Here is a 144,179-nt window from a genome sequence, read left to right as displayed (position 1 = left end):
TAAGGCTCAGTTTTTGCAAGGCCAGATGAAGCCTTGCGCATCAAAACTGCCCCCCCTCCCTGTGCATGTTAGAGTGGCATGAAGCAATATAAAATCATAAAGGCTGTAGTAAAAGCGGTACCCTTGAGAAGCGACTATCCATGGAGAAGAGAACCGCACTTTACGCTAAGGAAATGCTCAAGGTTTGTGAATTAATACCAGGTGATGGCCTGGTTCACCTGAGCGTAGAAGGGCTTGACTACATTACTTGATGGGATTATTTCCCGTAATTTTTGCAGGATAAACCAAAGATCATCCAGTCAAGTTGCCCAGTTTCAATATGCTGACCGCGTTCAAAATGCTCTGCATCTTTTCAGCTTGTTTTATCCCAAAACCAAAGGTGTGGGGATGATGTTGAACTCCAAACCCCATCATCCCCAGCCAGCATGACCAGTGATTGTGGATAATGAGAGTCATGATCCAAGAACATCTGGGGGGCTCCCCACCGCTGTCCTAAAAGCCTGCAGTGTCATGGAACCTCTACATCCTTTGGAAGGCTAGCTATCAATACCAGTTGCTGGGTAGTAACGAATGCTTGATTCATGCTAATTGACCTCTAAGGATGGGGTGCACAACCTTTTTTGGGTCTGACAGTTGCATTGGGAAAGCACCAGAGGGCCAAGAACATGGTGCAAGAGCACTCTGGACCTCCAAGTTGTCTACCTGAAGATGAAATGGCCTTTTGGAACTTCTCAGTGGGTCACGATGATAATTATGCCCTGTCTACATTGTGGTTCCTTTTTCACACAGAGGAGGGCTAGGATCTCTTCTTGATCATCCCAGAGTGCAGGACATGGGTTCAAGTTATGAACCCTAATGCCAGCCTTGTGGAAATTGACAATTTTAACTGGCAACTGATCCATAAGAGGTCATCCCCTCTTATCCCAGGATTGCTAAGTCTTTGGTAAGGAACAGTCCAAGTATACAACATCTATTGGATCACCCCATCAAAATGCTCGGTGAAGCTTTCAGAGAACTCACAAGGTTAGTGAGACAGGACTTACCTTGCAGAAGCCATGCTGATTTTTTTCCAGCAGGGTTTATCCTTCCATATGATTCATAATTTTATCTTTAATAACTGTTTCTGCAAATTTATCCAGAATAGATGTTAAACAAACCAGCCCATCATTTCCCAGATCCTTTAGGACAAGACCACTGAACCTTTCCAGTCCCATGAACTACATCCAGTGTTAGCTTGAGGGGGTGCTGTATGCATGCACGCTTGCATCCCCTCCCCACATTTCTCCTTTCTGCACACTGAGATCTAGGGGTTTCTGGGAGTAGGGGTGAATTGAGATTGCTGTTTCTCTGCCATGACTACCACCAGGAAACCAGTGGTCTCGGAAGCCAGGGAAAAACATCCCCACTCCAGAGCCCAGGTAATCATCTGCCTAGGTGGGTGGGGTGATGCCCAATTTGGGGGCTGCACAGGGAACATCCCCTGGGCTGTAAATTGTGCATCCTTGAGATAGGCTCTCTAGAAATGCTACATCAACTCTGTGGCAATCAGATATTTTACTCCAGACAGTCTCTGACCATACCTGTTTCCTCTGACCTTTTGATCTTCATTTACCTGCTCCAGGATCTGAGCACCTGTCTGCTCCTTTCATCTGATCAACACCTATCCGAGGAGATTCAGGCAGCGCGACAGCCTCTTACAAACTTAAGTTGGATATCTGATACACACACACCTTTATGAAACCAGGGCATGCAGTTCTGTAACCCTCACTGGAGCGGATGTGACATGTTGACGACAAAATGGATCCAATTAATAGCAACAGGAAAACCTAAAGTTCTGCAGGCCTCAAAGCAATTAAACGAGGCAACTGCTGAATGATGCATGCTATTGTGATGGTGCATTTGAACCCCAAGAATATTTCCTTTAAATGTCCATACATAGGAACCCTTACTGTAATGATATTGCTACAAATGTGCATTAAAAACTCCCTAATGAAACACCACATTTAAAACCAAAAACTATGAAGCAGACTGCAACAGCTTTACCGTCAATATAGAAATGATGCCCTCTCTCTGTGTAATTAAATGCATTGTATTAATACGTTCATAATGCAAAATCAATAAATAATGAATTACTCCTGATTGTAATTGAATGTTTTCTTAATTTTATTGTCAGCCATGATAAATAATCAGTACTTTTATACTGTATTAAATTAATTAGAGTGTCATTTCTATTACATACATCAGCAGTGAAGTAACACAGTGACATCTGTTTCTAATGTCTCAAAGATGTGGTATTCCTTATTAAGTATTAGGTATGGGTGTTTTGTTTTGTTTTTGATTGGCAGCTATGATGGAGTTGAGCAAGGTGGGATCAGGGAGAAGGTTATGTGTGGTGGGGGGAGGAATTTGCAGTCCAATGAGTATGTAGCATGGTTGGCACTTGACATTTTGAATCTCAACATCCACGCCAACATTCAAGGGTCTCAGGGTGAAGTTCTTAGCTCAGCCACCAATGCCAATAGCATCAATGTGGTGTTGTGGATAAAGTGTTGGTAGCGGGAGTCAGGAGATCCAGGTTCTAGTCCCCACTCGGCCATGGAAACCCACTGGGTGACTTTGGGCCAGTCACAGACTCTCAGCCCAGCCTACCTCACAGGGTTGTTGTTGTGAGGATAACATGGAGAGGAGGAGGATTATGTACACACGCTGCCTTGGCTTCCTTGGATGAGAAAAGGCGGGATATAAATGCAATAATAAATAAATAAATCAGATAGCTGCATCCCAACATCTGCTTACTGATGAGACAGTGAGGTGTAGTGGTTAGAGCAAGGGTGCAGAAACTCAGGTCGGGGGCCAAATCCTGCCCTTGCCCCCCCCCCCCCGGTGAAGTCCATGCCCCTTCCCCTAGCCTGGCACTATTTCTCCCAACTACTGGTCCTTCAGAGCTTTCAGGGCAGCTGAAGACATTTCGGGGGCTGAGGCAAAAGACAAGACGGCGCCCCTTACCCAGAAAGGGACTGAACCTGCAACGGAATCTTATTTCAACACGGGTGATAGGATAGAATTTGGCCTGGCCCAACAGAAGTTGCTGCCTCAAGCGAGCCGCTGCCTCCCTGCTTTGCTTACCTAGGGATGAGCCCCTAGGGCTGAAAGAGTTCTGCACTCCTGGATTACAATGTCGAATTAGGACTAGGGGTGGGCTGGGTTTTAATCCCTGATCAGCCAAAAAGATGACAGGGTGTCAAGGCTGAGCCATAAGCAGCTGCCAGAGGGGACTCGGGATGAAGGAACAGAACAATAAAAAGCAGGAACATTAAAAACAGAAAAGCATTAAAACATGAAAGCTGCACAATTGAAAAGGCCAAATTAAAAAGATGCGTCTTCCCACCCTTTCAAAAAGCCAAGAGTCTCGAGGCCCAGTGCAGTTTGTCCTTACTTTGTATCTACTCTCTGCCCCAAGAAGGAACGGTGTGTTCCAAGAAGCACTAGAGGCAGAACTGAACGAAGCGCTCATATTTTCAAAGCGATGTGCAGCCACACTTTCCTGCCCCTTTTGCCTTCGCTGCAATCTGAGATCTTTAATGAAAGGCGTGTGGGCGAATTCCCGAGTCCTGTTCATGCTCTGCTCACCTGACTCCTGCTATCGGCATGACCCTAGCGTGCATGCAGAGTGAGCCACCGGAGGGCCCACAGGTGCCCAGCAAGAGCTCACAACCATTATTTGTGTCCACGAGCTGTGATTTGTGCAAATTTGCAGCTAAGAATCTTTGCAGATATCATGATTTGTGCAAAATTGCAGCCATGAGTAGCACAAGTTGTGTAAAACGCAGGCATTTAAGGACCATTTGCATCTGGAATTTTGCACAAATTGTGCTACCTATGGCCACAAATTTGCACAAATCGTGATTTCTGTAAATATTCTTAGCTGTGAATTTGCACAAATCAGGATTTGCACAAAAATAAACTAGTGGGAAAATGCAAGCTTCCCCAACTGGACATGTGCTGAGTCAAGCCAGCTCAGGGATCCATGAGCTGGCATCCAGGAGGGCCAAGCTGGCAAAAACCCACCCAGCTCCACCCCAAAACCGGAATCCTCTTGACAACTACGTACATTGATTGCTGGTTGGGACGTTATCTTCACTATAACATCCTTTTCAGTTCACCGTCCAGTCCCAGTCTTGCGCTTTGATTTATCCATTTGCATTAATATACAACACGATGAAGAGTTTGGATAAACTCAAACATTCGCTCACTTATTTGTATCTTTTGAGTTAGGCCAAGGAAAGCTATCCCCCCTACTCTTGAAATTGCAGGTTTTGAAAGAAGCGTAGAGAACAGCAGCTGTATTTTTGCTATTAAACAACCACGTCATTTGTTCCATTTCTATCCCACCTGATAGCCGATGCATTTTTCAGGTGTGAACACCTGAAAAATGCATTATAAAAATGATTTACATACAAACATATAAGCAGATGACACACCTATATCTAATGTCATTCTAAACAATCAAAAACTAGAAAAATCCAGGACCTAATTAAAACCTAAGAACAACAGCAGTAGTAGTGGTAGAAGTAGTAATTAGAAGTGGCAGCTGTCGTTTAAACTATGTTTCAGATCTTGTATTCCTGAGGTCTCCAATGCGGAGTCTGCAAGTGCGCCCGTAGACACCTCTGTTGACGGACCCCAAGCTCCATGTACCTCTTGGTGTTTCATTTATTTCATAAAGTTTTTATAAATAAATAATTTTTTAAAAACTGTCACTGCCCTCCAGTGCCATCTTCATTTGGGTTAAAAAGAGTGGTTTGAAGTTTTGGATCTCTGCCTTATATTTAGGTTTTGAGGCAAGTTACTTTTCTTTTAGTCTCACCAGATCTGGGAAATGAGTGTTTGGTAACAGGCCGTGCCCACCATGGCAGCCATTTTGTGAGAACGCCCATGACACTCCCTCAAAATTCCAGATGCTTCCACCGGCCCAAAAGGTTTGATGACTCCAAAATGCCTACCTTTGAATATGCCTGGGAAATAATCCATACTTACTTGCTTTTTTTTTTTTTTTTAAGTGAATATGAAACATTGGACCACAGATGTGTTTTAATCTATCCACACTTCGGAAGGCAAATATCTCTGACTGGAGAACAATAAAGTGTTCTCTATGATAACTGCTTGTCATTGTTTCTCCTCTCCTTCCCCCGCCCCCCACCTTCCCAGCCCCCTTTGTAAGATAGCCAAATAGAGTAGGAAAATAAATAGAATATACTTGCAGGGATCTGCCATTGGATTTGAGGCAGCCCTGACCTGGGAACACTGCCATCTAGTGGCAAGAGGATGCATTGCCTGCTTTCCTCTGTTAAAAGGAGGTTTATAACTACATGTGCACTTTTAGAATGGCTTTTTTCTTCTTCTTGAAAACATGTATGCTTTCACCACCACTCAGCCGTCAGCACCTGACAGCATGTCACAGATGAAAAATAGAGAGATCTTGTGTACTTGTAGTGCATGCTGTATTAATTTACCCTAAAGTAGCTTGTACTGCACTGGTTTCTGAAATGGGCTGTGCTAGCAAACTGACGCTAACAATTGCTTTTTTTAAAAAAGCAACAATATCTACCTGTAATAGCAAACTCAAGCAGTGAGTGTCAACAGAATAGAAACACTGTACATCTCACCATAGTGGAGAAGACTGGAACCAGTCCTTCTACAACTTCACTGGCTGCAAGTCCATGTCCGGGCCCAATTCGAAGTGCTGGTACTGACATTTAAAGCCCTAAACGGTTTGGGGCCAGGTTGTTTGAAGGAACGCCTCCTCCCATATGTACCTGCCCAGACCTTAAGATCATTACAGGGGTCCTTCTCTGTGAGCCCCTGCCAAAGGAAGTGAGGCAGGTGGCTACTAGGAGGAGGGCTTTCTCTGCTGTGGCACCCCGGCTGTGGAATGAGCTCCCCAGAGAGGTCCGCCTGGTGCCTACACTGTACTCTTTCCATCGCCAGCTGAAGACCTTTCTATTTTCTCAGTATTTTAACACCTAATTTAACTTAAATTTAAACTTTGCAGTTTTAATTCCGTCTTTTAATCTATATCAATTTCTGCTGTGTGGTTTTATCCTGGTTGTGCTTTTTATATTGTACTTTGTATTTGCGTTTTTAGATTGTTGGTTGTTTTATTATGCTTTTCATGGTTTTAATTTTTGTGAACCGCCCAGAGAGCTTCGGCTATTGGGCGGTATAAAAATGTAATGAATAAATAAATAAATATATAGATAAACAAACAAACAAACCAGGTGATGGGTGCTCAGTCTGCTGTCCAGGGAGTAAGCTTAGGGTGACCCTATGGAAAGGGGGACAGGGCTCCTGTATCTTTAACAGTTGTATTGAAAAGGGAATTTCTGCAGGTGTCATTTGTATATATGAAGAACCTGATGAAATTCCCTCTTCATCACAACAGTTAAATCTGCAGGAGCTATACTAGAGTGACCAGATTTAAAAGAGGGCAGGGCACCTGCAGCTTTAACTGATGATAAAGAGGAAATTTCACCAGGTTCTTCATATATACAAATGACACCTGCAGAAATTCCCTTTTCAATACAACTGTTAAAGATACAGGAGCCCTGTCCTCCTTTCCATAGGGTCACCCTAAGTAAGCTGACCTATGCACATTGGGATTTTATCAGTTTAAGTTTTATTGTAACATTACAACTACACAAGGACATCTGAGGGCATTGGAAGCAGAGCCAGCATGCCAGATGAGTGGGAAATCAAGAATATTACCACTTTCTCCAAGAGGTATCAGCCAAATCAAGGAAAGATGTCATCTGATATGGTCCAGGTGTAACATATTAAGTGTGATGGAAGTGGCCTGAACTAGGGTGACCATATGAAAAGGAGGACAGGGCTCCTGTATCTTTAACAGTTGGATAGAGCAGGGAATTTCATCAGGTATCATTTGTATATATGGAGAACCTGGTGAAATTCCCTCTTCATCACAGCAGTTAAAGCTGCAGGAGCTATACTAGAGTGACCAGATTTAAAACAGGGCAGGGCACCTGCAGCTTTAACTGCAGTGATGAAGAGGGAAAATCCCCAGATTCCCCATGTATACAAATGACACCTTCTGAAATTCCCTTTTCAGTACAACTGTTAAAGATACAGGAGCCCTGTCCTCCTTTTCATATGGTCACCCTACCTGAACCCACATGCATGGGAAGGCATTTTTGTCTGTTTTTGTATGTGTTTATGTTTTTAAATTTTGTATATTTCTTTTTAATGGTCACTGTTTTTAACTTTTGTAAACCACCCAGAGTGCTTCGGCTATGGGGCAGTATATAAATGAGAAGAAGAAGAAGAAGAAGAAGAAGAAGAAGAAGAAGAAGAAGAAGAAGATCAAATAAGTGTTTGAAGGGTTCTACCCACCCACCCTTTTTTCACCTTTAGTGAATGTGCATTATTTTATTAGTGTTTCATATCCTACCTAGCGTCCTTTACATTTGGAGAAAAGTATGGTAGAAAACAAGCAAACGACTGTCCATTTGTTTGGTGTGTTTACTCAGAAGTAAGTCCCACTGTGTTCAGTGGGATTTAATCTACAATCCTATATCCATTTAGCTGGGCGTAAGCTAGGGTGACCATATGAAAAGGAGGACAGGACAGGGCTCCTGTATCTTAAACAGTTGCATAGAAAAGGGAATTTCTGCAGGTGTCATTTGTAGTATATATGGAGAACCTGATGAAATTCCCTCTTCATCACAGCAGTTAATTATTATTATTATTATTTATTTATATAGCACCATCAATGTACATGATGCAGGTGCCCTGCCCTCTTTTAAATCTGGTCACTCTAGTATAGCTCCTGCACATTTCACCAGGTTCTCCATACATACAAGTGACACCTGCTGAAATTCCCTTTTCTATGCAACTGTTAAAGATACAGGAGCCCTGTCCTCCTTTTCAGATGGTCACCCTAGTGTAAGCTCCATTTAAAATCAGTGGGGTGAGATTGTGCTGACGCTCTCATGGAAATGTCCACTGAACTGGAGCCTAAATATCAGAGTCACATGCGACCTGTTCATTCCAGTCAATGCTGTTTCTAAATCACGTGCAGAAATCAAGCCACAAAGCGCATTTAAAAAGAACCCACCTTTTCCATTCTTAGACGCTTTTCTTTTAAATGCTTGTTAAAGGATGACAGGTGCATTGTGAAAAGTTCAAGGGCTGAAGAAAGAAAGTACCACCCCAAGCACGATGCCATGAGAGAGAACCACAATGGCGTGTAAAAAAAAATTTTTTTTCTCAAATCGTCTTGAATCAACCACTTAGACGTACAAAAAATAATGATGATGATTATGTTGATGATGATGACAATTATAATCATCTCCAGATACTTCACTCTGTTTGCTTTCATACAAATACAAATTAAGATTTCACTTCTCTAATGCGACTGTACCCATTTAATCCATTCCCCACCTCTCTTTCCCTTGAAAATAATTCCCTGTAAAGCTAACTTCTGCATTAAGAAAGTCACAGCAACCCTGTCAACGTACCAGCATTTTACGTAGAAGAACCACCAGTCCGATCCTAGGCACTTTTACTCGGAAGAAAGTCCCACTGATTTTTAATGGGATTTGCTCCTGAGTAAGCACACGTGGGATTGTAACCTGTGCCACTTTAAACAAAACGGGACATCTGGATATAGCACCCAGCTCCTTTTCTGGCTTCCATTTGTGAAAACAGCAAGGTTTGCAACAAAAACTTTTTTATTAAATACACAATCCATTCAAAATTAATGACTTAGGGCCAAATTAGAGGAAATGTTGGCAATTTACAAACAAATCTCTTCCTAAGAGCCAGTGCAGTGTAGTAGTTAGGCAGGGTGACCATATGGAAAGGAGGACTGGGCTCCTGTACCTTTAACACTGGTACAGAAAAGGGCATTTCAGCAGGTGTCATTTGTATGCATGCATACAGAGATGGTTTTCTGCAGAGATGGTGGAATTCCCTCTTCATCACTGCAGTTAAAACTGCAGGAGCCTTGCCCTCTTTTGTATCTGCTATAGCTCCTGCAGCTTTAACCGTTGTGATGCAGAGGGAATTTCACCAGGTGCTGCATGCATACCAATGACACCTGCTGAAATTCCCTTTTCTATGCAACGAAGACACAGGAGCCCTGTTCTCCTTTCTGTATTGTCACCCTAACTACGGTGAAAGTGTTAGTCCAGAACTGAGAAAACCCACATACAAATATTTGTATTGTCCCTGATGCTCACAGGGTGACTTTGGGCAAGTCACTTTCCCAGTTTATTCCACCTTGAGCAAAAATGGCCATTTCCCCCTGAAATACATAGAAGCAATTGCTGGCAAAGACACCTTTGGTTGCATTTCTTTTTCAAGAGAAAAGCGGTGGTGTTCATGCACTGTACATGGGGAGGAGAGGAGCATACATATTTTTACCTGAGTATCCATCCTTGAGCACAAAAACAATTGTAGTAGCTCTAAGATAAGCCTCTTTGCAAGAATCTGAGCTTGCAGGAACCCATTTCTCCTGATGCCTTTATAGCTTTTTGTTTATGGTTTCTCTCTTGAAGCCCAAGTTAAAATACTGCATATGAGAGACATCAATTCACTCGGCTTTATGGATCACCTTAAACCTTTTTAATTGTATGATGATATTTATGGTGCGTTTTCTGAAGGAGCTTTTTAGCTATTTCAGAACTTTCCAAAGATTAACAAATTCTGGGCTTTCTCCTTTTCTCATCGTCCGATTTTCTAAGTGAAAGAGGATTTATTTTTTGCTAGTTTTCCTTTTCACAAGCGGACATTTTATGAGGTGCTTTCTGTTCATATGTTTCTGAGCACACACACCCCCTCCCACAGCAACTATTCCTTAAAGGAAAAGTGCTTTTCACCTCCACCCCAAAGCTTACATAGACTTACAATTTAAAATATATCATTTGAAACATTTCTTACACCGCACAAGGTATCAGGTGTGAAATATCTAGGGTCTACCCATATAAGTCACACCACATTTACCAAGAAGGGTGGTCGGGCTTTGAAAGGCATTCATTTCGTATGAAGTGTGCATCAGGTAATTGATTCCGACCAGAAATTGATTCCCATATTGCCAACGTACGTCCACATGCTACAAGGAACAGCCCTGATTTTCAATGTTTGTGTCAGATATATGCCACTCAACCGGGGCCAAATACTACATTGTGTTATTCACTCTTTAAAGGGAAAAATGTGTGCATAAACTGGCCACTTCTAGTTTGAAATGTGTCTGTGTATGCATATGTGAGGGGGATGCAGCTAGCTCCAATTCCAGTGGGATGGTGAATCCACTCCAGGTTTCAGTGAGGACTATAAAGGAGCTTCACCTTGGAGAGCTCCTTTAGAGTTCTGACTGAAACCCAGAGCGGATTCACCAACCCACTGTCATTGGAGCCACCAGCCTCCACTGAAAGCAGCCTTTAAGACCAAATCCAGATTGTGCAAGCACCATTAGGGCAGCAGGTCTAATCGACATGCTGTGCCATTTAATAACTGGCAAATAGAGGGAGAAAACGTGGAGGCAGTGACAGACTTTGTATTTCTGGGCGCAAAGATTACTGCAGACGCTGACTGCAGCCAGGAAATCAGAAGACGTTGACTTCTTGGGAGGAGAGCAATGACAAATCTCGATAAAATAGTTAAGAGCAGAGACACCACACTGACAACAAAGGTCCGCATAGTTAAAGCAATGGTATTCCCCGTAGTAACCTATGGCTGCAAGAGCTGGACCATAAGGAAAGCTGAGCGAAGGAAGATAGATGCTTTTGAACTGTGGTGTTGGAGGAAAATTCTGAGAGTGCCTTGGACCGCAAGAAGATCAAACCAGTCCATACTCCAGGAAATAAAGCCAGACTGCTCACTTGAGGGAATGGTATTAAAGGCAAAACTGAAGTACTTTGGCCACCTAATGAGAAGACAGGATACCCTGGAGAAGAGGCTGATGCTAGGGAAAGTGGAAAGCAAAAGGAAGAGGGGCCGACCAAGGGCAAGATGGATGGATGATATTCTGGAGGTGACAGACTTGACCTTGGGGGAACTAGGGGTGGCAACAGCCGACAGAAAGCTCTGGCGTGGGCTGGTCCATGAAGTCACGAAGAGTCAGAAGCAACTGAACGAATAAACAACAACTGCCCCCCGCAATGCCTCTTGGGCCCTGACATAGTGGTGTTCTGCAGAGATGCTATGTCAGGGCCCCAGAGGCATTGTGGGATAATTTAAAGAGCAGGTGTTAGCAGCAGACACCCAGGCCCCATGTTGAGAGGAACGCCAGGCGCAGATGGCGAAACCCAGCATTTTGAGTCGACAGCAGGGTGAGTGGTGGGCCCTCCTGAGGGCTCAGGCAATGGACAACTGCCCAACGGTGCCAATCCCTGATGCTGGGCCTTTACCACTACTACTACACGCACACACAACTATATGTTTCAGTCTTGAAGCGATGCATGAGTTTGCTTGTTTGCATTCAGAAGTCCCATTGCCTTATACTGATGCTCTCAAAGGACTTCAGATAGGATGGCCAGTTTCCAACTTTACAGGGGATGGTCCTCTATTTGAAGATATTGACTATGCTGCCTGGGGCAGATGGGAGCTGTAGGCCAACACACATAGCCCATCCATGCTCTGTTGGAAGGGCTGGCCAGTCCCAAGACCGATTTAAAGACAAAGAACCTTTAAGAAATATGATCAAGGGCTTTGAAGTCCTGGAACAGAAGGCCATCAATGGCTACTAGTCTTGATGGCTAAGTGCAACTTCCAGTATCAGACTAAAAGCTTCATCCCACGTACCTGCTTCCCTCGGATTATCCCCATAGCGCTAAGCTTTCATGGTTGTTGTTGTTTTTGCTACCGGGCAACAGCGATCCTTTGCATACCAGGAAGTGAGTTTAAGGGGGGAAATGTAAAAAATCATAAAAAAGCAGAAAAAATCAACGGATGACCCAATTCAATTTAAATTTGGTATGCTTAAAGCACTCCTTAATATCTATTACTGTGCCAATTTTGGTGTCTTTATCTTTAAAGCTTATGCAGATATAAGCATTTCTTTAAAATCCTGCTCCTGCCCCCCAGCAGCGGCTTGGAAGATGCGCTCAAAAAGTAGGGGCTAAATAGGGCGAATCTTTTTGCTTTATTGCACAATTAAGGCAGGATGCATGGGAGCACTTCACAATCAAAGCAGATTATAAGGTGGAAAACTTCTGAATCCTTTGCATGCAATTCGCAGTGATTGCACAGTATAACGCTGGTGTGATAAAGCTCACAGTAAGCCTGTATACACCAGTTGCTGGGGAACATGGGTAGGAGGGCGCTGTTGCTCCATGTCCTGCTTGTGGGTCCCCTGGTCAACAGCTGGTTGGCCACTGTGCAAACAGAGAGCTGAACTACATGGACCCTTGGTCTGATCCAGAATCAGGGCTCTTCTTATATTCTTATGAATTCACCCATCAACAGTTAGCAGCTGGACCGAAAGCATCGGTCACCTGGTTACTGTCTCCCCCACAATACTTGAATATTGTATTTCTATTTAAATGGTAGCAATTATTCCTAAATTTACATCTATATGCCTCTGTTTATAAATGCAAATCTTATGCAAATTGACATCCTCTTTTTCTTTTTGGAGATACATTTCCTCTTTTTCATGATGCATAAATGGCCACCCTAGAAATAAGGGGAGAGGAAGTGCAAATTAATTGTGTTTCTCTCCCTCTTTCCATTCTTCCAAAGCAATTTTCAGCCCCACGGACACCTCAGGAGCGGCCGGGCCTCTTACCGTCTGCCTCCGACGTATGCCGCTGCCTGTATTATCGCTGCCAATTTGAACAATCCCGAGATATTTCAATCTGTCATTGAAAATGGAATAAAATAGTAGAGTAATACTTATTAATAGTACGGCAATACTTACACTAATAAATCAAGATTTGTGAATTATCCCTGCTCACAAATCTTGATTTATGGCCCAACTTTTACATACCCTCTGAAGAACATTGTACTTTGCAGACAATTTCATTTTCTGTCTGTGTCTTCTTTCCTGGCCATTTCTGAAAGAAATGTCATTGAAAAAACACGCTGTCTTCGTGCTGGAAAGATGGTGTGGAATAGTAATATGTGGATAAGGTGACTGGTAGGACACAAAAAACGCCAGGAAGTGCTGTCAATTATGCCAAGAGAAACAGAGATGGATTGCACTGTTTCCCATAGGCCCCGGGTTCGCCCAGACCAGACGTTGGCCCGATGGCAAGCTGAGATCATTTGAATACATCAGTGGAGTGGGGAAATGGAGGAGTGGGGTGACCCTGGACCAAGGCCTGCAGTTCACCTCAAAAAAGGATGCCTTCAAGTACAGGACCATCCTCTGACAGCTCTTCAAATGGAAGATTGGAAAACAGGACCCTAGAATTAGGACTAGGGAGAAATGGTCCAAAGAATTCCCAGAAAAGGTGAGGTTTGTAGAGGGACTTGGAGTCAGTCAGACGGAGTCCATTCTGGGCGTAAGGAGCTGCGAGGGAGAAAGGGCAGCAGCCTTAAGGAAATACACATGGTCCATATGTCATGCCTTTCCCTGGGGCAAACAATAATAATAATAATAATAATAATAATAATAATTTTATTTATTTCTTACCCACCATTCCCTTTAGATTGAGGCGTGGAACAACATTAGTACAGCAATCAACACATCTTAAAAATTCTTGATTTTACATTGATCTGTGTAGGTCTGCCAGAAAAGGCTAGTCTTCAAAGCTGCCTTAAAAATCACAGAGAGAGTTAATTTTATGAATCTCCTCCGGCAAGCCGTTCCACAATCCGGGGGCGACAGAAGAAAAGGTCCTCTGGGAAACTGATGTCAGCCTAGTTTTGGCTGACTGAAGTAAGTTCTCCCCAGAGGACCTGAGTGTGCGTGGCGGACTGTATGGGAGAAGGCGATCCCGCAGGTAACCCGGACCCAAACCATGTAGGGCTTTAAAGGTAGTGCCTAACACTTTGTACTTTGCCTGGAAACTAATTGGCTGCCAGTGGAGTGATTTTAATGTTGGGGTAATACGCTCACCCGTAGATGTACTGGTGACCAACCTGGCTGCCATATTTTGAACTAGTTGAAGTTTTCAAACTATGGGGGTGAATCCATTTAGCCCAGTCAGAAGGGAGGTAGAGATCAGAAGTGGTACTACTGATAAGGATGAGCAGAATTTGTTAAATCCATTCCATTTGAGTTTCACAGATTGTCCGGCACCTCTCATTACATTGTCCACTCATTGATGACATTGGGTGTTTGTTTGTTTGTTTTTAAAAAAGGATGTACAGGAATTTTGTTCCTGTTTGCAAGTGTGCATTTGAACAAGTCCACCAACAAGTTTAAAAAAAAATGTAGAAAAAGCAGGTCTACTGCAGGATCTGCCGGTCAGATTCACAGAAATACAAACTCATTTGAACTGGTTACAGACGTCTCCAACATCTCAAATTACGAGGTGAAGAAGGAGGACAATCTGAAAGGAAGGTCTGAAGCAGAATCAAAACCAAGCACAGGCAAGCAGCCTAAATCAAGCACAACAACAGTCCAGCAAACAGCAGCACAAGAAATCAGTCCAGAAAAGAAGGTTGGAAGAACTAGGTCAGAAGAACTGACAGTACTGAGAAAGGAAATAAAGATGTTGTTCTAGCAAACAGCAAGTCTCAACTGAGAGCGTATATAGACATGTCTCCTAGACCACACCCAGATACAGCTGCTAATCCTGACTTCAGATTCTCCCCACTTCCATGGAGAACCTTGCTTTGAGTAGGCCTTTACTCCCAAGGAGCCTGGTTGTTATGGGTCTTGAGATGTGCACTTCAGCTTATTTGTTGTTGTTGTTCTTGTTGTTGTTCTTGTTGTTTATAACATTTATATCCAACCTTTTTTCCTCTAAGGAACCCAAGGTGGAGTACATGATCTTCTTCCTCCTCTCCATTTTATCCTCACAACAACAAGCCCATGAGTTTGGTTAAGCTGAGAGTCTGTGACTGGCCCAAAGTCACCCAGTGAGCTTCCATGGCCGAGAAGGGACTAGAACCCAGATCTCCTGACTCCCAGTCCAACACTCTAGCCACTATACCACACTGGATCTCCTATACTACACTGGCTTAGAGTGACACCCAGCCTTCTCCCACAGGGGACCCATCCAGGGGTTTCTCAGGGTCCACCATTGCTGAAAGGCTGATGTAGCTTCTCCACAGCTGACAGAGGTGCCTGGGGTATCATTATAGTCAGGGGATCCCACAGGTCTTTGAGCTCTGCAACATCAGGGTCTTTGTCTGAAGAGACATCCTGGCCCAGGTCTGGATCAGGCATGAATTTGATAACAAAGGGCTTTACAACACCATTCTACTGTGCAAATGGATTGACAATACTTTCCTTCTTCATTTATGGAGAGTTGGACATTAAGATCCCCATTTAAGCCATACCAGAGGAGCCAATGGTTGCAGAATCAAGCAATGGTCCTTTAAGAGACAGGGAGCTTCTCAGAGTGCCAGGGTAACTAAAAGGGCCCTTCACTACTATGGCACTCTGGAAACCTGAAGGCATAACATGTTAGTCTTCCATTCAAACAAAAGGGGTTTCAAGTGATTCTGTTTGAAATATCTCAGCCATCTCAGACTAGGCCTTGCTCCCTAGAGGTCAAGATGGAGATCACTGACTCTTCGACAGACAGATACAGCGAGTCTGTGAACCACTAACTCTCTTCCCTGCCTAGCTGAATTCTTAGCCCTTGGTCTGCTCTTCTGCCTTCTGTAGGGTGACTCTATGAAAAGGAAGGACAGGGCTTCTGTAAAAATTGTAGAGGAAAAGGAATTTCAGCAGGTGTCATTTGTATGCATGGAGTACCTGATGGAATTCCCTTGTCATCAAACAGTTCAACCTGCAGGAGCTCTGCCCTCTTTGGTATCTGGTCACTCTAGTATAGCTCCTGCAGCTTTCACTGTTGAGATAAAAAGGGAAATTCCCTTTTCTCTAAAACTGTTGAAGATACAGGAGCCCTGGCCTCCTTTCCATATGGTCACCCTACCTTCTGCTATGACACCGTCTTTCATCACCATATCCCACTTTGAATATTTCCCTTGAGCCCTCCTCACAAATCCCAGGTTACCATGGGAACAGCAATAAACAGGTTTACATCATTGCAAGTGTGTGGCCTATTCCTTACCGGACTTTGGGACGGTAAGGATTGCAGATGTGTGACTCAGCATTAGGGAAACTTTCCAGAGTCGTGGCCTTTTCACCATCATGGGAGGTAAGAAATTTTTTCTTAGATGTGGAAGATGGAATGAGGAATAATGTAAGAAAGAATTTCTGTCTGTTGGTTTTATAAACTTTTTTAGATATAAGTGATCAGAATAGCAGTAAACCCACGTATCCGAAAAGGCAGTCTCATTTCTATCTTGATGAGAGGAAAATTTGATGTTGCTATAGTATTGATCCTGGTTAATTGATCCTATGTGGATTTGCAAAAATTAAAAAAATATCGTCTACATATCGTTTCTAGAATAGTATTTCCTTATAGAAGGGGTTTTGAGCCGGATGAGAGATAAAATCCTCTTCCAGCCGTGCCATGATTAAATTGGCCGCACTAGGGGCAAAAGGGCTTCCCATGGCAACGCCTCGAATCTGCAGGAATTGTTTTTCATCAAACCTAAAATAGTTTTTTTCTAATATGATCTCAGTAAGTTCTAATAGGACATAGGTAGGTGGAGAAAGATTATCCCGTTTCTTGAGATACCATTCAACAGCATTGCGTGCCTCAATATGGGGGATAGCATCGAGGGAATGGACGTCCAAAATTGCCATAATGGCATCGGGCGGAATATATTTCCCCTCTATTTTATAGATGAAATCAAAGTTTTCTTTTAAATATGAAAGCATTTGTGCCACGAAGGGGTGCAAGAAATGGTCAGCGTATTGGGATAAGCAGGGCCGGTGCTACCATTAGGCCCACTAGGCAGCCGCCTAGGGCGCAGACCTCAGAGAGGCGCTGTACTGCCCTTTAAGGGTCACCGGTTTATACCAATTAGCTGTTTTAAGAAAAAACAGAATAAGTTCAAGTTTTGTGCTTTTTATTTTTTCTACAAAACATCTGTTCTTAAAAATCAAAGTTGGCCATTTGCGGGGGGGGGGGAGTGCAAGTAGCTCCCCTTGCCTAGGGCGCAAAGTAGTCTGGCACCGGCTATAGATTGTATGTATAGTGTAGGATGAATTACGCAGAGAACGCTTCCATAAACTGATGTGTCTTCTTCCCAACAGAATCCAGAGAGGATTTCAGACTGCCCCGGATCCCTCAGGAGAGGGGAATGACCTCTGCCAAGGAAACACCTCTGCCAAGCCCACGGCGTGATGAGTGGAGCCGTAAAACCACTGTGTTCCAAGCAAAACCATGGCCAACGTATCAGCCGATGAAAGTGCCATCCAGATTGCCGAAGTTAGTGGAGGCCTCCTTGCCGAGGCCCGAAAGAAATACCAACTTATTCCTCAGGGCAATGCCAGTAGAGGAGCCTGTGCCGCCGCCAACAATGGTACGGAAGCCGGTGCCGCCTCGTGTGCGGACCCCAGATATTACCACCTTGTGGATCAACCCACAATACGTGACTACCCTGGAGCCGATGACACCCCCAACACAGAGCCGAGGAGCAACTTCGCCAAAGAAGCCACACCGGGCATCTCTCCAAAAGTCAATGGCGACCTGCATTGAAAAGGCCGCTCCGGCAAAAGTGAGAGAAATGCCTTGGCAAAAGACCGATGGACCCAACCCACCACCTTCGAATTCATCCAGGCCAACGCGGCTTTACTATCCAAAGCCGCCGCACAGGTCAGTGACGAGACTACGACATTTGTAAGGATTCGCCAGGATTCCTATTGATAAATCAGGGTTAGGGGGAAGGGGTTGTTGCAAACCATTTTGCCCATTTTGCTCATACCTTTACATTTGCTTTCAAAAACGGGTTTTTAATTGTTTGTACATGTTTTTTCTGTGTTGGAAGAAAGGGGATCGCCCTGATCGTAGGGATGCAGGGGGTGCTTTCAATTGACACCCATGGGATTGCGGTCTTGTTCCTAATTATTTGGAGTAGTTGCCTCAATTGAAAGGCATCATGGTACAGCCTAAGATTTGGGACACCCAACCCCCCTAGGTTAGTTGGCCGGAAGAGAGTCGCTTGATTGACACGGATGCGCTTGCCCCCTCCACTGAACGTGGCTAGAGCTTGTTGCCAACGTTTGAACTCATTTCCAGGAATCTCTACTGGCAAGGTATGAAACAGAGAAGACGGTTTAGGCAACAAAGTCCATTTCAGGGCCGTATTCCTCCTTAGTCAAGATAATTTAAGTTTCTTCCACAGAATCACTTGAAAACCCTTTTGTCTGAATGGAAGACTAACATGTTATGCCTTCATTTTTCCAGAGTGCCATAGGATGCAGCTTGGGTCCATCGGTCAGCCCTGGCTTTGCCACGGCCTTTTCCATGCAGGCCGCCATCGATGTCGGGAGAGATGTCAGGCGTGGCTTCGGCGGCGAAGTTGTCACTAGGCTCTGCAGACGGGGAGGCACCGGCTTCGGGGTAGACGTGTGGGGTGGCTCTGGCCACCTGGTGATATCTGGGCTCCGCACAGGAGGCGGCAACTGCTTCTGTACCGTTGTTGGAGGCGGCACAGGCTTCTCTACTGGCATTTGCCAAGGGCCCTGGACTGGCTTCGGCCAAGGGGCCCTTCTTTCAACCACGGGCCTTGGAAGAAGGCCTCCACCACCTTCGGCAGGCTGGTCGGCACTTGTTTCGGCTGAGGAGTTGGCATGGCAGCTAGACGGTTCGCGACGTGGGCTAGGCAGAGGTCTTGTTTCAGTATGTACATTCCACTCTCCTGAGGGATCCGGGACATTCTCCAATCCTCTCTGGGTTCTGCTGGGAAGAAGACACATCAGTTGATGTCAGCATTGCATTCCCAACGTAGTTTTTATATGTTTATGTTTTTATGTTTTTTGTTCATTACACTGAAATCTGTTGATTTAAAACTTCTATAAATATTAATAAATCAATACATATTTTTGAGCTGGTTGTCTCTGCTGGATCTTCTGTTTGGTAGTACCCCTCCCCCTGCAAGAAAGGTGATAGCCCACTTGCTGCCGCAGGTGAATGTGTTGGAAATCCCCTAATACTGGGCCAAACCACTGGGCCTCCCTGTCTTAGTATTGCCTGTGTTCCTTTGAAGTGGTTAACACTCCTGCTGAGAGGAAGTTTCTAATTTATTTAAGAACTTGTCGGCTGCCAATACACACAGAGCTTTCTGAACTTGGCTAAAACTTTTTAAAAATCACTAAAAATCAGCGGATGGACCTATATGCTTCAAAATTGCCATGCATCAAGCCCTTATAAAGACCTACCATATTTAGAGGCTATCATGGTGTCTAGTTACATGGCTTTACCTTTAAAAATGACAGAGATGAATGCATTTTTGTAAAAGGAGAATGGTAAAACTTTTTAAAAAACTACTAAAAATCAGCGGATGAACCTATTTGCTTCAAAATTGCCATGCATCTAGCCCTACTTAGGTTCTATCAGGCTGCAATATTGCAGGTGTGTATCTTGAAAAATGACAGCGTATTTTTAAAGAATAATTTTAAAAACTCAAACTTTTTTTAAAAACCTAAAAAGTAGCAGATGAAGCCATGTGCTTCAAAATTGCCATTCGTAAGGATATATTTAGAAGCTATCCGGTTGCCAAGTTATGTGTGTTTACCTTAAAAAATGATGGTGATCAATGCATTTTTGTAAATGGGGGGATGGTTTGAGGGTAAAATCTTAAAAATAATTCTAAAAGTCAGTGGATGAACATATGTGCTTCAAAATTGCCATGCATCAAGCCCCGCTTAGGTTCTATCACAATGCAAAGTTACATGTGTGTTTCTTGAAAAATGAGGAAGTTATAGCACTTTGAAGTGACTGGAACTCACATTTTAAAAAATTCATTGCAAGAAAACTGATGGACATATCTGTCTAAAATTGGAAATGCTTAAGCATCTCCAAGGTATCTGTAAGCTCACCAAATTTCATTTTTATATCATTAAAAATAAAAAAGTTATAGACATTTCTTTAGGCCAATGTAATCCTATGGCAAACCTCCCTTGACAGGAGGGGGTTGCACTTGCTGGATAAAGGGGAGCAGAGGTGAAGAAAAGCAGATGGAGTGCTTCGTCTTCTTTTGTGTTCACTAAACTCCATTGAACTTGCTTCTGAGTAGGATTCGGCTACACTGCCTAGTCATTCACACAAAGTGAACCAGAATTAACCTGAACTTCACACTGACTATCCCTTTAATAGTGCTAGCATATTAAATGTCTGACTTGTGGTTTGTGGTGTAGTGGCTAGAGTGTCGGACTGAGAGTCGGAAGATCTGGGTTCTAGTCTACACTCAGCCATGGAAGCTCACTGGGTGTTTTGGGGCCAGTCACAGACTCTCAGCCCATCCTACCTCGCAGGCTTGTTGTTGTGAGGATAAAATGGAGAGGAGGATTATGTACACTGCTTTGGGTTCCTTAGAGGGAAAATGGTGGGATATAAATGGAATAAATAAATAAATAAATAAATAAATCCTAACTCTTGTAACTTGTAGTCAGATGTTTTGATAGTGGTAGTAACAGAGTTTGGTAGAAACTCAACACTGAGGCCTTATGGTGGGTGCTTCTCACCAGTTCTCCCACTATTGTACAGATAAAAATCTGCAAAAGGCTATGCCTGGAGCAAGACCTTTAATAGAAATTGTGAAAATCTAGTTTATATTACATCTCAAGTGTTACAATGTTTTAAAGAGAGACGCTCTTTCTTGCTCACTATTAAATCACATTGAATGGGCCTGAGAAAAGATTGCTGCAGTGACCCAATCATTCTTCCTCTTTTCTTTCTCCACCCTGGTCTGGGAATAAGTCCTATTAATCTCAGTGAGGCTCGCTTTTGGTTAGGGCACAATCCTTTGCATGCTGTCTGTGCAGTGCTGGGAGTTGTAGGACATTGCTTTCCTTACTGTCAGTTCCCCATTTTCTGTTTAGTCTAGCAGTTGTGTACCAGGTCCTAACCCCAGTGCTCTTTAGCCTTTGTTTTTTCTAATCCAGGACCTGTTTTCTTTAGAAAAATGGGAAATTATAGATTTTCTTTTGCATTGGTCTGGTATGAGGACAGCAAAAAGAACCTCCCCAAAGACATTTTTACAGCAACTAAAAATTCATGTTAATTTCAGATACATTGAATGGCCCACTTTATTTCAGTGGTTTTAACATTAACCTGTTTTGTAGAACACGTTTGTCTTAATTGTGAGCTGTAAAATCAGACATGTGACAAAGGCCACGCCCCCTTGGGGCCGGTCATATCAGGATGGGCCTGCCTTGGGGGCTGAGCAGGTTGGGTTGGGCACGCCTCCTTGAGCCATGTTATCCTCCTTTTTGGGTTCCAAAATATGGTCACGCTACTCAGAGGGGGTGAGCTTAACAGCAGGTCAAGATCAGCCAGGCTTCATAAAGTCCCAGAAGACCTCTGCATGATGCAGAGACAACAGCTCTTCATGCTTGTTGGTCAGTATAGACCTGTCCAGGATCCTGGAACACTCTGCTTGGTCTGACCTTATTTCATTGAACTTGATTCTGTGTTGCCTTTTTAGTAAGTGCAACTTCTTTTAGATTGGCTCTCCTAAGAACCTTGAGCTGAGTTAGACAGGATCTCCTTCACCATCCCTACATGGACCCTGGCTGGTCTGTTGACCAACCTACCACTGTTATTCTGGTTGTCCATTCCTCTTCTTCTGCAAGCTACTGTAGGGACTGATGCCCTTTTTCGTGTGTGTGTGTTCTAACTCCTTGCAGAGGCTGGGCAGCTCAGTGTGCTGTGCAATAAAGCATCAGCTGCATTTATTGTCTTCATTAACTTCCTCTAAAATGCTTCAGGGGCCCATGCTGGAGCATTGCTGCCTAACCTCTGTGAAAAGTTTATTAAAGAAAAGAGATGTTGTAGTAACTGGTGTCAGATCTGCTGATGCTGAGACTGTTAGCTACTTCTCCACTGCCGCAACATCTGCCACTATCTCTGGTGGTTGTTTGAGGGAGGGAGGCAAACTACAATCGAGAAGGATTTTGGAATTGTTGTAGGTCACAAGCTGAATATGAGCCAACAGTGCGATATGGCTGCAAGAAAGGCAAATGCTATTTTGGGCTGCATTAATAGAAGTAGAGCTTCCAAATCGCCTGAGGTACTGGTTTCTCTCTATTCAGCCCTGGTTAGGCCTCATCTAGAGTACTGCTTCCAGTTCTGGGCTCCATAATTCAAGAAGGACACAGACAAGCTGGAGCATGTTCAGAGGAGGGCAACCAGGATGATCAGGGGCCTGGAAACAAAGCCCTATGAAGAGAGACTGAAAGAACTGGGCATGTTTAGCCTGGAGAAGAGAAGATGGAGGGGAGACATGATAGCACTCTTCAAATACTTAAAAGGTTGTCACACAGAGGAGGGCCAAGATCTCTTCTCAGTCCTCTCAGAGTGCAGGACGTGGAATAACGGGGTCAAGTTACAGAAAGCCAGATTTCGGCTGGACATCAGGAAAAACTTCCTGACTGTTAGAGCAGTACGACAATGGAACCAGTGACCTAGGGAGGTTGTGGGCTCTCCCACACTAGAGGCATTCAAGAGGCAGCAGGACAACCATATGTCAGGATGCTTTAGGGTGGATTCCTGCATTGAGCAGGGGGTTGGACTCGATGGCCTTATAGGCCCCTTCCAACTCTACTATTCTATGATTCTATGATTTAATTAATCCACAATTTGCCGGGTCACATGCCTGGTGTGTGTGTCTCTGCTGATTTGCATAATCAACCTCTGATTGGAGGTTGTTTTGTGATATGTGAAACTGGAGATGATTAGATTTTAGGTCAACTGTAGGTTGTTTAACCCATGAATACCCCATAGTATCTGAGTGCGTGCATCACAAAACGACTTCCAATCGGAGGTTGATTATGCAAAGCAGAAGCATGCACCCAGCAAATTGTGAGTTAATTAAACCATGATTTGCTGCCATTTTGTGCAAATGGGGCCTTTGTGTGTGTGAGAGAGAGAGACAGAGACAGGTCCTTGCTATGCATTTGGGAATTGCATACAAGAATGCCCTAGTCTGAACTGTAACATGTCAGGGGGTACGGAGTTAACCCAATGAGTCAGTAATGTTGTGGAAGGGATTCTTTTAGCACCCCTCCAAATTGTCTTTCCTCCAATACAGGTCTGCAGGCTTCAGCCAAACATAGCCATGCATCTCCCAGGCATATCAGTAGTGCCTTGAAATGGTGTTCAGCTGTGCTAGTACTTGCGCGTGAACTAACCGCCTGTCCTTTGACTGCACTAATATTAACTAGCTGGTGTGTTTTATATCACGGTTGAAGACCTCCAGCTGATTGGAAGAATGGAGCCATAGTTAGCCCTATCACCTCTTGCTATCTCATAAATCATCCGTTATACTCGCCAACTCAAGAGGGTCACAGCATTTGCCTGTTTCAACCTCTTTTGAAAATAATCAAAGAAAGCTTTCCTTTCTCTGAGTAATGAGTGGATTAGTCGTGCGTGTTTAGAAGTGACACTGTCCTACTTAAAACAGAAGTATCGCCTTCAGTTGGGAGATTAAAAACACGTACCACAACCTTTAATTGAAATGTTGCAATCTGTAAACTTAACTAGTTAATTAATTGGTTGAAAAGAATAGCTGAATTTTTAAAAATTGGTGGCCAGCCTGGAGTTCAATGGGACAATGGGAATTAGTATTTAAGTGTACATTGGATTGCAGCTTTATTCTCTAAGAACAATAGCTGATTTATCCATACACTTCTCACGTGTGATACGTCCTTCTTCTTTTTTTTTTCCAGATCTGTGCATCCAATTATTTTATTTGTAGCTTAAAACGAAAAGTAGGGCTGCAATCCTAAACCCCATTGAATGCAGTTGGTCTTACTTCTGAGTAAACATGAGTAGAACTGTACTACCAAATCTATGCTTCAAACAACCTGTAGATGTCAATGTAATAGCAAAACTGTCTGCTAAACCATTGTGTAACTTTTTTCCTTCATAGAGAAATGGAGATTAAAATATTTACCTCATTCTGAGGTGCATGAGGCATGGCAATGCTAAATATTACTCTTTGTCTAGTAATGGTGATAAAAAGGCATTTATTAGTATGTGAACTGAACCGCTTACAAAAAAGCACACCATGTTCCGTGGTGTGTGTGTTTTCTTTTTATTTGAGTCAAAGCAATCACAATAATGGGAAATCAATTTTAAAGAGAGAAGCCTCTGAACGTAAGACAAAAAAATGGAATACTAAATCCAGATTTGCATGTTTCATTGTTAGTTTTTCTCTCTCCTCTCCATACATATTAATTAATTGCACTAAATGGCTCATTTGTTCAAATGCCATCTCTGGATTACAAATGAGTCCCAACTTTTGCTGATTAAAAAAAAAAAGTACAAAAGAAAACAAATTAATTTATTGGATGCAAATGGCTACATTTTGCATTTAATCTTGCTCATTCTCGGATAAGTTTAGGCAATTGTAATTGACTGGGGTGCTTGTTCAATAAAATATAAGGAAATGTTTCAGTCACACCATTGAATGTGCTATTTAATTATGTCGTTGGGCACTTCTATTTGTTTCTAATGCAGAGGATCTATTGGTAAAATGAATGCCCATTTTGTGGTCTGTTATGCAGAAAATGTTTAATCCAGTGTTTGATTTACTCTGTTAAATCTTCTTTATTGAATGCGTTTATTCAGCCGTGCAGAATTGGGTATGCTCCTTTCTGTTACTATGACACTGCAATTAAATAGCTAAACAGAGGCTGGAGGGTGGGGGGAACCGACAATAAGACATTTTTCTAAAGGGCCATGCCATTCCCATAAAAATTATTCATACCTTGTGTTCCGCATTCCCCATCTCCGTTAGATTTTCACTAGCTGATTCTACCAGCAAATACTTTTGCATTGTAGGAAATTAACAAATCCCGCCGTTAAGAAACCCAGATAAACATTTGGCCAACTCAGCCGGTACTAAGAAAGGTTTCTGGTTCAATGACTAATGACTGTCATCATGAAATAGGATTGCATCCACTGGCATCTTATGAATGAACTTAACAGGAGCTCGGAGAATCAGCAAGGCAACAGCCTTTTTTACTAGGATAAATACTCCGGGACTTTGGAAAAAGGGGCACGGTGACAGTGAAATAATTCTCCCTTTGTTTAAGTTTATAAAATACCACACACTTAAACACACACACACACACCCAAATGTTACATTTTGAATTGTTCTATGAAAAGGAACAGTAGCATTTACTTTTAGGAACGTCAAGTTTTTGTTTGCTAGAGGCAGTCTAGGCTCCGGGTTTTGGAGGGTCCCCGAGCAAGACACACCCGCCCACCCTGGACCCTGTTCCCTCAGTGTGTCTGCTCAGCAGCTGCTTCTCCTCTCCTTCCTCATTATTGAATCATAGAATTGTAGAGTTGGAAGGGGCCTATAAGGCCATCAAGTCCAACCCCCTGCTCAATGCAAGAATCCACCTTAAAGCATCCCTGACAGATGGCTGTCCAGCTGCCTCTTGAAGATCTCCAGTGTTGGAGAGCCTACTACCTCCCCAGGCAATTGCTTCCATTGTTGTACCGCTCTTACAGTCAGGAAGTGTTTCCTGATGTCCAGCCGGAATTTGGCTACCTGTGACTTGAGCTCATTAGTCCGTGCCCTGCACTCTGGGATGATTGAGAAGAGATCCTGGCCCTCCTCTGTGTGACAACCTTTTAAGTATTTGAAGAGTGCTATCATGTCTCCCCTCAGTCTTCTCTTCTCCAGGCAAAACATGCCCAGTTGTTTCAGTCTCTCCTCATAGGGCTTGGTTTCCAGACCCCTGATCACCCTCATTGCCCTCCTGTGAATATGCTCCAGCTTGTCCACACCCTTCTTGCCACCACGTGCTTGAGAGGCAGAGGGGCCACGAGCAAGCAGGCTGTCACAGTGGCACCTGCTCCCCTCCCTCACACCACCACCCTTGTCTGGACCACAGAGAGAGGCAGGTAAACAAGCAGGTTCTCAGTGCCTCCTGGCTAGGATGTGTTCCGTCGGCAACTGTGCCAACACAGCACCGTGAAGACAGTCCCCTTAAGATATAAAATAATATAATGCAATCCCTATTATCTCACTCCCTGTAATACCAGCACTAAGAGAAATGGAGCCAAAACAGAGCCAACTAAAAAGAAATTTATTTATTTAATTAATTTATATCTCACCTTTTTTCCTTCAAGGAACCCAAGGTGATGCACATAATCATCCTTCTCTCCATGTTACCCTCATAACAACAACCCTGTGAGGTGGGATGGGCTGAGAGTATGTGACTGGCCCAAAGCCACCCAGAGGGTTTCCATGGCCGAGTGGGGACTAGAACCTGGATCTCCAGGCTCCCAGTCCAACACCGTAGCCACTACACCACAATGTAAGGGGCATCAGTGAGGTTTGTAAAAGTATTTATTTAATTGAAGCATTTTCATCCCATTCCTCAGCCCCAAAGGTTTCTGGAGTGGCTGGCATATAATCTGTAAAACGAGACAGCCCTTGTTCACAGGCCTATGATCTAAGAAGATATGACACTCGAGGAAAAACGAATGGGGAGAAGGGGGAAATTAAGTCTTTCAGCAGGGTTTGGTGGAATGGCTCTGATTCCCGCTCTAATCTATGAGAATACAGTTTCTGTTTACAAATGTCCATTTGCACAAATCTCCCCTCCCCAAAGTAAAAACCCAGTCTGTAAGTCTGTGTGACCTGGTCCACTGCAGGTATTGCAGGTTAGAGTCATAGAAATGCAAACTCATTGGAATCTGTTGCAGATGTCTCTGACATCCTCAGTCCCAGGTAAGTGGGACTCCCAGGTAAACGTGTATAGGATTGCAGTCTCAAAGCACACTTCTAGGCAAGTTCAATGGGACTTACTCTCAGGTAAGTGTATATAGGGTCACAAAGGGTGACCCTATGAAAAGGAGAACAGGGCTCCTGTATCTTTAACAGTTGTATTGAAAAGGGAATTTCTGCAGGTGTCATTTGTATATATGGAGAACCTGGTGAAATTTCCTCTTCGTCACACCAGTTAAATCTGCAGGTGCCCTGCCCTCTTTTAAATCTGGTCACTCTAGTATAGCTCCTGCAGCTTTAACTGTTGTGATGAAGAGGGAAATCTCCATATATACAAATGACACCTGCTGAAATTCCCTTTTCTATGCAACTGTTAAAGATACAGGAGCCCTGTCCTCCTTTTCATAGGGTCACCCTAGGGTCACAGTTTTAGGGTGTAGTCCTATGCATGCTTAGACAAGATATAAGTCCTACAACTCCCAGCATGAATGCTGGGAGTTGTAGGACTTCCCCCTCCCCTGTCTAAACTGCATAGGATTATACTTTCAAGTTTTTCTAAAGTGTAAGACTCTAAAATTATTATAATAAAAAAGCCCCCAATGTTGTAACCTTTCCTTGTAGAAGAGTTGCTCTGGCCTCTTGATCGTTTTGTTTCAGGCTGGCCATGTGGCCTCTTTTACAGAAGGCAGTCCTCTATTTGAAGACATCCTCTATCTGAAGGGCTGCCCAGTCCAAGCCCAGTTTAAACACGCAGGAGCATAAGAAGGGAGAGTGATGGGCCGTTGACGATGGCCATCGACAGTTAGTACCTGGACAGCGGGCTGAGTAAGCACACAGGTCAGTCTTCTCCACTCTGGCAAGATAAGTTCTGTCCCTCTGCCATTATTTCTAAATTTGCATATATACCTATAAATTAGCATATGCAAATATTATGCAAATTCGTGTTGCCTTTTGGCGATGTGTAAGTGGCCACCCTCTGCCCTTTTCCCAGCTCTACAATATCCTATTTTGAGATTGAAAAAATCCCCTCAGATTTTCTGTCTCCCAGGCTTCAGCTCCCTGAAGCTGTGCATTAACATTGCCGCCTCTAGCAGATTCCTTGGGCTGAAGAGTCCTCTGGTTTCCATTAGTGGTTTTTAGCTGTTTTACATCCCTCCCGCTACATCTCTGGTGAATAAGCAAGGGGCTTATAACAAGGCGTTAATGGCCTGCCGGTCAGGTTATTACCCCTTATGATGTCAGGTGTTAAGACTTGAATATATCCTCGCACACATTCCGGAGGCCCAAGTCTACTGAGATGCAACTACCACCACCCCGTATTCCTGGCAAGGCCGCCAACCAGCCAAGAAACATTTTCCATCCGCAACACATGCACTGAGAAGACAAGGGCTGCGTCAAATGACTCAACAGGGCTCCGTCTGGAATTTATTTTGAGCGCCAGGCCTCGCCGTGGGGAAAATTCAGGAATAATGAAGACGACAGCCCACCTCAAGCTATTACTCAAGTAGCCACTTCAGAATGACCCGGAAAAGAGGACAGCGATTTTCATGAAATTTGCGTATGCTAATTTATATGTATAGATGCGACTTTAGAAAGAATGATAATTATTTAAATGGAAAGGAAGTACATTTCGCCACAGTGGGGAAGACCATGAACAAGGTGACCTGTGTGTCTTGCTCAGTCTGCTGTCCAGGTGCTACGTGTTGTTGGGCAACTTCAAGAGCCCTGCTCTTCTCCCTTATTAAGGTTCTTTAAACAGGACTTGGACTAGATAGTCCTTCAAATAGAGGACCGTCCTCTGTATCCCCCAGAGAAGGAGTGCTCCCAACCCTGCCCAATGGCTGAATCTCTTTGGAAAAATGAATTGTAAGCCGGAAACTGAAACCAATTGCAGCGTTAACGTCAAAGTCATCAAAACCAGCAAGACTTCAGAGCATTAATGTCCCGCTACCTGCGGGATCGCCTTCTCCCGTACAATCCGCCCCGCACACTCAGGTCCTCTGGGAAGAATTTACTCCAGCCAACAAAAACAAGGCTGACAACTATTACCCAGAGGACCTTTTCTTCTGCTGCTCCCAGTTTGTGGAATGGCTTTCTGGGAGAGATTCGTCAACTTAACAGTCTTCCAGAATTTAAGAAAGCCATAAAGACTGATCTCTTCCGGCAGGCCTACCCAGCTGAATTTTAAGATGCCTTTTTTAATGGTGTGCTGCTTTTAATGATGCACTGGTTTAAAATGTTTGAATTAGTTTTATGTATTTTATGTTGCTTTTGTGTTGTACCCCGCCTCAATCCAGAGGGAGAAGCGGGTAACAAAAAAAATATTATTATTATTATTATTATTATTATTTCAGAAATCTATCATGTGGGACGAAGGTTGTGTTCCCTCCACTTCTCTCCTTCTGCATGCTCTCTCTCTCTCTCTCTCTCTCTCTCTCTATATATATATATATTCCAGAGTGATTTAGCTTTAGGGCCAAAATAGTCCCCTTTCACAACACGCATAGAATGAGGTCCGCCTCCAGGTGCCTACTCCAAGGGAAGCTCGGAGGATGACAACAAGGGAGAGGGCCTTTTCAGTGGTGGCCCCCCAACTGTAGAATGATCTCCCCGACGAGGCTCACCTGGCGCCAACATTGTTATCCTTTTAGCACCAGGTCAAGACTTTTCTCCCAAGCATTTAACAGCATATGTTGAGTTTTTGTTTGTTTGTTTTTTTGTTTAACTGGCCCCTGGATAGTTGATATGTAGTCTGTTTTTATGGTTTTAAATTTTTTATATTAGTTTTTAAATGTTTAAAACCATAAAAACTGATTGTGCTATATAAATAAATAAATAATAATAATAATCTTTGTAAACCGCCCAGAGAGCTTTGGCTATCGGGCAGTATATAAATGTAATAAATAATAATAATAATAATAATAATAATAATAATGTTATGAAATTCCCTGCCAGAGGCTGAGATGATGACTATAAGTATATTGGCTCTGATATTTGTGGTGGCACATAGCCATCAGGGCTAGTAGCCAATGAGGGCCTTCTCCTCCAGAAATTTGTCCAACCCTTTTTTAAGCCATCCAAACCAGTGGCTATCACTACATGGTGATGATAAAAAAAACAATGCTGGCTTATTTTAACCAACCAGGCACCCCCTCCAGATGTGTTCGACTACAAATCCATCAGGCACAGCTAGCATCTTTATTATTATTATTATTATTATTATTTATTTATTTATTTATTTATATAGCACCATCAATGTACATGGTGCTGTACAGAGTAAAACAGTAAATAGCGAGACCCTGCCGCAGAGGCTTACATTCTAATAAAACCATAATAAAACAATAAGGAGGGGAAGAGAAAGCAAACAGGCACAGGGTAGGGTAAAACTAGCAGTATAAAGTCAGAACATCTGCAATGGCCACGCTGGCTGTGGTTGATGAGAGCTGTTGGCTTGTTATTTTTTAGTCAGTGGTTGTTGTTGTTGTTGTTGTTGATTATTATTATTATTATTATTATTATTATTATTATTATTATTATTATTATTATCTCTCTCTCCCCAGAGAGGTTCGCCTGGTGCCTACACTGTACTCCTTCCATCACCAGCTGAAGACCTTTTTATTTTCTCATTTAACTTAAATTTAAACTTTGCTGTTTTAATTCCGTATTTTAATCCTATATCAATTTTTTGCTGGGTGGTTTTATCCTGGTTGTGCTTTTCATATTGCATTTTGTATTTGTGTTTTTAGACTGTTGGTTGTTTTTATGTTCTTCGTGATTTTAACTTTCGTGAACCGCCCAGAGAGCTTCAGCTACTGGGTGGTATAAAAATGTAATAAATAATTAATAAATAAATATGAATAATATTTTTCTTTAAAACACCAAAACCTGGGTGAATAATATTTATTTATTTTATTTATTTATTACATTTTTATACCGCCCAATAGCCGAAGCTCTCTGGGCGGTTCACAAAAATTAATAGGTGTTAATTTTGCACGCGTGCGCCAAAGGGAAAAGGAGACGAAGAAAAGAAAAGGAAACCTTCCCTGCCTCGATTTTGCTTTTCGGAAAAGAACCAGGCTCTCTTGAGTCCCCTCCCCTGAAAGGAACTACATTATCCACAATGCACTGCGAAACACCCCCACATCCGCCCTTCCTCCCTCTTTGTCGAGAGCATTGGCCCGCAACCTCACTTCCGCCAGGAGTTGACGCGCAGCCGGGTCATATGACCGCGGCCGCTTTCCCCCTCCCAAGATGGCGGATAACCTGCCCTCGGAGTTTGATGTGGTGGTCATAGGAACCGGTAAGAGGCATGGGTTGAACGTGAGGATTGGGTCTGGCTGGGGCGGGGGTGGCTCAGCCTGTCCCCCGCAGGGGTATCCGGCTCCAGGCAGGGAGTGTTAGTGGGGTGAGGAGGAGACGCGGGGAAGGAAGAGAGGAAGCAGGCAGAAGCGGGGGGTGGAGGAGGTGGGATTGGGGCCCGTACCTGAGGGCAAAGCAGGACAAAGAAGGTGAGGCTGGGGTCTCCCTTCCCATTTTACCTGCCCCCCCCCCACCCCCCGTTGTCATCTGGCTCTTCGTTTGCCATTTCCTCCATTGGTAAGCCAAAAAAAAGAGAGAGGGTAAAACCTACTTAGAGTAGACCCATTGAAATGAATGGGATTTAAGTTTATTTATTTATTTTATTTAGAGTATTTTTATCCCGCACCTCAGCCAAAAGGCTCTTGGAGCGGCTTACAATGTATCAATAAAGAAGACAGGCCCTACCCTCAGGCTTACATTCTAAAAAAGACATGACACACAAGGAAAAGTGGATGGGGAGGGAAGAGGGAGAAAATAAAAAGAAATTAAGGAGACTGTTTAGGCTGGTGGGAAGGCCCTGCTCCGTCCTCTCATCTCCCAATGGAGGGGCAAACCAACAGCTCCTTCTTCCCCACAAGGTGAAGATGTTAGCCCTGTGTGTGTGGGGTGTGTGTGTGTGTCCAACTGAAGCAGGCTCTGATGGTCCCTGCCTGCTCCAGTCTCCCTCGCATCTTCTTCCCCACAGGGTGAAGTTAGTCATGATTAACTGAAGTCCCATACATTTCAATGGGTCTGCTCTAAGTTGGCTTATACCCATACTGTTTTCAGCCCACCCACCCCACCCCACCTGGATGACACAAAATGCTCTTTGGCTTATCAATGCCTGGGTGTTTGTTTTGGGTGGGGCCCCCGTTTGTGAATGGGTGCTGTAACCATTAATGTAATTGTCAGTGTCAGTATCGCTTGCGTTTCTTTCCCCTCTAACCTCATTGCTGACAATCCTGGCCTTCCGAGTATATCTGCCTGCCTGCCAACTTAGGATAACGCTCCATGCATCTGATTAGTAGACTCTAGACCCTGAATGCTTGTGCCATCATGAATTTAAAGTGCCACAAGCCTGTTGTTGTTGTTTGCTGCAACAGACTATTATTATTATTATTATTATTATTATTATTATTATTTATTTATTTATATAGCACCATCAATGTACATGGTGCTGTACAGATAACACAGTAAATAGCAAGACCCTGCCGCATAGGCTTACAATCTAATAAGTTGTAGTAAACAATAAAGAGGGAAGGAGAATGCAAACAGGCACAGGGAAGTGTAAACAGGCACCGGGTAGGGAGAAGCTAACAGTATAGAGTCAGAACAAACTCAATATTTGAAGGCTATAGGGAAAAGAAAAGTTTTTAGCTGAGTTTTAAAAGCAGTGATTGAGTTTGTAGTTCTCAAGTGTTCTGGAAGAACGTTCCAGGCGTAAGGGGCAGCAGAAGAAAAAGGACGAAGCCGAGTAAGGGAAGTGGAGGTCCTTGGGCAGGCGAGAAGCATGGCATCAGAGGAGCGGAATGCCTTTTTGCCTCACTTGTTTTGATAGGTAAATGAAGCCACTTTCAATTCAGTAAATACACCATTTCTCAAATCCCTCCGCCTTCCTCTCAACTCTTGTTAATACTAGTCTTTAAGAATATATTAGGTACACTTGAGAATCATATTTACACTTTTGTACTAAAAACGTTTACAGATGCAATCAACTGAGAATCTTCCCTGTGTTCTTGTTATATATTATTGCCATTTCCAATTACTTAATGATCAACACATTATCTGTGGGGGATCTGCGTCATATTTATACCTATTATTATTTTATTCCTATACTGCCCAATTGCTGAAGCTCTCTGGACAATTCTATACAGTGCTTTGCATACAGTTTGTATTAGATATTACCATGAGGTACTCATAACTCAATTGGTAGGGCACACAATTTAAAAACAGACGAAATGAGCAGCTGCACGGCCATCTAGTCCAGGGGTTGGCAGAAAGTAGATCTTCAGATGTTTTGGACTTCAACTCCCAACATTCCTCACTATTGGCCATGCTGGCAGGTGTTTCTGGGAGCTGAAGTCCAAAACATCTGGAGATCTAACTTCTGCCTGCCCCCCCCCCCCCGATCTGTTTGTACCCAGTGGCCAGGCAGCCCACAAACAACCATCCCAACTTGGTGCTCTGCAGATGTTTTGGATTACAGCTCCCATCAACCCCAGTGAGCATGATGGGAGTTCTGGTCCCATGTACCTGGAGGGCATCAGGTTGGAGGAGAGTTCATTAAGGCAATATTCCTCCATGGCTGATTCTCCCAGCAGATGGCATATGCTTGCTTGGTAGGGAAAGTTGAAAGAGAGAACCTTTTCTTCCACAAACGATTAATTTGCATATCACTTCATGGGAAATGCAATACAGTCACAAGTATTGTTGAATTTTGTGTGTGTGTGTGTGTGTGTTTACTGAGAGGGAAATGGAGCTGAGAATGAGTTATTTGTCCCATGTACCCAGTTCTATATTCAAGCAGTTTTTAGAGCTAGCGTTGCCAGCTTATCCTCTGGAGCCTTGTGATGAGCAAAAGTTCTGCAGGTCAAGTTTTTCCTGGCTTGTAGATGAGATGATTGGAAAATCTTCACCAGCTAATTTTCTAATTTTCAGGAGCCATGCCAGAAATAAAGTTGGCTACTCGAATTTGTATTCAAGTTAAAATCCAACCCTTCTCAGTGGTGTGGTGACCAGAACTGTACACACTTAGAATACTGTGTACAGTTCTGGTCACCATACCTAAAATATATATTATAGAGCTGGACAAAGTGCAGAAAAGGGCAACTAAAATGGTCCAGGGGCTGGAGCATCTCCCCTATGAGGGAAGGTCACAACAGCTGGGATTGTTTAGCCTGGAAAAAAGGAGGCATGATAGAGGTATACAAAATTATGCATGGCGTGAAGAATGTGGATAGGGAGACATTTTCTCCCTCTCTCAAAATACTACAACCCGGGGTCATCCCATGAAGCTGATCGGTGGGAGGTTCAGTACTTTTAATGGAATTGTTTTATACGTGATTGTAAAGCGCCACGATGCCAGAAATGATGAGGTGGCACTATAAAAATGTTTTAAATATTAAATGTAAAATACTTCTTCACATAGTGCATAGTTAAATTATGGAATTCACTACCACAAGATGGAGTGACGGCCACCGATATGGATGGCTTTAAAAGAGGGTTGGATAAATTCCTGGAGGAGAAGGCTATCCATGGCTACTAACCCTGATGGCTATGTGCTGCCTCCAGTACCAGAGGCAATGAGCCTATATGCACCAGTTGCTGGGGAACATGGGTGCTGCTTGTGGGTCCCTGGTCGACAGCTGGTTGGCCACTGTGTGTACCGAGTGCTGGACTAGATGGAGCTTTGGTCTGATCCAGCATGGCTCTTCTTATATTCTTAGGTACTACAAATCTAGCCTCACCTGATCTCCACTTCTTTACCCCTTCTATACCATCAGGTTGTTTCTTTCTGTGTCACTGCTTCTCATGTGTCTTCCTCCCTCTCCCTGGCTTCTTTTCTGTAATGTTGGGTCTTTAGCCCCTGAATGCTTATGGCATAATAAATCGGATAGTCTTTAACATGCCATGGCACACTGTGTTTGTGGGAATACAATATTATTACTACCGCTTAGTGTATGTTAAATAACTTCTCTTAATAAATAATAATAAATTCTAATTTTCAACCAAAATCTGCTTTCCTGTAGCTTAACCCTGTTAGATCCAAACCTGCCTCCTGGGTCAGCAGAGAAGAAATGTCAGCCCTCTTCTACATCAGGAATGGGCAGAAGCTAGATCTCCAGATGTTTTGGTCTTCCAACTCCCAGAGGCACCTGCCAGCATGGCCAATGTGCAGGAATCCTTGGAGTTGAAGTACAAAGCATATGGAAATCAACTTTCTGCCCACCCCTGTTCTATGTGACAGCTCTTCAGGTATTTGAAGAGTGCTAGCATATCCCCTCTCAGTCTTCTCTTCTCCAGGCTAAACATACAACATTTTTATTAATGAATTGGATGAGGAGGTGCAGGGAACACTTATCAGATTGGCAGATAACACAAAATTGGGTGGGATAGCTAATACCATGGAAGACAGAAACAAACTTCAAAGTGATCTTGATAGGCTGGAATGTTGGGCTGAAAACAACAGGATGAAATTTAATAGGGATAAATGCCAAGTTCTACATTTAGGAAATAAAACCAAATGCACAGTTACAAGATGGGGGATACTTGGCTCAGCAATACTACAAACGAGAAGGATCTTGGAATTGTTGTAGATCGCAAGCTGAATATGAGCCAACAGTGCGATATGGCTGCAAGAAAGGCCAATGCTATTTTGGGCTGCATTAATAGAAGTATAGCTTCCAAATCACGTGAGGTACTGGTTCCTCTCTATTCGGCCCTGGTTAGGCCTCATCTAGAGTATTGCATCCAGTTCTGGGCTCCACAATTCAAGAAGGACGCAGACAAGCTGGAGCGTGTTCAGAGGAGGGCAACCAGGATGATCAGGGGTCTGGAAACAAAGCCCTATGAAGAGAGACTGAAAGAACTGGGCATGTTTAGCCTGGAGAAGAGAAGATTGAGGGGAGACATGATAGCATTCTTCAAATACTTAAAAGGTTGTCACACAGAGGAGGGCCAGGATCTCTTCTCGATCCTCCCAGAGTGCAGGACACGGAATAACGGGCTCAAGTTAAAGGAAGCCCGATTCCAGCTGGACATCAGGAAAAACTTCCTGACTGTTAGAGCAGTATGACAATGGAATCAGTTACCTAGGGAGGTTGTGGGCTCTCCCACACTAGAGACATTCAAGAGGAAGCTGGACAAGCATCTGTCAGGGATGCTTTAGAGTGGATTCCTGCATTGAGCAGGGGGTTGGACTCAATGTCCTTGTAGGCCCCTTCCAACTCTGCTATTCTATGATTCTATACCCAATTCCTTAAACTTTTCCTCATAGGATCAGTTTTCCTTACTGCTACCATGTTTGTTGCCCTCCTCTAAACCCAATCAAAGTAATCTTTTATCTACAAATAGAGGAGGAGAGGGGCTGTGTGTTGGGGAGCAAATAACAGAGAAGGGGAGTTGAACACAGGTCAGGGGTCAGCAGTGGAAGGTTGATAGGAGGAACTAAAGGCGAGTGGTAGAGCTGTGTAATACTCTGCTTGCTTGATTTTTTTTTAATTTTAGAAGAGTTTTAACATTTCTAATCTTCTATATTCTAGTTCTTGATAGATGTTATCTGCTGAAAGATGCACATAATTTAATAGCTTAGGGAAACTATGTACTTGTTCATTTTTCATATATGATGGCCCCTATACTGTGACAGTTATCATGTGGTAGGTTTTGTCCTCCCTCCCCTTTACCCTCAACCAGTTGCTCTACATCCTTGACCACCAAGTGGGCTGAAGAAAGGTGTTGGCAAAGAATTTGTGATCTCCCCCTCTACCAGTAGTCCACACCTCTTTAGAAGCTACCCTTACATCTACACAAGAGCAAACTAGATGTGTGTGCTCAGTATTGAATTGTGTGCCCCTACCTGCTGATGGATTAGATGGCCAGTGCTACAAACATTGGTGCCGATCTTGTGGATGCCAAACCAGTGATGGGCAACATCAAAGCTGACAGTGATGACCATCTGTTGGCCACATAACCTCAATTCTCTGCATAGGAGCCCCCTTGCTCAGGATTTAGCCTCGGTTATTTAGCATGATGTCTGAATGCAGAACTCTGGGTTGGGGGGGGCAAGACAACCCAGAGTTGTAACCCATGGTTTGTTCTTGGTTACAACTCTGGGTTGTCTCTCCTCAACAACCCAGAGTTGTAACCCATGGTTTGTTCTTGGTTACAACTCTGGGTTGTCTCTCCCCAACAACCCAGAGTTGTAACCCATGGTTTGTTCTTGGTTACAACTCTGGGTTGTCTCTCCCCAACAACCCATTTCCATATTCGGACATTTTACTAAACTCGGGGATGGGATATCCCTTGGGTTGTTTAGTTACGCCTAGCTGTAGGAGTGAGAATCAGCTTGCTTGCTCCTGCATCTCTTACAACAACCCATGGTTTAAATCTGTACCCAGGGTTTGTTGTGATGTACGAACTGGGCCAATGTGTGTCACCTTCAGTTCTGAAAAAAAAAGGCTGGATATTAATGTAATAAATACATTAAGGTACTTGTGCTTATCCGTTCAATATTGGTACCATCAAGGCTTCTGTTACTCCAGTTTGAGTACTTGTTTGAGTTCTTTGCATTCTTAGTGGGCTGAGTGGCCCCAGTTGTATATTTATAGTTGCGTTGGTACGTCTGCATTTGAATGTTATTGTAAGATATCTTAGCTGGTACACTATTTGACGTTGGAAAATAGTAAAAAAACAGAAAGAAGAAGAAAAATTTCCTAGACTCAACTTTTCAAGCCGAATTCAATAGGAAGAATTGGAATGGAGGAACGAAGGTTTGGATTCTCTGTCTGACAGTGCAAAGTCGGAGCGCTGCAGGTTGAGAATGCAACAGAATCCTTCCGTCTGCATTTCCCCATTCAGTTCTCAGCTTGTATTCCTGCCTTTAAACCCGTTTGCGATATCGTTGGGCTCCCAGTTTATTAGCTGCTGTTTAAGTTATAAAATAAAACCCTGTTCCATTTTGAAAGGTGTTTGTGTTCTCCGACTTTGTGTCCCAATAATTCTATTCCCTCTGTGTTTTTCCTTAAAAAAAGAAGTTATTCTTTATATTCTTTTTTTTCTTCTTTTTAAAGAAAATCTTCCAAAAAAAAAAACAGTCACTGTAAATTTTCTGGTTCCATGCAATTTTTTCCTCCTCTCTCTTTCTGGTCTTCACTAGTTATAAATAACACATGAAATGACTTTCAAGGTAGAAAGCAGGAATCCATTTTGAAATATTCTATAAAATAAAAGAGTGATTTATGACTCCATATGATTTTGGCTGAAAGCATTTGGGCTTTGCCCAGTCATCAAAGTCCTGTCAAGGGAATCTATTATTTATTGTTCGATATGCCGGGAGTGGTGGTAGTACTTTATTTTATGTTTATCTTATGTAAGTATAGTGTTAAGAAAAATCAATTCCAGATACTAATACAGTTTTAAAAATCTATCGTGGCAAACTAACAGAATATTAGAGAGATGAGTTACGAAATGAAACGTTAGGAATGGTGATTTTTAACTCTGTCCCCTAACAAAAAAACCCACCCTTAAGTGTTTTGATTGCTTCTGAATATTTTGGGGCGTAATATTCCTCTGTTACTTCTTGTTCAATGTGTTCATAGCTCAGTTTTTCATAAGTAAACAGGTTCCTTTTTTGCGCAAGCTAATATTTAAACATCTGGCACAGCAAAAACAACAACGAAACCCCCCCAAACTGAGCTTGTTTTTTAAGAATATATGAGATTGAATAAAATAGTTTGCACAGCATGACAGACTTGTGAGCTTCTGGTGTATTTTATTAGCTTAAGGACTGGCGTGGCAGCCAAATGCTTGCTCATGATGTGGATTTTGCTAAATCTCTGTGTAGATTAGTTACATGGTAATAGAGAGGCACTGAGCTGAATCATTATATTAAGTGCCACAAATGAGCAGTCAGTCCTCTGAAATAAGTGGGTGTATCTCGTTTTCAGAGCTACACCTAACATTTTTGGCTTGTTGTCTTAAAGAAATATTAAAATAAAGAGTTAAAACAGTAAAATTTAAATTTAAGTTAAAATTAAGTGTTAAAATACTGAGAGAATAAAAAGGTCTTCAGCTGGCGACGAAAGGAGTACAGTGTAGGCGCCAGGCTGACCTCTCTGGGGAGCTCATTCCACAACCGGGGTGCCACAGCGGAAAAGACCCTCCTCCTTGTAGCCACCTGCCTCACTTCCTTTTGCAGGGGCTCACGGAGAAGGGCCCCTGTGACGATCTTAAGGTCCGGGCAGGTACATATGGGAATATGGGAGGAGGCGTTCCTTCAAATAACCTGGCCCCAAACCGTTTAGGGCTTTAAATGTCAATACCAGCACTTTGAATCGGGCCCGGACCTGGACTGGCAGCCAATGAAGTTGTAAAAGGACTGGCGTAATGTGATCTTGCCAGACAGTCCCTGTTAGTAAACGGGCTGCCCTGTTTTGTACCAGCTGAAGCTTCCGGACCGTTTTCAAAGGCAGCCCCACGTATAACGCATTGCAGTAATCCAAACGAGAGGTTATCAGAGCATGGATAACTGTAGCTAGGCGATCTCTGTCCAGATAAGGGCGTAGTTGGTATATCAACCTAAGCTGATAAAAGGTGCTCTTTGCCACTGAGTTCATCTGTGCCTCAAGTGACAGTTCTGGATCCAAGAGCACCCCCAAACTACGGACCCGATCCTTTAGGGAGAGTGCAACCCCGTCCAGGACAGGGTTTAATGTTTTAATGTTTTAAAACCAAAGCTGTTCTTCGTTACAGTGTATCTTAAGTGGTGATTCTATCTTATGCAAAGGTAGTTGAAATGGTCACCCCATCGCAAATTTGAAAGGGGTTACTCTGCCTCCTCTGCCTTTTCCATGACACCCAATATTAATATTGCTTTGAAACCAGAGAGCAAACATTCTTTGTGCCTTAAGCCTGTGAAATAGTTCCTAGGGATTTGCGGATGAAAGGCAGTAAATGTAAGGTCGTTATTATTTGATTACAGATGGTGATTTTGAAATCTTGGTATGCATTGCTTTAAGATTTAAAGGCATTTGAAAGGCTCGCGTAGCCAAACAAGCATAAACTACAGGCGTTGTCTTGTTGCAATGCGCCATTCTGGGATACCGGCAATGTGTCAACGGAAGGAGTTAGATGCTTTGGTCAAATAATGTTTCTTGAATGGAAATCAGTATGCTAATTGGTTCATAGAACAGGGGACACTTCGTGAAAGTTTGAAAGACTGCGAAAGGAAAAGACCTCAGCCTGTGATTTGAAACTCCCAATGCCTTCAGAATTGTCTACTAGACAAAATAAACTTTCATCTATTCCTGGCATAGGGTTCTTTCACCCTCCAGCCCCGGTAAAAACCAAGTGTTACATGATGTTATATCACAGTGAAGTAGCCATCGATGCTGAAAACCAGTATTGAAACTTCATAACTTTCCCCCCTCTGTTTTGCCAGTTGAGATTAAATCTTCCACTATCTGTCAGAGAGGTAGGCCTTAAAAATGACGAAAAAGTTGCTGAAAGTCTGAATTTCTACCTTAAGGGCACCTGAAGATATGAAATAGATTAGAATGTTTCCGAGGTTGATACCAATTCCTGATCTTGTTACGGAGTCATTTTGCTGATCTTGCAGAAAACTCATCTACAGGGCTATTGGCTTGGCCCTCTTTATGACCTGATGTGATAGACAGCTTTGGTTTCACCTTCTATATGGCACGCAAAGAAAACTATGCCCCATATACACTTGGAATTCACTGCAGATCACTTTTAATGCAGTATGGAAGCTTTAGAGGAGCCACTGGCTAGAACACAACCATCCTGTATCTTACGTGGATAGAATTTTCCTTGAACTTACAGAGCTTATATGAATCGATTATAATACTTGGCATTATAAGAGAGCTAGTGTGGCATAGTGGCTAGAGTGTCAGACTGAGAGTCGGGAGATCCGTGTTCTAGTCCCCACTCATCCATGGTAACCCACTGGGTGACTTTGGGCCAGTCACAAGCTCTCAGCCCAGCCTACCTCACAGGGTTGTTGTTGTGAGGATAAAATGGAGAGGATTATGTACGCTGCCTTGGGTTCTTTGGAGGAAAAAAGGTGTGATATAAAAGCAACAATAATAATAATAATAATAATAATAATAATAATAATAATAATAATAAATAAATATTATTTACCGTGTTTCTATGCTGCCTGTATGCCAGTGTACTGAAAGCAGTTCATTGTTTAAATCAGCAGTGGGCAGGAGGTAAATCTCTAGATCTCTGGGGCTTCAACTCCCAGCATTCCTGACAATTTGTAGGGTCTTATAGGATTTGAAGTCCTAACTGTCTGGAAAGCATTATCATCATCATCATCATTTATTGATGATGATAACAATTTTTTATGATGGTTTGAACTAAGTCTTTATTTTAAATTGAGATTCTTATTATTGTTAGCCATTTCCTTCCTGGAGAGGCAGGGTGTAAATTAAATAAATAATGGCTCATTAAAATAATAAAAAAGTGTCCCCCTTTCAAATTGCTCAATATTTAGACTGTTCACCCCATTTTATCATTAACTGATCAATTAAAAAAAAAATCTCTCTTGCAGGTTTGCCTGAATCTATTATTGCAGCTGCATGTTCAAGAAGTGGCCAGCGGGTTCTGCATGTGGATTCGTAAGTCTTCCTAACTAATCAGTGTTCTTTTGGCACATTTTAAGCTGCAATTCTATCCGTGCTTAATTGCTGTAAGTCCTATTGAACTTAGTTACATGTCTTGAGTAGACATGCGTAAGATTGCACTCTCAGTTTACAGTCTTAACAGAGTGTGGCATCATCTCAAATTCCTGCTGGAAAATACTCTCTTTGGGGAACTTTTTTCTTTTTTGTTGCGAGCATAAGACACTGTAAAATTTATCCAAGAAGAGTATCTGGAATAAATTTAAGTATCACCATTTTTGCAGTCTGTCGGTAAATGTAAGAGCCAGTGTAGTGTAGTGGCTAGAGTGTCGGACTGGGAGTCAGGAGATCCGGGTTCTAGTCCACACTTGACTATGGAAACCCACTGGGTGACTTTGGGCCAGTCACAGACTCTCAGCCCAACCCACGCCTCAGGGTTGTTGTTGTTAGGATAAAGTGGAGAAGAGGAGGATTATATATGTCGCCTTGGGTTCCTTGGAGGAAAAAAAGTGGGATATAAATGCCATAATAAATAAGTGGTTTAAAAATCATAATCACATTTGCACAACATGCTAACTCACATTCAGTGGTTGAGTGTGGGTTGTTTCGAACCATGGATTGTTTGTTAAATCGTAGTTTATCATTTTGTCCGAACGCAGCACATTTTCCAGAGGGTGAATTATTGTGTTGTCTGCATGCAGCCAGGGTGGCTTGTTAACCACGCTGAACAACCCAACAACAAACCGTGAATTCTCAAGGTGGCTTGTTGAAGAAAATAAGCCACATGTCATGGTTAACAAGCCACTCTGGCTGCATTCAAACAACACGCTAACCCACAATTCAGTAAACAACCCACGGTCCAAAACAACCCACACTCAAACACCTGAGTGTGGGTTAGCGTGTTGTGTAAACAGCCTCATGGTGCAAGTGCATCCTTTGCTGCTTAAAATAGACAAACGTAACTCATACTACTGTCACTTACACATTCAGAATCCTGTTGATTTGCGTGATCTGAGCTATGTTATCAGAAGGTTTTTTGAGATAAGAGAAGTGATACGGTATATGTGTATGTGTAAATTGTGCTGGCTGGTCCTTACCCCAACCTCTACAACAGGGTGGTCAACGCGTGGCTCAAAGGGTGGATGTGGCCCCCATCCTATGGGTGCCGTATTTGTTGTGACAGCACCATCCAGATTCAGCATTCGGATTCCTTCTTGGCCCAGCCAAACTCAAGTCTCCAGGAAGGGACTCTGATCATTTGATGTTTAACCAGAAGATTAAACTTGAGAGCCAGTGTGGTGTAGTGGTTAGAGTGCGGGACTGGGGAGACCCAGGTTCAAATCCCCACTCAGCCATGGAGCTCACTCGATGACTTTGGGACAGTCTCTGCCTAATCTACCTCACCGGGTTCTTATGAGGATAAAACGGAGAAGAGGAGGCCCGTATACTGTTGTTTTATACTGTTGTTTTTATATTTTTTGATGGTTTTAAATTTTGTATACTTTTTTTTTTAATGTCTACTGTTTTTAACTTTTGTAAACCGCCCAGAGAGCTTCGGCTATGGGGCAGTATATAAATTTAATAAATAAATAGATAATAAATAAAATAGCAGCAATTTTGCTTCAAAACAAGGTGCACGGAGGTGGAGCCATGCACCTTGTTTGGAAGCTGGGTCGCGCTTCTGGAAGCATCCTAGGAACCGTAATGGCAGCAGGGGAGGCAAGGGAATCCCTGGGACTCCAGAAGTTAAACAGCCCTGCTCTAGAAGATTAAAAACACACCTTTGTTTGCTTCCTGTCGTTCGCTTCCTGAAGGACTGAGTTGTTCACTTCGTGCAGGAATGAGGAGATTTGGGGAAGGGAGTGTGAGAACCCGAAGACTGCTCTGGATCTTTTTAGTCAGGGTATAATTGGGGCTGTTGGGGAGGTAGAAATAACATTTGAATACCAAACCTCGTCTGACTTTGGAACTAATGGAGGGCTGAGGCAGATCCTGAGAAACAGGCACATTTAGAACTGGAACCATGGGTGTGAATATTCTTAAAATAATTCATTGATTTTTCAACTGTGACCCACAGTCGGTTTTAGGGTTATGTGAGCATTGTTTAACCCTCAAACAACCCCTGCTGGGCAGGTTTGCACCATCCAACAACCCCCGATTGGGGGAAGCGTATTCATAATGGCGGCTGGCGCGCTCCACAACTCCTCGAGGGTAAATTAACTCTCAGTGGGCTGTCATGCCATGTGAACTGGCCTTGTGTATGTATTTCCACTGGATAAATAAGCACCAGACTTGGGGAGAAAAAATGCATAAAACAGGGTCTTAACAGTTTGTGAGTAAATTCATATATGAATTTTAGGTAAAAACTCACATCAGTCAAAATGTGGCATAGCATTGTATGTGCCCTCCCGACACAATTATAACAGCTACATATTTGAGTTTTTCAAGGCTGAATTGCATAAAATAGCATTTTCCACTTTCTTTTCACTCGCTAGGCTGCTATTGTTGCTTTTTAAGAGTGTTTACAATCTTGGGATTGCTCTTTACCAATAAATAAACCTCAAATAATTTAGGTAACGAAAAGGTGAAAACTACCACATGGATTTGTTTCTCAAAATTTAAATCCATAAATCCTGCGCAGAGTTCTTAGGCGAGCAGCCTAGGAGTAGGAGAAACTGAATCTTGCTCACCCTTGTAAATCTGCTCCTGACGGTGCTGTGTAAACTTTAAATCTTTTCCTTTCTGATAGGCGTTAGATAGAAAGCATACGGGGGCGGAAGGGAAGAGAGAAGAAACTGAGAGTCAGATGAAACTTTTCAAGTACTTTGTATGTGCCTGTTCAGCCTGGATTCATTACCCTGGGTGGATCTTATTACTTTTAATCTCCAGCCAGTGTTTTGCGTTTATCATAATATACCGCTTGTGTGATGATGGTAGATGGTCTGAAGTGGACCATTATAAACCACTGAGTAGCACCTCTGTTGATTTATAAACACTGTCCAACCATCGCCCATCAAGAGCAGCTAATCTTATTCAAAATAGTCACTTCCATTGCAGCCTGGCCATAAATTCCTGTAGTCATGTTTTAAAACCAAAGTTAGCTTCTGCCAAATTGTAATTGAAGGGGGCTCCATTTCTGGGTGCTAGCGATCTGTCTCAATAAAACGTTATAAAAAATATATATTCTGTGGTTCTTTTTCAGAGAGCTACATTTACTGTAGATATTAATGAGCTGTTGACGTGTGAAATTTCAAGGATGAATGCTAAGTGATTTAGAAAAGTAATTTGCAATTCAGAACGTGCGGCTTGGCATTGACTTTAAACTTGGAAGTTGCAAAAGTTGAGAATTGGATATAGTTGTGAAAGCGATTTGTTTATGTGCGAAGATATTTCTTTCCAGTGACCTCCCTCTTCTTCTCCCCACCACAGCTAATCTTATCTTATTTGGGGGTACTTTGCTTTCATTTGGCCGTACTGCTTCCATTGGTGGAAATAACCAAAGCGACTGGAAAACAGGATATTTCTTTACATTGTCCATTTTGTGCCTGATGCTTGTCCCAGTACAAAAAAGTATCCATGTTCAGTATAGTAGCCGATACAGAATGTTTAAAAGGTTAAGAATGTTTAAAGGATATTTAATGGGCTTTTAACTGGCTGCGCGATGCATTGCGCAAGAATAATGCAAATCTGCTTGCACAACCACCCTTGCGCAAACTTAACTTCAGCTGGATTTTTCTCTTGTGCATTGCTCCGAACCTAGTTTCCGCTAGTGCAACGTCTTTTGTGCTAATGGAATGACACAGTAGAATGCTGCCCTCTGGCTCTGCTTCACTACTGCCCGGGAGGCTGGTCTAGGAGGAGACATTCCTTGACGTAACCTTGAGGTAGCCAGTGTGGTGTAGTGGCTAAAGTGTCAGGCTGGGAGTCGGGAGATCCAAGTTCTAGTCCCCACTCGGGTGTGGAAAGAGAGACTGGCTCTAGGACTGTGCAGGATGATAAGTGTAGGCTGGTATTTGTCAAAAGATAATGTTTTCATTTAAAAGTTCAAGAAGGCTCAACATTTCGGATCGTCAGATCCTTTGTCAGGAGCACTGATTGACACTTTTTCCGTAGACAGTCTTCGTGGAGAGCTGTGTTTTCTTACCCACTCGGCCATGGAAACCCACTGGGTGACTTTGGGCCAGTCACAGGTTCTCAGCCCAAAGCACGTCTCAGGGTTGTTGTTGTGAGGATAAAGTGGGGAGGAGGAGGATTATGTACTCCGCCTTGGTTTCCTTGGAAGAAAAAAAGGTGGGATATAAATGCAATAATAAATAAATATAGGGCTTTGTATAGTAATACCTTGAACCTAGCTCGGTAGCAGATTTGGATGGCTTATCCATCATGAAACTGGCAATTAGCCACTGAGTACCACTTGCTCTGTGTGGTGGGCAAAAGGAGGTAAGAGCTGTTGCTTTCCATCCCTGTTTCTAGAAGCATCTGGTCGGCCAGTGTGGGATTCAGGGTGCTGGATAATAGGTGAATCTTTGGTCTGATCCAGCAGGGCTCTCCTTACGTTATGTTGATCCAGCGATGACAACAATGGTGAATATGAGTCAGCGGTGTGATGTGGCTGCAAAAACCAAACATGCACATGCAATTTTAGGTTGCATCAATAGAAGTTTAGTTTCCAAATCGCGGGAAGCAATAGTTCCACTAAGACTCTGTGCTGGTCAGGCGTAACCTCAAATGTTGGGTCCACTTTAGAAGGACTCTGACGCATTGGGACATGCTCACAGAAGGACAGCAAAGATGATCAGGGGACTAGAAACTCAGTCCTACAAGGAAAGATTGTAGGAACTGGGTATGTTTAGCTTTGTGTAGGGAAGACTGATAGGAGATATGCTAGTACTTTGCAAGTAACTAAAGGATTGTCACACAGAAGAGGGTTGCAACTTGTTCTCTATCAATGAAGGCTCGTGGACATGACATATCAGGCTTAAGCCACAGAAAAGCAGATTTTGATTGAATATCAGGCAAAACGTCCTCGTGGTCAGAGCAGTCAGGCAATGGAACCATCTGCCAAGGGAGAAGGTGGGTTCCCCATCTCTGGAGGAATTCAAGCTGAGACTGGACAGCCACTTGTCAAGGATGCTTTAAACTGGATTCCTACACTTGATGGCCTAAATGGCCCCTTCCAACTCTATGGCTCTATGATGTGTGATGCCCAATCATTGCTAATTTTAGTTTTCAGTGTTGAACCTAACGCAGATAGCAACGGTTCAGATTCTCAATATTAAAAACAAATACCTGGGATGTACAGGGGAGCTGGCTGGTTCCTATACCTGTGGGATAAAATTGAAGTGAAAATGGGAATAATCTCATACCTGCCTCGGCTAGGTGATTAGATGAAACTTTTAGGATTAGATACAGAAGTCCTTCTACATTCCTGCTTTTAAAATCGATGTGGCAGGAGCTTCACTAGCGAGAGACAGCTTATTCTGACGGCACGAGATTTCCCCCCCCCTCCCCCAAAAGATCAAATAGAGGAAAGACACATGCAGGCGGCTCTCTGGAGAAATCACGAAGCATCAGCAACTTCTTTCCAGACATCAGCAGCTTTGATTCATTTTTCCAGGGCTATTATGGCGTCGAGAGCGGCAGCTTTCCTAATTGACATTCACAAAAGAACTAGTTTCTCCCCCTGCAAGTCTGCTGCTACACTTGTATGAATGACACTTTTTTTTTCTGGTCCAGACAGTTACAAAAGTCTCCACTCCCAGGGCCCGGTGTAACACTAAACCATGGTTAGGATTAGGGAGTGAGCCTGCTCAAGCTTTTTGCTTGTATGTTCGCCTATTTCGATACAGAAATCGAAAACATCTGTTTTGCTTTAGGACTAACCACAGTTCTCTGTGATGTTCAAAGTGGGAGTACTGTGGTTTGTTTTAAGCATGATTGATTTAAAATGGATACATAAACTCAAGCCCAGGGGTCAAGTCTGACCTTCATGGGGACCCAATTTGGCCCTCTGAGATTCTCCAGATGGCCCTGCCTTTATCCCCTGACCACCAATCGTTTAATAGCTTCCTGGCTTTTTTGTCCACCCCCACCCCACACACACATTATAAAAAGTTGAAATGCCTCTCCTAAGGCATTGTTACTGGCGGCAAGAGCTTTAAGCTAAAATACGGTGGTGTTTTCACTTCACCTACCACTGGAACACACACACACCCCGGAGATATTCTCTGAAATGGAATTTAGCCCTCAGATTGAAAGGGGTTCATCACTCCTGATTTCATAGAATCGTAGAGCTGGAAGGGGCCTATAAGGCCATTGAGTCCATCCCCCTGCTCAATGCAGGAATCCACCTTCAAGCATCTCCGACAGATGGCTGTCCAGCTGCATCTTGAATGCCTTCAGTGTGGGAGAGCCCACAACCTCCCTAGGTCATGGGCTCAGTTCTCGTGCTGCTCTAAAAGTCAGGAAGTTTTTCCTGATGTCCAGCCGGAATCTGGCTTCCTGTAACTTGAGCCCATTATTCCAAGTCCTGTCCTCTGGGATGATCGAGAAGAGATCCTGGACTTCCTCTGTGTGACAAAGGATGCTATCATGTCTCCCCTCGGTCTTCTCTTTATTTAAAACAAAACAGGATCAAAAATGGTTTGTATGTTGCAGGGAACTGCGCTAAAGTGAATGCAAAAGCTTACGATCTCTTTTGTCCACTCAACGGAAGAGGAAGGAGAACAGGAAGGTCCTCACAAGCCTGAGGTTTATGCAGGCTTGGTCTTGTAAAGCTCATCCGTGTTTTAGTTTAGCTTCTGACCTAGCTAAGGCCTAAAAGATCCCTGATGCTGGTACCCCAGCATGTAAAGCTTAATGCTGAGACCTGGAGATATGAAATGTACGCCTTTTCCATCCCTTGTGTGAATTCTTCCCCCTCCTTCCCTGCCGCCCAGGTCTGGCGCTGCCCCTGAACATCAATACACATGGCTAAAACAGGCCGTGTGCAATTGTTTAAGACTTAAATGTGATTTCTACATTTTGGACAAATGCAGTTTTGTTAAGAAACACATTTTAAAAATTGAGATGATGTCAGTTTTGTTTCTCTTGGGCGTTGGAAGCAAAACAGTGTTGTGTAATACTTAATCTCTCAAGGTAGCCTTTCTTTGTTCGTTCCCCCACCAGCCTTTTGGAATTTCATAGGTATTGCTTATAGTTATTGTTTTACAAGCTTGTTTTTTTTAATAAATAAATAAATAAATAAAAGTTGAGATGGAATCTGTGCCTGATAAGAGATTCCACACTTGCGTGACGTACCCTGGGAAACATGTTCCGTGAGTTTGGATTACACATGCAGTCAAATGTGTAGTGATCTCACTGGACTGTGGGAAGGAGAGAACCTTTTTTCTGAATGCACGTCTATATTGAAAACTCCCTGCAAGTAGCACATCAGGGGAAAAGTTTCTTCACCTAGTCCTTTCCCCGATGAGCTAGTTTTCTACTGTGTGTATTGAAGATGGGGAGCATTCAAACTTGGGCTATTTGCACAACCAGATAACCCACACTGAGGCCACAGCTAGACCTCAGGTTTATCCTGGGATCATCCAGGGTTCGCCCCTGCCTGAGCACTGGATCCCCTGTGTGTCACCTAGATGAACAGGTTTGACCCCTGGATGATCCAGGGATAAACCTTAGGTCTAGCTATGGCCTCAGTGGTTGAACCGTAGGTTATCATGTTGTCTGAATGCAGCCAGGGTGGCTTGTTAATCTTGCAGGGTGGTTTATCTTTCTCAACAAACCACCTTGAGAATCCATGGTTTGTTGTTTGGGCTGTTCAGGGTGTTTAACAAGCCGCCCTGGCTGCATTCAGACAACACAGCCCACCCTGCAGAAAACGTGCAATGTTGTGACAACGCAGTTCAACGAACAATCCAGGGTTCAAAACAACCCACACTGAACTACTGAGTGTGGGTCAGCACGTTATGCTAACAGCCCCAATGAGACCCATTCATATACCACTGTAGTGTGAAATTACACTGGCCCCATTCAGAAGACATCTTAAACCAGGGCTTTAACCATAGTGGTTAAGCCAGAAAAAGCCAGGCCATGTTCAGAAGACACCTTATACAATGGCTTTAACCACAGTGACTAAGGCAAAAAAATTTATTCACCGTGGTTAAAGCCATGGTTTAAAGGAGTCTTCTGAACACTGCTCGGCTTTCTGGCTTAACCACCATGGTTAAAGCCGCGGTTTAAGGTGTCTGCTGAATAGGGCCAATGTCTATTCTATCACCCTGTTCCTGCTTTAGTCTTTGGCAGCTGGTCAGTTGTACATCAAAATAAATAGGTATGGTTTCTAGGAACACTAAGAAATGTTTTGGGCTAAAAGATCCGGCACTTCCTTAATCAGAGAACTGTTAGGGAGGTTGCTTTCTAAAATAAGGCCAGCTGAAACCCACTGATTCCTCCCTCCCCCTGGCTGTAACTTGTCAACTCTGAGCAAAATGTCTGCACTGCTTCTCTAAGTAGCTGAAGGACTTTTTAAGGTCAGCTTCTAATCATGAACAATTAGGTGGTGTTTAGCAGACATCTGTCTCTCATTGTGCTAACTAAGCAACCTTAGTGAAGAACATCACCCCTCTGGTCCTATAAAGAACCTGGCACTCCTAATGAAGTGTTTTCCCCCCCGTTAGTACAATTCCTGGATGGTGTTCTTCTTTTAAATGGTCGGCTGAAGCTAGGGTGGCCGGATGCAAAAGAGTTCAAGCTCCCGCACCTTTAATAGAGAGAATTTTTAGCAGATTTAGGTAGGGCATTCTGCCACCCTAGCTGCAACACGTCGCTACGTAAACATGCACGCGCGTGCACCACTTCTAAGGAAGATGTTGTAAGATTGGCCACTTGGTGCCCCTTCCATGATCATGTAAAAACTATAGCGAGAAGATGTTAGGTTTGTGGCCAAATCCGGCCGGAGGATAAGCATCAGTTGGTTAGAGTCCCTGACAAATAAAAAGCAGAGCTGCGTAGGAACACTGTCACTCTTGACCCAGTGCAAGCCTGCAATTCAGTGTTGAACAAAGCAAGTTTCAAACAAAGCAAAGTGTTGAACAAAGCAAGAATTCAGTATTGAACAAAGCGAGTTTCTAGCCCTTAAGGCTGAGAAGATAGACTGGTGTGTATGCGCACGTGTATATTATTTATTTATTGCATTTTTATCCTGCCTTTTCCCCTCCTTAAGGAACCCAAGGCAGCAGACATAATTCCCCTTTGCCATTTTATCCTCACAACAACCACCCTGTGCGATAGGTTGGGCTGAGAGTCTATGACTGGCCCAAAGTCACCCAGTGAGCTTCCATGGCCAAGTGGGGACTAGAACCCGGATCTCCCGGCTCCCAGTTCAACACCCTAGCCACTGCAGCACACTGGCTCTCTGTATGTACATGCTAAGTGGGATTTCCAGTAACTGGGAGGTAGACCTTCTGCACCCTACAGGGCCTTGCACCACCTTTCAGCAAGCTGCCTGTATATGCCAATTAAATTACTTTTGCTACATTTTGTATGCCGCCTTGGGAACACATCACATTTTGAGAGGCGGCTAATGCATTTCTTAAATAATTTTTTTTTGCATATGATTTAGCAGGTTGCAAACCTCACCTTTCTTTCTTTCTTTCGTGGGGAGTGGTAGACAGCCCTGGATTTATTAATTTATTATTATTATTATTATTATTATTATTATTATTTATTTATTTATTTATATAGCACCATCAATGTACATGGTGCTGTACAGAGTAAAACAGTGAATAGCAAGACTCTGCCGCATAGGCTTACAATCTAATAAAATCATAGTAAAACAATAAGGAGGGGAAGAGAATGCCAACAGGCACAGGGTAGGGTAAGCAGGCACAGGGTAGGGTAAAACTAACAGTATAAAGTCCGCACAACATCAAGTTTTAAAAGCTTTAGGAAAAAGAAAAGTTTTTAGTTGAGCTTTAGTTGAGCTTTATTAATTTATTTTTTTTATATACCACCCCATAGACGAAGTTCTCTGGGCGGTTTACAAAAGTTTTAAACGACAACAGTTCTGGGGTCAATTAAAAAACAAACTTAGCATATGTTGTTAAATGCTATTAAATGCCTGGGAGAAGACTTGGCGCCAAAAAGATAACAATGTTGGCGCCAGGCGAGCCTCATCGGGGAGATCATTCCACAGTCGGGGGGCCACCACTGAAAAGGCCCTCTCCCTTGTTGCCATCCTCCGAGCTTCCCTCGGAGTAGGCACTCGGAGGAGGATCTTAGATGTTGAGCGCAGTGTATGGGTAGGTTCATGTCGGGAGAGGCGTTCCATCAGGTATTGTGGTCCCAAGCTGTGTAAGGCTTTATAGGTTAAAACCAGCACCTTGAATTGGGCTCAGAAACGTATAGGCAGCCAATGCAAGCGGGCCAGAATCAGTGTTATATGTTCGAACCTTCTGGTTCCAGTTATCAATCTGGATGAAGGAGACCACCTCTTCAGAGGCGCTTCGAGAGGCGCTGTCCAAAATTTGCAAGCTGCACCACCCATGTGTTGCTGTAGCACCCTCTCCCTGCAAATAATCTTGGATTTTCAACCTCACCCAGTTTAAGAGTAGGTTAATGGTGGAAACTGAATTAGGACAAGAAGAAACCTGGGCGCCTCTCCCCTTTTCTTGACCCAAGAGCAGTGTCCAATTTAGATGCCAACTGCTGTTCTCGAATATGTAGGCAACTTGCAAATGGTTAAGTGTAACAAATGCTGTTCTGATCTTCCCTTATATTTCAGTTTTGCAAAGAGTGTTGAGAAATATGTCAGTGAAAATAAAAGAGAATTATTACAAAATTATATGGAGGTGGTACCTAACCCCGGTTAGATTAAATAAGATAAATAAGCAGCATTCAGCAAATTGTTGGAGAGGTTGTGGGGAAAAAGGAACATATTTACATATGTGGTGGGAATGTAAATATGTGCAAAAGTTGGGTGTTTTCTGAGATTGAAGAAATTGTTGGAATGAAGATAGAAGAAACACCAAGAGTTGTATTACTCTCACTATATGAAGATTTAAATTGTAGAAAAGAAATTAAGGAATTGATAATGAATTTGCTGACTGCAGCAAGGTTGATTGTAGCTAGGAACTGGAAGATTCAAGGGGATTATTGTATTGAAGAGTGGTATAAAGAAATATGGGAGATTGCTATTAACGATAAATTAACATGTAACATTAAAGTGAGAAGAGGTATAGCAAAAACGAACGATTTTGAGGAAATTTGGAAACAGTTCCTAATATTTGTGTTTTCTAAGGGAAGTGGGAAACCACCAGCAGAAGAGGTGTTAAGATTTTGGAAACAGGAATGATCCCGAAGGGAAGGGGGAGCACTTGTTATTATGTTGAATTATGTTGGATTATGTTATGATAAAGCATTATATGTTAATAATTATATATTCAAGTAATTTGTTAGGTATTGGTATGTTAGTTGTTATGTTTTATGTAGTAATAAATAAATAAAAAATTTTTAAAAAATCAGTTTTGCAATTGTTACCCCCTTTTTTGGTCTTGTTTTGAAGCTAGAGAAAATAGCAAACATTTTTTAAAACATACGGAATTTTATATTAAAGAACACACCCAAGACATAGACATAAATTCTACTAGTGCAACATTTACATGAAATTAAGACTATTTCTATATAAATTTGTATGAGATTGAATTGTGTGCTTGCTTGCTTTTATTCTCTTCTGATCCTGTGCAAATATGTAAGCTTCATAGCTAGGATGACATCCTTACTTTGGATAAATGCAATAGAGCCCTTGAAAAAATGAATGTTTGCTGAGCTGGTCTCTCTCTCCCTCTCTCCCTCTCTCCCTCCACCCCATAGGAGAAATTACTATGGAGGAAATTGGGCAAGTTTCAGTTTCTCAGGATTATTGTCCTGGATAAAAGAAAACCAGGTAAGGAGAAATGATATTGTCTTACTTTAAACATCTAAAGCAGGGGAAGGCAAGTTTTGGGGCCCTGGGCACATTTGGCAATTTGACAATCTGTCCGGGACACTGCCACAAAATGGCTGCCGTGGGGGCGTGGCAAAAGAAAAGTTGCTTGCAGCCTTCCCTGCTGCCCTCGAGGTGTTTTGGACTTCAACTCCCATCAGCCCCTGCTAGCATGACCCATGGTCATGAATGTTTTGATTTGTAGGCTGGAGAGCACCAGGTTGGGGAAGGTTTCTGTAATGAGTCTCCATGAACAAAACTACTTGAGGACCCATGTGCTGTCTGCAGCCTCTCTGCTCTTCTTTCCAGATGTAAAAATGGGCGTCCAACCAAACATACGTTATCTTACACGTGATGGAATTGCGCTATTTATTTCCTCGACTCGGCTTTCAAAATCTTCGGGGGCTGTTTGCTTGTTTTTTAAAACTCCTTTTTTCTTTTAATGCGTTCTTTTAATGTGTTCTTTTTGCGTATTCTTGCAAGGAAAAGGCTGGCGTGAGTGAGGAAAGCCCAGCCTGGAAAGAGCTGATCCTTGAGAACGAAGAAGGCCTTCCCCTTAACAAGGTGGACCAAACCATTCAGCACGTCGAAGATTTCTGCTATGCCAGGTAAGTGTGCAGAGTTTTGCCTCTGGCGCTGGACCCTCTAGCACGGTGGTACCTGCAGGCAGCTCTCTCGGCACATGTGTCTCCTTAATTTTATTTTTATCTTCCTTAAGACTTTTTTAAAAAAACCTGGAAAGCTGGGCGCGCTGCAAAGCGTAGGGCTCCCCTCCAGCACCATTTGCATTTGGCTTGAAATGAGTGGGTTTTTTGTTCACTTTGGAGCTCAGTCCCCAACTCTGCCTTGTATCTAGGTTCTTGGACAAGTTAGTCTTTTAGTCTCACTAGCTTGCTTGTTTTGGGACCAGCCATGTCCCACCATAGTAGCCGTTTTGTGAATTGGTAATCCCCGCCCCCCCCCCAGTCAGCCATTTTGCGAGAGCACTCTCAAAATTCCAAATTTTCCCATCAACCCAAAAAAGTTGGGGACCCCTGATCTTGCTTAGAGGGGGTGGGGTGGGGGTGGGGTGGGGGGAGGCATTTTGAATCTAGTGAGGGCAAAAGTGCCAGCAACATGTTTTTCTTCCATTGTGTGCATGAGCAGGCATGGGATCTTTCCTATACCTTTCCACCTTGGACCCGGTTGAGGAGGGTTGGGGTTCATGTGCCCCAAGCAGCATCCCCAAACATTGCAACCTTTCCTTTTAGCGGAGTTGCTCCAGCCACCTAAAAACATAATCAGTGCCCTGCTGGATCAGACCAAGGGTCCATCTAGTCCAGCACTCTGTTCACACAGTGGCCAACCAGTCATTGGCCAGGGACCAACAAGCAGGACATGGTGCAACAGCACCCTCCCACCCATGTTCCCCAGCAACTGGTGCACTAAGGCTTACTGCCTCAAATACTGGAGGTAGCACACAACCATCAGGGCTAGTAGCCCTTGATAGCCTTCGCCTCCAGGAATTTATCCAACCCCCTTTTAAAGCCATCCGAATTGGTGGCCATCACTACACCTTGTGGCAGTGAGTTCCATAATTTAACTATGCGCTGTCCAAAGAAGTCCTTCCTTTTATCTGTCCTGAATCTAAGTGTGGTCGCACCATAGATTTGTATAAGGGAAGTATGATACTAGCAGTTTTATTCTCAATTCCTTCTCTTATCATGCCTAACACAGAGTTTGCCTTCTCTACAACGCCCGCACGCTGGGTGGACATTTTCATCGAGCTGTCCACCACAATCCCAAGATTTCTTTCTTGTTCAGTCCTGCCAGCTCAGATCCCATTAGGTTATACTTGAAGTTGGGTATTTTTTTGTCCCAACGTGCATCACCTTATACTCACTTATTTATTTATTTATTTATTTATTACATTTTTATACCGCCCAATAGCTGAAGCTCTCTGGGCGGTTCACAAAAATTAAAACCATAATAAAACAAACAATAGGTTAAAAGCACAAATACAAAATACAGTATAAAAAGCACAACCAGGATAAAACCACGCAGCAAAATTGATATAAGATTAAAATACAGAGTTAGAACAGTAAAATTTAAATTTAAGTTAAAATTAAGTGTTAAAATACTGAGAGAATAAAAAGGTCTTCAGCTGGTGACGAAAAGAGTACAGTGTAGGTGCCAGGCGGACCTCTCTGGGGAGCTCATTCCACAACCGGGGTGCCACAGCGGAGAAGGCCCTCCTCCTAGTAGCCACCTGCCTCACTTCCTTTAGCAGGGGCTCACGGAGAAGGGCCCCTGTAGATGATCTTAAGGTCCGGGCAGGTACATATGGGAGGAGGCGTTCCTTCAAATAACCTGGCCCCAAACCGTTTAGGGCTTTAAATGTCAATACCAGCACTTTGAATCGCTCCCGGATCTGGACTGGCAGCCAATGAAGTTGTAAAAGGACTGGCGTAATGTGATCTCGCCGGTCTTACACTGAACCACATCTGGCATTTGGACGCCCACTCTCTCAGCTTGGAGAGATCCCTTTGGAGTTCTTCACAGTCCCTTTGTGTTATTTTAACAACCTTAAATAATTTGGTGTTGTCGGCAAACTTGGCCACTTCACCTGATCCTTTTGATTACTCTTTTCTCCTCCCCTTTTCCAAAACGTACAATATCCTTCCAACCGCAGCTTGGCTGTTTAACACCTGATTTGTCTCTTTGCCTTGAATAAGTATTATTAGATTTAATGTTTTTAGTGTATCTAAAAATAAATTGTGTTTTATTTGTTTTTTGAAAAAGCTCCTTTTAGCAACTTAACGTTTGAGATCACAGTGATTCTGACAGCTTACATGCTTTGATTAGTTTTTGCCATTGTTGCTTAACTTCCCTGAACTCCTATGAAGTTGCTATTAAACATTTATTTTGCAAGAATAAAAACAGCTGGGTAGCAGCGGTAATATAGTGCGCATAGCCGAAATGAATGGCCACAGAACAAAATGCATCCATCAAAGGGGAGGAATACCATCTCCGCAACAAGCAGTATTGGGGGGGGGGGGGGGAAGGCAAATGGGTGAAAAAATAAATCGTGAACACCTGTGCTGCATAAATTAACCAGCTGGTTGGCAATTTTTCTTTTGACCTATCGGAAGGGGTGGCTGTTACGAGGCATTAATAAGACACATTGGCTTTGAGGGATCCTTTTGTTAGTACCATTAATGAATGAATGACGCTAGATAATGTTCAGAATTTACACCACAATTTGTGCTGCAGATGTATCCTTTTTGTGAATTAGTATTACCAAAAGGAGGGGAGGGGTATGCACAAAGTTTAAATCTTTGTGCATACCCCTGTCTGCACAAAGATTTAAACTTGAAGTGTTTTCTTTTTTCTACTCACATTTTTTTATATATATAGCCACAGTTGTCCTGTTTGAAAATTACGTTTTTTCCAAGAAATATTCTGGTGGTAATAAAGTGTCTGGGAATTTCTCAGATTAAGAGTCTAAATTCAGAAGGATTAGTTGGATATTTATTTTTTAACCCACTGAAGTTGGTGTTAAATATTAGCCATAAAAGAATACAGCTAATTTCTCATTTTTTGCTGTGACCTTTATAGACTGATCCTAGACACTTGGAAATGCATCCCACTGAATTCAGTAGAAGTTACTTTTCAGGAAGCAGGTATAGCACTGCATCTTGGTAAAATTTCAGCACTTCCAGTGAGTCAGTGTGGTGTAGTGGTTTAGAGAAGGTTTAGGCAACCTGGTGCCCTCTGGATGTTTTAGACTACAACTCTGCTAAGCTCCAACCAGCATGGCCAATAGTCAGCGATTCTGAGAGTTGTAGTCCAGAACAGCTGGAGGGCACCAGGGGCAGTATCCAAAGGGAGTTCCAAGTAAACCAGGGGCAGCATCCAAAGGTAGTCCTACATAAACCAAGGGCGGTATCCAAAGGTAGTCCTACATAAACCAAGGGCGGCATCCAAAGGTAGTCCTACATAAACCAGGGGCGGCATCCAAAGGTAGTCCTACATAAACCAGGGGTGGCATCCAAAGGTAGTCCTACATAAACCAGGGGCGGTATCCAAAGGTAGTCCTACATAAACCAGGGGCAGCATCCTAAGGTCCTGTGTAAACCAGGGGCAGCATCCAAAGGTCGTCCTACATAAACCAGGGGCAGCATCCTAAGGTCCTGTGTAAACCAGGGGCAGTATCCAAAGGTAGTCTTACATAAACCAGGGGCAGTATCCAAAGGTAGTCTTACATAAACCAGGGGCAGTATCCAAAGGTAGCCCTACATAAACCAGGGGCAGCATCCAAAGGTTGTCCTACATAAACCAGGGGCAGCATCCAAAGGTTGTCCTACATAAACCAGGGGCAGCATCCAAAGGTCGTCCTACATAAACCAGGGGCAGCATCCAAAGGTCATCCTACATAAACCAGGGGCAGCATCCTAAGGTCCTGTGTAAACCAGGGGCAGTATCCAAAGGTCATCGTACATAAACCAGGGGCAGTATCCAAAGGTAGTCCTACATAAACCAAGGGCGGCATCCAAAGGTAGTCCTACATAAACCAGGGGCGGCATCCAAAGGTAGTCCTACATAAACCAGGGGTGGCATCCAAAGGTAGTCCTACATAAACCAGGGGCGGTATCCAAAGGTAGTCCTACATAAACCAGGGGCAGCATCCTAAGGTCCTGTGTAAACCAGGGGCAGCATCCAAAGGTCGTCCTACATAAACCAGGGGCAGCATCCTAAGGTCCTGTGTAAACCAGGGGCAGTATCCAAAGGTAGTCTTACATAAACCAGGGGCAGTATCCAAAGGTAGTCTTACATAAACCAGGGGCAGTATCCAAAGGTAGCCCTACATAAACCAGGGGCAGCATCCAAAGGTTGTCCTACATAAACCAGGGGCAGCATCCAAAGGTTGTCCTACATAAACCAGGGGCAGCATCCAAAGGTCGTCCTACATAAACCAGGGGCAGCATCCAAAGGTCATCCTACATAAACCAGGGGCAGCATCCTAAGGTCCTGTGTAAACCAGGGGCAGTATCCAAAGGTCATCGTACATAAACCAGGGGCAGTATCCAAAGGTCGTCCTACATAAACCAGGGGCAGCATCCTAAGGTCCTGTGTAAACCAGGGGCAGTATCCAAAGGTAGTGTTATATAAACCAGGCCCATTCACTTCAGTGTGTCTACACTGAGTAGGCCTACCATTGGATGCTGCCCCAGATTGCCTACTGCTGGTTTAAAGTGTCTGATATAGACCACGGAGACCTGAGTTCAATTCCCTGCTTAGACATAAAGCTGACTGGGTGGCCTTAGGCCTGTCTCTCAGCTTAACGTACCTCGCAGGGTTGTTGTGAGGATAGTGAGGTCACACATATTTATGTATGCCCCCTGAGCTCACTAGAGGAAAGATGGAAATCAGGTAGTAGTGTTTTATGCCAGGGGAGCACATACAGGACAAAACTTTATATCGTATACGTTATAACAGGGTAACGTATTTCAGTGGTTCTGTATGCGCAGTTGCTAATGCAGAAGAGAAGGTGCCTTTTGCTCGTTCACACATGTGCTGTGGGAAGAGATGGAAGAAATCCGTTTTCATCAGGGTGCTTTAAAGAAGGGGTACAGAGATGTGTTTTCCCCACTTCAATGCGTGTTTAATATGTGTAGGCAGTGACTCAAAACCGCTTGTGAATATAGAAATCGCGAGCTCTGAAAAAGCATGATACGCTTCGGGATTGACTTCCGTGTCAAAACGGAGGCTCCAGGCGGAGTCTTCAGGGGAGCTCATTGTTTCCCCCTTTTATATGAAAAGTGATAAAACTCATAGGAAAATAGGACGTGGCCTCACATTCAGCCAGACCCTTGATCCATCTAGCCCAGTATTGTCGACACTGACTGGCAGCAGGGCCTCTCCAGGGTTTCAGGCCGGAGATTTTCCAGCCCTACCTGGAGATGTCAGGGATTGAATTTGTGAGCTTCTGCATTATTACTATTATTATTTTTATTTATTTATTTATTAATATAGCGCCATCAGTGTACATGGTGCTGTACAGAGTAAAGCAATAAAATAGCAAAACCCTGCCGCATAGGCTTACATTCTAATAAAATCATAATAAAACAATAAGAAGGGGAAGAGAATGCACCAAACAGGCACACAGGTAGAGTAAAACAGTATAAAAATAAGATCAAAATCAAGTTTTAAAAGCTTTTAGCTGAGCTTTAAAAGCTGCAATTGAACTTGTAGTTCGCAAATGTTCTGGAAGAGCGTTCCAGGTGTAAGGGGCAGCGGAGGAAAATGGACGAAGCCGAGCAAGGGAAGGAGAGACCCTTGGGCAGGCGAGAAACGTGGCATCAGAGGAGCGAAGAGCACGAGCGGGGCAATAGTGTGAGATGAGAGAGGAGAGATAGGAAGGAGCTAGACTGTGAAACGCTTTGTAGGTCAACAGAAGTTTATATTGGATTCTGAGGTGAATTGGAAGCTTGCATCCAAAGTAGGTGCTCCACAGCTGAACTGCAGCCTGTTCCTTAAAATTTTAGGGAGCCCACAGGCTGTATGTTACAGGGGCCCAAAACGACACATGACTTCCACGATCAGATTTACTGACTTTTAAAAGCAAAACTTTAAAAACAGCAACTGCTGTGGGGATCAGGGCGACACCAAGAGGAGAAGAGGTGTTTACCATTGCCTGCTGCTCCATTTCTCCCTGCTATTGCATCCAGTGGGGAGAAATGACTGGGATAATTATTTATATAGGGCCATCTATGCATTTGGCTCCCAGAGAACAGGTTTGTCAGGTCCTTACCCCGAGGGGCTTAGAAACTAAAAATAGACAGCAGGAAAAACAACAGAGTAAAGGGTGGGAAATGAAAGCAGGAATAAACAGAATGATTACAATGGGCAATTATTTCAATTACACATACTTTGGCTTAGTTGCAGAAATTTATTTATTTTATTAAGGGCCTCATAACATAAATTTCTCTAGCTGTTTTACAATTAAAAACAACTAATGACGGTAATGATTATAATGATGATGATACCGATAAAATTGCAATCAAATCAACAGTATAAAATTTAATGCGCCAGCACAGCATAAAACGTAATAGGAGGTATAAGGGGTCAAATCACAGGGCAGTTACCACTGAAATAATGAAACTCAAATTCTGAAATGTTTTTGAAGGCTTTGAAAGGCTGGGAGAGCAAGGAAGCTTTTGCTTGGCACCCAAAAGGTAGGAGGTCGCAGCGTGGGTGTAGGTGCCAATATGGTGATTTGGACTAGAGGGGTTGTTCCAAAGGCGTCCAAGAAGAAGTGAGTTCTGAAGATGGATTTGAGAGTTATAGGAGGGGGTAGTGGTCACATGGAGGCGTTGTGAGGATGGTACCAATGGTACCTATCTTTTACGTCTCTCCCCCCACCGCCTCCGGCATGGCTAATAGCAGCTTTTGGGTAAGGGGTGCCTTTGAGCAAGGAAAATGGAGGTGAAAGGATTATATTAGGGGAGGCAATCTTTTCAGGCCTGCGTTTCGAAGAAGAGTCCTGGGTGATAACACAAATTGCCATGGGGTGGCGGCGGTAAAATGTTGGGAGAACCCCTCCTTTCTGGATTTTCACTTTTCTTGCTCCCTACTTTTCTGGATTCTCACTTTTCTTGCTCCCCACTTTGTGGATTCTCAATTTTCTTGCTCCCCACTTTGTGGATTCTCACTTTTCTTGCTCCCCACTTTGTGGATTCTCAATTTTCTTGCTCCCCACTTTGTGGATTCTCACTTTTCTTGCTCCCCACTTTGTGGATTCTCACTTTTCTTGCTCCCCACTTTGTGGATTCTCATTTTTCTTGCTCCCCACTTTGTGGATTCTCATTTTTCTTGCTCCTCACTTTGTGAATTCTCACTTTTCTTGCTCCCCACTTTGTGGATTCTCATTTTTCTTGCTCCTCACTTTGTGAATTCTCACTTTTCTTGCTCCCCACTTTGTGGATTCTCACTTTTCTTGCTCCCCACTTTCTGGATTCTCACTTTTCTTGCTCCCTACTTTTCTGGATTCTCACTTTTCTTGCTCCCCACTTTGTGGATTCTCAATTTTCTTGCTCCCCACTTTGTGGATTCTCACTTTTCTTGCTCCCCACTTTGTGGATTCTCACTTTTCTTGCTCCCCACTTTGTGGATTCTCATTTTTCTTGCTCCCCACTTTGTGGATTCTCATTTTTCTTGCTCCTCACTTTGTGAATTCTCACTTTTCTTGCTCCCCACTTTGTGGATTCTCACTTTTCTTGCTCCCCACTTTGTGGATTCTCACTTTTCTTGCTCCCTACTTTTCTGGATTCTCACTTTTCTTGCTCCCCACTTTGTGGATTCTCATTTTTCTTGCTCCTCACTTTGTGAATTCTCACTTCACTTGCCTTCCCCTCCAGACATTTTTTTTCTGTTGCAAACGGGTGGAGGACAGGAAAGCCCACCCACCCCACCAAGGGCCCTGTTGCCCCAAAGGTTCTGGTGGGGGTGGGCTTCCTCCACCCAAGCCGATTTTCAGCAGGGGGCACTTTCCCTTCCTGGAGTGAGATCATTCCATTGAGACAGGAAAAAGCTGGACGTGGGCATGCTCTGGGATCTTGGTGGGTGCTAGTATGGCCGCGTGTGCCGTGTTGCCGTGCCCTGGATTACATTTCCTTACTCTGCATCAATATCCTAATCCAATTCATGCCCCATCCTTGAAGTTGCAGCTCTGTTAAAATAAACTAAAACTGATGTAGGGAAATCTAGTCATTGGTGTCCACTGTTGCGTGTAGCTTGACTAGATTCAACGTTGCTTGCACCAAACTTGCCAAAATAAGCCCTTGAGGTGACAATTCTGGAATTGACCTGGGCCTGGTAACGTGATGAGCTTTTATTTCGGCCTAGCTCATTCCAGGCTCTCTCTTGTAAATGTAGCCTGGCTGCTAATTAGATCAGAGATAGACATGAGAGGACCTAAAGGGGGGGGAATTAAATAGCTTTTACCTCTGGCAACTGCAGAAATGCTGCCTTTTCTTGAGAGCTACTGAAGTTTTGCTGGTGTTTCAGATCACCTTTTAAATCACAGTTCATTAGTTGTCGGCTAAGCTTAAAACATTTACTTGGTGGATTAATGGCTAAGTGGTTTCGAGATAAAAAGATAATGCAAAATTGTTCCTGAACTTTTCCTCCCCCCTCCCCCACTAATGATGACACTGATTTGATTCATCTCTGTTGGTAGCATAAACTTGAATACCCCAGTTCAAAGTACTAGTTGCAGAGGTAGGTTGCCTTGAAGTTGAAGATTAAAACGGAAGATGAGCTTAAATGTGGAGTGTAACCTTAGAAGGAGAATGTTAAGGATTTTGCCATTAAGAAAAAGAAAGGGGGTCGCTGAAGACTTGTTGCATGTGCTGACCTCACTCTTTTGACCCACATACCTTTATCGTGACAGGTAGTCACAGGATTAATTGTTACAGCAGCAAGATTTTAAAGCATGCCTTCATTATATTTCATTTAAAGGCCACAGATCGGACTGGCAAAGATGAAGATAATTTGTGGTTTTATTTCCTGATTATTATTATTTTTAAAAAATCCCCAAAACTTTTAATGATGTTCTAGAGTATGCCTTCGTATGCAGTCCACAGCCCTTCTGTCCATAGTTCTTACCGTGTGATATTCTTTCAGTCAAACTGCCCTTTCACTTCCCTTGCTGAAGCTGTGGAGTTTGTCAATGTTCTGTTACTGGCACTTCTGAGCCCTTTGTGAATGTTCCGTCACTTCAGAGGACTTCAACCAATCAGTGGCTTAGGGGCGGGCCTTTTGCGCCACCTGCCAGTTTCTGTAATTATGTAAATATGTATCATCAGGAATAGATCCTATAAGGTTCTGATAAGCTGGTGAAGTAGGGATTGTTCCCAGCAAGTTGCAAGATAGCTTTGGAGATGAATTTTATTTATTTATTTCTCTCTCTCTCTCTCTCTCTCTAATCAGTCAGGATTCCGCTGAAGATGTGGAAGAAGCTGGTGCCCTGTCCAAATTCTCCGCCTCAGTTCCCTCTGCTTCTGGTGAGGTTGTAGAGGAAGTCTTCACCACCCCGGAGGCTGAGAGTGAGTGTTTTCCATCAGAGGATCAGTCAACGGAGTCCAAAGGTGAAGAAACTTGCCCCCAAAGTGTTGCAGGAAACAATCCAGAGCGTACAACTGAAACGGATGGTGTAGAAGTTACCTCCGTGGAGGAAAAACTCTGTAACGATGCAACATCCAATCAATCGGAAGTAGAAAATATCGAATCTGCATCAATAACAGAAGCCGCAGTTGAACCGGGGAAAATTACTTATTCCCAAATTGTTAAAGACGGGAGGCGCTTTAATATTGATTTAATTTCTAAGGTAGGGAACTTGCTGAGTGTGTTTTTCTGTCCATCTATCTATATATTTAAAAATGGTTCATTAAAAATCTTCCTTTGGAAGCTTCAAAGGCTAAACAAGATAATTATGATGTTATTGAGACCCAGAATTCTGTTCTCTCAGGAGCATAGGTTGCTTTACAAAAGAGCCTTTGGAAATTATTTAAAGACGTGCACACGTTCTTTTTTTTTTAATAAAAAAAGTGGAACAAGGCTAAAATACCAACTAAAAGCACATTTTGATCAGGATATAAAGGCCATCTTACTTCTTGAACGAGGTGGTTCTTGAACTTTTGGAATGATACTTTTTGCCAATCAAGTATTGGGGTTTTAGTTTTGTTTTCCAGAGAGAACCATTGAGACCTGTTGTCTTTGAATTTAATATTTGATTTTTTTGGGGGGGGGGATGTATTTCAAGGAAATAAGAATATTACTATCTGTCTTAGTGTACTGACTGCCTACTCTGTGGTTATGGTTAGAGAAATGATAATTGCAGGATGAATAATTAATTGGTAGATCAAAGATCTTATAATTAGGTAAGCCAGAACTTGGTATGCACACTTTATACAAAATGGTGCATATCTTTCATTTGCCTTACGCAACCAGATAGAGTTGTGTGTCCCATACCGACTATTATTATTAAATTATTTATTATTTCTTAGCTGCCTTTCTGAAAAAAGACTCAAGGCAACTTAAAACAAAATTAAAACATTCAAAATTTAAAACAGCTGAAAACAATTCTCCACTAAAATAACACCGTCAAAACATCAGTGACAACCATAAACAATTCAATTGCTACATCAAAGTTCCCATCATTTGCCATCAAGTGCCTGTAAATAGAGGAAAGTCTTGACCTGATACCAAAAAGATAGCAACATTGGTGTCAGGCTGCATTGTGAGTGCTGCTTACGGGAGTCAAACACTGAAGAGTCAAGCACACCGCTAATTCTGTGCACCCACAGAGTGGGTACAAGTTTCAAAACAGCAGCTATCAAATTGTCACATGGGAAGCCGCTTTGGAAATTAAGGGGACTTTCAGAGGCACTTTGTGGTATGTGTCAGTGGCTTGCTGGTCAATGGGAAAAGACCTAACTCATTGGGCACACTGAAGCCTTTGGCCATGTATACGGTATAATTCTATGCACGTTTTCTTGGAAGTAATTCCTATTATGGCCAGTGAAATTAACTTCCAGGTAGGTAGGTAGGTGTAGCAGGGGTGGGCAACGTCAGGCCCGTGGGTTAAATCCAGCCTGCTTGGGGTCCCAGTGGCCCTCCCAACTAAAATATGCTAGTATTTTTGATTCCGCCCTTTTGCCTGCATCCTTGCCCACTGTTGGAATGCGTCCCCTGAGAGTTCTGGCTTGGAATTCGTCCCTCACACTGAACGCAGTTCAATACCCCTGATGTATGTAGGATTGCAGTCAATGAGCTTGGAGGGAACCAGAGGTGGTAAAGAGTTAGGTTTCAGAGGAGCACCATTTTAAGGCCTTCTGCTCCTCCGAAGGGGAAGAGCTGGTGTGAGTGAGAAAGAGATGTGGCCCTGGGAAGACAAAACACTGGAGTTAGGGCCTGGTCCATTCAAAGTAAAATGGGAACGTGAGAAGAGCCATGTTGGATCAGACCAAGGGTCCATCTAGTCCAGCATGGCCAACACAGTGGCCAACCAGCTGCCCACAGGAAACTCAAAAGCGGGGCATGAATGCAATGACACCCTCCCATCCATGTTCCTCAGAAAGTGGTGTACGTAGGCATACTGCCTCTGATACTGGAGGTACTACTCTTTCAAAGTTCAATAAAGTTCTCCAGCTCTGGCCTGCCTGCCCCATCATGCCCTGTGATTTTCTTCCTGAGGTTGGGATGGGGCACTGTCCTGATCTGGCAGACCAACTTCCGTCCCTTGCTAGGCCTTGCAGAGTTATCTCCTCATGGCTACGAAGACTTTGAGAATGATGGCACTGCATAAGTAACTTTCTCCAACGGAGCATTGCCTTTTTTCCCCTTTTTTTTAAAGTAAGGTCATCCATCTTGTGCTGGGGTTTTTTACATTCATGTCCTTCCAAGAATGTGTAATAAATTTGTAGCTTATACAAAGTGGGCAAAGGTATTAGACGATTAACTTTTATGGTTTTTAACTTGTAGCCCTTACGAACACATTGCTTTCTGGGATATTGAAGGAATAAGGGCCGTAGTTAAGTTTGGGGGGTCCCAAAATACAGAAAATCATGGAAGAGGAGGTATAAAGAATATTTGCACATTGGATCGATTTCCAGAGGGTAGCCGGGTACTCCAGGTCCAATACCCTTTCAAAAGGAATGGCATATCTATTGTTACGCTCTCTGACATCAGAGCTGAAAATCTAAGACACTTCCTGGTACTGAAGGTGAGAAGTAAATTTAGAAAAGTGCTTAAGGAAGCCCTCCAAACCTATTCAAAGACAACAAGAGGGGTTGGAGCAACAATGAGAGAAAGTGTGTGTGTGTGTGTGTGTCTTAGGGCACCTCTTAAAGACTAACAGATGTATTCTGGCATAAATTTTTGTAGACTATATTTTGTGGATTATCCGATGGATCTGATGAAGAGGGCTCTAGTCCATGAAAGTATGTACAGTTTTGGGGCCTCTAAAAACCATGGCAAGTATGTTCTGCTGGGGAAGTTGGGAGAAGATAACCAGACCCGTCTTCGTGTAGACTACAAGTTGTCTTTGTGTAGTTCTGGAGGGCTCCCATAAGCACTTCTCTCAACTTCCTTCTCAAATTTAGTCCCAGGAAGTGTCTTAGATACTCAGCTCTGACTTCAGCGAGCCAAACAATAGACACGCCAGTCCTTTCGAAAGGGCATTAGGCCTGGAGTAGGCCTTCTCCTTAAGGCTTCCATAATCCTCAGCTCCAGCTGGGCTGGGCTGTTGTTGGCTGCTGTCTTGCTTGAATTCTGTTTGCCAGCAGGCTTGTAGTCCTTTTGATCTGCTCTTCTGCTTCTTCCGGTTCCTTGGCTAGTGTCTCATGGTGTTCTGTTTGTGCATAGGGGCTTTTCAGTGCCCTGTAAGGACTTTCCCCTTCCCAAGGCTGAGACGATTCCCCCTGGAGCAGTACCCCATGGGGCTTACCAAAGGAAACATTGCACTCCTGGAACGTCTTGATGCTCACACAGCAGCAGGAGAGAGTTTGGGCACCATTTCTTCTGCTCCAGGGCTGAATACCCAGGAACTGATGGTGTAAATCTGCCTTCCCTAAACTAATGCCTTCTAAATGTGTTGGACTGCAAGCCCCATCATCCCCAGCTACTGGCCAGTTGTCCCCTCCCAATGGTTGCTTGGAAGGATTTGTGCTTCCTCTGTGACCACTCTCATGTTTTCCTTCTGGCTGGAACCCAGCAGCGAATCCTTCTCGTGGCTTCTGGCTGCTTTGATGGTTGGCTAGAAGCAGCAAGAGAAGAAAAGCATGAATTCTATGTCTCCTCCTGCTTCTGGATTTAGTCTGAAGGAGGTTCTCATGTTCCCCTTCAGACGTGACCTGGCAGTTTGAGAAGCGTGACGCTCCTGCCTCTTCTGTGGCCCGTCTAGAGAAATCTGAAGAGGCGCTTGTGTCCCAGATGCCAGCATTCTGCCTCCCTGTTCTACCCATCCAAGTGGACATGAATATGAACATTTGGGGAAGGTTCAGTCAAAAATGCAGCAGTTATTCCCTATAGAGTCATGGGAACGCTCTTACTTTTTCCCCTTCCCAGTCTGGGATAGTATAAACAGTTTAGTTAAAGTCTTGAACCGATTCGGTGTGATCCTGGCAATAGTTTTAAGCGTTTGGAACCTGCAACAAGATGTTGCAGTCTGTCCCCTCTCTTAAAGAGGAGCGCTCCTTTTCAGGGTTCCAGCCAGCCATTCTCTCCCAGAGTGGTGTAGTGGCTAAAGTGTTGGACTGGGAGCCGGGAGATCCGGGTTCTAGTCCTCTCTCGGCCATGGAAACCCACTGGGTGACTTTGGGCCAGTCACAGACTCTCAGCCCAGCCTACCTCACAGGGTTGTTGTTGTGAGGATAACATAGCGAGGAGGGGATTATATACACCGCCTTGGGTTCGGGTTTCTTGGAGGAAAGAAGGCGGGATATAAATGCAATAATAAATAAATAAATCAGGCATTCCAGCCCCCAGCTCTGTTATTCTTTGCCAACTCTCACTCCACATTTTGTGCTACTGAACATGCTCAGTCCTCATTGGGCTGTTTTTCAGGGTGCCCCCCCTTTTTAAAAAAAGTTCCCCACCCCCATATCTCTGCCAACTTCAGAGTTCCCCCAAGCATTCTAATACCCCCCCCTCTTGTTTCTCTCTGACCCGGTTTTAGCAACGGTCCAAGCGGCACTCACCACCTAAGCTGGCTATTAGAAGGATTGAGATATGGAAGTAGTACTACAGCTGTTATCATTTAAATGACACTTACAATTTGCAAAGCACTTTGCATTCTCGTTGGTGCGTTCTTTGTAGAAAGTGCTATTAAGGATGAAAAAAAAGAGTGTTAATTAAAAATCAGATTTCCTTCTAAAATGTGTGTGTGTGTGTATATATTCTTTTGTGCAGCTACTGTACTCCCGAGGATTGTTGATTGACCTCCTAATTAAGTCTAACGTTAGTCGATACGCCGAGTTCAAAAATGTCACCCGGATCCTTGCATTTCGGGAGGGGAGAGTGGAACAGGTACTGCAATGGATGGAATTGCAAAAGCCGAGCTTGTGACTCATGCAAAATAGCAAACTTCTTGTTCAGCTATATTTTTCCCCTTTCTTTCTTCCCATTCCCCTCTCTGCAATATTTTCTGTCATTTTTGAGACTAGTAATCGTGTTAGAAATCTTTTCAGAGGTTATAAATTATTATTATTATTATTATTATTATTATTATTATTATTATTATTATTATTATTATTATTATTATTATTCCTGACAATTGAGCATGTTTTAAGTATGACTGCTTTCCGGATGTTGGAGTGGATGTATTTTGATAGGCCCAGTTTCTGAAGGTGGTATTATTTCTTTATTTATTACATTTCTATACCACCCCATAGCCAAAGCTTTGTGCCATGGTGTGTTAAAGGATTGGTATAGGAGAGAATTTATTAGATGGGGTGTTTATTTATTTGTTTGTTTCATTTTTATACCGCTCAATAGCCAAAGCTCTCTGGGCGGTTCACAAAAATTAAAACCATGAAAAGCATAATAAAACAACCAACAGTCTAAAAACACAATTACAAAATACAATATAAAAAGCACAACCAGGATAAAACCACACAGCAGAAATTGATATAGGCTAAAATACAGAGTTAGAACAGTAAAATTTAAATTTAAGTTAAAATTAAGTGTTAAAATACTGAAAAAATGAAAAGGTGGCGACGAAAAGAGAACAGTGTAGGCGCCAGGCGGACCTCTCTGGGGAGCTTATTCCACAGCCGGGGTGCCACAGCGGAGAAAGCCCTCCTCCTAGTAGCCACCTGCCTCACTTCCTTTAGCAGGGGCTCACGGAGAAGGACCCCTGTGGATGATCTTAAGGTCCAGGCAGGCACATATGGAGGGAGGCGTTCCTTCAAATAACCTGCTACCAAGCCGTTTAGGGCTTTGAATGTTAGTACCAAATCTCCAGTTTCTGCTCCAGTTATTTGTGTCAGCAATAATTTTCCAAATAGTGCAGTTGCTCCACATTTACTCTCAGTTTGGGAGGGAGGTGCTTATTGGCTCCAGGAGCGCATTAAGAGTTATTGGCAGAACGAAGACTGGAAGACTGGTTTAAGACTGGTCCACTGGGATTTTACATGCGTTGATCAGGAAATGGGAAAATAAACGAACAGATTTCTAATTTTTGTGAGGACAAGAGGTGACGTCCTTGCAGGACGGCATTGAACCAAGGATGGCTGAGATCCAAGACCACTGTAGGGTCCAAGACCAAGCATTTCTTAATAGGGATAGCTTATTATATAGGAGAGGTGAAAGGGCAAGAGGCAGCAGAAAACGTGGGTATTCTAGGGCAGAAAAATTAGAAAGTTTTGCATTGATTTTAACTTGGCAGTACACAGGTCCGGGGAAGGGTGTGTGTGACGAAGTTCTGAAAGGTAGACAGCTTAGAAGAGAAGGGAAATTGGCCAATTACTCAAAAAGTCTACTTAGTCCTGAAAAGGTGAAATTGCTCTTTCTTAATGTCAGCCAGCCTTCCTCAACCTGATGCCCTCCAGATGTTTTGGACTGCTGCTCCCAGCATTCCTCAGTATTAGCCATGGTGGCTGAGACTGATGGGAGTTGAAGTCCAAAACATCTGGAGGGCAGCATGAAGGCTGGTGTAGGCTGTTTCCCCCCAGTCTATGCTGGTGATCTTGACAATACTCTGAATTGGCTAATCCTGTATATCATAAACGGTTGAAGTCTGATGTAAATGTAGTCTTCCCAGTCTCTTCACTATGGCTAAGGAACTCCAGTGCAGATTTCCAGTCACCTGCTGTGTTGAGTTGGGTTCTGGTTCTGCCAGGTCCAAGTCATCAACGAGGTTCTTTTGGTTATCAAGATGAAACAAGCCACTTGTGCAAAAAAAGATGATCTGGCAGAAGCAGAAGCCAACTCAACATCCCTGCCTTAACCATGGTTAAAGTTCACAATGGGAAGAATCCAAAGAGATCCTTTGCTTGAGGAAGAGAACCTTTATATCTAACTCCTTGGCACCAACCTGAACCATGGTTAGCACTAACCAGGGTTCCCTCTTAATTGGGAATTAAAGTTGAGGAACAAACCCTGTTTGAGATTGGAATTTGTACCACCAGGCTGAAGCACAGGAGAAGAGAGCATATAATCCCAGGGCCCACTCCTGATTTTTTTTATAAATAGTTGAAATATTGGGAACATTTGCTATCTGCAAAGACTAAACATTAGTTTTGGAAAAAACTTCCCAATTTAAATGACTGAAAAAAGTAACTTGAGAAACGTATGCTTTTCTGATTCTGTGAGACAGACAAGCTCCTCTCTCTACTTATTTTGAGTGGAATAGTGGGAACAAACCACAAACTATATTGCAGGTACCTTGTTCCAGAGCTGATGTCTTCAACAGCAAACAGTTGACTATGGTGGAAAAGAGAATGCTGATGAGATTTCTGACATTTTGCCTGGACTTCGAACAGCACCCTGATGAATATCAAGGTTTGTGTCTTTTGTGGAATACTGGAATCCCGTTTGTGTGTGTGTCCTTTTTCAAGGCGTTTTAATGTAATTGTTTAATTTCTGTGCCATTGACTGTATTTGCACAACACTTCGTTCGCACAACTGTGGCTGAGTGTGGGTTGTTGTTGAACCATGGATTGTTGGACCGTGGGCTAGTGTGTTGTCTGAACCCAGGACATTTTCTTCAGGGTGGCTTGCTAGCCACGCAGTGTGGCTTACTTTGATCAAATAAATCACCTTGAGAACCCATGGTTTGTTGTTGGGTTGTTCCGGGTGGTTAACAAGTCACACTGAATGATTAACATCATTCCCTGCAGAACAATGTCCTGGATTCAGACAACACACTAACCTGTGGTTCAACAAACAAGCCACAATCAACCACTGGGTGGGTTTAGCGTATTATGTAAACAGTAGGGATGTGCTCCGCTTCTAATCGGACCGGCGAATTAGAAGCGGAGCGGGGTGCTTCACCTCCCCTTAAGGCGGAGGCGAAGAGGATTGGGGGGCCGGCGGAGCGTGGCGAAGAGGATCGAGGTGAAGGCGAATCCTTCGCCTCGATCCAGAGCTCCGCCAGAACGGTAAGTGGGGCGACAGTGGCAGGGCCCGGTAAACCCCCTCTCCTCTCCCTTACCTGCCTCTGTCCGCGGTCCCTCGGCTTCTTCAATTGAGCCCGCAGTTCAACCAGGAAGTCTAGGCTGCACTTGCGGCCCAGACTTCCTGGCTGAACCGCGGGCTCAATTGAAGAAGCCGAGGGACTGTGGACGGAGGCAGGTAAGGGCCCCTCCCCCTTGGTCCCTTACCAGGCTCTGCCACCGTCGCTGGCCATGCGGCGACGGTGGCAGGGCCCGGTAACACCCCCCCCTCCTCTCCCGGCCTTACCTGGCACCACTCCCCTCCACTGCGGAGCTCCGAGGCGAAGAGGAACGGAGTATGGGCGGAGTGGAGCGGAGCGGGCCAATCCGAAATTTTCGGATCAGCCCGCAGGGCGGAGCGGGGGGTCCATGCACACCCCTAGTAAATAGCCCCATTGTCTTGAGAGCTCTATACTGGGCTTTGATTTGGATATCCATGTTACATCTGTGTGCGTATTTCCCATGCAATTTTCTTTGGGTGGGGGTGGAGGAGTAGCTCTTACAGAGGTGTACTTCAAGTTGATGGTGGTGAAGCTGTTTCACATGTGGGCTTCCATCTTCCATTGGAATTTACACATCCACTTGTTTCCAAGGCTGGGACAGAATCTCATAATTGTGGTTTTGTTCCTTGAAACAAGAAAGATTACAAATGAGATTACTATTTTTTAAAAGTATGCGTATGGGACTGTATCCAGTCCTTGGGCTTTTAGAGTGTGTGTGGATGAGGATCTACGTCCCCTGAGTTGCCTGGCAGAGTTGAGAGAGATGCCTGAAGCCTAAAACCTGATTAACGCAGTCTCTGACGACTTGGTACAGTCCTGTCACATGACTGTGGCCTCCCAGATCTCACGCTTGTATTGATTGGTTGGTTGACTGGTTGTAGTTGTTTGCGAATAGTAATCCGGAATTGCTGACCCTTGGCTTTTCTTTTCTTCCCTGAAACAGCTCTGAAGGATTGTAAATTTTCAGACTACCTAAAAACCCAGAAGCTAACTCCCAACCTGCAACATTTCATCTTGCATTCCATTGCGATGGTCTCAGAGGCTGACTGCTGCACTGTAGGTGGCCTGATGGCGACTCAAAAGTTCCTGCAGTGTCTTGGCCGTTACGGCAACACTCCATTCTTATTTCCTTTGTACGGCCAAGGGGAGATCCCGCAGTGCTTTTGCCGGTAAGCAGGGATTTATTATTATTTTTAAGCTGAAAATACCAGGTAATCCAGTTTTATTCCTTTAGACATGCAACCCGTTTCATTTTTTGAAACATTTTTGACACGATAACCAATGGTGGTTTAAATAATCAACGGTTGGTTATTTAACCCACCATGGGTTATCGTGTTGTATGGGAGGGAGTTTTTTAACCAACGGTTGGTTATTTGGCCAAAATAACCAATGCTGTGCAGAGTTGGCTATGTGGACCACCATTGGTTATCGTGCTGTGTGGAAGGCACCGTTGGCTATTTCGTCAACCGCAGAGACGCAAGGCAAGAGCGGTCAAAGCCGTGGCTGCCGCTGTAGTCCAGCCGGCAGAATAGATTTTCAGCAGCAATGGCTGATGGGATACTAGCTGGAGGACTGAGTGAGGAGAGAGGGCAGAGGATGAGTTGAGTCGACCGGTGTTAAATAAAATGAAATTAAAGGATTGGTTAAGAGATATAAAAACAAGAGAAAATATGGAAAATTTGTTAAAGGAGAAAAAATTATCTTGGTTCGAGTATGGGCAATTAGAACAATGGAATAAAAAGTGGATTAAAGACAACAGAGATTGCAGAAAGATGACGAAGTTTGAAGAGTTAATAGTAAATAAGGAAAAAGGTAAAGGAGGTAGTATAGTTTTAAAAGGGTTAATGAGCGAAATATATAAAATATTGTTAGAAAAGGAGTTAAGGGATAGCTCAGGGAAAATGGTATGGGAGACAGATTTGGAGGTACAAATAGGGCGACAGAGCTGGGAGGGACTGTGGAAACAAAGAGTGTTGAGAAGTATGTCAGTGAGAATAAAGGAGAATTATTTTAAAATTTTGTGGAGGTGGTACCTAACCCCGATAAGATTGAATAAGATAAATGATCAGCATTCAGCAAATTGTTGGAGAGGTTGTGGGGGAAAAGGAACGTATTTACATATGTGGTGGCAATGCAAATATGTACCAAGATTATGGATGATGGTGTTTTCAGAAATTGAAGAAATAGTGGGAATGAAAATAGAACAAACACCAAAGATTGCATTACTGTCACTATTTGAAGATTTAAAATGTGGAAAAGAAACTAAAGAGCTGATATCGAGTTTGCTGACTGCAGCACGACTGATGGTAGCTAGGAACTGGAAGATTCAAGGGAAATATTTTATTGAAGAATGGTATAAAGAAGTATGGGATATAGCTATTAATGATAAACTGACTTGTAATATTAAGTGGAGAAAAGGCATAACTAAAATAAATGAGTTTGAAGGAATCTGGAAACAGTTCCTAATATTTGTGTTTACTAAGGGAAGTGGGAAACCGCCAGTAGAAGAAACGATAAGATTTTGGACTCAGGAATAGATCCCGAGGTGGGGGGTGCACTATTATGTTAAGAATGATTATGTTGTAGTATGATAATTTATAGGTAATAACTATTCAACATATATGTACTCAACGTTTATTCAATATGTACGTAGCAGATGTTTGATGTTTCTTTTATTTTTTATTATTGTAATGTTGTATGTTTAATTAATGTAGAAAATAAAAAAAATATTAACAAAGAGTCGACCGGTGTTGTCTAATAGTCAACTCGATTGTGATCCCGATCCACACCATGGTTGATTATTATCATGTTGTGTGGGGAGTGCTAGTTAAACAACTGTTGAGTTGGTTATTGCCCCACCTTTGACTGTCGTGTTGTCTGAACGCAGCCTTTATGCGTTTGTGAGTGGAAAATAAATCCGCCATTTAAGAAAACGCTTTGGGCTCCCTTTGAGTTGCAGTGCATCGTGTGGAGGAAGGAAGACGGGAACAAGATGCCGAACATCTACTCCCCCCTCTCCCCCCCTGCTGTCACAACGGCCTGTGAGGGATCCCCGGAGGGGCTGATCCTCAAAGGGCCAATCCCTAGAGCTCCATCACATGGCTTTCTATCATCAGTTCAGAGTATTCCAATTTCAAAGGTTGGGAGTAAAACTTTAATCTGGAGCTGTCGCCTGGGAACAGTGGTTAAGTGTAGTCTTGCAAGCAGCTTCCTTTATCTCTCGATTCCGTGAGCAAGAGTTGGTTTTCCTCTCTTTCCTGTCGGTTTCTCTTCCAGGAGTTCTCACGTCAACCCGTAGATGCCTTTGAAACTTGTCCATGTGTGTAGAAAGCAGGACTGACAGCTTTGTATTTGGGTGTGTGAAATCCAGGGTCCCATCTCAGTCAATGAGAGGCCGGTGGGAAGTCTCTCTCTGTGTGTGTGTCCTAGCCCTAACCAATTTTCAAGGATGCATGGTTGGGAGGCCAAAAGGCCACTCACCGCCTCCTTGGAAGAAGGCCAAGTAGCAGGACCAGCTCCAGACTAAGGGGTCCCTCTGGCAGGCAACCAGCCCCCAATCTTATACATTTCCATCAAATGCAGTTGGGTGAGGGGTCTATCGGAAGAGGATGACACTGGTGGTGGCAGAAGGTTGAACTCCAGTTGTTGTGGTCTTCAGCTCCCAGAATCCCCCCTGCCAGCACGGCCAATAGTCAGGAATTCTGGGAGTTGAAATCCAAAGCCTCTGGAGATCTACTTTCTGCCCATCCTTCCGGTAGCAGAGCTCTTTGAAGAAATGCCAACCGGCCACGATTCTAATTACCCACAATGCACCAGCATGATGTAGCGTCACTCGGGGACACTGTAGGCAGTTCTAATCATGACTGTCTGGCGTTCATTGGAGCACAGGAAAAGGGGGTCATGGCCACAGCGGTGGGGCCTTGGCAGGTGTCCCAAAAGTGCCACTTGCTGACGCCGAACCTGGCAAAACGGCGGTTACAAATTTAATCTATTTAGGGTTAGTGAATTTACACTAAAACTGAAAACATTTGTTTAAAATACTCTTTAGTGCATGTCTAAATGATTGGGGGAGTAGCCGCTTTCTCCCTTAAAGGTTCCAACTCACTACCATTTTATTTTCTGGATGCGGGGCCTCCTTTGCCCTGGTGTATATTGCTAATTCCGAACAATGTTTTTTCAGGCTCCTAGGAATGGTGTTTCGTCGTTCTACCAAGTGGTAACATGCCTGCCTATACATCATAACCCGCTACCGTTTTTATCGCCAGGTTATCAGAATAAGGTGTCACTTGGCCTGTGATTTCTAACCACCTCCTCATATTCTGTTTTAATGTAACCCTCTTAAGCGTTCCTTGCAGTCAGTTACCCTGTGTGTTCTCATCAAGGCTACTGTTATAAATGGCATGCATGCATATTTATGTGAATGATTCAAAGACATTTGTAAGTCACATCCTTGCATTCTGAATGAATTCTGCATAAACTCTGCAATGCTCCCTAGTACTACGGCGGTCCCTGGAGTGAATAAGATCAGCATTTATTCCTAAACAGTTATGAGCAAACGGGGGTTCTTTTTCATGCTACCGTTTAACTTCCATACAAAAGGGTTCACGTTTAGCTGAATGGAGTTTATGTAGCATCAAAAAAGGGTGTTTTTTCTCTCTCTGTGTGTGTGTGTCTTTAATTATGGGTTGAGATGCTGAGGACACCCAGCTCTGTGTTTTGTTCTCATCTGACCTTAGGGAAGCAGATCTTTAGGAGTGAATGCATCAAGACTGAAACGAAACCCACCCACCCCCAAATCCTTAGTTTGGTAGCTTGGAATAAAAGCGTCGCCCACTTTTTTTGAAACTTAACTTTACTATAACCGTCAAAGAAGATCAGTTCATAACGGAAAGACCATAACTCAATGGTGGAGCACTTCCTTCGACCCCGGGCCTCTAGCACGAGGTGATGGGAGAAATCTTTCTCTGCCTGAGACCCCATAGAGCAGCCTTCCTCAACCTGGGGCGCTCCAGATGTGTTGGACTACAACTCCCAGAATGCCCCAGCTGGGGCATTCTGGGAGATGCAGTCCAACACATCTGGAGCGCCCCAGGTTGAGGAAGGCTGCCATAGAGCCTCTGCCAGCCAGAGTTGACAATATAGAACAAGATGAACAAACAGGCTCACCTGGTCTAAGTCAGCGTTCTGAACTTCTCAACCCTTTCATTTTTCTAGCAGCAGATCTTTCAAAGAAGCAGTTTCCTTGAACTCCACTTCCTGTTTTTTTTTTTTTTTAATTTTTATCAGAATGTGCTTTAAGATGTGCGGGTAGCATGATTGTGCTCACAGTTGGTGTGGGTTCCCCCCTCTCTTTCTCTTGCGGAGAGAACCTTAGTTTGGGACAGGCATTGTTGAGGTGAGATAATCCATCACTTCTGAGTCCTGTTCTGCAGTGATGGATGGATAGATTGGTAAAGTAACTCAATAATCTTCATATATATATATATATATATATATATATATATATATATATTGCTCGGGTTGTTCACAGATCAGTGAGCGCTGTCGTTAATAAAGCTATGGAATGCTTTTGTGTCCTTGCCCATATTATTTCTCAAGTTTTGACAGGACAAGACTTTTAATTTGAAAATAACCTTTGTGTTGAAACATGCCTCCTAAGCATACAAAGTCCTCTGTGAGTCTGCCGTTCCACGATCCCTCTCTTTGGGCAGAGGACTCTTTTTCTCGCGAAAGGCCGGTTTGGAATGCGTCAGTGTTTTTAAAAAATTAGCCCTTGGTTTGCTCTTTGGGGGCAAGGGGGGGGCATTCTTGTTTCAAACGTTTTGAATGAATGCCCTGATCCTGGTGCAGAAGTCGGGGCCATTGATTTCGATGCTACTCTTACTGATGAAAAGAGCGCAGGGCTCCTCAAACCCCATGGAAGTCAATGGGCGCTGAGATGCACTGTTAAGCAGTCAGATGACCGAATATTTAAGAGAGCCAGCATGGGATACTGGATGAAAGTGTTACGCTCCGAATCCAGGATTAAATGCCCATTCAACCATGAGGCTTCCTCCGTGACTACAGCCAAAACACTATCCTTCTGCTTATTGTTATTTTACTTTCTCCCTACCCGCCATGAGCTCAGTGGCATACATGCCCCCCCCTCACCAATTTTATCCTCACAACAACCCTGTGAGGTAGGTTAGGCAGAGAGGGAGAGAGTTGTGCCTGGACCAAGACCACCCGACAAGATTCATAGCTGATCCTAGCCCAGCTTTCTAACCACTGCACCATGCTGGCTCTCATCTACCTCACAGGGTTGTTTGAGGATTAAAAAATAGGGGAGGGGAGACGACGTATGCTGCCCTGCACACCCTGGAGGAAGGGTGTGAGATGGAAGAAAGTAAGTACTCATGTTAATAATAATAATAAATTTATTTCTTGCTCGCCTCTCCATTTTGATCGAGGCAGGGAACAACAATAAATGATAAAATACATAATACTCAATTAAAACATAGTATACATTGTTAAAAACATCCTAAAAAACATCCTAAAAACATTTTAAAAACATCCTAAAATTCCACTGGATAGGCCTGCCGGAAGAGATCAGTCTTTATAGCTTTCTTGAATGCTAGTAGACTGTAAAGTTGACAAGTCTCCTCCGGCAGGCCATTCCACAAACTGGGAGCAGCAGAAGAAAAGGTCCTCTGGGTAATAGTTGTCGGCCTTGTTTTTGTTGGCTGGAGTAAATTCTTCCCAGAGGACCTGAGTGTGTGGGGCAGATTGTACGGGAGAAGGCGATCCCGCAGGTAGCCTGGACCCAACCATGTAGGGCTTTAAAGGTGATAACCAACACTTTACACTTCTCCCAGAAACTAATTGGCAGCCGGTGAAGAGATTTTAAAACTGGTAGGTATCTGTGTTAGTTTTTGCTTGTCACTTCCTTCTTCAGCCTTTGAGGCAGGATGGGAGAAAATTGACGTTTTCCAATGCTGGCTTTAGGGTTGCAGTGGGGTGGGGGCAGGAAGGACTTGGGAAAGATGTGCTTAGTGGGACCACCTCCTTCTCACCATTATCAGTGGTGCTGCCCTCTCCCCTTCACCTTTGTAGGTGAGATGGGTGGCTACCAGAGACAACGGGGCCTCATCAGTGGTGGCACCCAGATTCAGAACTCACTTTCCAGCCACATTATTATTATTATTAGTAGTAGTAGTAGTAGTAGTAGTAGTAGTATTCCGCCTTTTGCCCAATACTGGGCCTCAAGGCAGCCAAGTATTGGATTTTGGATGTGTTCTTTAATTACCCTCTCTCTCTCTTTTCCTTTCTTCCACTTATTATTTGATTTGTGTGGGCTCCTGGATCATCTTCTGTGTTGTTTTGATTCTTTTCAGCGCTGACAGACTAAGATGCACCTCAGGAAGTCCCTGGTTCGAATCTCTTCTCCGCAGCCCCCTACCCAAGCCAGTCTTTCCCAGCCTCGTATGGTAACTTCTTAGGGCAGCCATTTCTAACCTGGCTCCCTCCAGGCATGTTGTACTACAAATCCTATTGCATCCAGACGACATGGCCATTTGCTATGCTGGCTGGGGATGAGAGAAATTGTGATCCGGCACATCTGGAGTGCACCAAGTTAGGAAAGGCTGCCTTACAGGGTTGTTGTAAGGATTTTGACAATAATTCGCGTGTGTTGTTTTGAATGCTCGAAGGTGCTATGCAAGCATTAACGAAGACGATGCTATCAACGATTTGTTTTAACTTAGAGGCCCACGTTTGCTGAAAAGGCAGGATATAAACAGCTTTAATGCTCCCGCAGGCCTTCTACCCAGTATTAAAACAAAGGTAATCTGTGTGTCTTTCTGTGTTCAAAATCAACATGTCTGATAAAGGGACATCTGTATTTTTCCAAATGTTTGGATCCAAGAGTAGCACATCACAAGAACGGAGTCCTCTCGTAGCAACAGATGCTGCAACCCTAAAGCCTCTTTCGTTCCTTGTAACATTAGTGTTTTAATTAAAGAAAACAACCAGTTGGAGGCAGTTACTTTCTGTGAAATGTAATGAAGATTTATTTTAGGGAGTGACCTTCACTGTATTAGCTCCACCAGTAATCAGTAGAATTAATAGAATAATCAAATTATATACAAACTCATAAATCATTGTGAATGTGCTGTCAAAAGTTCAGCTATTAATGGGCTCTATTGTTTTTTGCAGCTGTATTAGAAATTGCAGCTGCTGATTCCGTGCCTTGATAGGAATTGAAATGCCATTTAAAGGCTAGAAATTATTGGGGGAAGGGAGGAGGGACAACTAGGCCAACAATTTTCACAACTGTTAATTTAGCCGTAATGTGGTTTGATGTCACCAGGGCAAAGTTGAAGCAGAGTATGGAGTTGGCGCAATCTTTCAGCAAAACCTGAATTATTGGCAGAGACAGCAGCCAGTTAATTAGGGGCGTATCAGTTTAAACGTCTGTCATTTAGGGTTAATAGTATGAGAGTTACCTTGTACTTTGGTTCTAACCAAATCGTCGGGAATAATAATAATAATAATAATAATAATAATAATAATAATAATAATATGACGGTTGGCATGATGGTTCAATTGATTCTTATGTAGATTTCAGCTTCTTGAAAAAAAGGAAAATTGGGAGAGTTTATTCCAAATTGCATCTTTTGGCTTGTATGTTTTATAGGTTTACTGCAGGTATTGTACTGCCAAGGTACTCAAAGTGGTCTACAATGTAATGCCACGCAATCTAATAGAGATGATGCAAAAGGCAAACATGATGGGGAGGGGAGAGGAAAGTTCAAGTACCGTGTAGGAGAAGGCTATCAATGGCTTCTAGTCCTGATGGCTAAGTGCAACCTCCAGTAGCAGAGGCATTAAGCCTATATAAAGCAAGTTGTTGGGGAACCTGGGTGGGAGGGTGCTGTTGCACTGTGTCCTGCTCGTGGTTCCCTGGTGGGCCACTGTGTGAACAGAGTGCTGGACTAGAAGAACCTTTGGTCTGATCCAGCAGGGCTCTTCTGATGTTCTTAAGTACTTGTTCTTTCATAATTTTACGTAATGGTTATAATGATCAGGTAGGATGGCCCCCGAGTGAGACAATTTTGGAAGGGGAAGGAGCCATATGGAGGCTTCTCCCAGCCGAGTTGGTGAAAGTTGTCTCCCCTTTCCATCTGATGGAGCCAGATCAATGCGCTGTGCTAGTCCACAGGCATGATGGTCCCTTGTATGCCTTTGTTACAAATTAAGAGACAGTGTGATGTAGTGGGTAGAGCAGCCTTCCCCAACCGACTGCCCTCCCCCTCTCCCTGGTGATATCGCTTATGCACACACACCCAGTAACCTCGGACAATAAGCTAGCCATCAATCGATACTTCACGTCTTGTCTCCTCATATGCATTGTACCAGTTTCAGTCTTCGTTGGAGAGCCAGCATGGTGTCGTGGTTAGAGCAGGGGTCGACAACACGGACCCCGTGAGCACACAGGCGCCCTCCAAGATCCCCAACTGCAACCCTGTGGGGCGCCACACCCCAAAGCCATGCTTCCGTGGCCTTGCCTCCACGTCCGCCACCTCTCTTTTCTCCGCTGGTGCTGCCTCGCGCTATTCTTCCCTTCCTCCCTCTGCTGCCTTGCCTCTGTCCGCCATCGCCGGGCGCTCCGTGCTCTTCGCTCTTCCCTCTGTCCTCCACATTGCTCTTCTCTGTGGCTGCCGCCTTCCCTGTGGCTGCCGCCTTCCTGCCATGCTCCTGCCTATTGAGAGAGAAGTTGAGTGTGTCGAGAGTTGCAAGGAGGAAGGTCTAGTGATGGGAGAAAGGAAGGAAGACGAGTCCTTTTGTCCGTCAACATCCTTTTGTTGTGTGTCGCCCACCCAGGTATAAACACTAGGAGCGGAGCCTTCTGTCCTGGCCTGGGCCAGATCTACACGTCGTTGCGAAGGCGCTTCCGTGCGCCTTTTTTAAAGACGTACCTAAAAGAAGCGCCTCTTTCTTTACTGTGTGTACTGTGAGCTAGGCAGTGCCGCCTGCGGAAGAATCTCTACCCCATTCAAAGACGCTGCTTCCATTCGAATAATCCCCCCTCCTACCCGGCGGCGGCGGCTCCTCCTGCAAAACACTTTTCTCCCTCGGTGTGTTTGTATTTGCGTTTGCGTGCGCGCGGCGGACGCGTTCAGCTCCTGCCTCTCGCTCTCCCCCGCGGTGTCATCTCCCCGGGACTCTCTTCGGTGTGTGCTCGCACACGCGCACGCAAACATTTGCCTAATAAATACACATGTTTGATCCGCGGAGTTGAATTGCCAAGCAGACTGCCTCCGGTGATGTGAGCAAACAAATCGAATTGGGGGAAAATAAAATTCTTTTTATTGATGTTTTAAGACAAGCACCAGGATCGCATGTCTCTTTTGGTGCTCCTTGTATGTATCTCCTCTTAACTTTTAACTCACTTGCGTTTTTTTGCATTTTGTGACCTTTTAATTGAGAGGGATCCCTTTATTAAACACACCGCACACAGCAGCATCGTTCAGGCATCTGTCATGATCTTTTTATCACTCGTGAATGGATCCGTTTTTTGTTATAAAGCCACAGACGCGTGGTTGCAGAAATAGTGGTATAGGGGGCGCCATTTTAGAAGTGGGGGTTGCGATTCCTGGATTTATGATTATTCATTCGAAGTCTTTTTGCACCACTCCCAAGAGGCTCCCAGCGTGGCTTATTTAACAGTCCTTCCCTGCAGGCTTACAGTCTAAAAAGACACAATATACAAGGAAGAGGGATTGGGTGGGAGGAGAGAAAAAAAGCAGAACTCAACACTAGTTCTTACATTTCAAAGTTCTTAGAGGTGTTCTTTCTGGCAGGGGAGGGGGGAAATAATATTATTAGCAAGACTGGGGGAACGGACTTGCTTTCCCTGTGATCTCCCTCTGCACAGCCTGCTGGATTGACCGCTGGTGGTAACGGGCTGTAGCAAAACAGTAGAGCTACTGTCGCTTGAAGCACAGGTGAACTCAGTGGCAAAGAGCACCTTTTATCAGCTTAGGTTGATATACCAACTACGCCCTTATCTGGACAGAGATCGCCTAGCTACAGTTATCCATGCTCTGATAACCTCTCGTTGGGATTACTGCAATGTGTTATACGTGGGGCTGCCTTTGAAAACGGTCCGGAAGCTTCAGCTGGTACAAAACAGGACAGCCCATTTACTAACAGGGACTGGCCGGTGAGACCACATCACTCCAGTCCTTCTACAACTTCATTGGCTGCCTGTCCGGGTCCGGGCGCGATTCAAAGTGCTGGTACTAACATTCAAAGCCCTAAATGGTTTGGGGCCAGGTTATTTGAAGGAACGCCTCCTCCCATATGTACCTGCCCGGACCTTAAGATCATCTACAGGGGCCCTTCTTCGTGAGCCCCTGCCAAAGGAAGTGAGGCAGGTGGCTACTAGGAGCAGGGTCTTCTCCGCTGTGGCACCCCAGATGTGGAATGAGCTCCCCAGAGAGGTCCGCCTGGCGCCTACATTGTACTCCTTTCGTCGCCAGCTGAAGACCTTTTTATTCTCTCAGTATTTTAACACTTAATTTTAACTTAAATTTAAATTTTACTGTTCTAACTCTGTATTTTAATCTTATATCAATTTTTGCTGCATGGTTTTATCCTGGTTGTGCTTTTTGATACTGTATTTTGTATTTGTGTTTTTAACCTGTTGGTGGTTTTATTCTGGTTTTAATTTTTGTGAACCGCCCAGAGAGCTTCAGCTATTGGGTGGTATAAAAATGTAATAAATAAATAAATAAATAAGCACCTGCTTTTCATGCAGAAGGTCGCGGGTTCCATCCCTGGCATCTCCAGGTAGGGCAGGGCAAAACTCTGCCTGCCAGTGCCAACAATACTGGGCTAGATGGACCTGTGGTCTGGCTCAGCTTCCTGTGCTCCTAGCCCTTGAGAGAGGAGGGAGCCGTCATGAAGGGATGTCTGCAGCAGGGTATTTTGTCGGCAGAGAATGGTGCAAGCTTTAGGGCAGGGTTCTCTTGGCCACCGCATTTTATTCCGTCATACGAGTGCACCCGAGGCAGCTGGACAAAGCTGGAGGCGTTCATTTGGGGAGCAGAGCTCGGCGGGTTAGCTGGGATGGCCTGGCAGGCAAAGATGATTAGCCAGCAAATGCCTGTGCTTATTTCTTAATCTTTGCTTTAATGATTGCTCAGCTTAGGGTGTCCAGTGAAGTTTCACCCCAAAAGAGGACAAAAGTAGAGGCCATTTTGCATAAAATGTGCACATGCTTATTTATATATCTGGATGCAGATTGAGAAATAACAGCTGTCATTTAAATAGAAATACAGGACATCCCACCATAGTGGAGAAGGTTGTGACCACGTGACCCATGTGTCTGCTCAGTCCGCTGTCCGAGTGCTTGCTGTTGGTGGGGAACTTCAGCGCACCTGTTCTCGTTCCTTACCGTTCTTTTATCTTTTAAACCAGATGTAAACTGGGCTGCCTTTCAAATGGAGGACCGCCCACTATGAAATGGGACACACGACATCCTAGCTCAGAAAAATAAAATTCCCTAAGGAGCAAAAATCTGTCTCTTCTCGTTAAGAAATTTTGTACACTGATGATGTACGGCCAATAATAATGGACTGTTTCCTGAAAGGCTATATAAAAATGCAATAAATAAAGTATATGTCTTTATAAAGTAATTTATTTTTTCCTAATAGCTCAAACTGCTCTAGGTAGGGTGTCATGGGCCTTGGGTTGCACACAAGAGAGTGTTCCCCGTGGTTGGCTCTCAGTTTTGTTAACCATGGTTAGCAGGGAGCCGGCAAAATACCAGCAATGGCCGAAGAGAAATGCTTTTTCCTTTCTTTTTAATAAAACAAGTTTTGAAATGAGATGAAAATTGTTTCCGATCGAATAGATTTTTATGATTAACTAAACTGCATTGATGTATCTTTTTTTTTTTTAAAAAAAAAAATGGAAGTCAGTTGAGATTCAAATAGACTTTCACTGTGCAATCTGATACATGTTCACTCAGAAATAAATCCCACTGGTTGCATTCACACATCACTTTAAGACAGGAATCCTGGCTTAATAAACCATGATGTGAACGTACCTCATGCTGGTGCACGCCGCCTGTTTGCTACCACTTTAAACAAGCCAGAAAGAGGGAATAGCTTTGTGTAATGTCTGAAATCAGGCTTATGGTTAAGTGCGCCCAAACAATCCAACTTTGGAACTGCTTGTTTTTCCTCATGAACCTTCTCCTCACCTCTCATTCTCTCTTACGATGTCACGCTTACTCCGGTCAAGGAAGCTCGTAGTCTTGGCTTTATATTTGATTCCTTGCTCTCCTTTATTCCTCATATCGAGGCAGTAGCTAAATCCTGTCGTTTCTTCCTGTATAATATTGCCAGAATTCGACCATTTTTGTCTGTCTCTTCTGCCAAGACTCTCGTTCACGCACTGGTTATCTCTCGGTTGGACTACTGCAACCTTCTTCTCTCTGGCCTTCCTTCGTCTCACATCAGTCCGCTGGTCTCTGTCCACCACTCCGCCGCTAAGATCATCTTCTTGGCCCGCCGCTCTGACCATGTCACTCCACTTCTGAAATCTCTTCATTGGCTTCCAGTTCACTCCAGAATCCAATATAAACTTCTCCTGTTGACCTTCAAAGCTTTTCACAGTCTAGCTCCTGCCTATCTCTCCTCTCTCATCTCACACTATTGCCCCGCTCGTGCTCTCCGCTCCTCTGATGCCATGCTTCTCGCCTGCCCAAGAACCTCTACTTCCCTTACTCGGCTTCGTCCTTTTTCTTCTGCTGCCCCTTACGCCTGGAATGCTCTTCCAGAACACTTGAGAACTACAAACTCAATCACAGCTTTTAAAACTCAGCTAAAAACTTTTCTGTTCCCTATAGCTTTTAAATATTGAGTTTGTTCTGACTCTATACTGTTTAACTTCACCCTACCCAGTGCCTGTTTACACTTCCCTGTGCCTGTTTGCATTCTCTTTCCCTCCTTATTGTTTACTACAACTTTATTAGATTGTAAGCCTATGCGGCAGGGTCTTGCTATTTACTGTGTAATCTGTACAGCACCATGTACATTGATGGTGCTATATAAATAAATAAATAAATAAATAAATAAATAAATAAATAACAACAACAACAACAACAACAACAACAACAACTTTAAACCAGTGTTTGTTGGTTTACAAATCCTGGCTTGATTGGGGGCACTTAACCATAATCGTGGGTTCAGATATAAGACAGAGCTAGCTCCTGGTTTGTTCACCTGCTCGCACGATGGGATGAGCAAGCGGGATCGAACAAGCAGCATGTACTAGCAGTGCTGCTCATTCACATCATGGTTTGTTAAGCCAGGATTACTTCCTTAAAGCCTTAAATGCAAATGTGTCCAGTGGGGTTACTCCTAGGAAAGTGTGTGTAGGATTACAGCCTTAACTGGGTTTCATGCAGTTATCCCTCTTTATGAATTGTTTAAATACATTATTTTGTTTCAGGGAAAGTTGGGCCTGAAAATGCATTAAATCTAACTCTTGTTTGTTTGTTATACTTGTTACGTTCTTTTAGGATGTGTGCTGTCTTTGGTGGCATCTATTGTCTCCGCCACTCCGTACAGTGCCTTGTAGTGGACAAAGAAACTAAAAGGTAAGGAATGCAAAAGAAGTAACCTTCTCTCCTCTTATATACACAAAACCGCAAGATGAAAAATGCCGGAGTCAATTTTTAAAAAATGATTCTTCAAAGATCTTCCTTAGTATTAATAACACATCAACCTTGATTAAAAGTAATTTGTGTATAGGTCCTCCAGAACAAGGAAAGTGGGTTTAGAATATAGAAACTAAATTAATTTTCCCTGCGATCTAACTGCAGCCTCCTGATCACCCAAGCTTGGAAGACAAATCATTTCGGTTGCCGGGGATCTGGTGATGAGTGATGTTAGTTTTCCTTGTGGCCTTACCTACTCTAATTGATTTTCATCAGATGACAACAAAGCCCTCTGTTATTGCATTTTTAAAAATGAAGCTCACCTAAAGACTCATCAGATTAATCTTTGCTGATAATGCATGTCACTCTAAGAGAAAAGGCTTTAATGAGTTTTTAGGTAGATTGTTGTCATAAACTATGCTGCCCTCTTAGCTCTCGGATGAATTCTTTTTACAACAGTGTCAGGCCTCCTGGCAACTTTTTAAAGTTGGAACGAAATCAGCTGCAGGGTTCTCACCTCTGTGAATGGGCACGGCGCATAGGCTTTCGCCATCACACGTGGGCTTGGGCGCATGGTTAAATGCTTCTCGCGATATTTGACATCGGGGATGTTGTTATTTCCTCTTAAGCAAGAGCAACTCATGACCTAGTTTTTCGCTGGACAGTCTGCCAGCTAACTCCAGCAATCATTGGTTACGGGGCAGGAGGTCATAGTTCAGGAGGAGTACACGTGTTGCATGTGGCAGGTCCCAAGTTTGATCTCCAGTTAAAGGATATTGGGTCTCAAAGGGAGACCGTGGTCTGCGCCGTTCGATAGCTACTGCCAGGAAGAGTGGATTGGGTTGGTTAGACCAATGCTGACTCATGATTAGGCAGCATCATATGCTAAGTCATGCACACGGAGACAGCTTAGATTTCTATAAACATGGTCTGTATGGCAGCAGCTGGCTGACGCGGCTAGTTGGTCCAATCTGCGGTTGAACGCAAGGAAAGGAGATGGCTTTAGTCTGCTTCACAAATGACTACTTTCTACCTGGGCAAGTACAGATGTAGAAATAGAGCAGTGTCAACTTCATGTGCGAAGAGTCATATGTACATGTTCCTCTCTTTCCGTAGCTATATGCATAGGATTGGGAACAGAGACCCAAACTTCAGCTACACCACCAAATTTACACACATTGGCCCCATTTAGATGGCACTTTAAACCACGGCTTTAACCACAGTAGTTAAGCCAGAAATCCAGGCTGTGTTCAGAAGACACCTTAAACCACGGCTTTAACCATGGTGGTTAAGCCAGAAATCCGGGCTGTGTTCAGAAGACACCTTAAACCGCGGCTTTAACCACAGTGGTTAAGCCAGAAAGCCAGGCTGTGTTCAGAAGACACCTTAAACCAGGGCTTTAACCATGGTGGTTAAGCCAGAAAGCCCAGCTGTGTTCAGAAGACACCTTAAACCATGGCTTTAACCATGGTGAATAAAGCAAAAAGCCTTATTCACCGTGGTTAAAGCTGTGGTTTAAGGTGTCTTTTGAACACAGCCTGACTTTCTGGCTTAACCACAGTGGTTAAAGCCATGCTTTAAGGTGTCTTCTAATGGCCTAGTTAAATGTAGGAAAACACATTGGACAGGTTTCCTTCCCCCCCCCCCCTAACATTTGCCCTAATGTTTAAGAGGCAGATGAGGAATTTGTTCCAAAAGGCGATAGCCATGTAAGTTTTTTGTGGCCAAAACAACAAAAAGTCTTGTGGTATCTTAATGGCTAATAGTTTTATTATGCCATCAGCTTTTGCGGACTAGTGTCCTCTTTATTAGTTGTTGTGTTTGTGTGTATGCTTCTGTATTGTGTAGAGGTCTAGAGGAGGAAAAAGGGAGGCTGCCGAATGCTGATGGAATGCAAAAAGGAAAGTGTGTGGAATTTCTACGTGAAACTAAATGCAGCAAAGTTGACCAGCCAGAGCAGCCGTCATTGATTCTAACACAAGCATTCCAGCTGGGCCATGTGAATTCCCACCAGTCGTGGGGGCAGGAAACCCTTGTCTCTATTCAAGCCTAAATGAATAGAATTGAACTTCAGCAATTTCCTGCCCATGATGGTGTGCGTGCACACGTTTCTTTGCTACTTTTGTAGAAAAGCAGTGAGTATAAAGCAGCTTCAACCAGTGCGGTGCCTCCCAGATGTTTTGGACTTCAACTCACATCAGCCCCAGCTTACATGGTCGATGGTGATGGATGATGGGAATTGCAGTTCAACACAATTCTCTTCTCTATCCTCCCAGAGTTCAGGACACGGAATAACGGGCTCAAGTTACAGGAAGCCAGATTCCAGCTGGACATCAGGGAAAACTTCCTGACTGTTAGAGCAGTATGACAATGGAATCAGTTACCAAGGGAGGTGGTGGGCTCTGCCACACTAAAGGCATTCAAGAGGCAGCTGGACAACCATCTGTCAGGGATGCTTTAGGGTGGATTCCTGCATTGAGCAGGGGGTTGGACTCGATGGCCTTGTAGGCCCCTTCCAACTCTGCTATTCTATGATTCTATGACATACAAAGGGCATTAGGTTGGGAGACAGGTTTAAAGTAATCCTTGAACTATTTTTTCTTTTTAAGCCAGCCCCCACTCACCTAAAACATACCCACACTCTGGGGAAATGGCAACAGTCCCAGCATTAATAGAAGTATAGCTTCTAAATCACGTAAGGTACTGTTCCTCTCTATTCGGCCCTGGTTAGGCCTCATCTAGAGTATTGCGTCCAGTTCTGGGCTCCACACTTCAAGAAGGATGCAGACAAGCTGGAGCGTGTTCAGAGGAAGGCAATCACGATGATCAGGGGTCTGGAAACAAAGCCCTATGAAGAGAGACTGAAAGAACTGGGCATGTTTAGCCTGGAGAAGAGAAGATTGAGGGGAGACATGATAGCACTCTTCAAATACTTAAAAACTTGTCACACAGAGGTAGGGTGACCATATGAAAAGGAGGACAGGGCTCCTGTATCTTTAACAGTTGCATAGAAAAGGGAATTTCAGCAGGTGTCGTTTGTATATATGGAGAACATGGTGAAATTTCCTCTTCATCACCACAGTGAAAGCTGCAGGAGCTATACTAGAGTTACCAGATTTAAAAGAGGGCAGGGCACCTGCAGCTTTAACTATTGTGATGAAGAGGAAATTTCACCAGGTGTCCCATATATACAAACAACACCTGCTGAAATTTCCTTTTCTATGCAACTGTTAAAGATACAGGAGCCCTGTCCTCCTTTTCATATGGTCACCCTACACAGAGGAGGGCCAGGATCTCTTCTTGATCCTTCCAGAGTGCAGGACACGGAATAACGGGCTCAAGTTAAAGGAAGCCAGATTCCAGTTGGACATCAGGAAAAACTTCCTGAGTGTTAGAGCAGTACGACAATGGAATCAGTTACCTAGGGAGGTGGTGGGCTCTCCCACACTAGAGGCCTTCAAGAGGCAGCTGGACAACCATCTGTCAGGGATGCTTTAGGGTGGATTCCTGCACTGAACAGGGGGTTGGACTCGATGGCCATGTAGGCCCCTTCCAACTCTGCTATTCTATGATTCTAATGTCTGCCCATCAAAGCCGGATCAATTCAGGCTTTTTGGCCTGCCAACTTAGATGCTTCCTTATATCTGGAAGGGCTTTCTCTACTTTTTCTGCTGGGAAATTCGGTCAGAGTTCCAAATACCTGTGGAACTAGGCCTGAAGTAAGTTCTGTGGAGTTCAGTGTGGCTTTTCTGAGGTAACTGTAGTCTTGCAGCGTAGTAGCTCTTTGAATCTAGGTCCTACAACTTACAAAAATATACCATCTTGTCTATTAACATTTGCAGCCGTGACGGTAAGATGATAAAGATATAATGAACAATTCCGTTTCCCCCAGACAAATTAGATAGTTAATAAAAGTTGTCGGCTACCTTGACAGATGACATATTTGTATAATTAGATTTATAACCTGCCACATCACCTCAGGATGAGTAACAACAGTTACTTATAAAACAATGTGATGATGTTGTGTGTACGTAATACACACACGGGTGTGTGTTTTTGTATCTGCTTGTCCCATTATAACATCTCTCACTACTGTGAAAATTTCTCTAGGTCAATTAGAGAGAGAGAGAGAGAGAGAGAAAACAGAAGGACCAGTAATATAATATATTTTATTAGGCTAACTATTTATTTGTTTCATTTCTATACCGCCCAATAGCCGAAGCTCTCTGGGCGGTTCACAAAAAGTAAAACCGTAAAGTATAAAACTTAAACCACAATATAAAAACCCAATATAAATGTACAACCTGGATAAAACCAAGCAGCAATGCAGAGATTTAAAACACAGATTTAAAATAGTGAAGTTAAAAGACTGAGTTGGTAAAATGTTAACCTGGCATCGAAAAAAAGTTTAACGTAGGTGCCGGGCAAACCTCTTAACGAAATTGTCTCAAATTCATGGGGCAAGTTTTCCACAGCTTGAAAGTAAAAGTTGTGTGTTCACCAAGCACCTGGCCTGAGAAAGTCCTCTGGGAAATTTGAAAGCTTGCTCGCTACGCCCTGTATTTTAGTCACACTGCTGTTGCCCTTTCATGGAGTAAGCTTTTGTTTAACCTTAGCGACTAAATAGTGGTGCAGTTAAGCAAAAAAACAAAAGTGGAGGGTCCCGTGTCACCATATCCTGCTTTGTTGGTCCTTGGTTGGCCACTGTGTGGACTAGATGGACCCTCGGTCTGATCCAGCACAGCACTTCTAATGAAACCTTGCTGCAGAAGTTGCTTATTGTCAATCTCCAGAACAGGGGTGGGCAACCTCAGGCCCAGGGGCCATATCTGGCCCTCCTGGGATCCCAGTCCAGCCCTCCAGGATCCCTCAGTTGGCCACACCCCCTTTTCATGGCCACACCCCCTTTCCCCTTGTCACCAATCATCTGCTAGTTTTCCAGTTTTACCGTGGTTTTTCCCCATTCTGAAAGGTTGCAAATCCTAAGGTTTAGTTTACTGGCAGTAAGAGCTTTAAACTATAAGCACAATTCAAAGTGCTGGTTATCACCTATAAAGCCCTCTACGGCTCGGGTCCAGGTTATCAGAAAGACCGTCTTCTCCCATATGAGCCTGCCCATGTTCTGAGGTCTCCTGGGGAGGCCTTTCTCTCAGTCCCACCAACATCGCAGGCACACCTGATGGGTGGGTGGGGGAAAAGGGTGGTTCCAAAATACCAAGCTATTATTATTATTATATTTATTTATATCTTTTCCCCAGTACGGGGACTCAAGACAATTTACAAGATTAAAACAGAAGAGGGCCTTCTTGGTGGCTGCTCCAAGGCTCTGGAACTCCCTTCCCAAGGAGGCTAGGCTGGCTGCCTCTGTGCTACAGTTTCGGAGGCAGGCACAATTTTTTTTTTGTTTCAGCAGGCTTCTGGAACTACACTGTACCTGTGTTAATATATTGGATCCTCCCTTTTAATCTCTTACTGTTTTTTTTTAAAAAAAAATTAAAAAATTGATTTTACTGTAGGTTTAATTCTCTTTTAACTTTTGTAATTTATATTTATATGTTTTAATTGTACATGTTTTAATTTGGTAAACCGCCTTGAGTCCCAGTACTGGGGAAAAGGCGGGATATAAATAAATATACTAATAATAATAGCTTGGTATTTTGGAACCACCCTTTTTCACCACCCACCACTGGAATTCAGCCCCTGAGAGCTTCTCTGAAATTGAATTCTGCACAAGATTCCCCAGCCCTGTTCCAAAGGCTGGCATTCAAACCCTAAGGAGTAGTTTCCGACAATTCTTCTCTCCATGCCCATCCCAGTATATTTATTTATTTATTTACAATATTTATATACCCATTGAAAATTTCGGAGCTGTGTACAAGATAAAATGAAAATAAAAACAGAATAAAACACTTAAAACAGGTCTTAAAAGGAGCAAATACAGTGACTCATGGCTGGACATTAAGGAAAGGCTTCCTGGAATAATGATGTTTTCATGAGGCGCCGAAAGGAATACAAAGTTGGCGCCTGCCTGACCTCCAGAGGCAGGGAATTCCACAGGAGGGGAGCCACCACGCTGAAGGCTCTTCCCCGGTGGACTCCAATCGGAGGATGGATCTATGTGGAACCACCAGGAGCAGACCCTCGGATGACCTCAGTGACCTAGCAGGTTGGTAGGGGAGAAGGTGCTCTCTCAGGTATCCTGGTCCCAAGTTGTTTAGGGCTTTGTACACAAGTACAAGAACCTTAAACCTGGCCCGGTAGTGAATAGGCAGCCAGTGCAGTTCCCTCAGCAGAGGAGTTACATGCTGGAAAGGGGCAACAGACAACAGCCGAGCTGCAGCATTCTGCACTAGCTCCAGCTTCTGGAGCAGCTTCAAGGGCAGCCCCACATAGAGCGCATTGCAGTAATCCAATCTTGAGGTTACCAATGCCTGTACCACCGTGATCAAGCTATCCCTGTCCAGGAGAGGCCGTAGTTGGCGAACCAACCGAAGCTGGTAAAAGGCACTCTGAACCGCCGCGGCCACTTGAGCCTCCAGCAGCAGAGATGGGTCTAAAAGTACCCCCAAACTACGAACCTGTTCTTTCAGAGGCAGAGCAACCCCATCCAGAACAGGCCATGAGCCTGTCTCCCGGACTCGGGAACCAATCGCCCACAGGCACCACAAGACGCCATTGGTTGCCACTGGCAGGTCTGGCCCTATTGTTAGGCAGTGTGAGATCACTGCCACAGACATCTGTGACCGGTTGTCACGAAAGGGCAGCAAATTGTAGTATCGCTGCTGCTGCTGTTTGTTTTTACTGCCAGGGGGAGATGTGCTTGTGGGATTCCCCTGCTCCCGCCTCATGTGCCCAATGAATTTTGACCAGCCATGAATACTGCGGATTTTGTCTTGGCGCTGCACCTCAGGCAGCAAAATGCCTTGGACCAGGTGTGATGTGTAGAGGAAGAGGCAGTCCTTAAAGAGCCATAGAAATTGAGGGGGGAGGCTACAACAGCCTTGCAAATATGCCTGCATATGTTACTAGCCCCAAGTTACTAGCCACAAAGAGTTTTATTAGCCCATCTTCCCTGTCATACCTGGGAGAGCAGCGTGTGGCATGTCCACATCCGGAAAGGAGAAAGCAAACAGCCTTTTCCAGCTTCATTGGCTGCCAGTCCAGGTCCGGGCCTGATTCAAAGTGCTGGTATTAACATTTAAAGCCCTAAACAGCTTGGGGCCAGGCTATCTGAAGGAACGCCTCCTCCCATATGTACCTGCGCGGACCCTAAGGTCATCCTCAGGGGCCCTTCCCCACGAGCTCCTGCCAAAGGAAGTGAGGCAGGTGGCTACCAGGAGCAGGGCCTTCTCTGCTGTGGCACCCCGGCTGTGGAATGAGCTCCCTAAGGAGGTTCGCTTGGCACCTACATGATATGCTTTTAGACACCAGGTGAAGACCTTTTTATTCTCCAAGCATTTTAACAATCTATAAATAAATTTTAACTCGGTGTTTTAAATTTGCAATTTTGCATTGCTGCTGTTTTTATCTGGTTGAGCTTTTATATTGTATTTTATATTATGGTTTTATACTGTTGTTTTATACTTTGAATGGTTTTAATTTTTGTGAACTGCCCAGGGAGCTTTGGCTATTGGGGGGTATAGAAATGCAATAAATAAATAAATAAATAAATAAATAAATAAAATACATAACCACTCCCCCAAAAGCTGGAAAAGTATTTTGTTTAAGTTATTATAGTACTGTTATCCCGCCCTTTAGTCAAAAATGCTCTCAAGGCGGCTTACAAAAATATTTCTTAAGGCAGTCCCTGCCCACAGGTTTACAGTCGAAAAAACATGACACAAAAGGAAAGGGGGTTGGGAGGGAGGAGGTAAATTACTGGTGCACAGGTGGTCTGCACAAGTCAAGTTACTATTATTTATTTGATTTGTATCCCGCCCTTCCTCACAACCAGCCCAGGGCGGCTAGCTACCTACATAAAAACACAGCAAACGACCTAAACCACATTAAAACCATGACTCTAAAGCCATCAACACAATCAATCAATCAAAGTGCTTGTCTATACCCCTAAAGTCTGCGCAAATCAAGAGGTCTGTAACTGGCACTTAGAGAGCCAGTGTGGTGTAGTAGTTAGAGTGTTGGACTGTGGTTTGAGAGATCCGGGTTCTAGTCCCCACTCGGCCATGGAAGCTCACTGGGTGACTTTCGGCCATTCACTGAGCATGGCCTACCTCACAAGGTTGTTGTTGTGAGGCTAAAATGGAGAGGAGGAGGATTACGTAGGTTGCCTTGGGTTCCTTACAAGAAGAAAAAAGCAAGATCTAAATGTAATAATAAAGTAAATAAATGGCAGCAGTACGAGAGGCAGCCAAATCTCTACCAGAAGAGAATTCTGAGCTAAATGGACCAGTGGTCTGACTCTGGTAGGGTGACCATATGACCGGATTTGCCCTGATTTGTCCGGGCTTTTGATGACAAATCCGGGAGTGGGAGGGGAAATCCGGATTTTCCCAAAGAACAGCTCTAATGGGAGTTAACAAAAATGCTTATAACTCCATCATTTTTTAAGATAAAGACATGAAACTTGGTACAATGGTAGCTCTTAGGAAGGGCTTTAGTCATACCAAATTTGAAACAGATCCGTTCATCCATTGATGTTTTAGGAATGTTTTAAAAAGTTAGGTTTTAAAATTATTATTTTTGAAATTGTCATTTTTAAAGATAAAGAGATGAAAGTTGGCACCATGATAGCTTTTAGGTAGAGCTTTAGCCTAACCAAATTTGAAACAGATCTGTCCATCCATTGATTTTTAGGATTTTTTTAAAGTTTGAGGATTTAGTTTTTTTAAAAAAAAAACACGTTATTTTTAAAGATAAAGAGATGAAACTTGGCACCATGATTGCTCTTAACAAGGACTTTAGCTGTGCCAAGTTTGAAACAGATCTGTCCATCCATTGAGTTTTAGGATTTTGTTTTAAAGTTTGAGGTTTTAAAATAATTGTAACATGGTGACCATGTTGTCCTCCTTTTTGGTTTACAAAATATGGTCACCCTAGACTCTGGTCCATGTAGCATCCCAAATAAGAAAGCAATGTTCATGGCCCTAAGAACTTGTTGAGTCAAGCTCATAGATGGTTTATAGCCTTAAATACCACCCCCCCATCTCATACTTTTCTCTCTTATTCACAAATTCCTGAATTATTGTAGATGATGCTTGAGCCCCCTCATAAATGTGGGTGCCTTCTTTGTATAACTTTAAAAAAAATGCTGAGAGGAAAAATCGGAGACGGGGAGAAAGTTTAGAGATAGAGCCTTCTAGTTAAAACAAGGAATTTTGTTCTGCTAAGGCTGCAGGATGTCCATCCAATTTGTTGACTGCTTTCTTCACGAATGAGAATCTCCTCATGACTTTTCTGCCTTCAGGGGTACGAAAATTGAATCTCCCTCCCTCTTAGCTTCTCTTCCGTTTTAATTTTGCCTTTTATGCCGAGTAGATCTTGCTTACGTGGCTTCATTTGGTAAGATTTAAGGTATTTTAATTTACGTCTGTATATTTTGAGCGGGGCTTACATTAAATATAATTGCCCGCGTTTTACTCGGAGCACAGTTTTAAGTGCGTCGCCAATGAAACCGTCCTGGCCGACGACTGGAAAGATGTGACAAAAGTAAATTTATATTTCCATAATAATAATAATAAAAAAGATATAGCAAACACTGTAATTTACATATCTTTCCTGAAATATTGCATACTGGCTTTGTCAGTGCTGGTAAGTCCATTTCAAGGATGTCGCCTTTAGTCCATTAGTTTGGATAATGAGCCCTATAAAGTACATTTATAACTGGTGGCACTTGGCAAGGAGATGGATTCTAATTTCATCCTTTTATCTAGACACATTGAAGAAGGTCAATGGAGGGTTCTGTATGATTCATTGTCCTAACCCGTATCAGATGACAGAGACCTGATAATGTCATTGCATAAGTGTTTTCCTTATTTGAACGTGGCACTTGAAAGGTTCCTTCTGCTGATCCACCTTTTTGAAGCAGAAGTGGGATTTGATATTAGAAGACGCCCGTGCATTACGCGCTCTCTGCCTCTGCGTTTTTGGCTACAACCTGGATAAACGTCGGTTCGCTGTCGCTGGCTTGAAGAAGGGAAAGCAACAGAAAGAGCTGGTGACGGCTGTTTCATGTCCGCATGTGCTTTATTTGGGATGCTGCAACGTGACATTTAATCAACCCATTCCCCCTTCCTCCTCCTACCAGAAGATGCGGGGAGAGGGGAGAAAGGGTTTCCGAAACAATTGGAAAGGTTCTAATTAGATACGGAGATTGCCAGCTGGCCCGGTTTGTTTTGTTAGCAGCATTTAAATGAGAGCAACTTTTGGGGTGAAATGAGTTTGGCGCGCGTAAATAAAATGAACCCCTTTTACACTGGCAAGCGGAATAGATGGTCTTGCGTGTCCACGCTATTCCATTGGGATGAGTTATTTATCATTCCCTCTGTGTGATGCTTACGTCACCAAAAGCTCTGATGCTTACGTAGCCTGAGAGAGAGCCTTCTCCCCTATCAACCTTTCCAGTCACTGAGATCATCTGAGGGCATGCTTCTGGTGGTTCCACATAGACCTATCGTCTGCTTGGAGTCCACCAGGAGAAGAGCCTTCAGTGTGATGGCCCCCATCCTATGGGATTCCCTGCCTCTGTATTACTTCCGGTGCTTCCTGAAAACGTCGTTCCAGGAAGCCTGCCCTTAACGACCAGCCATAGTTTATTTGCACATTGTTTCTTTTAAAATGTATTTTTAATGTGTGTGTTTTTCTGTTTTAATTCTTTCATCCTATTTGTCCACCGCTCCAAAATCCTTGAATGGGGAGTGGTATATGAATATTGTAAATAAATAAAATGGCGGCACCCATGTGCAAGAGGTGAGGCACCAGCAGTCTTGGATGAATCCCAAAGTTTGCAGAAGTACAAGCTATCTTTAGATAGAACAACCTAAGGGATCCCCCCCTCAAAACAACAACCCGATGAAGACTGAAATTGCTCGGTGGTGGGGGGTGAGGATCAGAAAGCTGTGTAGGAGGTAGAATGGGGTTAGCATGAGACATAAGAGGAGGATTAGAAATGGCAGATGGTCCTCATAATTAGCTTCCCAAAATCAAAAACTTGACCAATCTTTAGGGTAGCCAGCATCAACAGATGGTTTAATAAGATTAAAACCCAACCCAATGAGGGACCTTCCTGAGGGAAAAGATCAACAGTTTCCAATGCCCCAGGCTGCTCCAATTTCTTAAGCAGTCTGGGGAAAGTGCTTTAATACCCAAGGAGCAGAGCATGGAATTGAGTATCCTGGAGAAGGACACAGTAGAAACGTTCTACCTTGAAACAAGTTTGTCTGTTATCTCCTATATTTATATACCACCCTATAAAGCCAGAGAGGATTGCAAAAATGGTATAAAACCGCACAAAAACAATGAAACCTGCAAATTGAAAACAGTTGATTTCAATAAAACTTCAAAGTTAAAATAAAAAAGGCCTGGAAGAACAAGAACATCTTCTCCTGGCACCTAAAGAATAGACTAATGCCAGGTGAGCACCTTTGGGGATGGAATTCAACAGGCAGGGCGTAGCTAGTTGGAAGGCTCTTACATCAGATAATGGAGGAGATATTCAAAAGCCTCTGCTAATAATAACACATGGCGAAAAGAAGGGAGAAACAAGTTCTCAAGATGCTGAGAAGCCCGACACGTTTCGGCCTGTGATACTTCAAGGCCTTCTTCAGGGGGTTATAGGAAGATGTCTGCAGAAATCTTCTTATCAATAAAATGCCTTTCACTAACTCAATTGCCATTAACAATTAGTGAAAGACATTTTGTTGATAAGAAGACCTCTGCGGACATCTTCCTATAACACCCTGAAGAAGGCCTTGAAGTATCACAGGCCGAAACATGTCACACTTTTCAATCTAAGAACAAAAACGCCTACTTGTATGGGTCACTCTAGTATTACTCCTGCAGCTTTAACTGTTGTGATGAAGAGGTGCTTCACCAGGTGCTGCATGCGTACAAATGACACCTGCTGAAATTCTCTTTTCATCGCAACAGTTAAAGCTGCAGGAGCCCTGTCCTCCTTTTCCTATGGTCACCCGACTTAAACTCTCTCATGCATACGAACTACTGAGTCCTTCCTTGGATGGGGCTTGTATTTATTTATTTAGCAATTTGACGTCCCTCTTCTTTCCTTCCTACAATCAACACAAAGCAGCTTACAAGAAAAGTTAAAATAGTGCAGTAAAAGCAGTCCAAAAGCCTAATATCAAATCCATACGATAAAAAAGACTGTGATAAAAACAATTCAGTGTAAAAGCAAGGAGACCAAACTTTAACCCTTGCTAAAAGCTCAATGAATATAAAGGCCTTAGAAGTTTGTGGGAAGCTTAAAACTGAAAAAAATGTCAATTACGTTCCAAAAATATGCCTTCACAAGGAAATTAATATTTTGCTCATCGTGATATCTTTTTTCTTTCTTTCTTTTTGACAGGTGTAAAGCAATCATAGACCATTTTGGCCAGAGAATAAATGCAAGCTATTTCGTTGTGGAAGACAGTTACCTTTCAGAGAAAATATGTACAAATGTGTCTTACAGGTAAATATCAAGGCAGGAAAGAATAGCTAATGGGGTGGACTTATGCATGGCTACTTAGAAGTATGACAATGGAACCAGTTACCTAGGGAGGTTGTGGGCTCTCCCACACTAGAGGCCTTCAAGAGGCAGCTGGACAACCATCAGGGATGCTTTAAGGTGGATCCCTGCATTGAGCAGGGGGTTGGACTCGATGGCCTTATAGGCCCCTTCCAACTCTACTATTCTGTGATTCTATGTCTCATTCAGTCCAATGGCGCTTCTTCCCAGGTGAGCTCTGCCAACCATAGGTCACAGCAATTTGCCCCTGGTGCCATGTGCATTGCTACAAAATCAGTGCAGTCTAAGATAATTTTTTCACGGGGGCTGTTTTCTGTTCCACTCCCCACCTCATGTGCCTGCATACCCTGGATTATCATATTGGGCGCTTACCAGCACCCCACCCTTTAGAAATTAGGTGTGGCCATGCCCTGAAAGGCCATGTGGGGCAAAACGGACTCTTGCCTTGAAAGTAAACTTCATAGCTAGCCTGGTGTCGTCTCCTCCTCCGAGGAACTGCGTGCAGATAGGTTGAGCTTGCTGGCAGGGGTGCTCACAGCCTCATGGTCAAAGTGAGAGTTGGTGCCTGGCTGACTCTGTCACAAGAAGGGATGACCTGATGTCTTTTTCAAAGCATAAAAGCGGCTAGTGCTCTATGTGTGTGTGTGTAAGGCAGTTTCTCTCTCTCTCTCTCTCTGTGCCTGTCTGTGATTTCAGTCAGGAAACAGAGGAAGAAAAGTGTGAACACACACACTAGCTGAAAAAGACATTTGGAGATCATTTGGCCCTCCCAGTAGAAAACCCCATTTTCTTTAGCTTGGGTTGTGGTGAAGGAAATCTCAGTATTTTCTGCGGAAGTAGCGATCAGGCGATAGCCATCTGTGTATTTGTACCCCATGTCCTAATATCTCTCACTTCACTCCCTTATGTATCGCTGTCATGTTAAGATCTTGGCTCTGTTGGCCTGGCGGTGCTTTTTTAACCTTGCTTTTACCTCCAACCGGTGTTCTTCCACGGCCTTTATGCCCTTGTGCTGGCGCTGGATAAAGAGCCCAGGAGAATGCTTCTTGAAGGTGCATGGGACTGAACAGTCCTGCATTTTGCACCCACTTCTCCCTCCCGGACTGCGCTTCATTTAGGCCATTAACCTTTGCTGAAGTAATTATTAGCCAGTTAATGGTTATTTGAGCACATTAAAAAGCTGCCACAGTGCTGTTGCGGGTCAAGCCAATGGTCTGCTTGGTCCAGTCTTCTCTCTTTCTTGATGGCCGGTACTGGATGCTTCAGAAAGTATATAACCAAAACAAGGTGATTAGAGGAGGAATCCTCCCCCCATTCCTTTGCTCTCGGTTCACTGTCTCTATAGACGGGAAGTTCAATCATCGCTTCAACTTAAGGCACCTTGGCACGTTGTTTTGAAGACCTGAAATGGGAACGACTAGTTTAGCTGTTTCTTTCCATGTTTTGGGGGTTAGATGTAAACATGGGTGTCATAAGAACACAAGAACCTGCTGGAGCACACCCGATCTGATTAGCATCTGCTTTCCTGCAGTGGCCAGCCAGATGCATCTGGGAAAGCCCCCAAGGCCTATACGTCTTGAGACCAGGCGATCTGAAAGAGCCTAACCTCTTGGAAACGTCCCCTTAGGCAAATCTATGCAAACTAAGCAAGACAATTGTCCGCTCGAGAAGGATAGGAAGCCACTTCCCAAACGCCTGTAACTTCAGAGCGCCTGGTGCGGAGGCAGGTTCTGGCGTAATCGAACCGACTTTCTCACGCCTTCCTTCTGCCCTGTGCATTTGAGCTTCCGGCGGACCTTAGCATCAGCTATCTTGTCGGGATGCTCACCTCCGGAAGAAGGCTCACTTCCCACCGAGTGTGTAGGATTTGGCCTTGAGGAGATAAGCTCTGGAGAGGGCTGACTCCCAGCTGGGGAATCGCCTGTGAGAGCTTCCTCCCCCACTGGTCCAGGCTTGCTGGTGTCTGGTGCTGCATCTTCTAGTTCTGAATCTGATTGATTACCTGAAACATCTTCTCCCAAAACAGGGGCAGTAGGGTTAGACATGACAGGTGCGTTCGGTGAGGATGTGCGAGGCGGCCTACTCAGTGGCAGCTCCCACTCCTTGGCGCTCCCTGCCAAGGGAAGCTAGGCTGGCCACATCTCTGTTGTCTTTCTGCTGGCTGGCAAATTGGTTTTTATTCAGGCACTCCCTTAGTGTAATAAGTTGCTGGATGGTGGTGGTGGTTGTTTTAAATCGGTTGGTGCTGTTGATTTCTTTTATTGTTGCATTCTTAACTTCTTTGTTTTAGGTAACGCTTTCATTAAGATTTCATTTTTAATCTGGATTTGTGCTGGTAGGTGCTTTGAGTGCCATTTTTGACCAGAAAAGCAGGATGTAAATAGACCCAAGATTTATTATTATTATTATTATTATTATTATTATTATTATTATTATTATTTGCATTTTTATACCGCCCAATAGCCGAAGCTCCTTGGGCGGTTCACAAAAACTAAAACCGTTCAAAGTATAAATAAAACAAACAGTATAAAAACATGATATAAAATACACATTAAAAACTGATTAAAAACATACCATGCATGGTTAAAACGTCTTTAAAACATCCTAAAAACATTCTAAAATTTCACTGGATGGGCCTTTCACTTCATAAAATAATGAAGACATGGAGGCAATAGCTTTCTCCTGTTGTTGTTCTCCAGTGTGTGGTGTTCATAGGGATGCTAGAGGCTCTCAATGGCCCCCGTTCAGACAACCCGCTAAACCATGCTGCTTAAACACAAAATAGTTAATGGAATGCATTCCTTTAACCATTTTGTGATTAAGCAGCATGGTTTAGCGGGTTGTCTGAACGGGGCCTACGCTGTTGTTAGGGAACATGGGCAGGATGGTGTTGACTCACGTCCTGCTTGTGGGCTTCCTATGAGTATCTGGTCAGCCATTTTGAGAATGCTGGACTCAACAGTCCTTTGGATCTGCTCCGGTAGGTCCCGCACATCTTGCTACAGATCTGAATGCTCTCTCAATGTTAAATTGCCTCTAATTTGATAAGTGCACTCCATCCTCATCCATGTTATTGATGAAGATATTGAACAGTATGAGAGCCGCTATTGACCCGTACGGAACCTCAATTTCCAGTCTATCATCAGACCATTTATTACTCCTCCTTTGCGCGCAGTGCTTCAGCCAATTTCATGCTCATCACTCAAGGTTTCTTCTGGGCCATGGTTTCCGCGCTCTCTCTTACAGAGACGGCACATGGGAATGGGTCAGAAGCCTTGCTGAAGTCTAAGTGTATAATAGTAGGTGTGGGCTTTCTCCTTGTAATGCAACCCATTATGTTATCAAAGAAGGAAACTTGTTCCAGCTTGACTTCTCTTTTTAAAACCACGTCGCCTGCCAGTGACCACTACAATTCCTGGGTGTTGGTTATTCTTCACCACCACTGCATACTTGTCGGAGCTGGGTTTTAGGCAGCTGCTGCATGAGACCAGGAGCCAGAAATCACAAGCCAGGTGCCCGAATCCAATGAATGCTGCTGTTGGCCAGGCAAAGCCCCAGCCTGATTTGGAAGCCTTCTTGCTCAAGGGACGTCTTGACATCGCCTTGCAGGGAATGAAATGGGAGTGAGTGTTCTAGTTCTCACCACCTGATTGCTCCCACTGCATCTGGGCAGAGCTCAATAACCCAGGGATGTTCTGTCCCTGGGTTGTTTGTCATGACAGCCAAAGGCAGAATTGTGGACTGTTGTGAAAGACTTGTAATGCCAGAGCAAATCAGAATCAAATTTTGTCCCTGGGTTGTTTGTTCTGCCAGAGCGGGTGGGCACCTGGGAGCCAGCTCGGTCACGACAAACAAACCCTGGGTAGCCGTTACGTGTGAACTGGGTCACAGAGTTATTCCATTGGCCTGGAACTCTTTACAGCCGAAGAAGCACTCAAACCTGATTGGCACGTGGGCCAATAGTACACAGAACCGTGGCTTTCTACTACTAGTGGTGGCAGCTCCTAGGAATAGGAGCTGCCTCACCCCACCTCAGCTTCGTTCAGTTTGTGGTGGTGTGAACATGAGTCACAGTGTAGACAACACACTGTAACCACCCAAGTAAGCCCTTATAGTACAATCCTACACATGTCTACTTGGAAGTAAGCCCCATTGCATTCAATGGGATTTACTCTAAGGTAAGTGCGTGCACGATTGCTGCCTTTTTTACACCACCCTGGAACCTAATTTAATGGGCCAAGAGTGGCCTAGAAATGTTTAAAATAAAACAAAACAATACTTTGTAAATGGTAGCATTGGCACACTTATAAATGTCTTGTTGATCCCAAGAGCTCTCTGAGACACAACTCAATGATTTAGGGATGCCTCGTGTTTTTCATTTTGTTTTGTTTTTTTACACTTCTTTGCACGTCAGGCCCTTATGCCATATCACAAGCTGCTCTTGAGTATCCCTGAGCTTTTTTGCCATGCAGCATAAAGGAGGAAGGTGCTTCACAAGAATCATAAGCCCAAAATGTCCGGAGACACATGCCAACTAATTGTACAGTTCTTTGGATCCTAGCTATTGAATGTATGGGTTGATAACCGTTTGCCCAACAGAGTGATCTTACGATGGATGACGTAAACAATATATTCCCAACCGAGTATTAAACAAAACCATGATTGTTGATAGATATTAAGACACATCTGACAGTCTTTATGCAAGTTTGAGTCAAGTCATAGTTACTCTCTTAACTAAGCTCGCCGTATGGAAAAGTGTGAGTCAAGGATCTCTTCTCGATCCTCCCAGAGTGCAGGACACGGAATAACGGGCTCAAGTTAAAGGAAGCCAGATTCCAGCTGGACATCAGGAAAAACTTTCTGACTGTTAGAGCAGTACGACAATGGAATCAGTTGCCTGGTGAGGTTGTGGGCTCTCTCACACTAGAGGCCTTCAAGAGGCAGCTGGACAGCCATCTGTCAGGGATGCTTTAGGGTGGATTCCTGCATTGAGCAGGGGGTTGGACTCGATGGCCTTGTAGGCCCCTTCCAACTCTGCTATTCTATGATTCAATGATTCTAAGTCATAGATAGTTAATCTCTTAAGTAAGCTTGCTGTATGGAAAATAGATCATAAGAAATATTTAGGGCTGGTAACTGTGGGACATTAGTTTCTCGTGATGGTCGTAGTGTTATTGTTGACAAAGCCTGAATCCCTATGGTTCCCCTCTTCTTGCTTTTGGTGATGGGTCATATGTGCTTTATTCACTTACAGGCAGATTTCCAGAGCAATTCTCATTACTGATCGTTCAATATTGAAGTCCGGCTCAGACCAGCAGGTTAGCCCAACTCATCAGCATTGGTACCTTTGGTACATTTTTGGTTTTGTTTTCATAAATGGTTGCTGTTTGTATTTTTGTGTAAGTAAGTAGATTTGGGTTTTTTTTCCCACCATGAGAGTCTTTCACCAACTAACAGGAAGCCCTTAATGTTTGAACATTCAGTGCTAGGAAGTGACCAGCAAAGATGATCAGTGCATGATCAATGACATGAATTCTTAAGAATAAGTAAAGTTTATGGGTTGGATCCAGGCTAAGTTAGTCATGCTTTAATCCCATCGAAATCACTGTTTCTGCATTGGTTTGCAATTTTTAGGAAGTCAGCATGAAAGTTATATTTCATGCTCATTGCTTACTTTGTCCACATATTTGAATGCATTTCCCCCCCAAATATTCACATTTCCCCCCCCAAAATTTCCCCTAGTACGTGTGTTTGTGTGCAGTTTCGGGAAAGTGTAAATACTGCCGTATAATTGTGTTCCAGATTGTATGCTGGTTCAGTAAGCACGAATTTCGTAAGTTTGCATTAAAATGTGGATCCAACAAATATCTCGCCCATTCTTAGTCATGACTGACTTAGCCTGAATCCATCCCTATATATCAAATGGCAGCAAAAGCTTGATTGTGTACCACGCATATGGATCTTACAAGTAATAGGTTGTGGGACTTTGCCCCTTGACATTTATTTATTTTTACTTATTTATTACATTTATATACCACCCCACAGCCTAAGCTCTCTGGGCGGTTTACAACAGTTAAAAATGGTAAACATTAAAAAGTATACAAAATTAAATAAAAAAATTAAATTTAAGTCTCAGCACATATCTCTATATATCTCATTTATATCCTGACCTTTCTTTATTGCATGTGTAATTTCCCTTGTCTTCTATGATGGAACTTGAGGCAGTGTACGTAGGACAGCCTTCCAGATGTGCCCTGCAGATATGTTATACTACAATTCTCATTATTTTCTGCCCGCATGGCCATCTCTGTATACTTCTAAATATATATTTTTCAAAAAAAAAAAAACCCTCATAGGGCTTAACAAAAGCAAGTATACAGATCAACATACTAGTTATGCAAACCGCAAGTAATTACAGAACTGCATGCAAAGCAAGTTAAAATAGATCTCCTTAAAAGCAGTTTGCCATGTGATAATTCATATATTGCCTTGAACTCTCTGCAGCCAATGTACATGAGATTAATTTTTCTGTAACAAGCCTGTCTTTCTTTGTCAGTAAATAGGCTTGACGAAGAGTCGGAATGAAATAAGACTTGAAGAAAGAACTTACTTCTGGTCTAATTATGAATGAAACAATCAAATACATAGTGAAAGCTGATCTTCCAGTGTACCAGCTCTACAAATAAAGTCCCTCCAGTCACTTGGGATATTTCTGTAATGGCCATCAAACATTGACGGAGGGCATTTGCTAACATCGAACATGAATTAACATTCTCCTTTCCTTGAGCTAAATGTACTGTTGGAAAGAGTTTTATGGAGTTCTGATGGCCTAGTCATGGTCTCACACTGGCAGCACTTGCTAATGTGAGACTATGAGTGAAAACATCCCCTCTTATTTTAATTGTACTTTGGAAGACACTGGTATAAAAATAGGAAAATATGCTGCAGAGAAGCTAAAAGATCTTGCTGTATTGCAAGAAAAAAAGCTACCAGATGGACTCATTTGAAAGGACTTCCCCTCTGTTAATCTGTTCTCTCTGCTTTCTAGATTTCCATTTTGACTGTTCCACCTATGGAGTTAGGTCAGCCAGCTGCTTGCCTTGTGGAACTCTGTTCTTCAGCCATGACATGCATGAAAAATACACGTGAGTGCACCATTTGACTTTGTTTTTCTCTTGTTGTTGTTTTAAAACAGGAAAAGAAGTTAATCTATCTTTTGACTTGCTCACTCCTTTCTTCTTTGATTTGATCCCATCTTGCTTAAGCAAGGCTCCGTGAATAACTTTCTACTCTCGCTAGGACAAAAAAGTTGCACATAACTCTAACCTGGTAGAAACCCAAGGTAGTAACCAATTCATATTTGATGACAACAGACATATTGGCCTTCATATGAAAAAGAGATGCAAAGCTCCAAATGTGTAATACACACACGTCAGGGACCTGTAGCCAATAGCAGATCCCAGGAATAGATTCCTCTCCTAGATGTGTGTGCGTCTGTGTGTGTGTGTCTAGATTCCTGTTTGCAGCACTCTCTATTAATAGACCTTTCTAAGTGCTGAGGCAAAACCCCAGCATCTAACTGATACAAAAATGCAACAGCTATAAAAGTGATTAATATAGATGTTAGCACCCGGATGACTTGAACGTCAAGCCTGGGGATCAAATCTGGTCCTTAGGGATTCCCTAGATAGCCATACTGCTTTCTGCTGACCACCAATCATTTGGGGAGTTCCTGGCAGTCCTCCTCTCCATTCTAAAAGACTGAAATGCCTCTCCTAAATCTTCGTTATTGGCAATTTATTTATTTATTGCATTTTTATACCACCCAATAGCCAAAGCTCTCTGGGCGGCTTCCAAGAATTAAAACCATTCAAAATATAAAACGAACAACAGTATAAAAGCATAGTATGAAATGCAATATAAAAAAGACAACCAGGATAAAACCGAGCAGCAATGCAGAAATTAACACAGATTTAAAAAACAAATTTAAAACAGCAAAGTTAAAATAAAGTTGACAGACTGTTAAAATACTGAGAAAATAAAACGGTCTTCACCTGGCGTCTAAAAGAGTATAATGTAGGTGCTAGGTGAATCTCTCTAGGGAACTCATTCCACAGCCAGGGTGCCACAGCAAAGAAGGCCCTCCTCCTGGTAGCCACTTGCCTCACTTCCTTTGGCAGGGGCTCATGGAGAAGGACCCCTGAGGATGAACTTAGGGTCCGGGCAGGTACATATGGGAAGAGGCGGTCCTTCAGATAGCCTGGCCCCAAGCGGTTTAGGACAATAAGAGCTTTAAGCTACAATATGCTGGTGTTTTGGCCACGCTCCTTTTGCCTTCAGCCACGCCCATCACTGGAACGCGGCCCCGAAAGTGTTGTGTCCCTCCCAAGCCCTCGAACTTTCAATGGGAGGCAAATGATGAGGCTTGCTAAGTAATCCACAAAGTCTTTATTAAGCAACAAACGTCTCTTTAACCTGAATAGAGTCTACCTCTTTGAAACGACGCCCTAAGCAATTACTATGCAAACTAAGCAAGACAATTGTCCGTTCAAGAAGAGAGAGAGGAGTTACTTCTCAAATGCCTGTAACTTCAAGGCGCCTGGTGCGGTGGTAGTTTCTGGCGCAATCTCTCCGACTTTCTCACGGCCTCTTTACGCGCTGTGTGTTTGAGCTTCTGGCGGATTCTAGCATCAGTTAGTGTTTCAGAATGCTCACCCCCGGAAGCTTCCTCGTTTCCCTCGGAGGGTGTAGGATTTGGCCTTGAGGAGATAAGCTCTGGAGTGGGCTGATTTCCAGCTGAGGAATCTCCCGTGAGAGCTTGCTCCCCCTACTGGTCTAGGCTGGCTGGTGTCTGGCACTGTGTCTTCTAGTTCTGAATCTGATTCTGATTGATTACTTGAAACCCCTTCTCCCGAAACAGGGGCAGTAGGGTTAGACATGACAGAAAGCCTCTCTGAAGTAGAATGCTGCCCTTGGGCTGAAAGTGCTTCCGCACCCCTGATCAAAAGGAAGTGGGAGTGGTTAATACAGGAGCAAAGTTTTGATGATTTCAGCATAAAGGCTTTTAGAAGTCTATATTACATATCGTATAGATGATCAAAGCCCTTTCTGGAAAAGGGTTTGTGGCATTTCCACTAAGAGATCTCCCTTTTTTTTTTCTTTTACAAGATTTTATGTTTGGTTTTGGTTTTAATTGTGTTACAATATGGATTTTAGAAGTTGGAACAAATACATCCTAGGGTAATGCCTTGAGAGCCTTTTTTGGCTGAAGGGCGGGATAAAAATGCTTAAATAAATAAATAAAAATAATGCAGTCCTGTGTCAACGCAGCCTTTACTGGCAAAATTCTGAACGTGCTAAACTTAAAAAGACAGCAATCCAGTTCGGGTCCAGTTCTTACAAATTCCTGAGTTGGCAAGTAACGGTGTAAGGAACAAGTGCAAAGCCTGCTCTGTGGGGCCCGACATCACAAGAACGTCCAGGTCATTCTGCTTACACTACAGTGTCAACGTAAGCTGCTACATTAGCAACAGTTGTCATAGAAATGGGGCTGTGACGTAGGGCTGATAAACATCTGAACCTCAGCGCAGTGATTTGATTTACAGTCGTGTCTCAAAAGTTAACAAACAGCACTTGGAAACATGTTGCTCCCAGCTGGATATTGACAAACACTACATTTTGACATCGAAATAGGACTTGAAACAAAATTTCTAACAGGAGTGTTCCCATTCCTGGTTCCAGCCAGTGAGCTGGGTCTCCCCTCCTCCTCCTCCTCCTCCTCCTCCTCCCCATTTTCTGTTTTTCTCTTCTTTTCCAGCTGAAACTCAACACTCTGGCCCTGTTCAGAAGACACCTTACACCATGGCTTTAACTATGGTGAATAAGGCTTTTTGCCTTATTCACCGTGGTTAAGGCCGTGGTTTAAGGAGTCTTCTGAACATGGACCGGCTTTCTGGCTCAACCACCGTGGTTAAAGCCATGGTTTAAGGTGTCTTCTGAACAAGGCCAATATGGTTATTGAGCATGCTCAGCCTTCATTTAGCTGTCTTCTGGGAGGATTTTTTGTTGTTAATTGTACTTCTTCAGACCGCAAGAGTTCTTCTCCCAAACACGTGATTCCTCCCTCTCGTTTCTTGATGGCGCCATTTTGTCCCCGGTCCCATTGGCACTCAACTACCTGAGTTTGCTATCAGAAGTAGTGATGTAAATAAGTTAACAAATAAATTGAGATAGGTCTAACACCGTTTGATTAAACATTTGGGCTTCCGCCTTTCTCTGTAACACATTTGGGATTTCCAATGACACCTGGGAATCCAGGTGGCAGGTTTTGTCAGTAAGTTGTTGCCTTGACTCCCAGTGTAAGCTGAAACGTTTAAACAGTGCTAAACCTCTCTCAGTTTGGTCATCCACTTATTTATATTTATATAATCAGTAGGGAATAAATGCAGGATCTATTTAGGGAAATACAATGTATATAGATGAAGAGGTATGGGAAATATTAGATGTTGATTATTTAAGTGACGAGAAAGGTTATTTAGGAAATGAAACGCAGTAGGATAAGGTCAAATTTGTGGAAAAACAAGAGAGATTAAACGTATTTTATTTATTAAAACATTTGTATCCTGCCCTATATCACTGATGCCTCAGGGCGGTGTAAAGATAAAATCAGAACAATATAAATGTAAATAATATGCACAGCTAAAAACGTATTAAATTGTGAACTATTTTTTTAAAAGCAATTAAAAACAATTAAAACTATGTGTAACCATGGAGAAATTAGCCCTCACTCCCGTTGTCTGGGAAAATGTTATAGAATTTCAATATACGATTAGTAGCTTTTTGTATTGACCCAGTTCACATGTAACAACAACCCATGGGTTGTTGGGACCGCGCAGGATGGTTTTTGTTGTTGTTGTTGGGTTAAAACAATGGTTTGTTTCCCCCTCAACAACCCAGAGTTCTGGGTCTGCATGTCACACTGAACAATTCAGGAACAGGGCGTCCCTCAGTTATTTTCTAAATGGGATGCAAAGCATTAGCAGTAAGCAGGCAGAAAGCAGCACATTCGCCTGCTCCCGTATTGTCCCAACCAAAGAGCAAATGACCAACCCAACTAGCTGTAAAGTGCTTATACGTAAATTGCGGTTGCTTTATTGGTTCCTCAGTCAAAAGGGCTTCCAGAGCAGCTAACATACCGTCAAGTAATAATAAAAAAAGGCATTCCCTACTCACAGGCTTACAATCTAAAAAGACATAACACAAGAGGAAAAAGCGTAGGTAGGGAAAAGGAGAAAAAGCAAGTGGTCTTTCGACAGGGCTGCTTCAATTATTCTGCTTCCCATCTCATTTCTCCCTGCTGCAGCTTTATTCAAAGACTGGGTTGAAAATTTTGCATTGTTGAACTGGGCTGTGGGATGAGAACTTTGACGTGACACCCTTTCCTTCACTTTCCTGGATTAGGAAATCTTTGCAGAAAACCTAATTATTTATTTATTATTTATTTATTTATTACATTTTTATACCGCCCAATAGCCGAAGCTCTCTGGGCGGTTCACAAAAATTAAAACCACAATAAAACAACCAACAGGTTAAAAGCACAATTACAAAATACAGTATAAAAAGCACCACCAGGATAAAACCACGCAGCAAAATTGATATGCGATTAAAATACAGAGTTAAAACAGTAAAATTTAAATTTAAGTTAAAATTAAGTGTTAAAATACTGAGAGAATAAAAAGGTCTTCAGCTGGCGACAAAAGCAGTACAGTGTAGGTGCCAGGCGGACCTCTCTGGGGAGCTCATTCCACAACCGGGGTGCCACAGCGGAGAAAACCCTCCTTCTAGTAGCCAACACTGAGAAGTTTTGTTCTAGTCTGAGAAGTAGCTGTCTCTCATAGATTCTTACACTTATTTTTTGCTATCTTTTTTTCTTTGTTGTTATTAAAAATCACTTTAATAAGCTTTTGTGAAAAAGCTATAATTATGTATTTACACTTCAGGTCAATTGGACTGCAAATGCGCGTTCATTAAAATGACAGATGGTTATCTTAATTTTTTAAACTCTATTATAAGACACCACAGGAAGCCCCAATCTGCAAGACTTTAATGCTCAGCTTTTTTTCTCGTGAATGAATTTTACAGCTGTATTGCCAAATGGAGAGTAAACCCCATCACATCCCTCTGTGCCCTGTTCGCCCCATCTGGTTATGACTGCATCTAACCACTTTTTAAAGTTTTCCTTTTAGCTTTGAATGGGAATGGGTTTCTTCCTCCAAGTTCACATGTTCTTCCATTTTGTGGGCAGGATGCTCCACGCACGACAGTATTTGTGCTGTCGCAAATGTGTCATTCAGTTTGGAGACGAGATGCCGCCATGGTTGCAGAAATCAAACAGGGGGAGTTGCACAGCCCAACACACCCATTCAGTTTCTATGAACAAGGTCAGGGTGGCCAGGCCAGCACAGCACAGCAGGCTGTCCACTCTTTCTCCCAAGGGGAGAAAGCTTAGGGGACAGGACAGGATTGCAGGCCTCAGCATTTCCAGCAGTGCCTCCTTGGGAATCAGGAGAGGCCCGTCCCCCTGTGGTATTGGTTTTTTTCTGAACGACCCTCAATACTAACATAGACTGATATTTAAGGACTAGCCTAGTATCCATAGGCGACAAAGAGTCGCATGCAGGTGAGTGAGCGGGCTGATGTGTCCATCCTAAACCACATTCAGTGGTTGAGCATGGGTTGTTATAGAATTGTGGGTTCTTCGTTTAAGCATGGCTTAGCACAGGGCTGGGCAGAGTGGGGGGGGGGCAGTGGGGCCAGTTGGCATGGACCTACGATTTTGAGGGGGGGCTACTCAATTGTGCAAGCCCGTTTGAATGGATTAGCAGTTTTGAACATTGACAAGGCAAAGTTGCTTGATTTTTCTGTTGCTGTTGATGAATTTACCCAAAGAAGAGCACGTAAAGCATTTCTGAATGTGAAGAAGTGACGTCTTATATACATCTTGAATAAAAGTGCTGGCCATTACTTTTTTATATAAATTGTTCTAGTTCATATGTATTTAGAACTGATTAAAAAATACTCAATGAGCAGTTTGAAATGGAGCCTACATTTCCCATCTGGCCCGGGCCTATTACCAGCTTTGCCCGGTCCTGGCTTAGTGCGTTGTCTGAACCTAGGAGATTTTCCACAGGGTGGCTTGTTAACCAACCTGAACAACCCAATAACAAACTATGGGTTCTCAAGGTGGCTTGTTCGAGACAAATAAGTCCCATTGCATGGTAAACAAGCCACACCCTGCGGAAAACGTCCTGGGTTTGGGCAACACGCTAGCCCACGGTTCAACAGACAACCCACACTTGACCACTGAGTGTCGGTTAATGTCTTGCGTTGACCCAGCTAAATAGCCACCCTCTGTGTGCCGATCGTGTGCAAGCCAGAGTGACATCATTATCCTCGCCAGCATGGTTTGTTGTGACGTCTGAACCCTGAAAGGGTGGTCGGTTGGGGTGCTTAACAAACCACCCAGAAACCATGGCTTATTTTAAGGCAGCTAGGTAGTTTGTTAACCATGGCTAATTGTATAAACCAGCCCAATGAAATAAAGTGAGCTGCCAGCAGAAGGAAGCCGTCTCCTCTGTATCTTCAGAGGCTCTTCCCTGGGAGTTGTTGCCCACAGTGGTGTGACTATCAGGGAAAGAGCGCTTCCCCTATAATCCTAGGTGTGTGTGTGTACGTGTACTTATTTTAAAAACCATATTCTTGTGTAGATTTCCCAGCAGTATACAGAAACATAAATCAACAACAGTGACATTAAACATTAAAACATAAAATAATGAAGGCGAAACAAAAGCTGCATAAGAAATGGGAAAGCACAAAGCTTTCTGGCGGGGAAAGGGTGGCTTTAACCTGCCTCCAAAGAGCGAACAGGGAAGGCGGATGTGTATGCCTCTCTCAGTTCCAGAGCATCGGGGCTGTCACCAAGAAGCCTCTGTACCAAGTGGAGACTAACCTTGTCTTCCCTTGGGATAAAACCTTAAGCAGGACTTCATTGGAAGACCTTGTACTGGGGGCGAATATGGGGATGAGGAATCCGCACTCCATCTGTTTAGGGCTTTAAAGGTCAGAACCGGCATATCAGCAGGACTTCGTTGCCAGCATAACTATACCTGGGTGTAGCCAAAGGGCAAACAGTCTCTTCTTTCCATCTGTTGTGTCTGAGTGCTAACTTGACTGTATTTATCCTGTATTTATCTTAAGGTAAGTATGCAAATACTCCTGACCTTGGACTGCAGGGCAAAGTGGACCCAAACAGAATCGTCATTGTCCGCTGGGGAACCCAGCTCCTTCCCTTTACCCTCAACACTAAGACCATAATGAGGGAATTGTTCACACCTACGCCGTTTTTTCCTCCTGGGAGGATTGATCATTGGCAACTGCTGTAACTAATGCATTTAGGCCCGAGTAAATCAAATAGAATAAAAATGCACACTGATGAGACTTTGACTTATAGCAGTAAACTCGGAGGTAATCAGGTAATTGTACAGAAGGTAAAGTGAACTTTAAGGATGGCTGTTTTAATAGAAAATCGATTGTATGTCAACAGAACACTTCCGTTTCCTCTGCGTGTCCGCCCACCTCCCACCTCCTTCCTGATTAATTTGCTTATTTCCTGTATTTAAAGTCTTTACATCCCACCTTTTTAGAATTAAAAATTCTCAAGGCACTTTGCAAGAATAATTTGATGTGTAACTGTTGTTGTTTTAAATACAGTCTTTATATACACAACACATAATACAGGCAAAGCAATATTTAAAACTGTAAAAAACAAACCAACCACCTAACAGCTAAGGGATGCAATCTTGTGCATCTTCAGACAGAAAAAACGTTCTACGACTCTCAGCATTCCCCAGCCAGCATGACCCGTTGGATTTCCCATTCCCCAGCTTGACCTGTTGGATTTCAGCCTGCCATGGCTGGCTGGGAGATGATTGGAGTTGTTGGGTTTTTTCTCCCTCTTAAATATGCGTAGGATTGCACCCTAAATGTAGTTTAGCCTGCCATCTATTGTTTTCCTATGGATATTTAAATATGGTATGTTCTATATATTGGTTTTTAAATCTTTATGTTATAATTTGTGTACACTGCCTTGAAATCTATAGAGGATGCCAGTGAAATCGCGGCAAAATTGTCTCAATCGATTGAGTCCCAGTCAGTTAACTAGCAGCAGTATTCTCATTTCAGCCATTTGTGGCTTCTAAGTAGTCTTCAAAGGCAGACCCATGTACAGCCCATTGCAGTAGTTCAGCCCGGACATCATAGGGCAAGGGATGATAGTGGCCAGGGCTTTGCATTCAAATCTTCTCCTTCATACTCACATTCAAGATGCAATCTTTCTTCTTGGAAATATTGGAGAGATGTTTTCTTTTTTAGCTTTTATCCATGAAAACAGTATCTGAAAAAAAAAGAGCGAGAGGGAGCAAATATTGATTTTTGCATATTAATCGCTGAAATAATGTTTAAGGTATTTTACTCATGACTTGATTTCAGGTTGTTGTTGTTGTTCTTTTAATTGTTGTCACCTGGGATGGAAGTGCTTTTAAATTACAAAGCTATGTGCAATTTTAAATGTGGTTCAGGGTGGATTCACATGACCACCTTCTTAGTGCAATCAGCAGGTTTATCAGACAGTCTCGTTGTTGTTATCAAGCGCAATTGTCCCAGGTTATCTTCTATCTTTTCCACCCCGGAAGAAGACTGACGCGTTAATGTCACACCGTTGCCTTGTGATGGAGGCCGTTTGGAGCTGATCTCCAAGTTAAAGCAAAACGAGTCGGACCTGCAACAAACATTGTAATATAACAGAAGTAGAGGGCCAGAAGAATGCTATGGGGAATCCCTCTGTTATTTCTTATCATCCCTAAGCCTCTAGGGCACTTGGAGAGAGGGTGTCAGGATTCGGCCCAGACTCCCTGCAGAGACTGTGGAAATGGTTTCAGAGTCAGAGGACGAAGGGGAGAAACCCAAGCTAAAAGAGACACAGGGAATGACCTTCTTAAGGGCAGGCTAATCAGTTGGATCAAAGCCGAACCATAACTAAGTAACTCTCAGAGGTGGAGAAAGTGAGGTGCACCTTCTCCTCTGCACGAATCAGACGTAAAGTCGAGAGGGAGGAGCAGCACCAGGAAGGAAGGGGAAGACCCTCCCCAAGGGCGGGACTGAGAAAACCGCCCAGAGCGCTTCGGTTTTTGTGAACCGCCCAGAGAGCTTCGGCTATTGGGCGGTATAAAAATGTAATAAATAAATAAATAAATAAATAAAACCTTTCAGGCTCTGTGCTGTAGACTAGGGCCAGAATTGCCACCACAGCTATCTCCCTTATTTATTTTTTATTACATTTTTAATACCGCCCAAAAGCCGAAGCTCTCTGGGCGGTTCACAAAATTTAGAACCATGAAAAGCACAACAAAACAAACAACAGTCTAAAAATACAAATACAAAATACAATATAAAAAGCACAACCGGGATAAAACCACACAGCAGAAATTGATATAGATTTAAAGACGGAATTAAAACAGCAAAGTTAAAAATTTAAGTTAAATTAGGTGTTAAAATACTGAGAAAATAAAAAGGTCTTCAGCTAGCGACGGAAGGAATACAGTGTAGGCGCCAGGCGAACCTCTCTGGGGAGCTTGTTCCACAGCTGGGGAGCCACAGCAGAGAAGGCCCTCCTCCTAGTAGCCACTTGCCTCACTTCCTTTGGCAGGGGCTCATGGAGAAGGACCCCTGTGGATGATCTTAAGGTCTGGGTAGGCACATATGGGAGGAGGCGTTACTTCAAACAACCTGGCCCCAAGCCGTTTAGGGCTTTGAATGTTAGTACCAGCACTTTGTAATGCATCCCTGATAAGCGATTAAGAGTTGTGTCAGCTTAATCAGGAACCTTTGTATTAGAGTGCCAGAAGACGACCAAGTCTCTTAACCTGAATTGATGATGGACCCATTGCTTAGCATAATAAAGCTTATTTACTTGGAGATCAGGCCTCAGACCTGGCAGGAGGTGTGGTGGGAAACTCCCCTTTATCTCCAATCACTGATCAGGCATTACAGGGGGATTCCCCTCCCTAAACCCCCAATAGACTCTTAGCAGTGGGGCAGGGCTTGTGGAAGGAGCCAAGCCCTCCGCAGACTGGACATCCATGGGCGCAAATATATTTAAAATCATTAGAAAAATGAACTTTTTCTTTTCTAAGACTCTTTTCTAAGACTCAGCGGGATAGTTTTCATTTTATAATTCCAGACATTTTAAAAATGTTGGTGCTTCCGAATTAGTTTTCTTTACTTCTCCCCACACCCCCAACCGAACAACATTACGGTCCATTTTAACAACACTCAATATTTTTGAATGCCGGGCTGTAGGTGATCCTAACCATTTTTTTCTTTTCAACAGATTTGGTTCATTTAACTTGTTCTTCTATTAAAACTGCTAAAGAAGACCTGGAGCCTGTTGTGAGGCAGTTATTCAGTGAAGTGACAGAAACAGGTACGGTTGTTTTGTTCCTTTAATGATCACACGAGTTAAGCACAGTTTCCTTTCAACCCAACTCTGCCTTTTGGGTGTCAAGTGTTAGGTTAACAGACTGTGTGTGCGTATTTGTGTCTATTTACTTTAGTGTGAAGGACTATGAAATATTTGAAGCACTTTAAAGGCACTATAAGGAAAGGAAAGGAGAGGAACCTCTCGTGCAAGCACTGAGTCATTACTGACTCTTGGAGGGATGCCAGCTTTTGTTGACGTTTTCTTGGCAGGCCTTATAGCGGGGTGGTTTGCCGTTGCCTTCCCCGGCCGTGATTACCTTTCCCCCAGCTAACTGGGTACTCATTTTACCGACCTCGGGAGGATGGAAGGCTGAGTCAACCCAAGCCGGCTGCCTGAATCCAGCTTCCGCTGGGATCGAACTCAGGCCGTGGGGAGAGTTTCAGCTGCCGAAACTGCTGCTTTACCGCTCTGCGCCACACAAGGCTCATCACTATAAACCTGCTGTTAATTATAATGTTAACAATACTTAGCATTTCCATATTGTTTTAATGTATTATCATCATTAATACATTAATGATAATATATTAATGATGATAATACACTTTGTGCCTAGTCCGGAAACTTCAACTAGTTCAAAATATGGCAGCCAGGCTGGTCACTGGTACACCTATGGGTGACCACATTACACCAGTTTTAAAACCTCTTCACTGGCTGCCAATTAGTTTCCGGGCAAAGTATAAAGTGTTGGTTATCACCTTCAAAGCCCTACATGGTTTTGTTCCAAGCTACCTGCGGGATGTCCTTCTTCATACAATCCGCCCCACACGCTCAGATCCTCTGGGAAGAATGTACTCCAGCCAACAAAAACAAGGCTGACAAGTATTACCCAGAGGACCTTTTCCTCTGCCGCTCCCAGATTATGGAATGACCTGCCGGGATTGATTCGTCAACTTAACAGTCTTCCGGATTTTAAGAAAGCCATAAAGACTGATCTCTTCCGGCAGGCCTACCCAGTTGAATTTTAAGATGCCTTTTAATAACGTGCTGCTTTTAATAATGTATTAGTTTTAAATGTTATAATTATATGTATTTTATGGTATTTGCATTTATGTTGTACCCCGCCTCGATCCGAAGGGAGAGGCGAGTAGCAAATAAATAAATAAAGATATTATTATTATCATCATCATCATCAATCAATCTCTATACCCCCCAATAGCCAATCCTCTCTGGATTCCTCTTCTTAGGGTGCCTTCTCATAGCAGAGGCTAGCTAACATTACAGCTATTTTTGTTTTTGACGCTGCTGCTCTAAATAATAGTATAGAAGTATAGCTATACCATTCCTTCACGTTCTCTAGCCATGATGTTTGTCTTCTTCCCACTGATCTTTTTCCTTCAATTTCCCCTTGTATAATAAGTTGGATTATGGTGTATTTTTCTCCTCAAATAATATGGCCAAGGTATTGCAGTTTTCTTCTTTTGACAGTATTTATTCATTCTGTCGGTTTGCTTACCCTATGTTGTACGTCCTGTTTCGTTATTCAGTCAAGTCCATGGTATCTTCAACATACGTCCGTATATTCACAATTCAAAAGATTTGATTTTGTTCAAACCGTTTTTCTTGATGGTGCGCAACAATCCACAGTTAAAATACAGCATAAAAATCTAAAGTATACAAAATTTAAAACAATTGAAACAATTTCAATAAAATACTAGGCATGTTCAGACAGCTGGCATAGATGCCTTATCATGTGCCATTAAATGCCTGGCAGTAGAGTACAGTCTTAACCTGGTGCCAAAAGTTGACAGTGTTGGTGCCAGGCGGGCCTCAGTGGGGAGATCATTCCATAATTGGGGGGGCCACCACTGCAAAGGCCCTCTCCCTTTTGACCACCTTCCGTGCCTGCCTTGAAGGTGGCACTCAGAGGAAGGCCCTCTCCCTTTTGACCACCTTCCGTGCCTGCCTTGAAGGTGGCACTCGGAGGAAGGCCCTCTCCCTTTTGACCACCTTCCGTGCCTGCCTTGAAGGTGGCACTCGGAGGAAGGCCCTCTCCCTTTTGACCACCTTCCGTGCCTGCCTTGAAGGTGGCACTCGGAGGAAGGCCCTCTCCCTTTTGACCACCTTCCGTGCCTGCCTTGAAGGTGGCACTCGGAGGAAGGCCCTCTCCCTTTTGACCACCTTCCGTGCCTGCCTTGAAGGTGGCACTCAGAGGAAGGCCCCAGATGTTGATCATAGTGTCCAGGTTGGTTCAGTTCGGGAGACGGCTCTGTCACGGATTGTGGTCGCAAGCCATGGAAAACTTTATAACAGTGGTTCCCAAAGTGGGCGGTACCACCCCCATGGGGGTGGTGGGATTGCATGGGGGGGGCGTTAAGAGACAAGGGGGCAGCAGGGGGCACTAAGAGGCAAAGGGGCAACAGGGGGGGCGCTCAAGGTGGTCTTTTCTGAGAAGCGCCTCTCCAGTAGGTCTTAAAACCCAGGGACATTTTTATGGGAGACGGTAGTTTGGTCCAAAGCCATATAGGGGAAGAATCCACACATGTATTAATACCATTTAAGAGTCCTTTTAACAGTGAATTGAAATGTTTCAAAAGCACCGAAACGCTAATGAAGAGACATACCCTGCTTGGTGTGCCCCGCCACGCCGGCTGCAAAACAGAGGCATTCACTCTCTTTTCCCTCCCTCCCTCGGCAAGCCTGCAGCGGGTGCTTCCCATTTAAAGGGGCCACGTGCAGGGGGCACTGGGCATGAGTTTGTGGAACCAAGGAGGTGGTTACCTGAAAAAGTTTGGGAACCACTGCTTTATAGGTTAAAACTATCAACTTAAATTGGTCTCAGAAACGTGTAGGCGGAAGATGCAACCAGGCCAGAATTTGTGTTACATGCTCAGATCTTCTTGTCCCCTTTTTATAATAGTAATAATATATCCACTGATATTAATACTTTTAAATTAATTAGTCAATATACAGGAGTAGCAGTTTTTGGTCCCCAAAGACAGAGAATGCAAACTTGGCTTAGACCATACATTTTATTGGACCGGATAAGAAGAAGTTTCTGTGAGTACAGGGCTTTCTCTGTTGTGGCACCCCAATTGTAGAATGCCCTCCCCTTGGAGGCCTGACTGGCGCTGATGCTAGCTTTGTTTTGGTGACAAGTTAAAATGTAGCTTTTTATCTAAGCCTTTGAGGGCTAAATTCACCGAGGCTGTAAGTAGTTTTTACTGCTTTTATTGCTTTTATTGCTTTTAAATTTTATACTGGTTTTAACTTGAGTAATGGTTTAATATGTCTTTTAGCTGTGTATAGTATTGATTGTTTTATATTGCTGCATTGATTTTATCTGTGTGCCACCCTGAGATCTTAATGATATAGGGCGGGATACAAATGTTTTATTCAACAGCTTGGCTGCCTCTTTCCAGCATGTAACTCCTCTGTTGAGGGAACTGCACTGGCTGCCTATTTGCTACCAGGCCAGGTTTAAGGTTCTTGTACTTGTGTACAAAGCCCTAAATAACTTGGGACCAGGATACCTGAGAGAGCACCTCCTCCCTTACCAACCTGCCCGGTCACTGAGGTTATCCGAGGGCCTGCTCCTGGTGGTTCCACATAGATCCATCCTCCGATTGGAGTCCACCAGGGGAAGAGCCTTCAGCGTGGTGGCCCCCCTCCTGTGGAATTCCCTGCCTCTTGAGGTCAGGCAGGCGCCACGTTTTTACTCCTTTCGGCGCCTCTTGAAAACATCTTTATTCCAGGAAGCCTTTCCTTAATGTCCAGCCATGAGTCACTGTATTTGCTTGTTTTAAAATTTGTTTTAAGTGTTTTATTCTGTTTTTATTTTCATTTTATCTTGTACCCCGCTCCGAAATTTTTCAGTGGGGAGCGGTATATAAATATTCTAAATAAATAAATAAATGTTTTAATAAATTAATTAATATTGGGGTGTGCATTGCGAATTGTATGCAAAGGCACATGCTTTGGGGTTTCAGGGAACTCTTCATCGCACGGAATAAAAACAAGCCACATTTCAGGGATTCATTTAAGCAGGGTTTACTAATTTTTCGAGTTCTGTTAGAAGACCAGAGAGACGATTCATATAAATGCTGCAAACCCATTTGCCGTCGCTCCAGATATATCTCCCATAATTTAACTTTTTTTTTAAAAAAAGAAGCCGTTTCGTAGAGGTCTGAAAGACCCAAAATATGAAAAAGTGCTCTGGCCGCTGCTTGGTGCTGTCTTGTCCTGTCCCCCCGCCCTCCCCCCCCCCACCTTTCTTTCTTAACATTAATCTTAATGCTTAAACTGATCTGGTTCTGAAGTGATGTATTGTTTAGTAGCTGCCTGAAATTCTTTTGGAGGAACTCTGTGATCAGGAGGGTCCTCAGGTGCACTGAGGCACTGAGAAGCTAGTTTTCACTGACACATAGGCCTTTTTATCATCAAGATGAGGTAGTGGTCGTATTTTAATTAAAATGTCAGAACAAATACTGTTGGAGTTATTGAAAATGAATCACCAGATAAAGTGAGCACTGGGCCATGGCAGGTCAGAGAAGCAAAGTCACCTGAAAGGAGAGGGACTCTATTCATTTTCCTGACTAAATGAGGAAGAAGTAACTTTTTTTTTTTTTTTTTTTAATACGAGCAGGAGGAACTTTCGATATTATTTTTAAAAAGAATGCCTTCCATCGCGTCAAGCGCCGCATCTATCTGTCGGCTGAGTGTCCCTTCCAAACAATATTTTAAAAATAAAAATAAAGTGCACGTTCTGAAAACAGTCATTTGATTGCTGATTCTGTTTGCACACGCGCACGGGGTTGGATTGAGACGTAGTTGTACGTAGAGTAGATTCCCTGAAATGCATAGGATTTAAGTGAGTCGTGACTAAAGGGCCATTGTTTGCAGTGGGTCTACTCTAAGGATGACCAAGTCCAGATCCACACATGCATGGACGTACGTGCCTCCCCCGCACACCTCTTTGCATGCCTTTCCAAGATACCATCTTACCTTTGTTCACATCTGCGACGCCACCCCCCTCACACACCAGGCTTTGACGCGCACACCTGTCTCAGGCTAAGCACCACCACTTAAATACCTGAGGAAGGGGTAAAAAGAAAAGTATAACCTTTCCCTTACAGCAGAGGGAAAAGGTAAGGAGCTTTGGAAAAGGCTTTTCTGTGAATATAGCAGGCTGAAGGTTTAATGTTATGTGTTTATTTATGAACTAATAGAGCGGGAGACACAGCCAAACTGACGCGTGGTTTTATGGTTGCAAAATAAAGAAAACGTTTATTGTAGTTTACAGTTCTTAGTTCCTTTGAATTATATTCCAATCCTGCCTATTCTTAATAATTCTGGTAGTAACCAATCTAATAATAACAATCCTTAGTCCCTATGATCTTATTTTCACTCACTCCTCACACAACTCCTATTATTATTATTATTATTATTATTTATTTATTTATTTATTTATTTATATAGCACCATCAATGTACATGGTGCTGTACAGATTATACACAGTAAATAGCAAGACCCTGCCGCATAGGCTTACAATCTAATAAAGTTGTAGTAAACAATAAGGAGGGAAAGAGAATGCAAACAGGCACAGGGAAGTGTAAACAGGCACCGGGTAGGGTGAAGCTAACAGTATAGTGTCAGAACAAACTCAATATTTAAAAGCTATAGGGAAAAGAAAAGTTTTTAGCTGAGTTTTAAAAGCTGTGATTGAGTTTGTAGTTCTCAAGTGTTCTGGAAGAGCGTTCCAAGTGTAAGGGGCAGCAGAAGAAAAAGGACGAAGCCGAGTAAGGGAAGTAGAGGCCCTTGGGCAGGCGAGAAGCATGGCATCAGAGGATCGAAGAGCACGAGCGGGGCAATAGTGTGAGATGAGAGAGGAGAGATAGGAAGGAGCTAGACTGTGAAAAGCTTTGAAGGTCAACAGGAGAAGTTTATATTGGATTCTGAAGTGAATTGGGAGCCAATGAAGAGATTTCAGAAGTGGAGTGACATGGTCAGAGTGGCGGGCCAAGAAGATGATCTTAGCGGCAGAGTGGTGGACAGAGACCAGCGGACTGATGTGAGACAAAGGAAGGCCAGAGAGAAGAAGGTTGCAGTAGTCCTGACTAGAACACACACAGCTAAACACATCTACCCTCCAAAACCCAACCACCAACCGAGCCCCTCAAACCACTCAGCTCCCCCATATATATAGACTCCTCCCCCTTTCCACAGCATCACCAGCCACACCCACTCAGTCCAACATTCCGCACTCTCTAGACCTACTCATCCAGACATAACTAAGGGAACAGAAATGTGGGTAACGCCACAATATCCATTACAAAAAGAGACAGAGAGAGGGAAGGTGTCCTCGCTTTAAGAAATACAAGAATATTGTTTGTTTAAATCTTATTTTCATAGAATGGCATGTAAGCCAGGGGCTTACATGCCATCTATTAATGAAGAAAACCCAGAGTTAGAGCATCTCCAAGAAATGGAGATTCAGCTCCCATTTGAAGGCTTCCAATCAAGGGAGAGTCTACCAACCTTCTAGGTTGGGGTAGGCAACATGGCACCCATGGTCCCCAGTGCACCCCAGGACATCTTTCTTGGGGCGCCCAACCTGTCCTGATGGGGGGCGGGGACTGAAAAAACTCAACACATTTTTTCACCAGGTGCTGTGTGAGATAGGTGTCTCAAATCCAATGTTTAGTGTATTGGGGCTCAGACTCCATCTCCCTATACGCAGTCTTTTGGGCAGGTTACTCGTCCTTTGCAGCCGTTTGGTCTGATCCAGCAGGGCTCTTCTTACATCCTTAATCATGGAGGTTGTTAAGCACTGACGTGCTTTGCCCTGGGAATCCATTGCTCACCTCGAGCGTTGCCACGGAGTGCTCAGAGATCCTGTGCGGTGGCAGGGGTGGTGCTCTCCAGGATGGCCAGCCCTCCTTAACTGCCCCCCTCCACAATTCCCTAAGTGGGGGATGAATAATTTATTTATTTTATTTATTTAAGGATTTTTATGCCACCATTCAGCCAAAAAAGGCTCTCACGGCGGCTTACAAAAGTAGTTCTTGACCATGTAGTGTCCCTCAGGCATAGGGACCATACGGGTGAGCTTGCCAGCTCAGCCTGCCACTTGCCCCTAGACTACCAGGCAATAACTTCAGAGTCTTTTCCTTGCTGGATTCCTTTATTACTGAAACCTCCTAGAACAGTGACACACCAAACTCCATGTTTCAAAGATAGGTTTGTTGCAAATGAGGAATGCAGTATTATATAAAAATAAAGCTTTTATTGCCTCAAACAAACATCGCTTCTAACTAACTTCTCTCCAGCCCTGACTGACTCCTGAGTCACCTCCTGATTGGGCGAGTATTCCTTCAATCAAAGTCTGTGTCCCTGACTTCCTCTTCCATCTAACTTCCTGTGTGTCTCACTTAGTTCTACCTATTGATACATCTTTCCTTTTTTTTATTTTAACCAACAATACATTACAACTCCCATTTACCCCCCCAATAAAAGCCTCAGCTCAGGTCTGTGATCCGAGATTGCTTTGATGCTCCTCGAGTTCTCTCGTGATGGGGTGCAGTGATTAGAGTGCCATTGCAAGAATGAAAAGCAGGTAGAAGAGATTCTAGTGCCAGTGGGGAATAATTGCATGGCTAGCAAGGAGAATATCCCTGCAACAGAGAAGCAAGTTAGTTGCTCCAGAAGTCTGAGAAAATCAGATCTTACTTCCTTTGTGTTCTTTCAATCAGCAGAAGAAATTAAAGTGTGTTCGCAAAGTACATTAACGTATTCCTCTTCCCATTTGTTTTTGTTTCAAAACTGAAGGAAGTTCAAGGTGGGGAGAAGTCTCTCTTACTAACATTTATCTATAACCAAATCTCAAATGTATTCTTTGATTTTAGTTTTAAAAAATTACAGCCTTCCCTCTCACAAAAGTCTACAACATCTATAAAGTACCATCCAGATAATGAACAAAAATATACCTAACATGCATTAAGTGAACAAGATCCAACTACACAGAAGCAAAGAATTAATAAATATAAGCAGTGTCAGCCACGTTTCCAAGCTCTTCCAAATTAATATTTCTAACCCAGCGTCGTAATGAATATAGAGTGGGCGCAAAGCAAATATCTCCAGGGAGGCTTTTCCACAGGCGGGCACCACCACCGAGAAGGCCTTCTTCCTAAAGTCCAAAGGTGGGAGCCACCTAGACTAGGAGCTCAGATCTTTTTAACGTTTTGCAGGATTGTGCAAGTCTCATTCCATCTGAACGCCGGTGACAAAAATCATTTTCTCTTTGTTTCAGAAAGCGAAGGTGCAGGAGAAGGCCAAAAGCCTCAGATTCTCTGGTCAGTCTATTTCAACATGAGAGACTCGTCCGGTGTGGACAGGTCTTCGTATGAAAACTTACCCTCCAATGTCTACATTTGCTCTGGGCCAGATAGTGCATTAGGAAATGACTGTGCTGTCAAACAGGTAAGCGAGTCCTGAATTTGTCGTCTTTCAGCTGAAGGTCAGTAATAGCAGGAATGGTCTTTAGAAGACCTGAAGACGGTTGTGCACACGATGGTAACTTCGAGGCTCGACTTCGGCAATGCGCTCTACACAGGGCTACCTTTGTGCCTAGTCTGGAAACTTCAACTAGTTCAAAATATGGCAGCCAGGCTGGTCACCGGCACACCTAGGGGTGACCACATTACACCAGTTTTAAAATCTCTTCACTGGCTGCCAATTAGTTTCCGGGCGAAGTATAAAGTGTTGGTTATCACCTTCAAAGCCCTACATGGTTTGAGTCCAAGCTACCTGCGGGATCTTCTTCTTCCATACAATCCGCCCCGCACACTCAGGTCCTCTGGGAAGAATTTACTCCAGCCAACAAAAACTAGATTAACAACCGTTACCCAGAGGACCTTCTCTTCTGCTACTCCCATTGTGGAATGGCCTGCTGGAGGAGACTCGTCAACTTAACAGTCTACTAGCATTCAAGAAAGCTATAAAGACTGACCTCTTCTGGCAGGCTTATCCAGTGGAATTTTAAGATGTTTTAAAATGTTTTTAGGATGTTTTTAACAATGTATATTATGTTTTAATTCAGTTTTATGTATTATATTGTTTATTATTGTTCCCCGCCTCGATCAAAATGGAGAGGTGGGTAATAAATTATCATCATCATCATCATCATGATGCCAGCAAAGTTCTCCCAAGTCAAGCTCAGAAAAGAACGCAGAAAGCTTGTTTAAAGCCCACCTTGAATATGAAGTGAGCTCCAGACTTCTTAAAATGAGCCTTGTGTTGCGCAGAGCGGTAAAGCAGCAGTTTCTGCAGCTGAAACTCTCCCCACGGCCTGAGTTCAATCGCAGAGGAAGCTGGTTTCAGGCAGCCGGCTCGGGTCGACTCAGCCTTCCATCCTCCCGAGGTCGGTAAAATGAGTACCCAGTTAGCTGGGGGAAAGGTAACAATGGCCGGGGAAGGCAACGGCAAACCACCCCGTTATAAGGCCTGCCAAGAAAACGTCAGCGAAAGCTGGCGTCCCTCCAAGAGTCAGTAATGACTCAGTGCTTGCACGAAAGGTTCCTTTCCTTTCCTCCAGACTTCTTTTCCCCCTTGGATTAAAATGCAAGTGTGAAAAGAATTGCAGAGTTTCCTCCCGTGGAACGGAATGGAGTTTCCTGGCTTCATTGCATTCAGTGGGGGAAATTAAGATCCTGCAGCGGCAAAAGAACAAGGAGGGGAGGAAGCCCATCCTGCATGGGTTCTCCATGGGGTGATGGGATGAGCTCCCATCCCCCGCTCTCAGTTTTTGTCCCCTATTCTGGGCCCCTTAAGATGTAATGAAAGCCATTGTATTGAATGGGGCAGAATAAAGAGGTGCAAGGGTACTCTTACCACTAAACCAGTGTGGTGTAGTGGCTAGACTGTAGGACTGGGAGTTGGGAGATTCGGGTTCTAGTCCCCACTCAGCCATGGCAACTTCGGGCCAATCACAGACCCTTAGCCCGACCCACCTCACAGGGTTGTTGTTGCGAGGATAACATGGAGAGGAGGAAGAGGATTATGTACGCCGCCTTGGGTTCCTTGGAGGAAATAAGGCGTGATATAAATGTAATAAAATAATAAATAATCGAAGGTTGTTTGAGAAATTCGTTTCGGGTTTACCCAGTTTGCACCTTCGGGATCGAACATAGACTCGGACGCAACCCGCGGTTGGAGCTCATTCGTTTCCGAGATTGCAGTGTGATTTGCGGATCCAAAGAAAGGCGTTCGACAGTATGCGTGCATTTGAGAAACGCGCATAAAACATGCACACTTCTGAAAAATGAGCACAAATACACTTTAATCCGTGGGAGAGGAATACACATAATTGATGTGTGTATTTGAAAAACAAAAACGTACACGAAAATACGTACCCATTTTCCCGTGGAATGAAGAAAGCAAAGCTCACAATCTGAGACGGACTCGAAATGAGAACGAGGTTCGAATTTTGCTGAATTTGCACATTTTTTAGGTGAAATCCGTGCATGGCAGTGGGGGTCAGAACCCCCAGCCCCTTGAGTCCTATACAGACTGGGCCACCGTCCCCCACCTTAGGTCCCTTAGGTGGCATGGGGGAGCAGGCACTGTGAGGAGAAGAGCAGAAGGAACCACTTTCCCCCCAGCCCTTAGATTGGTTCAGAAAAAAATCCCCAATTCTTCCGTGTTTTTCTGAAAAAAGCTCAATATTGTCCGAGGAGGCTTTCCTAGAACTCTCCCACCTCTAGAAATAAATCTCCCTTCGACTTTCGCTGTTCACAAACCATTGTGCCTTTTTTGTTGTAAATCATTTATTAATATCATACAAGCCTTATGCTTCCTATAAGTCTTTGATGGTCTTTTATCTCCCTAACGGGCAAATTATTGCCTTGTAAAACAAAATTAAGGCTACTACTAGCCTTTGAAAATACAGATCAGATGTGAGCATTTGGGCTGCGTCAGCTGTACCGCTTAAAAAGCCTGTTGATGGCGGCTGTGTGTTTTATTAAAAACCTGCAGCTGCTTAAATTTCTCGCATATATTCTCTCTAGTCTGAGCCATTTAAAAATTAATGGTTGCTACAGCCTTCTTTCTCGGAAGTTGAGAACGTTATCCCGGCGTGCTCACGCTGGAGCAATGGAGGCCGTGGCTTTTTTAATGCTTTTACGTAGTCGTATCGAACTGTCAGAATGCAAGCGATATACTTTATGTCGCTCGTGAACGGTGCCCAGCAAAGGTGCTCTCTGCCTTTGAAATCAGCGGGACTCAAAAGTGCTCGGCTTTGGGGCCGTGGCGCTCACAGTGTTCTGCTCGGATCAAAGCAGACTTCTAAAAGCAGCAGGCGTGTATGCCATAATTGGTCTGCTGACAGTGCCGAGCAGTTGTATGGAGAGCCCATGTGGTGTAGCGGCTAGAGTGTTGGACTCGGAGTCGGGGGATCTGGGTTCTAGTCCCCACTCGGCCATGGGAGCTCGTTGGGTGACTTCGGGCCAGTCGCAGCCTCTCAGCCCAACCTACCTCACAGGGTGGTTGTTGTGAGGATAGGAATGGAGAGGAGGAGGAGGAGTATGTACGCCACCTTAAGTTCCTTGGAGGGGAAAAGGCAGGAGATAAATGCAATCCATCGATCAATTAAAACAAAAAAACGCACACTGCATCCTATGGCATGGTCTGAAGGCACGTAATGCAACCAGCTTTCTGAAGCTAAGCAATTCTGAATCTGTTCAGTGCCTGGAAGGGGGGGGGGCTGTTTAATGGGTTGAGCATCTAGTTTGCATGCACAAGGTCCCAGTTCAATCCCCACCATCTCCAGGTAGAACAGTAAAAACTCCGGCCTGGAGAGCTGTTGCTGCCAGTCAGTGCTGACAATACGGGGCTACATGAAGCAAGGGTTTGACTCAGTATAAGGCAGCTTCCTATGAGCATGCTGCCTTGAGTTCTCCCACAACTAATCTCCCCACTCCTGAAACACACACACATACCTCTCTCATGTTTGCACACACACAGACACTCTGCTGGCTTTTGTTCCAATTTCCAATCACGACTGGAGAAAATGATCAACTAAAGCCAGATTGGGGAAGGATATTTTCAGGGGAGAACTGGCAGCCAAGGGGGTTAAACACTCTCTTTCCACCTGCTGATCCTTAAAAACATTTGCAGGGTGAAAACGACAGGGCTGAGGACCTTAAATTTCCATCATAATGTCTAGTTCCACCTTTAGAGAGTCTCCCTGGCTATTAAGACCTTGAGATGGAGTTCTGCGTCGGGCGTCTGCCGTGTCAGAAGTTTTGTTTTATTTCTACCTATTTATCTCTCTGTCGTAACAATGTTTATGTTGCCCTTCCGTAGAAATCCCCAGGGTGTCTTTTACATCAGTGGCCCCCAACCTTTTCGGCACCAGGGACCGGTTTCGTGGAGGACAATTTTTCTATGGACCCGGGGGTGGGGGGTTGAGGGGATAGTTTTGGGAAGCCACGCCTGACCCCCCCCACACACACACACTCCAGCGTCCCGGCCCCTCCCTGGCCAGGTGGGCACCCAGACAAAGCAATGCCAGGACGCCGGAGCGGGCGGCCAGCCCTGGAACATCGCGCCCGGAAGTCGCTCTCCCAGGGCGGCCTCTGGCCGGGCGCACCACCCCAGCATCCTGGCTTCGCTTCGGCTGGGCAGGCGAGATGGTGCCCCGTACCCAGGTACGCTGGGGTGGGGGTGGATGGGTGAAAGCAGCTCACCTGTGCGGCCTGGTTCCTAACAGGCCATGGACCGGCACCAGTCTGCGGACCGGGCGTTGGGGACCCCTGTTTTACATAAACGTATGAAAACAAGGGTGGGATCAACCACTTTCAGGGGCAGGGACTTCTCTGCCATGGCACCTTCCTTGTGAAATGCTTTCCTTTAGGCAGCAGCTTTCTCCTTGTTGGCTTTCAGAAAACAGGGTACAACTCTTTTTAAAAATAAATATATTGGCTTTTATAGAGGGGGAGCTGATGCTGCCCTCCCATCTGTGAGGCAAATACAACTTTTGCTTCCTGTGGATTGAATCGAGCCCTCAGCCAGTAGACAAAGTAACATATGCTTTCTTCCCCCCCCCCCCCGCCCCAAACTTCCCAATAGGCCGAGGCCATTTTTCAAGAGATGTTTCCCAGTGAGGAGTTCTGCCCTCCACCTCCAAATCCAGAAGATATCATCTACGATGGAGATGGCACTCAGCCGGAAGATCCCGGATTCAGTAATCCATCGGAGGGCAAATCGGAGACGTTGCCGGAGAAGAGCGTTGAAGAGAATGAAGCGCCCCCAGAGGAGTGAGCCAACAAGAAGACCGGAACTGAACCCATATCTCTATGGACTCTGAGCAACGTAGGATAAGCAACCGATTGACTTACACGATATGTAATCCCAGTGGGGCTTCACAGGGTTGTTTAGCAGCCTACATTGAGTTGGAACAGGAGAGTCTTATCCACATACTGAAATGTACTACACGCTTGGCTCATTTCCCCTGGAAATACAATGCTACCATTTTGTAAATAAGGCTTTCCCATCTTCCATGGAGTCACAGCTTGTCAAAGTCAACAGCGGCGCAACCTCTAAAATAGTCTGCTTTACAAAGTGGGTGGGGGGTGGGGGGGCAACCATTTCCATTCACAGAAAACGGCTCTCATGGTAGATTAAAGAGCAGGCACTGAGAAGCCGGCGTTCCATTGTTACTGATCTAGTCTGACTCTTTGCCAGAAGGAGAGGACGCAAGCGTTACGTCATTTTGTTCGGCTTGCCGTGCAGAATATCACTGAAGTGGCTTTGAAGCAGTGCTGTGATACGCTCAGTAGAAATAAAATAGCTATTCTTGCCTCCTCGGAAATTGTCGTCTAGTAACCCTTGAATACTTTGGCATTTAATGACTTTCAAACATTCAGCTCTGTGGGTCACTCTTGTTTATCATTAGTTAAAACAAAGTTTACTTGGTTACTACTTAACATTTTGAGCGATAAACTACTTGGCTTTGATCCTTGCTTGTTTAACTACGGTGAATGTGGAGGGATTCCCATGAAGTTCAACAGAGCCACGTTTCTCTCCCCACGGCTTGGTCCGTCTGCACAGGTGCGCACTCAGGGAGCATGCTGTGGCAGCCTACGGAATGTGAGGTATGCAAGCCGTAACTCCCTTCCTCCTGAACTAGATCAAGTTGCATGCTAACATTAAATGGTAAAACAGGAGACGTGCGCACCCCATTTCCCAGAATGCCCTCATGCGCTGCCTTCGCATGTGCCTAGACAGTGAGGGGAGAAATGGTTCTTCTGAGCCTTACAGAAACACCACCATTCAAAGGTTCTGCACCCACTTGGGGAAGCATATTTGCTGTTTGAATGCTCATAAGTATATTAAACGAGTTAAGGTAGTGGTTTTCTAGATTAATCAGTATTTGAAGGGCATTGTTTTAAGAACGCACAACGTTCGAGTAAAAGGTTCAACCTGCTGTTACCTCTGGAAATGCATCTCGATTGGGGATAATTCATAATGCGTGTTTTGTAAGGACTAACTATCCAAGCAAACTTGTAACCGTTGTTTATCAATGTGAATTTGGACACACGAGGGTAACAAATGTGCAACGAGTGAGGAATCGTACACAGAATACTGTTTTGAAACTCATCCAATGCCCCTCATGACTGGGGGGACGGGAGATTCTTGAAAGTGCAGGTGACCCTTTAAAATGCTCTGTGCAGTCATGCATTGCACACCACTCATGGGATCTCTCGGTGAAGACTGAGTTACTTAGTGTCAGGGCTGGAGTAGCGTTGGCTCCAGGGTTGAGGGTGCCCCCAGCAAGGTACTATCCCACCCCACATCTGCCACCTGTCCTGGGACCCCTTTCGCGTTCTGCTGTGCCATTTGACTTCTAGCTGCCATCTTCTAGCTGCCATTTGGGAAGACCCAAATCCCCGGTCTTCCCTAGGTGCCGTGGAAGTTGAGTTATTCTCAGCACTGTCAGGGGGGAAAAACAAGGCCTTTGCCACAAAAACCAGACCCCAAAATGATCCAGGGAATTCACTTATGGTGGCCCGCCCTGCGATACTGAGGTCTACCCTGGGTTGGATGGTACGATTTTGCCCTCGCAGCAACAGTGTCCCTAAGAGCAGCACTGTCCTTCTTCAACATCCAGGTGATGGGTAACCAAATTCACTTACCTGGGAGAAAGCCAAGGAATCATGAGCAATGGAGGACGTCAACCCTTCTCCCCATAGTGACTCCCATTCCTTTCTGAATTGGAGTCTCTCTCCATTGTTCTCTTCCTTCGTGAGCTGGAGTGTGACCGAATGCTGGGATCTGGCTTCTATAAATATATCAGATGATCTACAAAAAACCCTAAATAATCAGTTTGCTGCCACGGCTACTAAGAATGCACGGAGGCTGTGCAGGAAGGAAGGAATAACAGATGCTTCAATGCTAGGGAATCTTAAAATACCATTAATTGATTGGGTTCACACAATCGCCATTGCCTATTCAGGCCCTGGACACCGCTTGTCATGTCATGCAAACCTGCTGAGAGTGGGTTGTTGGTGGGGTTATCAAACTACCCACAACTCTGAAATAGCCCGTGGGTTCTGGGCGGTTTGTTTACAATACCAACGATTCACCCTCGTAGGGTTCGCACGACACATCAAGCCACGGTCGTGGCTTGAATATTCAAACTAGCCACCTGGCTGCACCGTGAAGCCCCAGGGGTTAATTAACCCAGGGTGGCTTAGCATGACATGTTAAGTCAAAATTAGTAAATGTTTACACAACACTTTTCATATCCAAAGGGCTTTTAGAGTCTTGTCGTTTCTTCAAATGATGCAGTCTAGTATCCGTAAAATCCACATTTTACAGATAAGAGACAGGCTGAGAGCAAGTAATTCACCCAGAGGCACCCAGAAAGCCCAGAGATTAGCAACAAACCTACTTGCAGTGAACATGGTCACCCATTTCAGAAACGGCGGAAATTTCAGAAAAGCAGCGTAAAACCTAGATGCCATTTCAGCTACTATGCAGCTTGCTGTGCCGATGTTTTAAAATGCAACTCCTCAATAAAAACCATAATTCCATTAATGATCGATCTGCCGTTTGGAAGGGAGATGGCTAAATCATTGCCCCCACGATTCAGCCCTTCAGTGCTCGAGTCTGCCTTGCTGATGACTTTGAGCCGGAAAAGTCAATTCATTCTATCAACACGACAACTGCGTTCAGCATAGCGAAACAAGTGCAGCTGTATTGCTGGTAAACAATGTATCCGTATGAAAATTGTGGCTCAGATTCATTTCGGCTGCTGTGTAGTGGTTCTTGTGATGTTTGCAATTAAGCTGTTATATATGGTGGATAAAGGCAAAGCTGCCTCTTTCATTTGTTGTCGCTGTTCCTACGCATAAATCAGAAAGCATGAATGTAGCCCAATTATATTTGAACGTTTACAGATCAAGGCAGGAGCCAAAACGAGAAGGGTCTGTTGGCAGGATCTCTCAACAACAAGGATCCTACAGGGCCCGGGGGTCTCTTCCTTTTTCTTAAATTTCATTTGGAAATGAACATTAAAATATGAAAATTAAAGATTTGCTTGCAAGAGGACTTCAGTTCTTTCTTATGCCTATGAAACTTAAAAGCAGCATGGTTCATTTGTGCACCGTGAACAGGTTTGATTCCGTTCGTGCTTAGTACAGTTATCTATTGTCCCATTGCTGCGTTCAGATGTCTCAGAAATCTTTGTAGCACGGAGATAAAACAGATCATGCACTCAGGACAAAATACTACAGCTCCTTTCCAGGTTACATTTACATATTCCCACACCTGTTTCTGCCTCCTGTATAAAGCAGAGGGGTGGGATTCATATTTACAACAAATGTTGGACACGCAGAAGAGGATCTGGGCATCTCTCCTCGCGACCTTGCTTGGACATGCATCAGCACTGTCGACACGTTTTTCTTCAGCCCAGCTCATGTTCTATAAGTAATGTTTTTATTTGCATTTCAAAAAACTTGCAACGTAAGAGAACCATCACTAAACAAATGATAACAGCTTGGTTAGTGTAAGATGCACAATGTTACAATATACAGTGCCGTCTGGGGATTCCATAGTCAAGTGTTACCTAAAAAGATTTTGCCAGATACATGAGATTTTATATTGACTGGCAAATATGATCATGGGATGCCAACCGGTATAAAGCTAATTTCCTGCTATGCATTTGTGTATAGTCCTTAATTCTTTGGTTAATTTTTAAAAATCAGGCTAAATCCCAGTCTTCAGTTAATTTTTTCTGATTAGACTTTTCCCCCCAGTCGTCAGTTAACGGTCCACATGTCAATCGCCAAACTGGCCCCAATCCATGCCCCCTACTCCCTTGCAAAAATGGCAGTATCCAATGATGCCGTTCCATTAATGTAAATTCTGTTGCACTAGCATAAGGGGCCACTAGTGGAATGCCAATAGTGTTAGCTTGTGCGACGGGTTTCTTGGGGAATCCCATCATGCAAAGCAATGCTATTGGCATTGGGCTAGAAGCCCTGCGTGCTAGGGCAATGTAGCGGAATTACTTCCTTGGATTGGTAGATTCTCTATACTCAGTCTCACACAGCACTATGGAATTTTCTGCCAGAAAATTCAGCTGCTAATTTAGATAGCTTTAAAAGGTAGTTAGACAAGTGCATGGAGATTTCTATTGATGGCTACAAGTCATAAGAACGTAAGTGCCATGCTGGATCAGACCATCATCTAGTCCAGCACACTGTTCACACAGTGGCCAACCAGCCGTTGACCAGGGGCCAACAAAGCAGGACACAGTCCAACAGCACCCTCCCACCCATGTTTCCCAGAAACTGGTCCATATAGGCTTACTGCCTTGGTTACAGGAGGTACGACACAACCATCAGGGCAAGTAGCCATGGATAGCCTCCTCCAGGAATTTATCCAACCCCCTTTTAAAGCCATCCAAATTGGTAGTCATCACTATATCTTGTGGTAGTGAGTTCCATAATTTAACTATGCGCTGTGTGAAGAAGTCATGATGGGTAATATGCAACCTCTAGGTTCAGAGGACAGTTATCTAACGGTAGTCCTACATAGATAGGTCCATTCACTTCAATGAGTCCACTCCATGTAGGATAGGGTGACCATATTTGGGAAACCAAAAAAGAGGACACCTAGTGTGTGTGTGTGGGGGGGAAGCAGCTTTCTGAGTCCTGCAGAAAGTACGTTATTCCCCCGCCACCTTAAAGAACCCGATTGGAGTGGAGGAGGGGAAAGGATTTCATTCTGCACCACCACCATCCACTCCAATTGGGGCCTTTTCTATAATGTCCACGAATGACCCACTTTCCCCTTTAAGACCTCAATTGGAGCTCGGGGTGGGGGAATGGCGTGCCTCAAGAAAGCATGTCATTCCCTCCTGCCATGCTAATGGCAGCCTTAAAGGGGAAGGTGTGTCATTCCAGGACATTATTGAAAATTATAGAAAATCCCCCCTGACACTATGGAAAGAACAAAAACCAGGACAAATCTGGGGAAATCCTGACAGTTGGTCACCCTAATGTAGGAGTACCATTGGATACTATCCGAGGCAGTATGCCTCTTGAGTATCAGTTGCTGTGAAACAATTATGGGAGTGAGCTATTGCACTCAGGTCCTTCTTGCAAACTTCCCTGAGACATCTAGTTTGGCCAGTGTGAGAGACAGACTTCCCAACTAGATGGACCATTGACCTGATCCAGCAGGGCTGCTCTTGTGTCCTTAAAAATGAATCTGGGACAAAAAGTTGCCCGTAGGTGCGCAAGGAAGTGTCATGGTTGGCTTGACACACTCAGGTGCATCTTTCTGGGGTGAAAAGAAAAAAAGTAGTCCTCCCCAATGAAACTAGCTCTTTCATTTGTAATGATGGCAGCCTTGTGAACAGCAGCGTCAATATAAACACAGAAGGTGAAATGAGCTGAAGGTACCATTGCTAGGAATGGGCCAATGAGCAATGTTTGAGATCTCTTGGATATCCTGAACATCATCTTGATGCGCATTCTCGGGCCCAAACCCTATTTGCGTTTGCAGTTACTGGTTGCACTGTGCAAACGGGAACATCTTGCGACTGATCGTACAATGTCTGCAATTTTCCTCCGTAGACTAAAGCGGGGACTAAATTCGCCTGTTCAGCAAACGAAACTCTTTGGCGAGCAAAACTGAAATTCTCACGCATTCCCTAACCTTTGCAAATAAAATTTTTATTTCCAAATTATTTAACGTGGGTACCTAACATCACACAAAAAGAGTCCAATTTTCTGCTTTTTTAAAAACAGATATTAGGCCAAAGAGGGGAAAGCATGATGGGTCTTGGGACCATTTTCATCCCCTGGCCACACTTTGCAGGACAGCCCAAAACCCTTTTTTAAACATAAAAATAAAAATGCCTCATTATCACGACAGAGAGCTAGAACAGGGCAAATCTAGTTTGTTTTGAATTTGGCCCTTTTAACATTTTGTAGCTGCTAATTAATTAGGCTAAGTCATCTGTTGATCAGCACCCCAATCCTACCCTTTATTTATTAGTGAGTTCGGCTAAAACCCATTTAGGGTAGCCATGAATAAAATTTGTAATTTGTACTATTAGTGTCATAAAGTGTGCATTGTGCTTTACAGAGTAGAAGAGAAACCGCTCCCTGCCCCATGGAGCTTACAGTCTAGAATTAGAACGAGAGGGAGGTGGAGTAAAAAAAGGAAGCAATATGTGATTGACTTACACTTGCTTACAGGCTAATTTTATTTTATCCCACTTTGCTATCAAAACATGGCACTCTAGAGAATCAATTAAAATTGATTAAAACCATGCATTAAAGTGCAATGAAAACATAACAGGTACAGAAATAATATGATTGAGTTGAGGTAGGACGTGGGAACAGAAGCAAAAGGTCTGAGGAAGGGAGTCCCCAGTTGGTGACCAAAACCAGGAAAAGGATTTTTCTGTTGTAGCATTTGATAGCCCTGCAGAAACAACTGGACAATGGGGAAAGGTAAGCATCAAAAATCCGTTTCTTCTGTTTCTTCTTTATGTTGGAGGGGATCCCTATCTCCTTCCCTTAATTTTTCTCTCTCCCCCTCATCCCACTATCACCAATTAAGTCTCCTATAGCACTACTGCTATAGAATTTTCTGGGCCTCGCTAAAAGGGATGTGCATATGCACGCAGCATAGAAGTTGCACCACACTGCTCCCATCCGTGCAAAGTTTTAAACGGTTTAATGTTCAGCTTTTGGATTTTTAGCACAAACAAATGCAGTCGCAGGGTTCGATTTTACACTACGCTGAGTTGCCTACAAACGGCTTTCACGTCTCGTTCACATGGCGGATGGGAATTTCAAATGCGTTTGCTGGGGTAGTTGAGTACCCAATGGTTCGCTGTGTGGCTAATTCCAGACAAGGATCGGCTGATCTTTCATTTCCCCAGAAATAATGCTTCGAAATGGTGTGTGGGTTTTTCTCTTCACTCTGAATTTCATAATTTAAGCATACCAAAAAGGGGAGCTACCCTTGCTTGGAGAGGGGTGGGTGGGGGTATAAGGCATATTAGACAGGATGTAGTCAAACGATAATATGGCTTCTTTTTTCCAGTAATTTATCTGTAGGATTATTAATCAAGTTTGAGAAAGATAAGGTTAATTGAATTTTTAAACGACTGGCTGTGTTATCCTTCAAGCACCTTGGAGCTCATTCAATATTCACGCCCTTTTATCCCCCTTGGAAGTGTTCTGATAGGCCTGGATCTTTTTTTTTTTTAAGTCAGACCTGTATTTTTGGACCACTGGTCTTGAACAGGTGGGTCAGATTCACAGGTTGGTTGCATACACCCCAGTTTAATGTGGATCACACCAGTTGCACCACCTCAATTTTTGTTTTTAAGTAAGAGCAGATATGGTGGGGAGGGAAATGGGCCTATTCAGGGCTCTGTCCCGTTTAAAGAAAATCTTTAAATTTAAATTTTGTGTCAGAGGGAATGCCTTTTTCAAGAAGCCCCTGAGCCTTGATGGATTAGTATGTATGTATGTATGTATGTATGTATGTATGTATTTAAATCATCTCTTGGCTGCCTTTTCAGGGCAGAAGCCCTCGTAAGGCAATAAAATACCTAAAAACAGTTAAATATTAAAAGCAGTTTACCTCCCCCTCGCCACTAAAGTAGCAAAAAATAAATGGCAACCATAAAACCAGCAACAATGACATTGACAACAGCAGCAGCAACAGAAGTCATATCACAGAAGGCCATGGGGAAATAATGTTTTCAAGGCCTTCTTAAAAGCCTGTACTGATGGTGCATGGCAGGCCTCCAATGGGAACTTTTCCAAAGGTGTGGGGCCACTGTAGAAAAGGCTCTCTCCTGTGTGATCCCTTACTTAATTGCTGTCACAGGTGGGCAAATGATAAGGGACACTCTTTCTGACCTTAAAGTACAGGCAAGCTGATATAGGTGAAGGTGGTATTTACATTGCAATATATATATATATATTTTCAGGAGGAGGGAGGGAGACAAAACCAAAAATGCCCCCCAAAAGCCAAGAGAGAAGATGAACCTCAAGCAGGTGTCACAAAAGTTTATTAATCCGATTAAATTGCCCGGTGTGTTTCAACAAGTACTTCATTGACATGGCAGGCACCTCCAAATTAAAATAATAATAAATTGGTTAGGGAGGGGAGGGGCACTCTTGCATGATTTAATCGGGAGGATTTTTTTTAATTATTCGGAAAGGATGTTTAAATTGATTCACCACCACCATTTATTTGTATTCCGCTTTTCCCTCTAAAGCAGCCTTCCTCAACCTGGGGCGCTCCAGATGTGTTGGACTGCATCTCCCAGAATGGCATTCTGGGAGATGCAGTCCAACACATCTGGAGCGCCCCAGGTTGAGGAAGGCTGCTCTAAAGGAAGCCCAAAGTGTCTAACAATGTCGCCCTAAGGAACAAATGTAGGGTGACCATATGAAAAGGAGGACAGGGCTCCTGTATCTTTAACAGTTGTATTGAAAAAGGAATTTCAGCAGATGTCATTTGTATATATGGAGAACCTGGTGAAATTCCCTCTTCATCACAACAGTTAAAGCTGCAGGTGCCCTGCCCTCTTTTAAGTCTGGTCACTCTAGTATCACTCCTGTAACTGTGGTGATGAAGAGGGAATCTCACCAGGTTCTCCATATATACAATTGACATCTGCTGAAATTTCCTTTTCTATGCAACTGTTAGAGATACAGGAGCCCTGTCCTCCTTTTCATATGGTCACCCTAACAAATGTAATAGTATCAAATAAAAGATCAAAAGAAAACAATATGAAAGTTACCTGAGCATAAAATTACCGTATTTCTTTGATTCTAAGGCACACTCCCCCCCACCATATAAACATCTCTAAAAACGGGGTGTGTCTTAGAATCGCGGGTGTGTTTATTATTTCTTAGAATCAAAGCTTTTTTTCTGTTGGTGGTACTGAAGTTAGTGTGCGTCTTAGAATCGATGGCATCTTAGAATCGAAGAAATACGGTACCACAGTCAACCTCATCAAAACATTAAGCAGACACGATCCAAAGTAAATGTAGTGCATGGGTGCATACAGTAAAACGTGCAATCCTACGCGTTTCTTCTCAGAAGTAAGTCCCTTTGCAGCTGAAATGAATCCTGCATCACAGGCTCAGGTTAAAGTGGAGGTGGGCAAACTCCGGCGGTCTAGAAGCCACTTTTATCCTTGGAACCCACCCTGTGGTCCCAAAATCCCCCATCCCTGGTGCTGAAAAAATAAATAATACTCAAAAAATGTTACCTGAAGCTGCTATAAAGCCCCGAAAGGTTGCTTTAGCAAGCTAGTTTTGACCCATTTGGTGCTCCATAGTAGTCATGAAGCATGAAAGGGGTCAAACTAGCTGCTCCAGATGCCATTTAAAAAACTTTTTAAAAACAATTTTACAGCGCAGTGAAGGGGGACAGAGGGGTCTGTATGACGCCCGCGTCCCGAACATGGCCCACCCCTTAGTTAAAGAGTTGGTCCGAGGTTTGATTGCGTTTATTACTACTGAATTCGATGGCCTTCTTCCCAGCTTAAAATCCACGTTTAGATACTATATTCCTTTCCTAATGTGGCATGTCTTTCTTTCAGGGCGCCTATCATTGTCCATCTATCTCTTGGAAGCCAGAAAAGTGCCACATTTGCTTTTTTACCACTACCACCCCCCCTGACAATGATTGTGCTTGGGCCATTTGACAGGTAATCGTTAGAGTTAGGTTGCCTGCAGACTAACTGGACCTTTTCCTCCTCTTACTGCAACGTGGGGGGGGGGGATTTATGTAGGAAACTCCTGTTAATGCTAATGGGACTTGCATGTGTAAATTCTCCTTGTGTCAATGGCAGAGTTGACCCCTAAAAGAAATCCACATTACTCTGGCTGAGTGGATTCGAAATGGTTTTGAGAGCTGCTGTGGATTTTCTTTCACTGAAAATGACCAGGGCTGGCTTTTTCCTGATTGCGACATCTTATTTTATCATGGCTAACAAATCGTCGTGGAAGAATTACAAGGATTTCTCTCCTCATGGTGAGAACTCCCTGTAGAAAAAAGCGAAAACGAGGAGGAGGGAGAGAAAGAGAGAGAGGGAGAAGCCAAAAGCTTAATTTATATTTATTTATTTTATTTATTTATTAAATTTATATACCGCCCCATAGCCGAAGCTCTCTGGGTTAGCTTACACAAGTTAAAAACAGTGAACATTAAAAAGTATACAAAATTTTAAACCATAAAAAATATACAAACAACAGTATCCATTTAAAGAACAACAGTTCTGGGTTCCATTAAAAAAAACTTAGCATATGTATGTATTTATTTATTAAATTTATATAACAGTTTATATAATTTATATAATTCCCTCCTTGTCTAAACAAAAATGGAAAAGAGGGAGAGGGAGAGCGAACCTCCAGCGCTAAGGAATTCCGTTTCAAAATCAGTACAAGTGGAACCTGCAACAAAATGTTGCAGTCTCTTCTCGTCTCCTAACTGGAGTGCTTCTTTTCAGAGCAGCTACCAGCCAACCACGCAGTGCTTCAGCAGGCCATTCCACACACAGCTCCACATTTTTTTCCCCACCTGACATGACTACTGAACATGTATGCCATTTTTTTAAAAAAAAGACAGGCCTACCCAGTCAAATTTTAAAATGTCTGGCTGTTGTTTTAATAATGTGTTAGTAGTTTTATATGTTTTTGATCAGTTTTATGTATTTCATAGTATTTGATGTTGTTCCCTGCCTCGATCCAGAGGGAGGGGCGGGTAAGAAATAAATTATTATTATTATTATTATTATTATTATTATTATTATTATTATTTTTACAAACCTCAAGGTTTCCTTGAGCATGCTGATACTTCCTTGTTGTTTCTCAGTGGGCCCATTTTGGCTGCATTGAGGGTGTCCAGCCCAAGAGGCATCCGAAACCTGGGTAGAACCATTCCTGGGTCGGGTACCCATCTGAAGCAGGTCTTCAGCTAAGCCAGGGGTTCCCAATTGGTGGCCCGTGGACCCCAGGGAGTCCATGTAACCCACCCAGGGGGTCCGTGGCAACATTCACATATTCACCATTCATTTCTGGAGTCCACTGATGACGAATTCCTACCAGAAGTAAAATATAACATCACTGAGCACCTGCGTGATTTAGCGACTAGCTTCAGAGATTACTTCCCTGCACCTAATCCTGAAAACTCATGGAGAAGGAATCCTTTTGAATGTGGTGATGTACAACTAACAACTCTGTCTGTGGAAGAGCAAGATGCACTTGTTGACATGACCTGTGATGGTTCACTGAAATCATTTTTCAAAGAATACAGACTGGACCAATTCTGGGTGAAGGTTTTTCCTGATTCTAAGAAGTTAGGTGAAAAAGCTTTGAAACATCTAGTTCCCTTTTGTTCCACGTATCTTTGTGAACAAACGTTTTCGACATTTTGTTATATGAAGAACAAGCGTAGAAATCGGCTCGATGTTGATCTAGATTTGAGATTAAAAGTAGGAAATACTGAACTGGATGTGGAAGGGATTGTTCGGGACAAAAAGAGGCATGATTTCTCCCATCACATTTAGGTTTAGCAGCTGCTAGACGAGTCATAATTTGTTCAATTGTAAACTAGACGTTAGAAAAATTAAATTCGTCTTTATATTCCTAACTAAATCATTGTCATTTTTGGGTGGTAATATCCCAAATATCACAAATTTTATGGTCTATTTTTTTTAGTATACCTAAAATCCTTTGCTTATTAGGGGCTACCCCTTATTTTCTCCAAAAAAATTGCTTCGCACAGGTAACTAACATAGAGATAACAAATTTATCAAAAGTAGGGGGTCCGTGGCTTGGCATTTGAAAAACAAGGGGTCCGCAGTACTTAGCTTATTGGGAACCACTGAGCTAAGCCATTGTTGAGCATTTTTAATAATCTTACGTTGAATCAGACTTGTGCCAGCGTCTCATTCCCCAGCAACGTCCCTCAAAAACTATCGTCAGCCCTCTGGAATTGTGGGTGTTTGGAATCAGATCTATCAATAAAGTTACACTGGGTGGGAGCACAGCAATTCTGCCATTATCTTTATTTACAGGCTGGTGGCAGCTGCTTATCACAGAGGCTGGGCTGTTCCGAATGTGGACGGGAAGCCATGCAGGAGTGTTGTAAAGCCCCACGCCACTTCAGATTCAGTTGTCCATACTCTGGTAACTTCCAAATTAGATTACTGCAATGCCCTCTACATGGGGCAGCCTTTGAAGACGGTCCGGAAGCTGCAGCTTGTGCAAAATGCGGCGGCCAGATTGATAGCTGGAACAGGGAGGTTTGAGCATGTAACACCGATTCTGGCCCGCTTGCATTGGCTGCCTATATGTTTCCGAGCCCAATTCAAGGTGCTGGTCTTAACCTATAAAGCCCTACATGGCTTGGGACCACAATACCTGATGGAACGCCTCTCCCGACATGAACCTACCCGTACACTGTGCTCAACATCTAAGGTCCTCCTCCAAGTGCCTACTCCAAGGGAAGCTCGGAGGATGGCAACAAGGGAGAGGGCCTTTTCAGTGGTGGCCCCCCGACTGTGGAATTATCTCCCCGATGAAGCTCGCCTGGCGCCAACATTGTTATCTTTTCGGCGCCAGGTCAAGACTTTTCTCTTCTCCCAGGCATTTTTAACAGCATTTTAACAGCATTTAACAACGTTGTTTGTTTTTAATGGACCCCACAATTGTTGTTTTTAAATGGATACTGTTGTTTTTATACTGTTTTTTATGTGTGTGTGTGTGTGTGTTGTTGTTTTTTAAATTGTATACTTTTAATGTTTACTATTTTTAAATGTTGTAAACCGCCCAGAGAGCTTCGGCTGTGGGGCGGTATATAAATGTAATTAAATAAATAAATAAATAAATAAATAAAGTCGACAGCAGAGCATCAACGAGATGCTGCTGTTGTTGACTGTATGGGAAGTCTGTTCAAAGCAGAGTTTGATAGAAAATGCTCCTCTTGTCATAACTCGGAGAAAATAAATTCGACGCCCATTGAGTACATTGGGAAGGGAAAGATGGCAAATATGCAGAATACATCTGTGTATATTCAAGACTGCGCCTTTGGAGGGACTCTTCCCTCTGCGGCTCCGTGGGTACACTGTGCAAACATGGGGGCTGTCTATACACAGCCAAAGCCCCGCAATGGCTCTGAATCTGCTGCATCAGTTATATGACGCAGCCACGGTGGGGCTTTACCACGAAGCTGCAGAGGAAGAAGGCGGGGACTTACCCTGATTTTTTGGGGTGGGAGCGAGGTCGCCCTGGTTCTTCCACCGTCTGACATTGCTCTGTGGACGATCCGGGGGTGGGTCGGTGGGTGGCGATTGATTGCCAGAAGCCAGGAAGAGGGCAAGGGGAGGCTCCAATACCCAGATGACCACTGGAAACCCCACACTCCGTTGACATTGGATTATTTGATGCCACCCTGGGTAAGTAAAACTGTGGGGGTTTGGGAGAAGGCGGCATCAACGCAGCACTGTGAAGACAGCCCCATGGAGTATACAATTGGGGTGTGTGTGTTAAATTAAGCGGCTTAGGAACCATAGTTTTTTTTGGGGGGGGAGTTCCTCCCCCTCCCTTTTTTAAACTTGTTTTTTTTATTATTTTCTACCCTTATGCTGCAAATATAGTTTTGGAACTATATAGGACAGCAAAGCAGAACCTCAGAACCGAGTACCAACTCCCGGGGGCCCAGCCTGGTCCCCTGTGATTCCCAAATTGGCAACCCCCACCTGCTTTCCCACACCATCAATAATTTGGTGGATTCTCAGCTTTTGCACAGTTTCTCTCCCCCCCCACCGCCATTCTGAAAGACA

General features: G+C 43.7%; 2 protein-coding genes across 2 annotated transcripts in view; one reads left to right on the top strand and one right to left on the bottom strand.

Moving 5' to 3' along the window:
• DACH2 (dachshund family transcription factor 2) overlaps window positions 1-1,057 on the bottom strand; it is a 397,016-nt gene extending 395,959 nt beyond the window's left edge. The window contains exon 1 of the mRNA XM_063142059.1: window positions 1,044-1,057. Coding sequence (XP_062998129.1) covers window positions 1,044-1,057 — 14 coding nt within the window. The remainder of the gene's footprint in view (window positions 1-1,043) is intronic.
• Window positions 1,058-31,183: 30,126 nt separating this feature from the next.
• Window positions 31,184-130,652, top strand: CHM (CHM Rab escort protein). The gene is made up of 15 exons (XM_063141641.1): window positions 31,184-31,258; window positions 41,591-41,657; window positions 53,529-53,601; window positions 54,124-54,248; window positions 63,613-64,009; window positions 68,593-68,709; window positions 71,064-71,184; window positions 72,783-73,008; window positions 86,412-86,489; window positions 99,091-99,195; window positions 104,507-104,570; window positions 106,301-106,397; window positions 116,699-116,791; window positions 125,094-125,263; window positions 129,911-130,652. The coding sequence occupies exons 1-15, from the start codon at window positions 31,210-31,212 to the stop codon at window positions 130,100-130,102; spliced, it is 1,974 nt and encodes a 657-aa protein (XP_062997711.1). The 5' UTR covers window positions 31,184-31,209; the 3' UTR covers window positions 130,103-130,652.
• The last annotated feature ends 13,527 nt before the right edge of the window (window positions 130,653-144,179 follow it).

The sequence above is a fragment of the Elgaria multicarinata genome, chromosome 15, assembly GCF_023053635.1.
Source record: "Elgaria multicarinata webbii isolate HBS135686 ecotype San Diego chromosome 15, rElgMul1.1.pri, whole genome shotgun sequence".
NCBI lineage: Eukaryota > Metazoa > Chordata > Lepidosauria > Squamata > Anguidae > Elgaria > Elgaria multicarinata.
Note: the sequence above shows the minus strand (reverse complement) of the source record. Positions and strands in the feature narration are given on the sequence as shown.

Coding starts and splice junctions, on each gene's coding strand:
- CHM (XM_063141641.1), top strand. CDS start 31,210: ATGGCGGATAACCTGCCCTCGGAGTTTGATGTGGTGGTCATAGGAACC. Junction 104,571..106,300: donor AGTCCGGCTCAGACCAGCAG/GTTAGCCCAACT, acceptor TCTGCTTTCTAG/ATTTCCATTTTGACTGTTCC. Junction 106,398..116,698: donor GACATGCATGAAAAATACAC/GTGAGTGCACCA, acceptor TCTTTTCAACAG/ATTTGGTTCATTTAACTTGT.